Below are 138,930 nucleotides of genomic sequence, written 5' to 3'. Positions count from 1 at the left end.
TTGGTTACCCTTTTCTGCACCGTTCCAGCTCTACAAAGTACTTTTTGAGATGCGACTAGAAGCCAAATATGGTTGCACCATAGATTTATATGAAGGCATTATATTAGCACTTTGATTTTTGATCCCTTTCGGAATGATTCCTAGCAAAAAAAAATTCACCTTCTTCATAGCTGCCATCCTTTTGATTTGATGGTGAAAGATACTGACCATGGCAACCGTGAAATTAGTAACTTTGAGGCTCTTTGATTGCTTTCAAATATTTTTAGATGAGCTAAATGTTTTGAAATGGTTTTACATGGCTTTTAAATTGTTTTTCAATGTTTTACATTTTTTTTTGTTTCATTATAAATTGTGTTGTTTTCACTTTTTTATGTTTGCCACCTTGGGCTCCTTTGGGAGGAAGGGCAGGATAGAAATGGAAAAAGAGATTCAATTTTCTCTTTCAATTTTATGTTTACCAATCTCTTCAGAACACCCTGAACTGCTTATTCATCTGCATGGATCCAGAGAATTTCAAAAGCAAATGTCTCTCTCGTTCCCTAGGTCAGGGGTTGCCAACATGGTGCTTCTGGATGCCCGCATGCTCACCAGCACCTCCTATGGCACAAAACTCAGTAAATATCCCCTCAAATATCCAGATCAAAAACTGATTGACCTTCCTGCCCAGTTCCTGTTTGTGCTGGCTCAGCCTCTCCTACATTGACTATGGCCCCTTAAACACGCCCACATTTCATTGAATGCCAGGATTGGACCCCCACCCTCCCCTTCCATTCTGAACAGAGGAAAGGTGCAAAGAGCTTCTCCGAGTGAGCTGTGGCTGATGTAGGTGTCTCTTGTGGTTGACTGAGGAGGCGCATTCCCATGTCATTTTGTGTTCCTGCCTTTTTCTGCACTTTTAGAAGTGGCAGCAAATATGTGTCATGGCTTGCTCCCCACAGCAGCCATTTTGTGTCCACCACACACGGCACAGCAGCCATTTTGTGACTGGCATGGCACCCATAGAAATTTCTTAAAATGGCAAATGTGCCCACTGGCCTGAAAAAGTTGGTGACCCCTGCCATAGATATTGATTCATGTTTCGTATCATTGTTTCTTTCACTTTGAATATCACCAGCCTTGAAAAGTGATCAAAGTACACCTTGACAATGGGACAAGTAGTAATTTTTTTTTTTTTAGCTTGCCCCTCTGGCCAGGAAGAACACTAAACATCTAAAACAAACTGTGCTGAAAATAGCTTCACAGCTTTGGCTTGTCTCTTTTGTGTGTATAGTAAGAAGCAACTGTTCCTAAATGAAATCTGCACGTTACTTGGCAAGACAAATGGAAAGTGGAAAGGCAGAGTGGGGGGAAAGCAAACTGTGAGCCTGTCTGGCACCGGGTAAGTTAATATATATATATATATATATATATATATATATATTTCACTGACACGTGGAGCTTAATAGCCTGAACTTATGACTGCAAGCCAGGATTCTCCTTTTGCTTTAACGATAGAATCAAGGTGTTGTTAGAAGGTTGCCATAGAGTAGCTCGAGGCCCGACCCAAATCAGACCTATTCAGAGGCATTTGGGTCTCGGCCAAGTCAATTGAGAGAGCCCTAGATTTCTACAAGCCTGGTTGGATGTTCTAGAATGACCAGGGCTATCATGGGATGGGGCATGAGGCAGAAAGGAGAGGCAGGCGTGCACAGGAAAGAAGAGACTAGGAAAAGGAGGCACCTCTTTGTAGGAGAAGGTAGGTGCCTTTCCTGTCCGACCACTCCTTCTTCCCACCAGGACTCCCCAAGCCCACGTGCAATCCAAATCCCCTTCACTCACAAAGGAGCATGACCCTACAGTATGGAACCCTCTGGCTTTATCAGCTGGTAAGTGAAAGGATTCATCCTATGCGGTGCCAGTTGCTGCTCGCTTGCAGGCAGCTTCTCTACATGCAGAGAAGCTGCTCATGAAGGAGCAGTGACCAGCAATGCGAAGGATGGACTCTTCCCACTTACCACCTGGTGAGCAGAATTCCATCCTGTGTGGTGCTGCTTGCACCTGCCTGCTCTCAGTCAGTGATGGCCCTCTTGATGATATTTTTAATTAAAAAAACACCCTGAGCTCCGCCCACAGATAGCTTCAGGGAATGATCCGGAGAAGAATGGGTGCACCCCTTTTTTGGGACAGGATGGATTGGCTTTCTCCAGGGCCCACAGATTGAGATCACGGGGTGGATAGGAAGGGCTGTCCATAGCCCTATCATACAGCACCATGCTCTGCAACAGCGGTGTGTCCAACTGACCATCCATCCACTGGCCCCCATAAACCAGCCTATGCTGTGCACCAGTGCAGGTGCAACACACACATCTGGTGTGTGTGTGTGTGTTACACACACATTTTACAGAGAGTAGCAGCTTAGCCTTCTAGGCCTGGCTGGCACTCTGCAAACTGTGAGTGAAAATTGCCTTTTAAGTTTTTGTATAACCCCATCTGCACTATTACATTTAAAGCAGCATTATACCACTTTTAACAGTCTTGGCTTCCCCCGCCCCAAAGAATTTTGGAATTCCAAGCTACACAGGAAGTGGATTGGACTGTGAAACCCAAACTGTGTTTGCATTTTTACAAATTTGTAGGGCAGTACAATATCTCAGAGAGGAGGTCAGGTCTCTATCCTGCTCCTGCATTCACTATAACTGCCCAATTTCCCTGCTTTTTAAAGTTTGATAGAATTATCTGTTGGCTATAGGTACGTTCTTAAACCGCAAGGGTTTTTGCCTGTTAGTGAATTTGTGTGTTTCAACCTGCAACAGATGGAACTAAAGCTCTGGTTTTACAGCAAAAGGACACAGGCTGGGGATTATTTAGTTATTTAATTAGATTTATAGAACGCTTGCTGAAAAAAAAATTCTCCAAGTACAAGTCCAGTTATATATAAAACATGATGACAAATACACAATCCAATTAAAAACAAATATGCATAAAAGCATCATAAAAACAAAGATAAAATACATAAAACATAAAAAAGTGTAACTAAATCATGTGTCTGGATAAGCTTGCTGAAACAGAATCATAAAATAGTAGAAGGGGCCTATAAGGCCATCAAGTCCAACCCCCTGCTCAATGCAGGAATCTATGTTAAAGCACACCCGACAGGTGGCAGTCCAGCTGCCTCCTGAAGGCCTCCAGCGTTGGAAAGCCCACCACCTCCCTAGGTCATTGGTTCCATTGTCATAAGGCTCCAACAGTTAGGAAGTTTTTCCTGATGTTCAGCTGAAATTTGGCTTCCTGTGACTTGAGCCCATTATTCCATGTTCTGCACTCTGGGATAATCGAGAAGAGATCCTGGCCCTTTTGTATGTGACAATCTTTCAATTACTTGAAGAGTGCTATCATATCTCCCCAGTCTTCTCTTCTCAAAGCTAAGCATGCCCAGTTCTTTCATTCTCTCCTCACAGTACTTTGTTTCTAATCCCCTGATCATCCTTGTTGCCCTCCTCAGAACCTGTTCCAGTTTGTCTGCATCCTTTTTAAAGTGTGTCGAGAAGATATTCTGGCCCTCCTCTGTATGACAACTTTTCAAGTACTTGTGGAATGCTATCATATGAAATATTTTCAGCAGAGGTCTGAAACAGCAGAGTGAAAATAGAGTCAATAGGCAGGGAGTTCCAGAGTACACATGCCACCACACGGAATGGATGACTCCTTGCAAATGCAGAATGAACATTGTGTGGCTCTTTTATAAGTGCAAGTTTCACAGATCAAAATGATCAAATAGGCACAAATAGGGTAAGGTGATCTATTAAGTAAACTGACCGAAGCCATTAAAGGTTTTATATACCAATAGTAACACCTTGAACTTGGCCTTGTAATTAATTGGCAACCAGTGCAGATCTTTGAGGACAGGTGTAATATATTCTGGCTGACTCCCCTGCCAAAAATTGTACTGCAGCGCTCTGCACTAAGACCATATCTGTACACATTTAAAGCAGTATCATACCACTTTAAACGGCCATGGCTTCCCACAATGAATCATGGGGACTGTACTTTGTTAAGGGTGCTGAGAGTTCTTAGGAGACCCCTATTCCTCTCACAGAGCTACAATTCACAGAATGGTTTAACCATCAATCCCTCCTCCCAGGGCACACCACAGTTCACAGGATTCTTTGGGGTAAGCCATGTCTGTTTAAAGTGGCATGGTACTGTCTTAAATATATAGTGCAGATTTATTTATTACACTCACACCCCGCCTTTCTTTTCATCATAGAAACCCAAGGCAGCTTACATATGGTTCCCAGGTGGTCTCCCATTCAGGCACTGACCAGACCTGACCCTGCTTAGCTTCAGCAGGGTGCTGGCCTCATGTGCCTTCAGACGATAGCCTGGGACCTAACTAGATAATAGATGGGACCTAACTGCAGTTTTCAGATTCACCACAAGAGATGCCCCACACAGAATACATTGCATTAATCCAGTCTTGAAATTACCAAGGGTGTTAAATGCCCCAGTCATCCCAGAGGCACTTTTCTCCTCAACTGAGCTCTGATACTGCAAGTGAACTCAGTTGCGAGTTGAATGCTGGAATTAGAAAACTTGAGGCATCTCAAGTTCTGCCTCTCTCTATTGCTCTATCATCCCACCTTTCCTCCCAGAAGGAGCCCAGGGCAGCAAACAAAAATACTAAAAGCACTTTAAATGTAAATGTATTGCCTTCAAGTTGATTCCGACTTACGGTGACCCTATGAATAGGGTTTCCATGAGGCTGAGAGGCAGCAACTGGCCCAAGGTCACCCAGTGAGCTTCATGGCTGTGTGGGGATTTGAACCCTGATCTCCCAGGTTGTAGTCCAGCACCTTAACCACTACACCTTAAAAACAAGAGACTATAAAACATAGTAAAACAAAACATCTTGAAAACAAACTTTAAAAACATCTTAAAAAGCAATTCCACAACAGATGCAGACTGGGATAAGGTTTCTACTTAAAAGGCTTGTTGAAAGAGGAAGGTTTTCAGTAGATACCCAAAAGATAACAGAGATTGTGCCTGTCTAATATTTAATATTTAAGGGGAGGGAATTCCAGAGTTTCAGTGCCACAACACTAAAGGTCCACTTCCAGTGTTGTGTGGAACGGACCTCCTGATAAGATGGTATTTGTAGGAGGCCCTTCACCTGCAGAGTGCAGTGATCAACTGGGTATATAAGGAGTAAGATGATCATGCAGGTATCCTGGTCCCAAGATGTATAGGGCTTTGTACACGAAAACCAGAACCTTGAACTTAGCCCGGTAGCTAATAGGCAGCCAGTGCAATTCTTTCAGCAGCGGGGTAACAGATTGGCGATACCCCGCCACAGTGAGCAGTCACACTGCCGCATTTTGTACCAGCTGCAGCTTCCAGACCAGCCTCAAGGGCAGCCCCACACAGAGCGCATTACAATAATCCAGCCAGGAGGTTACGAGTGCATGGACAACAGTGGGCAGGCTATCTCAGTCAAGAAATGGCCGCAGCTGTCTTATCAGCTGAAGCTGGCAAAAGGCACTTCTAGCCACTGAGGTCACCTAGGCCTCTAGCAACAAAGATGAATCCAGAAGCACCCCCAGACTATGGACCTGCTCTTTCAGAGGGAGTATGACCCCATCCAAAGCAGACAATTGACCAATTATCCGAACTCGGGAAACACCAACCCACAGCACCTCTGTCTTGCGGGATTCAGATTCAGTTTATTGGTCCTCATCCAGCACACCACCAGGCACCAGTCCAGGGTTTGCATGGCTTCTCCCAATTCAGATGTTACAGAAAAATAGAGCTGGGTATCATCAGTGTACTGCTGACACCTTGCCCCAAATCTCTTGATGACTGCTCCCAAAGACTTCATATAGAGGAGAGGATTGGAGCTGTAAATCTAAACTTCTTTAGGAAGCAATCCCCATGCCCTGCCCGCTCTCCAGCATGTGGCACAGGCAGATTTTCACCCTCAACAGCCCAGTCGGAAGCCCATTCCCAGCCACGTAACATTAAGGGCAGGGCCACACCTTTGTTGGAAGTGGAGCAAGAGCAACTCATGTTTGCGTTCTTTTGTGTGTATTCCAGAAGGAAGATAGCCTTAAGGTCCTCCAACTGGCTAGGCTTGCCTACCTTTACCTGTGCTGTTCTCTACCTAACTTCCTTCTGTTGTAAACTGATATGCTCGGGGAAACTGACCTGCCCCTCCTTCGACTTCTTCTTCGACTGTTGGAGGAGAGAGGAAACATATTTGTCTTTGCTCTCTCTTCTGAGCCATAAGGGCAATACCCAAGTCTGGGCATTGTGCCTCCAACTTTGTTGTTGTTGTTGTTATGTGCCTTCAAGTCGATTATGACTTATGATGACCCTATGACTCAGTGACCTCCAATAGCATCTGTCATGAACCACCATTTGTCAGATCTTGTAAGTTCAGGTCTGCGGCTTCCTTTATGGAATCAATCCATCTCTTGTTTGTTCTTCTTCTTTTTCTACTCCTGTTTTTCCCAGCATTATTGTCTTTTCTAATGAATCCTGTCTTCTCATGATGTGTCCAAAGTACAATAACCTCAGTTTCGTCATTTTAGCTTCTGGTGACAATTCTGGTTTAATTTGTTCTAACACCCAGTTATTTGTCTTTTTCACAGTCCATGGTATGCACAAAGCTCTCCTTCAACACCACATTTCAAATTATTTTTCTTTTATCCATTTTTTTCGCTGTCCAACTTTCACATCCATACATAGAGATCGGGAATACCATGGTCTGAATGATCCTGACTTTAGTGTTCAGTGATACACCTTTGGATTTGATGCACCTCCAACTTACTTAGTTAGTTAGAACTAGGTATGCCTTTCATATCTACTATGTATTTCTATAAATAAAGTAGCTTTTCTTATTTTACTTAGTCTTAAGTCTCAGTGATCTAAATGCAGGGCAAAAGCCTGCTTCTTAGGTAAATACACACACTGGCACACACACAGCTCAGACAGCTGAGCACCTCTGCATATATATTTTCATAACAGCCTTTAACTCCTCTCGCTTGTGGACAGGGCTCATAGAATGAAGGACGCATTGGTTGGTCATGGATCTGCTATCAAGAGCAGTTGCACACAATGCTACCAGATGATGGGGCATTTCCTTGGGAAATGAATTCTACATTGGTCCCAGAAGGGGAGAGCCTAAGAATATTTGGCACATAAGGAGATGGTGCTAAAGGCTTTTGTGTTTACATGTGTGGAAGGAATAAACCTTCAGTTGCTAGAGGTCATAAAAGAACAGAGAAAATATTTCCAAGAGAGAGAGAGGGCTTATCCACACGGGAGCTTAATTTCATACTAAAGAAGCTGCTTTTACCATCGCAATAGCTTTTCAAGGTCCAAATTTCTTGTTCAATGGTAGCTTCCAATGTGCTGTTTTCTATTCACACATGTAGGCGTTCCTCTGGAAAGGTTTAGTGTCACTGTTTCCTTGTGGCCACACCCCCAAGTTTACATGTTTACTCCCTCCGGAATATCCATATTGCTAATGGAGATGGGGAGGGTTTTTTTGTCAGTTTCATTGTTTCTTGTCAATTACATGCCTCTGCCTAGAGAGTGTGGGGGTGCAACTGACATGAAACTATATGAAACTAACTACATGGGGGAGTGAGTGAAAGGCAAAGTAGGCAGCGGCTGCAGCAGCTTTTGCAGGCAACAGAGAGAGAGAGCAGGCGATGGGGCATAAAAGAGCCTGCCCACTAAAAAAAATTGAAGCAAACCGCCTACACGGAGAAGCGCAGTGCAGCTGAGACAGTTTTTCCTTTCCTTTTCGCATTATCGGTGGATTGAGTTAATATATATTTAAAGGGGGAAACTCTGATAGCTTCTCCTTGCCTGCAACATCATGTAAACCATGCGAATTACAAGAGGATGGAAGTAGCATCGGACGCACACTAAATCGCCATGTGGATGAGTCCAGAAGCAGCTGGACAGAAGCTCCTCTTAGCACTCTATGCTTTAGGAGGGACTTAGTACTGAATAGAAGTCTTGCTGTGCCAGATAGGGCCAGCTTATTGTTTTCCTTCATTTCTGTGTTCACTGTATCCTGTATCATTTTGTAATCCTATCTTAAAATTCTAATGCTCATTTTTGTCTTGAGATGATCTTCACCTGTAACAGGGAATTTTGATTTTTAAAGTTTAGAGGCAGCTAATTTGCCACCCATGTTCTGAAAGTGCTTCCTATGTTACACTAGGATGTGTGGAAGTCACCACCATGTATAGCAGAAAGCCATTTAAGCAATGCAAAATGCAAAAAGTTTATACAAATCTCTAATTCAGAAGTTGACATGTTATGGAATCACAGAATCTTGACATACATACAAGTTTGAAAGCAGTTTACCACTATGTACACCAAATTTTGAAATAATGAAAACAGCCGTTGCCAGGAACTGAGTTTCAACTACTGGCTTTTAAATATGATGCCCTGGGCTTCTTCTGGGAAGAAGGGCAGGATATAAATTTAATAAATAAATAAACAAACAAGTGGTCTGACCATGACAATGGGATGACATTCACACACACCCCATCTCCTGACCACCCTTTCCTCCATCTGGAGCAAAAATGAAATCGAGGGTGTGCCCTGCCCTAAATGTCAGCCCAGTGACAACTTGAGATAGTTCCATGGTTGTCACGGAGGCCATGACATCCCGAGCTGGAACACTAGAGGCAGCCTCAGCATGGACATTGAAATCACCCAGGACTATCATTCTGGGCTCCTGCAACCCTGAACTAGCATGTAGCTATTACTACTGCAGCACCAGCCATTATTGATGATGTCTACCATTCCATCCCCATCCTGTAGCTCTTATGTGATGATCTTGGTAGGCTCACAGCATCACAGGTTGTGACATTTCAACCGGCACAGTGGTTAAAGCCCCACTGTGCATTCTTCCTTGCTGATGCAACCGTGTTCAGGCCTTTAATCTCTCAAGTTCATTTACGCCATTATAGAGAATATAAAGGAAACTTGCAACCATTTATAACCCAAGAAGCCACTACTACAGTTGGGCAATATTGGCAATATTGTAACAATGGCAATATTATGCTCAGACCCTCCTACATTGTCTTTCTTGTTCCTGGGAGACAGCTGAGTAGGAACACAATCAGTAACTCTTCTCTTTAATCAGCTGGTTCCCAAGGGAGGATTGGAAACAGGAAGGTCTCTCTCTCTGTCACACCCACACGCTGTCACACACACACAGGCTTGTGAAATTGCTGAATGAATCAGAGCAGCCGCCGCAGTAGACTCTGTTTGCACAGGAAGTCATTGCATACGGAACTGAAGTAAAGATGATGAGAGGACAAATGCAGTAAGTAAGTTGAAGCATTTGGAGGGACATTATCTGCTTTTCCTATGGGGGAAAACTGTGGTACTTAGAGAACTGTGATACCCAAGCAGGCATTCACAGAATTACTCTTTTGATCCTGAGTAGTGATGACACCATAAACAAACGTGGAGAATCACTGCCAGTATAACCATATCTGGCAACTGAAAACATAACCTTAGTGCCACAGTTGAAATTTGGTACCTGTGTATACCAAGATTCCCTAAATACTAGAAAAGCCTGTAAATAAGATACTTTAAACACCAAACAGTCAAAACTTGGGGCACAAAGTTTAACTGGTAAAAGAGGCCAGCCCTCGGCAGCAAAGCAAGAATTATTTTAAAGCATTTAGTGGTATGGTGGAAAGGACTATCTCAGTGGTAGAGCATCTGCTTTGCACAGAGAAGGCCCCATGTTCAGTCTCCATTATCTCCAGATAGGACTAAATCCTGGAGAGCTGCTGCCTGAGCTAAATGGACCAATGGTATGACTCAGTATAACAGACAAAATACTTACCTAGTTCAACATCCACAGATCCCTATGGGAAGCACAGAAGCAGAAGATGTAGGCATACTATTCTTCAACCTCAGCCTCTTCAGAGGCTGCCTCTGATCCTGAAGGTAGCCAACAGGGCAATGTTTTGTAGGGCTGTGGAAGTTCTTTTGCTTCCTCACATGTCTGAATAAGACTTGAATTTGGGAGAGGAGATTCTTCCAGGAATGATCACTTATGCTTGCAGAATGCAAACATTATTTGTTATTATAGAAAGCATTTGCGATTCATTCACTCTAGGTTGGGGGGGGATCAAAACTGTTAAGGTAATTTCACAACTAATAGAAAATGTGACATTTGTATGCCTGTATCAAGAATATATTCAGATGTATGCATGGTGATCACACGAAACCAGATTGATATAATTATAAGTGGCCAATAAATCCAGCTGTTGGTGTTCTTACGCTGAACTCACTGATGCAGCTCAGGAAAATGCTCCTTGATGGATCAGTTACAAGTATGTCCTGGCTGCCTTAGTCACTAGTCCAGTGGAGAACCTGTTTTTCTTCTTATGACACACTGGCTCTTGGTTTCATGTTTCCTGTTCAAACTGGTAAAGTCATCTTAGCAAGAAGAGAGCAGCTGATGTCTTTTCAGAATCTTCAGGCATGTAGCTTAGCCCAGCCTCAGTACTTGCTGTGTTTTCTTGAATACTGCCAATTATTATTAGGTGTTTCTCCAGGGATTATTCAGGAAAGCACATCTTCTGTATTTATTGTAGGCATTGTAAGATTGGTATTGTCTTCCTCCTCCTGGAGGAGCAGATAAGGTGATACTAGTGTGGATTGTAGAGTTGGCCCAAGACATTTTGCTGACTGAGGCAAAGGATGAGATTCCATTAGAATCTGACTGGACTGGTAGTTGAGATTTATTTTCAACACTGGTGATGAGACATCCTCCGTTGTACCTGAGGGCAACAAGCTAGGTGAGGGGTTGCAGGGGAGGCTGTATGTGGTGCACATACCCAGAGCTCTGTCCACCACTCTTCTCCCGTTAGTAATTGCTGTCGTAGGCGGATGTCTTACTCTGCCTAATGGTAGGGCCAGCCTACTAGCCCTACTGTTCTTTGTTTTGCTTCCCAAAACACAAATAAACATTTTCTTTGGAAGGCAGAGGCATGTTGGGAGAAGGAGATGAAGACTTTTTTTAATGGATTGCTTGCACAGCCAGTGCAATTAGGGTCCCTTCATGAAAGGAGAGTCTTTCTGTCCCAGCCGTTGCTGAGGGTTGACTGGTCACTATCAAGCAGCTGCAAAGCTGTGGGGAGAGGGTGCCATTTGTAGGGGAGATGTAACAATGAGGGAAGGGGGAGCTTAACACTTCCCCCAGCCTCTGCTTTCCACCTGCAACTCCCTCTCCTGGCCACTTCCCCTGCAATGTGGCAAGCATAGGGAACCTCCATGGTGAGGAAAGCAACTGAAAGGGATGCAATAGGAAAGTAGCAGGCAGGGGAAGGGTTAAGAATCTCCTTCCCCACGCACAATTTTTCCTGTGCAAGCACCCTTTAATCTCCTTCCAGCCCTCTGCATTTTGTCCTGCAGCAACCAGGATACCCAGACCAAAATCTATCACAGACAGTTCATCCCATAGTTCCTTGAAAGAAGAGTGGGATAAAAACATAACGGGGGGAAATCATGAAACACAAATACACTTAAATCTGTTGCTTAACCTTAAATCATTATAATAATAATAATAATAATAATAATAATAATAATAATAAAATAATAATAAATTTTTATTTTTGAGTCGCCTATCTGGCTGAATTAACGGCCACTCTAGGCGACGTACAATAACAGGATAAAATACAATATAAAACCATAACAATAACGTTCAATAATTAAGCTACCCACTCCTACATGTAATCAGCAGCATTAAAAACTAACCCACCCCAGAAACCCCCTAGGCCTGCCTGAACAGCCAGGTCTTCAAGGAACGGCGGAAAGCCATCAAGGAGGGGGCATGGCGGAGGTCTAAAGGAAGGGAGTTCCAGAGGGTGGGGGCCACAATCGAAAATGACCTCTCTCTGGTCCGCACCAGCCTAGCTGTTTTAACTGGTGGGATCGAGAGAAGGTCTTGTGTGGCTGATCTTGTTAGGCGGCATAATTGGTGATGCTGGAGGCGCTCCTTCAGATAAACTGGGCTTTAAAGGGTATAGGGCTTTAAAGGTTAATACCAGCACTTTGAATTGGGCCCAGTAAACAACTGGTAACCAGTGAAGATCTATTAATACTGGAGTGATATGATCACGGCGACGGCTTTTCTTTATCAAACGTGCCGCCGCATTCTGTACCAGCTGTAGTTTCCGGACCGTTTTCAAGGGCAGCCCCAATATTATAATATTAAGATCCCAAAATCCATACGAGGGCAATACATTGATTTGGCTAAGCAAAAAAAAAAGTATGCAGACTTTTGTGTTCTCTGGAATACTTCATCAGGCTACATCAAGGATGGGAAATCTGTGACCCTCCAGAGGTTGTTGGACTCCATAAACCAATTGGTCAGGGATGATGGGAGTTGTAGTCCAACAACAACTGGTGGGCCACAAGGTCTCCATCCCTGGGCTAGATGGTAAAAAAGCAAGTGGGTGGGAAGAAAAAAGCCGGTGGGTGGTGAAACCATGGAGTCTGCATCTAGTGACAGGCTCAAGATGGAACGTGGGTGGAGGTAGCAGACATTCAAATGAGGCTGTTAGGTGTTTTGCAGGTTTCAGGTTGGACCCAGGGCTGCTGGGAAGAAGGAATATCTACTAGTTGTCCCCCACCCCATCTTTGGAAATATAAAATCCATGACCCAGGTCTGTCTCCATCCTTAGGCAAAACACACAGGCTTCTTGGTAGGCAGAAAACAAGAATACAGTAGGGCCCCGCTTTATGGCGCTTCGCTTTACAGCGATTCGCTAATACAGCGGTATCAATTAGATACAATTAGACTAAAGCCCCACTCATATGGCACTTGTTCTGCTTTTATGGTGGTTTTTGGGCATCACGCGCCATTCTATTCAATGAGTTCCGCTTTACAGCAGGGGTCCGGAACGTAACCCGCCATATGAGTGGGGCCCTACTGTAAAGAGAAGATAGGCAGCCTTTGTGTAAACAAAGTTGGAGAATAATTGTAAGTGCTGTGCTAAATAAATCTTTAAACATTTTTTAAAAAAACACCCCAAATTGAGTAGGTATACCTACCGAGCAGATGGCGGGAATGTTCCTTCAGAGAATGATGTCCCATCTTCAGATGGTATAACATCCTCTTCCTCCAGTTTGTGATCCTGCTGCTCAAGGGCTAAATTCAGTACTCTCCGAGTCACAGAAAAAGTAAAGGTAGCTGTGTAGACCCATAGGAGAAATTCCGAAATCCGTATTAGGACAATACCTTTATTAATCCAACCAAAATGTCACAAGATAGTGTACAAAACAGTGTGTAACATCAAAGCCCTTTTAACTTAGATTTAGGGGGAAATGTTAATTTTATTAATCCTTTATTTGTGCTTCTTTTCCTATTATTAATGTTGTTGTATGCACACATTATCACTGTAATTGGGGATACCTGAGGGACTAGTGAATTTCTAAATGAAATGCCCTGCCCTGCACCTCTCAGACTAGGAGGAGAATTGGAACGTAGCTATCCACAGGATATTGCACTTTTCCAAATATTGCCCCAGAGCACTTTATACTGTATATATCAAATCTTCATTGAAATTTGGATCTTGGGAAAAAGTATTGTCAGGCAAAATATGTATTTTTATCCCTAGGGATAGATGGATCAGCCTGTCACTTTTGGATGTGCTCAGTCATGATTTGTTCCATCCTATTTTCTACACTTCTTTTTCCAATGCATGGGGGTAAAAATCACATTTAAATTGTATACATTTTGTTTGCATTCTTCCCCTAAAATGCATATTTTTCTATGCTTTGCAATGCATTTTCTCCACAAAACATGCATTTTTATTTGCATTTCCTTCCCAAAATATACATTTTAGTTTCCAGGTTCATTTTAAAGTACTGGTTTTGACTTATAAAGCCTTATGCAGCTCAGGACCTCAATATCTCAATGACCGTCTCTCCCCATATTAACCAACTCAGACCCTGCACTTGTCAACAGAGGCCCTTCTTTGTGGGCCCCCTCCACCGGAGGCTCAGAGGGTGGCAACACAGGAAAGGTCTTTTTCAGTGGTGGCCCCTGGCTGTGGAATGCTTTCCCAAAGGAGGCATGCCTGATGCCTTCTCTATCCATCTTTCGCCACCAGGCAAAGACCTTCCTTTTCACTCAGGTCTTTGGTATGCTGTCTTAGTTCTTTAGGGTGTGTGTGTAAATGTGTATATTGTATATTATAAAATGGGGGATACTTGGCTCAGCAATACTACATGTGAGAAGGATTTTAGAATTGTTGTTGATCACAAGCTGAATATGAGCCAACAGTGCAATGTGGCTGCAAAAAAGGCAAATGCTATTAACAGAAGTATAGTTTCCAGTTCACATGAACTACTAGTTTCCATTTATTCAGCACTGTTTAGGCCTCATCTTGAGTACTGCGACCAATTCTGGACACCACATTTTAAGAAAGATGTAGACAAACTGGAACAGGTTCAGAGGAGGGCAACAAGCGACCAATTCTGGACACCGCATTTTAAGAAAGATGTAGACAAACTGGAACAGGTTCAGAGGAGGGCAACAAGGGGACTAGAAACAAAGCACTATGAGGAGAGAGTGAAAGAACTGGGCACATGTAGCCTTGAGAAGAGAAGACTGAGCGGAGATATGAACACACTCTTCAAGTACTTGAAAGGGTTGTCACACAGTAGAGGGCCAGGATCTCTTCTCAGTCATCCCAGAGTGCAAGACATGGAATAATGGGCTCAAGTTACAGGAAGCCAGATTTCGACTGAATATCAGGAAAACCTTTTAACTGTTAGAGTGGTACGATAATGGAACCAATTACCCAGGGACGTGGTTGGCACTCCAACACTGTAGGCTTTCAAGAAGCAGCTGGACAGCCACCTTTCAGATATGCTTTAACTTGGATTCCTGCATTGAGCAGGGGGTTGGACTTGATGGCCTTATAGGCCCCTTCCAACTCCACAATTCAATGATTCTACGATTCAATGTTTTAAAATTTATTTTAAATTGTATGTTTTTAAAATATGTTGTGCATCGCCTAGAAACCATTAGGTATGAGGTGACTAAATATATAAAATAAAACAATTTGATTGATAACCGCATTCCAATCTGTATACATCCGGGACAAACAAATGAGGTTGGCTTGCTTTAAAATGCAGACAGAATGAATTTGTCTTCCATTCCTATCAGCAACTTACTAAAAGAAAAACCCGAGTGAGGCCAGGAGGTCTGAATGATTACTGTCCTCTCCCCTCCTGCCAACAAAATGCCCTCTTGAATACTTGCTTTCTGTTTGTAACAATTATTGTCCTCATTACCTGTTGAGAGCTTAGCCCCAGTACAATTCATGAGACAAAGAGCCAGCACTTGCAGTTTTTGTTTTATTCATTCACACCACACGATGGTGCTAAAACAAAGCAGTATATAGCACAGGCTCTTCCTGGCACCACACACACATGCACACACACGCATGCGTGCACACACAATTTTAAAGTTGAGAACAACCTTTCAAGGATCAGCTTTGCTACACAGAAAGAAGAGAGGACTTGAGTCTCAGGTTTCATTATTTATGATTGGTTATTTTTGACCACCTCTGTGTGTGTGTGTGTGTGTGGGAAACACCTTGGTTAATTGACCAGTGAAATATTGCAACAAGGAGAGTGAATCCAGTCCTTTTCAAGAACAGCAGGGCAAAATTTAGAGGACTATCTCTCCTGGCAGAAAGGCTAGAATCTTTGTGGAAGCGATAATCCAAGAACTTGGTAAGACACATCCTACCAACTGCCTGCACCTGGCTCAAAATGTAAGTACAGACTCTGCTCTTTCCCTCCTCCTTTGCTAGAGTCAACACATTTTGCTGCCTGAGGCAAAGGATAATGTTATCACCACCATCCCATTCCACATACAGAAGCTGACCTGACTGGTAGTTATACCTTACTTCAGCACTAGCAATGGGACAGCCCTGTACCCTGCTTGAAGGCTGCAAACTAGCTAGCCGTGTGGCCTCCAAGAGAGAGAAATGGCTCAGGAGGAACAACAGGGGATTGCCCCTGCATCTGCTGCCTGAGGCAGCTGCCTCAGTTTGGCTAATGGTAGGGCCGGCTCTGTGTTGAGCTTGACATCCTCTTAATTCTGTTAAAACTAGTAAGGGGGATATCCCCCAAATAGCCAGGCAAGTCTCCTCATCCTGTGCATTGCTTTAGCCCTTGGTATTAGCTTCAGGACCCTCATCTGGAAGGCTGGACAGAAAAGCCCCGAGGCTTAAGGTTGTTGTATCCAGTGAAGTAGTCCAGATAGCACAAGGGCTTTTGCCTTCACACTGTGACTTCCTTTCCTTGTCGTCCCCCCCCCCCCAGGAGAGGGAGAGCAAGTCCCATTGTGCAGGCAGACGTCCTTGTGCTGTTGGGACAGGATGACTTCATTTGATACAGCCCTTACATTTCTCAGGCACAGTGGGACTGGGGATGCATCAAGCGGTTGACAGATTGCTGTCCTTCTCATCACCAGGAGTTTGCAGAGGAACATCCCAGACCTTTACCACCAGCATTGCAACACTGATAAAGTTCCAGCTAGACTCTTTCTTCTCCCCTCTCCTGCGAACTTTGTAACTTGTATAAAAGAGAAACTGAAATCCCACACAAGCCCATGGGCAGGAAGGAACATTCTGTCCTTGGACTTTGTACACTGACAACTTTATGTCTCATTTGTCTTCACTCAAATCATTCTCTTTCTCAACTCTGTCAACTGACCATTTTGTTTTGTAACTAGGAACTGTTTCCACCAAAATGGTCAAAACACACCCCTCCTGCATTTCAGTCTTTGGATGGCACTTCCATATGTCCCTTTGCAATAATGATAGCACAGTAGCCTATAAATAAATAAATAAACATTTTTCAAAATAATCAGGCATTGCTTCAGATCCTCCCTCTTTTTGAGTTAACACTAGCTGAGTGCTCGTGCACTGGAGCTGTATGGTGTAAGAGTGCACCACTACCAGAGAAATTACTTTTTTAGCCCTGAAAAGGAGTTATAAAATGCTACAAATTTGTGTGTGTGTGTGTGTGTGTGTGCATGCGCGTATGTATGCATGGATAATTATGTCACTGGGAATTGATTACGTCTGGAAAAATGCCCTCTAGATTCATGTCCCTGACACACATAGCAATCTCAAGAGCAATAAAAGGGCTATCTCAGAAAACAGTTGCGGAGAAACCATAATGTTCCCACAGCTGAAGGTTGGCCTTGGGTACAACAAATACAAAATAAATTTATGTTTGTTGTGCAATAAACTCATAAAATGGAAAGAACTTAACAAACCCCTAACAAAATGTTCACTGGTACCAATCCAGCTTAAGGAGGGGTTGGCTGGTTTGTTTAAGGTATGCTAGTTCTTATGGGTTGTTATATACCTGTCCTCATTTGGTTTATCCACCTTTGCATTTCCTAGCCAAATGGAGATTCTTTCTATGTACAGCAGGTAGACTGGAGATTGACATCGGATGTGAGACTAAGGGCTTATTTGTTTACCATACAGAATCAAACTGGTTTAAAAATCTTCCATGTGTTTGTCTAATGGGAGTCCTGGCAATAGTAGTTCTGGGTGGTGGCTAAGGAACTCTAACAAAGAATTCCCAGCACCCTTACCCAAAGGTTCTTTGTGGAAAGCCATAATAGTTAAACTGCATACAGCACTTTTCAGTAGAGATGAGCAAACTCTCCAAAGCTCTCTTTGGATCAACTCAGAAATGATCCAGGTTTTCTGAAAAAAACCCATTAATTTCCTCAACCCAATCTGGGGACTTAGAAGAATGCTCTCACCCATCTACTCCAACCCTTGCCAACCCCAAAATCCCTACCAGCTAATCCCTCTCCCTCCACCTTCCCTCTCAAGTGGTGGTGGAAGCAGCAGGCACAGAGGTTGTCAGGGTCAGGGCTGCACAGTGGAAGTGCTGGATTGGGTCTGCCGGTGGTGTCTGCTCCTTGTTACTGCCTCACCCCTCAGTACACGCCAGTGACTCTGCTGTTGGGAGTCTGTTGCTGCAGCTCTGCCCTATTGGGTGATCTGCTCTTGTCCACCTCCTCCCCACCTCTCTTTTCATCATGATCCTGACATACTGGGTAGTAGCATGCTTGACGAGGAACAGTCGGGTGAGTGCTGCTGGCACAGTTGGGCAGGAATCCTTCTCTAGCTTGGATTTTTATCTGAGAAAAAGAATTCAGGGGCTTTAAAAACTTGCCTCTCATTTGAAGCAGGGTTTTATGATCCTGTGCAGTTTGTATCCAAACCTGGATCAAAACACTCTAGTTTTAAGTTTTAGAATATTTGCTAAAGTGCGATGCAAAACCTTCACAAGGATGAGGTCTGTGACACACGAAGTTGCTGTTTATCCTCCATGAGATCAAGAATGTGTGTACATTTCTGTGTTGAGCACAAGAGATGGTCATGGCACTTTTCCCTGCCACAACTATCATGGATATGGCTGTGGCTGTCTTTTGCGAACTCACATTAATATATCTAACATTTGTCCTAATATACAGGAGTGAACTAGGTGAAAGTTGAAGACTGTCTCTCCCCAACACAATTCATTTTATGACGAATCCAACAGGATGATATAGGGCTCTGTTTGCGTGTGTTATCTGTATAATTATAAAGAAATATGACACACTTTATTTGGAAATACATAATTGTACTTGGAACTACTAAAAGAAGGTTCAGCCAAAAAGCTCTTGCCACATTATTTAACCATACATCAATTGAACGGTGGCTTTTAAATAGCTTTCCACTTTAGAATGACTAAAACCTAAGAGAAATGGAAAAGAAATGCCTTGATGATCCAACATCAACCTTTCTTTTCTATATCCAAAACTGACTACATAGTATAAGCTGTGTCGTCACTTGTGAAACGAAACTAATGGATGACGTTTGGTTCACTTATTTCCTTGGACAGATTATTAAATCAGTAATACTGTAGACATGCAGAAAGCACAAAGGAATCATTACTGTGGATTTTCACAACAGTATATATGCATTTACTAGATTAATCAATTAACATTTTGAGCTTTGATCCAAAACAAGGGCAGTGCCCCATTACTTGCATTTGGGAGAAAGGCATAGAAATCCAGTAAAGTGAAAATTAAATGAAGAATGAATGAAATGAGAAAAGAAAAATGTGTTTTAAAAAACGATAAAGCACACAATTTATAATGAGAAATAAAAATGCATGCCATTTTTCATCAACAATCTTTGTTTATAGTTATACAGATGCAAATATATGTAAATTTAGGCAGTTAATCAGTTAAATGATTGTCTGAGATTTCTGTGACTGAATGTCAATACTAATATTTACAAACAAAACATAGTATTTTTAGGTATTACATATATTTTTTAAAAAGAGACACAGCTGAGCTATTTACATATGGCTTGCAGCAGGTTTTGAACAAAGATGCAGTTGTGTCTTGTTTTTAATTTGTTACACACCAGATGGAGGAGTGAAATGAGGCATCTAAATGAAGGATGAGGCAAAAATCTGTTGTCAGAAAGGTAGTGGAGGTTGATTCTCAAAAAGCTTTCTGGACAGGTGAGACAGGGAGGGGGTTATAGCTCTGTGGCAGAACACAATGCTATGCATGCAGAAGGTGTCTGGTTCAATCCCTAGCATTTCTAGGTAGGGTTGGGAAAGACTCCTTTTCTGAAACAGTGTAGATAATACTGAACAAGAGATGGACTATTAGCATAAGATAGCTTACTATGTACTATGTTTTGTAGAATTAAGAGTCTTGCAGGGTCAGCAAAGTTCAGCGGGTACAGGCAGGAAAAGCAAGGAGCAACGTCTGTGAGCTGCACATGGACGATTCATCACGTTCATGGAAGCTAAGGCTATCAATGGCTGCTAATCATGTTAGCTACAGTGCCTTGCAAAAGTAATCAGACGACTGACTAATGCTCTCATATTACTGAATTACAAATGGTACATTGTAATTTCATTCTGTATATTTTATTTTGAAACACTGAAACTCAAAATCAATTATTGTAAGGTGACATTGATTTTATGTTAGGAAATGTTCAAAAGAAACATAAAAAACTGAAACATGTTGCTTGCATAAGTATTCAACCCACACACATTAATATTTGGTAGAGCCACCTTTTGCTACAATAACAGCTTTAAATGTTTTGGGGTAGGTATGGACTAGCTTTGCACACAGTGTTGGAGGGATTTTGGCCCATTCTTCTTGGCAGATTCTCTCCAGGGCATTCAGGTTGGTTGGACGTCACTTGTGGACCACAATTTTCAAGACTGCCACAGATTCTCAATGGGATTGAGATCAGGACTTTGACTGGACCACTGTAGGACATTCACTTTTTTCTTCTTGAGCCACTCTAATGTTGCTTTGGCCTTGTGCTTGGGATCATTGTCCTGCTGAAAAGGAAATTTCCTCCCAAGCTTCAGGTGTTTAGTGGACTGAAGCAGGTTCTCTTGCAGTATTTCCCTGTATTTTGTTCCATCCATTCTTCCTTCAATTTTAACAAGATGCCCAGTCCCTGCTGACAAGATGCATCCCCACAGCATGATGCTCCCACCACCACACTTCACTGCAGGGATGGTCTTGAGGCATGGGCAGTGTTAGATTTGCGCCACACATAGCGCTTTGAGTTTTGGCCAAAAAGCTCTATCTTGGTCTCATCTGACCACAAAACCTTTTTCCACACCACAGCTGGGGCACTCTCATGCTTTCTGGCAAACTCCAGACGTGCTTTCAGATGGTACTTTTTGAGTAACGGCTGCTTTCTTGCCACCCTCCCATACAGGCCAGTGTTATGCAGAGCTCTTGATATGGTTGACTGGTGCACCATTACTCCACTCCCAGCCACTGAACTCTGTAGCTCCTTCAAAGTGATTGTTGGCCTCTCTGTGGCTTCTCTCACAAGTCTCCTTATTGTTCAAGCGCTGAGTTTTGAGAGACGGCCTTTTCTTGGCAGTGCCTGGGTGGTGGGAGGCAGCTTCCACTTCCTGATTGTTGATCCAACTGTGCTCACTGGGATATCCAAACACTTGGATATTATTTTGTACCCTCTTCCTAATCTATGCCATTTGTATTACATTCTCTGTCACTTCTGTAGAATGCTCTTTGGTCTTCATTTTCCTTCAGATCCACAGCCTGACCAATGATCCTTCAACAGTGGGAGTTTTATCCTGACAATGTGATAACAACTTTAATGGTTCTCAGGTGGAGGCCAATGGTAAGGTAACTGTGTCCTGGATAGGGCAATTTCTTTCATCTGTGTCAACTGGGAGCTTCCACAGCACAAGGGTTGAATACTTATGCAAGCAACATATTTCAGTTTTTTATGTTTCTTACAAACATTTCCCAACATAAAACCGATGTCACCATTTGATAATTGATTTTGGGTTTCAGTGTTTCAAAATAAAATATCATACAGAATGAAATTGCAATGTACCATTTTTAATTCAGTAATATGAGAGCATGGGTCAGGGTCCTGAGTACTTTTGCAAGGCACTGTATATATTACCTCCAGTATCAAAGGCAGCATGCCTCTGAATACCAACTGTTGAGGAATATGAATGGGAGAGTTCTACTGCACTCATGTCCTGCTTGTGGGCTTCCCATAGACATCTAGTCGGCCACTGTGAGAATAGAATGCTGGTTTAGATGCGCCTTTGGTATGATTCAGTAGGACTCTTGTTATGTATTTATATGTACATAGTGGTGATTTATTGCCCAGACAGAAAGAGGGGGTTACTTAAGGACAGAGACCAATCAACAATGGGAAGTTGGAGCAGAACAAAGGGGACATAATGCTACCTGGAAGCAAGAAATACCGTGGTTTTCAAAAGAGAAGTACTGGTTTAGGGAACAGAACGCTAGTCAAGATGCTGGAAATGTCTCTGGTTCTAGTTCCCCTGTGGGTGATGAGAATTCGTGATAAAATTCATGACACAATTACAAACCCTCTAACATTTCACAGATGAAAAATAGGAACTTTCTTATGGATTACCTAACATCACTACCTATTAAGCACATTGTTCCCTCCCCCGCACGCACGCACACACACACACACACACACTAACAGTATCACACAACGCTGAAGACCTGTTCTCTGCTCCACTTTGCCTGTTCCACACTGGCTTCTGAAGGAGGATGCCAACTGATCAGAATGTTTAACCTTCTAGTGGATATGGTTGAAACATATTACAGAACAGCTGCAGCCAAAAATGTTTGGCAGTAATTATTATCTGGAGAAGAAGAAACAGGGGGAGGAGCTTGGAAATGGAGAGGAAGCATTACGCCCAAATTTGTGTCGATGCGTGTGCCATTTTGTATGTGTATACTAGACTCAAGATCCATCTGTCCTCCATTCTCGACACCCTTGGAGAGTGGCTGAAATCTTTATCACTAGCATCTCATCCTAGAAAATATTTTAGACCTCCCCAACATCTCTCCAAAAGGCAAGTAAGAGGCAAAACAGGGACAGATACCAGAAAACAGTGTCTGTCCCTGGTAAAAGGGACCAGTTGGAACATCTGCACTTTTACCCATCATACTTTGTAGAGAGTCCATGACTAAGAATAAACAATTTAAAAGATTAAATGGTTGTCCAGAGGAATTCAATATACAATTGTATCCTGCATAGAGGTATCTCTGCCATTCAACCAAAATTACCCAATCCCTGATTCAGAGCCCTTTATGTGCTCCTTCCCCAATAAATTAAATGCAAGGTACCAATACAACCTATCAATACATCCCTTTGCACATAGACAGCTATCCCATCTACTGAAATGAATGTAGAAGCCCTGGTGAGCATAGTGGACATCCTACACCAGTTAAGGGTCGGGCTGTCCTTTTATGCTACAGTCTGCTGAATGATATGGGCGATTCTGTGTAGAGATGTGGGTTAAAATGTGTAGGATGTAGTTATTATTAAATTCCTTTACACATACCAGTGCCACAATGATATCATCAGATTAAATTGCTAAAGGTCCACAGAATGGTGGAAATTGTTCAAATCTGTCATACATTTCCTGCATGGTGTAATTTTTCTGTAATACTTTTTTTAAAAAACTATTATTTTGCAATTAGGAAACAAATTTGCTGTTGAACAAAAAGCCATTTACAAATGTGTTTAACCTGAAGGGACAGTTTGTATTGTTCTTGAGACAAAAGGAAAAGTTGCAAATGGAGTAGTCTGCATTTGATATATTTCACCACAGTTCTTTCATTCACTAATAAACTAGCCATATGCTCATCAACTTTGACTGACTGACCTTGGTGAGGAATGAGGAGGCCAGGCCAGAGTTTACTCATCAAAAAGTCCAGAGAAAACTTCAGCACCCTCCATCTCCTTTGTTTGTCACCATGAAAGCTACAGAGACGTCATGGACCATGCCATGCTTGAGTTCACACACAGCATAGACTTAAGCAGCCCCCACAGCTTTCATTTCCTCACAGGAGTCAGTGTGGTGAGGTTAAGCTAGGTAGGGATGTATTGCACAGGTCCTTATGAAGAAACCTAGAGAAACGTCCTCCTTTATCTGCATGTGCTAATTTCCCCCACTATTTTTTTTAAAAAAACTTGTCCTACATATTTTTTTAAAACAGAACTGGTTAGGCAAATGTCTGACTGATCCTTTATTGTAGGGGTGGGGAATCTCAGGCCCAGGGGCTGAATGCAGCCCTTGAGACTCTCCCCAGGCTAATGCCCCTTCTCCAGGCAATACCACATCTCCTGAGGCTATACCTATCACTGACTCTGCTCTGTGTCCTTCTAGAGTGCCTTTCCTGCTTGGAATGTGTCCTTGAATTGTGATAATACCTCTTGCTTCCCTGGATGGAGGGTGTTCGTGTAAACCTCTGGAGTGCAGCGTATTGTACAAAGATAAGAGTCTCATCCATTGCTTTGGCCACTTTTCCCTCTGGCCACACCCACTGATGACATGTGATCCTCAGAAAGTTGCACATAGTTTCATTTTCGAGGGGTCTGTTTACCCCGCCCTTCTCCCTGTGGGAGCTGCCGGATGCTAAGATCAAGAGGAGATGCAGCCTTTGATCTTGCAAACGGACTATCACCCACATTGGCTTTTAGTGGGAAGACTATTATCAGGAGCTTCCATTTGAAATTACATCTTTCGGACTATACAGGCGAGAAGCCCTATTAGTGAAATCTAGTTGCCTCTACCTTATTGTTTAGTTTTTATTGTTTAGCTTTGATGTTTTGATGTTCTGATGCTCTTGTTGTTTTTGATGCTCTGATATTTTATATGTTTTTGCCTTGTACGTCGCTCAGAGTGACTGAGTATTCCAGCCAGATGGGTGACTAATAAATCGAATAAATAATAATAATAATAATAATAAAGGCTGATGACTTCCTCTAATTCTTCCTTGCTTGACTGGCTCCCTGCCAGCTGTGATGCAAGCACGGGGACTCATGGTCTCTGGTTTGTTTTCAAGGCTGCAGTGTTTGCAGAAACCACCCCAGAGTCTGCAGCAGTTAACTGTCCCCTTCCCCTATAGGGCCATCTGTCACCAATTGCCTTGAAGGAAAGATCTAATTGTTTATGTTTTGTCATTTTTCATTGTGATCATAAATACACTAACAGACAAAAAAACTCTTGTGGTTTTAAAACATAACTACCGCCAACAGATATTTCTATCAAACTTTTAAAAAGCAGGGAAACTGGGCAGCTATAGTGAATGCACCAGGGGAGCAAGAGGCCTGACCTTATCTCTGAGATATTGTACTGCCCTACACATTTGTAAAAATGCAAACACAATTTGGGTTGGTCTTTCACAGTCCAATCCACTTCCTGCATAGCTTGGAAGAATTTGGTAACATGTGCCTCTGAGCATATTGTGGGTGGACACTGAGCAGAAGGAAAGCCCCTTTCCTTTCCAAAAGTAAAACATTGTGAACAGTATCATTATTTTTCAGGTTTTCCCCCTCTTTCTATTCTACAGCAGACACATGTAGTGTCCTGCCCAAGCTGTCCCTGGCCACATTAACACCAGACATTTATTTGACTTGAAACAGTCATGGCTTCCCCCAAATTATCCTGGAAGTGAGTTTGTGAAGGGTACAGAGAGTTGTTAGGAGATACACTATTCCCGACAGAGCTACAATCAACAGAAGAGGGGCTGATTGTTAAACCACTCTGGCCACTGGAGCTCGTTCAGGGGAATAGGAGTCTCCTAACAACTCTCAGCACCCTTCATAAACTATACTTCCCAGGATTCTTTGGGGGAAGCCATGCCTGTTTCAAGTCAAATAAATGTCTGGCATGGGTGTGACCCCGATTAGCCAAGTCAAACAGCTGCTACTTTGGCTTTTAGAACAGTGAAAGTTGATTCTTACTGAGCATGCCTGTGTTATAGACTCCAGTGTTAAATTTCTTAAATTAATTAAAAATCGGAAGATTTTTAAACTGCAGAAGATGAAAATCAGGGTATGAGGCAAGGTCAGTAATAGGATTACAGATACTCTGTGAACATGGCTAATTTTTAATTAATTTCTACAAATTATGAGACCACTGACAAAAAGTCCAACGCGGGTCTGATTTTTTTCTCTTGCTTGGGACTTTAAACTGACGATTCTCCCTGAGTGTTTTGTGTATCTCCATGAAAACTTACAAGGGTTGTTAAGCAAGCATTTCTGTGTTCAGGACTATAATTTTTGTAAGATTTTGTTTGGAAATGAGTATCAGAATGGCATGGGGGATATTTTCAATTTAACATGGTGAAATGTGAAAAATCCATGCTGGATATAGTATACAGCCACTCTCATGGCTTTTACACCAGACACTTGGAAGGAATCAAAATCCCTCTTGCTGCACCTGAATGCCATCAAAGCATAACACAGAAAGAGTAGCTCACTCACTTTGTACCATATTTGGAAGATACTCAAAAGCACTGTCAGGGATTGTGCATATTGCTGGTCTGACCGCTCTTCTCCTGAGAGGTCTCTAGGCATGCCAGAAGACTCATAGGAAGGATCTTTGCAAGAAGCTTCTCTATTTCTGAGACCTTCGAGATACACAGACAACTTGTTTGGGGTGGGTGGGTAATCTCTCATGTCATTGTGGGACCAGACAGGCAATTGCTAGGAAGAGATTTGTAGTTACTGATAGGAAGCTGGCAAAAACAATTATTGAGCCTGTTGCTTAGCCTAGATAGGCTGTGAGTCTGGCATAAAGTCTTTCTCTAATAAAAAAGATAAAATAACAATGCACTATTTTTAATTTGCTGGTAATTTTCTAACCACAATAAGCATGAATGTTTAGTCATCTCAGGAGACTCAAATTGTACTAATTTCCAGTCTCTTTATTCTTACTTATGTTATTATTTATCCATAGGAGTTTCCCTAATGGCAGGTGGGGAAATAGGAAACAATGTAAAACCTGTGCCTGGGGATCATTTCTGAAGGAGGATTCGACCTGCACTGTGAGGCAGGCAACAGAAACATTCTTAGATCTGCATTCATCTCTGTTATCTTTTCAGTGCCTACTGAAGACCTTCCTCTTTCAACAAGCCTTTTAAGTTGATACCTTATTCCAGTCTGCATCTGTGTTAGAATTGCTTTTTAATACATTTTTAAAGCTTTTTTTTTTTTTAATGTTTTAAGTTTTTCTTTAAAAAAAGTTTTTTAAAGATGTTTTGTTTTAATATGTTTTTAAGGATGTTTTGTTTTATTATATTTTAAAGTCTGCTTTTATGTTTTAAAGTATTTTTAGTGCTTTTGTTTGCTGCCCTGGCCTCCTACTGGGAGGAAGGGAGAGATATAAATCTAATAAATAATAATAATAATAAATAATAATCTAATGACCTTGTGAGACTGTGAGGATATGACTAATCATTGGTATATTTGTGACTAAACTTTGTGGTATTCCCCCCCACAAGTGGGGATGGTTAATACATAGTCATAGGGTCTTTACACAAATTTTTGTGCTGCTTCCTTACTTGTCATGTGCCTTCATGCTACAGTATTATGAGCATCATTAAGTATGCCCTAACTTACAATCTGAAAACTCTTGGTATAATTTGCACAACTCTTCCACATACCAAAGTTATTCCAGTTATCCCACCTGTGTTCAGAACTTCTTGGATCCTGCGCTAAAAACCCCCAGCACAAACTAAGTTGTACTATGAGATATATTATGCTAATTGGCTGTCTTTGTATAAACACACATGTACTGTAGTTTGCTTATTATTATTTTAATTTATTACCCGCCCTTCATCCTCAGGTCCCAGGGTAGGTTACACAGTTTTAACATGCTGTTTGAAATTAAAACAATTTAAAAACAGCTTAACATCACAGCATCACAAACAATAGTCCTAAAAATACACATCTCAAATGTGAAAGGCCAAGGTAAAGAGGTGCATCATCAGCATTTCCCAAAAACTGTACAGTGAAGTTGCCAGACTCTGTGAGGAGGGAGTTCCACAACTTGGGGGCTGCAACAGAAAATGCCCTCTCCTTGGCCAACCCCCCCACACTTCTGATGGCAGCAGAAGTACCAAAAGGGACCCTTCTGCTGATCTCGGCACCTGAGAGGGTCTGTACAGAAGGAGGCAGTCTTTCAGATATTTGGGGCCCAAGTCATTTAGGGCTTTAAACACTAGTATGAGCACCTTGAATTGGGCCCAGAAATGAACTGGCAACCAATGCAGCTGTTTTAAAACAGGGATTAGAGGCAATCTAAATAGAACCCCAACCAGTAATCTAGCTGCTGCATTTTGGACCAGTTGAAGTTTCCGAGTTGTCTTCAAAGGCAGCCCCATGTAGAGTGCATTGCAATAATCCAGTCTGGAAGTAACCAGAGCATGGAGTAGAGTGACCCAGTCATTTCTGTCCAAAGGGGCCATAGCTAGTGAGCTAGTTAGAGCTGGAAAAAGGCATTCCTAGCCACTGAGGCCACTTGAGCCTCCAGTGACAATGTTGGATCCAGGAGTTCCCCCAAGCCGCAGACCTGCTCCTTCCAGGGGAATGCAACGCCATCCAGAACAGGCTGTCTCTTTATCTCCTGGACATGAGAACTTGGGACACGTACCACTTGTCTTTTCAGGATTCAGCCTCAATTTATTGGCCCACATTCAGCTCATCACAACCTCCTTACTTGTGTGTGTGTTTCATTTGAGTCACTTCTTTATTATTGCTTTACATATTTCAGAGCATAACCCCGAGGACAAAAACAGCTCTGGGGCTAAACTCTGGTTTGCTATGGCACACATTACACCCTGAAAATATTGTGCTAAGTGAAATAGTAAAATAACTTTCTAGAGTTCCTACCCAGCGTTCTCAACTTAAAAACATCAGAAGCCTTTAAAAAAAGCAACAGTCCACTGCAACAATACGGGCTAGAAACGTGTGTGTGTGTTTTCTGAAAAAAAAATAGGGACAGCTGAGATTCTTAGAAATATGTTCAAGCTTCTGAAATCTTCCATATCTGGCCTTGCAGTTGTACAGTTGTCCACCAAACTTTCAGGTTAGCAACCTCTCAGTGTAGTGTTTCCAATTACTACCCCACAATTATACAAGTGAGGAGAGGCAAGCCAACCCAAGGGGCCCACCACCTGTCTCATGCACTCAATGTTCATCTTTTTGTCAATGCCATTTAACATCTATGTTGTTATGTGCTTTCAAGTCAATTATGGCTTATGGCGACCCTATGAATCAGTGACCTCCAATAGCATCTGTATTGATCTATATGATCAATATATGAATTGATGTATATATGAATTGATCTATCTGTATTCATCTATATGAAGCTGTTATGAGTGGTCATTAGGGCATTTGTAGCATGGAGTCATTCGTATACTGATGACACTCTGCTCTACCTCTCTGTTTCATCCGAGTCAGGTGAGGCTGTTCAAGTTCTGGACTGGTGCCTGGATGCAGCTGAGGGCTAATAAGCTGAAGCTGAATCCCAACAAGATGAAGGTCCTGTGGGGGTGGTTTTCTTGTCCAGGAATTTAGGCAATTTGCCTGCCCTGGCTGGGGCTGTACTCTTTCTAAAAGAGCAAGTACATAGTATGGGGCTGCTCTTGCCACTAGAGGCTCAGAGGGCCTCTGTGGCAAAGAGCACTTATTAACACTCAGCTGCTTTGATGGCTATAACCATTCCTGCACAGAGATAGCCTCGTCACAGTGACCCATGCACTGGTCACCTCCAGAATGGATTACTCTGTGCGGCTGCCTTAGAAGCTGCAGCTGGTGCAGAATGCAGTGGCTTGGTTACTATCTGGGGCACCTTACCGTGACCATGTTATACCACTCATGAAGAGCTATGTTGCCTGCCAATTAGTGACTAGGTCAGTTACTTGTACTTAGGCCTAGTTACAGTTACAACAGGGTATTGGGACTAGGAAGTAGTAATGGCTTCACACAAATCATTATTGGATAATATTAACGGTACATATCAGCTACTTATTTTCTTGCTGCCAACAGTGTTTTAGCTAGACTCTGGAAATCTGCTACTGTATCATCTATGAAAGAGCAAGTACTGTAAGGCCTTAGAAACAGCTGAGATTGGCTAAATTACTATATTTCTAAGGAGGAGAAATGGGATTTGGCCTCAAACATCAGTGTGAGATTAATGGCCATAAGTTTATACTGAAATGTACATTATAATTTTAATTCATTACACAGAATTATTGCCTTTTCAAAATTGGACTGATTTAATAATTAAAACACACAATTATAATCATTTATCTCTGTTAAGGTCTGTCATGGAATTTTCCCCAAATGTTATCTGCAAACAGAAACTTTGTTGTAAAATCCCACTCATAAGGTTTTGGTTTCTATTTTAATGGCTTTCTCCTTTTGATGTTTTACAGTGATCACATTAAACAATTTATTGCTGATCAAATCTTCCCCTATAGGATTTATTTTGCAATTAGCGCTGAGTCCACACCAGAAGGATTACAGTTCCCCACATCATAGCAAATGTGATTTTTTCCTGTGCTGGGCTTCATGGTAATATCAGATTCATACTGCAGATGGTGGCTTGCTGCAAGCTACCTAGAGAATTCATATCAAAGATAAATATTTGAACTAAGACTGTTCCTGGTTCTTAGTTCCTTTTCCAGATAGGTATGCGTGTCACCTCAATTGTTTTTAATGTGTTTGATAGAGACTTTGTATTTCATTGCTGTTAGTCTCCGTGAACATCATCTTATAGAAGGGTGGTGTAGAAATATAACACAAGAATAAAAAGGTAAAAGTTGCCAGAATTTTTTTTCAGTAAAGCCAGAATGTTTTGAATAAAAACCAGCCACATAGTTACCTCTTAGTGTGCATTTTTTATCTTAGTAACAATCCATATATGCACACTAGAGACTAAGGTTGTTGAGCTGAGCCCCAGTACACTCTTTCTCTGTCTTTCACTCACTCACACACACAGAGCTGCATGAGAGACTGCACAGATCACTAGTGTGTGCTTCTCTCTCCACAGGCTCTGTTGTGCTTAGTAAAAATGGCAGTGCTGATCAATGTCATATTTTGGCAGCTGCAATTGTGAGGATAGTTTATACCATCATCTCAGCACAATTTCTTCACTTTGCTCTAGAAGGTGAGCTAATGTTCTGTCCATTGTATCTATCAGCATCAGTCATAGGAGGAAACAGGAAACCTTTACTACTAGGTCCACAACTTAAGAAGTGTGCCAGGATCCAGCCTCTTACCTGTTCCTGACTCTATATCCTGGACTCACTCAGGTGTCAGCATTTTTTAAATCCAAAGTTGGCAACCTGCTCTTCAGCTGCAGGACCAGTAGTCCCTTGTATAAGTCTGACTTTCCCAACTAAAACATACATTCTTTCCCAAAGGGGAATCTCTTTTAAGGAACAAGGGCTAAAAGACAGGATATAAACATTTTAAATCAGGAGCAGGGATCCTTGAGCCTTTGGCCTAATTCCATGCGAGAGAAGGGGAGCCCAGGGGGATAGGAGAGCGGGAGAGGGAAAACCTCCCGAACGGATGGAGCATTGGAAGGAGGGGAGAGCCCTCTGCAAATGATGAGTAGAGAGACTTTTGGCGAGAGCTATGCATGCCACCTCTGGAAGCCCACAAGGTGGTGGTGGGGAGAAGAGATGGCTCTACTCACTGCCAGCATGTGGCCACCTAAAAAAGTTACCCCAGGAAACTGCAATCCTTGACAGAAGATAAAGCACCCCTGCTTTAAATAAATACAGCAGTTTCTTCTAATTCACCTAGTGACTGATTTGGATTTAGCCTAACAAGGTCTAAACTGGGCCTTTGTTACTATAATGTTATTCCTAATCTAGCATCAGTCCAAACATGGATTAACATTTCAAACATGTTGTATGCATCTGTGATGTTAAAACACATTCACAAAATGTTTATCATTATTCTGCAGATTAGTTATTTGGAAACAGAACTATTCTGCAACTGCACATTTACTTGACCAGTATATGAAAACACTGTAAGTAGCATTTTCTTACCATTTCAAATTGGATTACATAGTTCTAAGGACCGGCACAAGGAGCTAAAGAGGAACAGTGCTATACCAGTCTGTCTAGAACACAAACATAAAGTCTGCATTAAATTTGTTTCCTGTATTAACATCTGTTTCTAATATTGTATTTTTAAACTGCTGTAACCTGTCCTGGAACTTTATGGTGAAGGGTGGGTAAAAAATAGAAATAAGAATAATAATTCACATGCGGCACAACTAGCACTTAAATATACCTTTCACTGTCACATATAAAACCACCTGCAGTCCGATACTGAAGGAAGAAAAGTGATTGTGAAACTAAAAGGATGAAGAAAACTATAGAGAGTTCAGAATTTTATTAAAACTACCTTGTGGTAGTCAGACAATAGTTTAGTACTTCATTTCAAACATTTTCAGCAGTCCAAAAAAACTCCCCTAAGCAAAAACTGGCTGTCAGCCAGCCTGGCATGATACACAGGAAATACTTCAGGGAATGGAATTCCCCTTTTCATAAAAGGTCATGTGAAGTGAAAACACACTTCTGCTGGGTTTCCCCGAGACAAAAAGTACCTAATGTCCTTGGCAATTTAATCAAATTACTTTTTCATATATATATACTCAGGAATTCCTCTGATTTACGAATTCCACTGAAGCTGAAACATGAGTAATTGGCACTGATTTGAAATATTAGGGTTTATTTTCTGTATGATCTGCATGAATTTTCCCCATCCCTTGTTATTACTATGCAATAGTGAAAATCTTCCACTCTGTATTCACCCCTGGCACTTCCCAGTTTCTTTTTCCATAAGGAAGATTTTGATTTTACTGGGAATTTCCAGAAAGGAAAATTTCACATGAACTGGGCAGCCTTATGTAAGCCACTCCCCACACTGTCAGCCCCACCCCATCTATAACATGAAAATAATAACACTGGCCTACACCACTAGAGGCATTGAATAGCCATCTGTCGGGAATGCTTTCATTTGGTTTCCTGCATTGAGCAGGGGGTTCGACTTGATGGCCTTATAGGCTCCTTCCAACTCTACGATTCTATGATTCTTACAAAGTTATTGGAATTACTGAGAATGTGCCTTTGTGCACAGATCAAAAATGCTATATGGATATAAGAAATACTAAAATGACTTTATCTTGTTATTATAACTTACAACCACAGGTGTTTTTTATCTGCACCATGAAATACATAATAAGCATGTTTGTGCCATCACTGTTGGATCATCAAGATCAGGGTTGAGATATCCTGTGCATGTACATAATCACTGCTGTTGCCAGCTATGCATAACCTGCATTAAATACATAGAGCCCCCCTGCCCCCACCCCAGTCATATCATAGACATACACAATTCAGAACTGTGCATGTTCTCATGTGCTGTGGGCAACTGAAATTTGGCTGTATCCTCACCTATACTGTGAATTGGTTAGGGGTTTTGCAGCCTACACGGTCTACTGTCTTTGCTTCAAGGCTGCCAAGAGTATAGTAGAAAGGCTGGGCACAGGGGATTCTGGGTTTTAGAATGTTAATCTCATTATAAGCAGGATGACACTACAGCTCCATTTATTTGTGACATGGCTAGCTTCTTTCAGTTTCCTCTTAGTCAGCAGGGCACAGTCTGGATTCGAAGCCATTTCCAACAGAAAACTGCCTCCTGCCAGCATTAGGTATCTCAGGCTGTGTCAATTTTAGAGCCCAGGTGTATGGCTCAGCATTACGAGTGTCTACCCTCTGCACTGAATGGCTAAACTGATCTCAAAATTTCTCATCCTATTTTCCAATTCCAAGTCCTTTAGACAAGCCCCAAATAAGGTAAGTAGTAAGACAAATACAACCTTCAAAAGTTAGAAATTTGACAAATTTCCAGAACTTAAATGTCCAGAACTCCCCCATCCCTGCTATTTATCTCAACTGCAGCTTCACCCCAACAAGTGCCTCTACACATCAACTCTGGGATCCTGCCCTGTAGTTTGAGAACCTGACAGCACAATTCTATGCATACTTACCCAGCAGTAAGCCCCACTGCAGTTAGTGGGTTTACTCTCACATACGTTGTACACAGGATGGCTCCATACCACTGGGTAAAGCCCAGTGACCATAGGTTTTAATTCTATGCATACTTACCTAGGAGTAAGGCCTACTCAATACAGAGGCGCAGCTATGGATAGTCAGCAGTACAATACAGAATAGCACTCTGTACACGCTCAAAGCAAGAACCTATAAGAACTGTAAATAGCAGCACTTTAAACTGACAGACATAAGAAGCAGCCTTATACCTAGTCTGAACATCATCAACTCAGTATTGTCAACTTTATCTGCAGCAGCTCTCTAGAGTTTCAGCCAGGGACCTATTCCAGCTCTACCTGAAGAAGCCAGGGACTGAGTTTAGGACCTTTTACATGCAAAACGTGCTGTACCACTGAACTTTCAAAGGCCCTTCCATTTTCTGGAGGAGATGCTATAGAAATAATTAATAACCAGAAGATTGCTTCAAGAGTTGCAAGGCTAAGCTTTGCAAACGATAACAGGATTTCCAGAGATAAGCGGCTGGCAGGCTAAGAAAATGAAAAACCTCACTTTGAATCTGGGAAGAAAATCAGGAAAATGCTGACAGGAATAAGGATTAGAGCAGAAATATGTTATCATTGTTTTTCTTGACCCTCATGACAGCACACAAACCTTTGACCCTCTCTTGTGCCTTGCTAACCTTAAATTAGCACTCTCCTCAAAAAAAGAGTTCCAGTGTAGGCCTGTGTATGTGTATTCAGAAGCAAGCTGTATGGAGTTCAATGGGGCCAGATATGCGTAGCAAGGGTGGGGAATCTGGGGCCCTTCAGATCTTGCTGGACTGCAACTCCCATCAGCCCTGAGCACTGGCTATACTGGCTGAGGCAGGTGGGAGTTGTAATCCAACAACATCTGGAGGGCCACAGCTTTGTCATCCTCATATATTGGATTGCAGCCTCAAGAGGGTGGCCTCTTTGTTGTTGTTATGTGCCTTCAAGTCGATTACGACTTATGGCGACCCTATGAATCAGCAACCTCCAAGAGGACCTGTCATGAACCACCCTGTTCAGATCTTGTGAGTTCAGGTCTGTGGCTTCCTTTATGGAATCAATCCATCTCTTGTTTGGTCTTCCTCTTTTTCTACCCCCTTCTGTTTTTCCCAGCATTATTGTCTTTTCTAGTGAATCATGTATTCTCATGATGTGTCCAAAGTAGGATAACCTCACTTTCATCATTTTAGCTTCTAGTGACAGTTAGGGTGGCCTCTTACATTTGCCAAAAAAGAGGAACATAGGAAGCTGCCATATACTGAGCCAGACCATTGGCCCATCTAGCTCAGTATTGGCCCCGCTCACAGGTGGCAGCTCTCCAGGGTTTCAGGCAGAAACTTTTCCCAACCGTACCTGGAGATGCCAAGGGTTGAACTTGGGACCTTCTGCAGGCAAGGCAGATGCTCTACCACTGAGCTAAGACCGAAAGCTATCACACACACACACACACACACGAACAAAGACTTGCATAAAACTTACGTATCCTATATAACATTTCGGGGAAGGGCCACAGCTTAGTGGTAGAGCATCTGCTTTGCCCAGGTCCAATCCCTGACATTTCCAGGTAGGGCTAGGAAAGGCTCCCTGCCTGAAACCCTGGAGAGCTGCTGCCAAACAGTGTAGACAATACTGAGCTAGATGGACCAACAAGCTGCTGCCAGACAGCGTGGACAATACCGAGCTAGACGGCCCAACAGTGTGACTCAGTATAAAACATTTCCCTCTGTTCCTATATGTATAGACACAAGTTTAGAAAGAATAGCTATAAAGCAAATAGAAACAGAGTATATCTCACCATAGCGGGGAAAAGTGCGACCAGGTTACCTGCTCAGGCTGCTGTCCAAGCGCTCACTGTGGAGGAGCAGCTTCAAAGCCCACCTGCTCTGTCCTCTTATTATGGTTTTTATCTTTAAACAGGCCTTCGGAGCTGACAGCCCTTCAAAGGGTGGACTGTCCTCTATCACACAGGGCACAAGATGGTCACCCTAAGAACTTGGCCTGGAAAATGAATACCTCCTCGCCTAAGCTGGGGGCGCTGTATTAATCACGCTCCAATTACGGACGGAGCAGCAATAAGAGCTCACTATTTAATACACGAACAAGCGAAGAAAAGACTAAAACCCATGGAAAAAAACACCGCCAAACGTTATGTGGAACCAGCCAGTCCATTGAAGGGTGGAGGTGGGAGGCCGCGGAGAGGCGCCGCTTGAATTCCTGCAGTCAAGGAGAGCTTTGGCTTCGTCAGCTGAGGTAAGTAAAATAAAACTGTAAATAGGCACTCGTCGCCATCATCTTTCCTCCTTCGCCAGACTGTTGGCCGCGCATGCGCCCCAAAGGCCGGGAAACAAATTAGGTTTGCGGTTGAGGGACTTTTTTGTTTCTTCCTTCTTCTTCAGCTGTTTCGTTTGTGGTGGAAACGCTCGGAGGGAGAGGGCGGAAGGAAGGGAGGAGACTCCGCGAGCTGAGAGAAATTTCCGTTGTCCGTTTCTCCCTTTTTTTAGTATGCGGGGCCGACCCACTCGGGCTCTGGGCCCATTCGGCGGTTCTTGCCTCCCCCGTGTAACAACCCCCCCGCTCAGTATATAGAGGCAGGAGGCGCTCGGTCGGGACTTTTAAGTCAGTCTGAGAGGGCTCGTTGGTAAGTATTGGCGGGGCCGTTGCGCTGTGTACGTTGCCTGGGGCGGGGGGATACGCGTGGGCTACTGAGGGGGACTCATGCTGCCGCCACCGCGGCTGAGGGGCTTGGTCGAAAGGGCTGCGGAGCTGGTTAGTGTTTGTGGGCGTTGTTTATCTATTTTCATGTATTTATTATTGGGGGTATCCAATGCTACTCCCAATACTGCTACTCACAGTGGACCCACTGAAGTTGCTTAGGTACATGACTAACTGAGGTTCATTAACTTCATTGCGGTTACGCTGAGTAGGGCTAACTTGAATACAACCCATGATTTCCACTTTATAGCTCGCTCTTTACCGAGTGGTCCCAGGGCTGGTTACGAGACTTTCGTGATTAAAACAGGTAGAACGCGGATTTAAACGGTAAAAATAACACCACAGAAGTATCCCAATTGAAATAGGCATAATTTACGTTAAAATAATAAAATAAAAGCACAAGACTCGCTAATGGCAAAAGTTAGCAAACCAGCGGCACGGAACAGCAGTGCACAGCAATTGTCGAGAGAGCTTTCTTTGCCAAGAAAGAAATGTCAGAAATAGCATCTTTTTTCTTTCATAGTGGTTGGGGTTGCAGTCTTGTGCGCGCTCCCTAGTGAGTAAATCCAACTGAACAGAATGGGGCTCAAGGTTTGTGCTGTGAGGCTGTTTTGTGTTTACTTACCATTTTGTTGAGATGCCTTATAAAAGATACAAAATAAATTAAATATATTAATGGCACAATTAAAAAGTCACGAGTAAAACTCTAAAATGCAACCCAGCACAGGGCTGTGTTGTCGGAGTCGTGGAGTTGGGAGCAATTTTGGGTGGAGTCGGAGTCAGTGGAAACGGTAGGAGTCAGACAGTAGAAAAATAGAGGAGTCGGAGTCGAAGGTCTGGTGTACCGATTCCACAGCCCTGACCCAGCATAATACCCATATCAAACTGTAGGAGCTAAAATAGCTATGACCAGCAAATACAGGACCTACAACCACCAGCCATACCCTGGAGGAGAAGATTTTGGATTGAAAAGTACTGTCCTCTCTCTTTCATTCTTTATTGTGTAACCATATTAACATGTAGCGATATATTTATAGTTTATTTTAGATATTTTTATACTGACCTTATATGTATTCTTTATTAGCAATCTTTATGTGAAGAAGAAAAAAGTGTAGAACACCTCAATTTGATTGTGTTGCAAGTACAACAAAGTGGGTAAAAGGTGTCACTGTTATCCACTACCTGGTGCACTCCAGATGTCTTGAACTACAACTCCCATAGGCCCCAGTCAGCATGGCCAGTGGTCAGGGATGATATGATTGTGGCCAGGGATAATGTGATTGTAGTCTAAACATTGGAGGGCACCAGGCTGGGGTGTAGACAGATCACAGCCTGGTTACAGTAACAGCAGTGCTGGTATCATAAAAATAGAAGGAAAATTGGGCTGATGTTTGAAGATAACAGTCTTAGGACATATCTACACTTCCTGGAGTTGCACATTGCAGGATAAGATTGGTAGTGGTTCGCAAGTTTCTTTTCTAAGAAGTTTGTCTCCCAGTACCAATAAGCTTCCTAGGAACTGTAAGGCTTCCCAGAACACAGTTTGAATATGCTTTCCATGTTTCCATGAGGAGTAGGTGAAAGGGATGTGAAAGTGGGAGTGAGAAAATGGGAGTCTACTATTGATGTTGCAGTTGGAACTAGAGATGAGAAGAAGTTGATGTGTCAGTGATGAACTGGGTGGTATGAAACCTCTCTGTGGCTACATAGGTCAGAGCCACATGTTCACAAGTAGTATATCCCTAATTATCAGATGATGGGAACACCTGATAAAATCCAGAGATGGCCAAACACTTGCACCTGAAGCTTTCCCAAAACTAGATGAACAGAAGAGCTATCCTTTTTGATTGGATCCAGGGTCCAACTATATCTAGCATTCTGTTTTAAACAGCTAGCTGGGTACTCTTCCAGTGCTCAGAGCAGAACATGAAGGTAGCAGTAGATGACAAGTATCTTGTCATTCCATTCTCATCTCTCCCTGGTCACTGTCAATTTTTTTAGTACTGTGATTCCCCTGTTCCCTTTAGCTATTACTTCTGTAATGTGACTACATGGTTCCTCTCTCCTTGCTGTCATTCAACACATTCCATGTACGTGCTTTGACGTTCTATTCATTCTTCACTGTAATTGCCCCACCCTTGTAGTTTTCCATTTCCTTACATCAGACCTTTACCTCTTTGTGTTTGATGTTCCTTTTACCTAGTTGAACTGTATTGTCATTTTTTTTTGCCTTTCTGCAATGCAAGTCTAATAAATAGGTGCTCTTTATCATTTTGTTATTCTGGGCTGTTGTTCCGTTTTAGTTCATTTCAGTATACTTAAATGACTTAAAACACACACATATGTGTACGCATGTAGCACAGCCAGGAATACTTGATAGATTTGTGAGATAAGTCCCACTGTAGGTACTAATGCTCATCTTGCATTGTCAGTTCATCACTGAATTAGAGTCAGTCACAGCCACTCTGAACCCTTTCTTCTTTTGTCTGGATCTCATTTTGTATTCTGTAAATCATCTTGTGCAATGTTTCTCCTTTTTACCTCACTTTGCGTTTTGTTAAAAATCCCTTTTTCTTCTGTTTCCCACCCACTGTGTTGTTGTTACTAGATTTATTACCTGCCCATCACCAGAAGGTCCCAGGGCAGATCACACCAAAGTAAAATATAGCATTAAAAACAGTTTGAAACTACAATAACAACTAGAGTGACTCCTAAAATATATATATTTCAAGTGTCAAAGGTCAGGGTAAAGAGGTGTGTCTTCAACATATGACCGCATAATTGAGTCGCCAAATGCATATATACCTTTTCACTGAAGTTGGCTTCTAATACATCTGAGGGAGTGGGCTAAGGCCTGTTTGAGGTTATGCCAGAATACATATGTTAGTCTTAAGATGTCAAATAGACTAATATGTGTGTGTGACTGAGGTATTGTTCTGGACCCCTTAGCTCTTCTGAAGAGGCAGTAGCTGTAGTGTACTTAATTTAGGGCTGCTAGCTGATTTAGAGACTCTTTAGAGAAAAAAACCTGAACAATCTGTTAACTCACTAAACTATGTTCTAGTACTTCAGAAATGCTTTTTTCTGACTCCTGAAGAATCACAACATTTTTTTCAAAGTACATGAACTTCAGATCTAAGTTTTTTCCTGATACGAATATGCATGTGTTCATGATGGTGTATATCTGGAGGTACTGGCACTATCCTAGATGGAAATGTCTGTGTAAAAAACTGTCATATTTTAAGCAGCCCATCAAAAGCAATTTTTTGCACAATAGGATCTAGTATACAAAAGATGACTAGATGGAATTCTGAAAAGTATTAAGAGAATCAAAATAAATGTGCCATAATGTTACTTATAGTAATCTGTCTGTTCTTGTTTCCAAATAAGTGGCTTGTTCTTCATGGCAGGGTAAATGAGATAAAAACCAGTTTAGCACATGTCACACAATGTCACCATAGTAACTAAAGTCAATACCTGAGAAATTTTCAGAATTGATGAATATACTGCTCAATTGGAGCCATTGGAGGATGGCTTATTTTGCATGTGAATATCTCTATGTAGAAAGCTTACACGTTAGTTGATATGGACAGCCACCTGTCAGGTATGCTTTAATTTTGATTCCTGCATTGAGCAGGGGGTTGGACTCGATGGCCTTATAGACTCCTTCCAACTCTATGATTCTATGAAAGCTTCCTGTGTGTAGGTGCATTTCAACTTAAGGGACATTTCACACACACCTTCCTCTTTGTGTTCTGCAGCTGGACAGTTCAATTGAGTTGAAAACTGTGCCACCACTTCAGTATTTGGATAGGTACTTTTTGTACAGGCATGAAGTATTTAATGCAACTTTTTTGTGTTTGTCATAGCAAGTGAACTAACTGAGTTCATAGACCAGCTTGTCCAGTGCATGGGAATTGGTGTGGCCAAATAAGGAGTTAGTTTCACAATTCTCCCTATGTTTTCTCCTGTTTTAGCAGGGAATGTAGATCCCCTCAAGAGTTTTGCAGCTAACCTGAAGAGCTCAATTCTACATCAGTGGTGTTAACACTGATTCCTTGATGGTCTTTCAGTATAGGCACAATGGATGCTTTGTGGGCTAAATTGGCTTCAGCTCAGTACCAGTTCCTTATAACTATTGCCATAGACAAGATCTTAGCCTCTGCCTAAAATGAAGTATATTGCTATTAGATATCGGTAGTGCCTTACAACTGTGTGTACACAGTGTACTATAATTCTTCTAAGAAGTTCATATATCTTTTTCTCTTCATGCAGGTCTTGGTAACCTGAAAGGCATTGTGCTTATCACACATTACATTTACTGTTTCTCCTTGTGAACCCAACATTGCAATATGGGTGCCTAAGCCCCTTAAAAGGGACTAGAGTCTGAAGTCTGGGAGATAGTGTTGTGCATAATACTAAAATTAATTTTGGCTGTTTCCAGATCTTCTTCTACATAGTAGGCATGACTTGTCAAAATATTTTAGTTAATAAGTATAAAAGATTGCAGTTTTCTGCTACCAAGCACTATAATTATGTTAAAAGCAATAAACATTTAATAATATTAAAGCAGCCTGGTTAAAATTGTGCTGTAAAACTTCAGTGACAACATAAGGAAAGAAAATTATCAAAAGCTGTTTTAAAGCTTCTTGGTGTCCAGGGCGAGTTCATATTGATTGGTAGAGGTCACCTTTACCTTAATAGTTCCATAGCTCTATTGATGCATTTGAGGGGAAAACCCCTTAGTATCTCCTTGACAAGAATTACTGAAAACTACATGTTTAGGGAGCAGATGATTCTGTGGACCATAGGGAGAATGTTCAAAACATACACACCTGACTTAAGTTGACTTTTTAAAAAGAAAAGAAAAAGCTTCTCAGCATATGTAACAAACTAAAAGCAATGAAATCATACGCAAGCATAAAAAACCTACTTTTTCTTAATATTCTAGATGGTCTTGCACTTTTATTTTCTGATATTCATAACAGGATTTGGAATCCAACATTAAAACCTGATCCCTAAGCTGGTATACTTGGACATCCTTTGATTCCAGTGGGCCACATGTCCAAGTTTATATGCTTAGGAATGAATGCTTAATTTCTTCATGCCACTTTATTTTAAGGCTTCATTCCTTCTGTCCTTATAAGAATGGAAATGTTAGCACTCATAAGGAAAAAGGAACTGGAGTATTTTGAAGAAGAGTGCATTGTGGAAAAGGGAACAAATTCTTAGTCAAAAGGATGAAATTACTGAATTAATGAGATTTTAAATTGGGTGTTTTAAAAAAATTTGCATGTAATGTTTTACTTTCAGGTTTTTATTTTATTATGGCCTGGAAGTTAATCACACTTGCACAAAACTATCTCCCAGGCTTCAGACTTGTCCCATGCTCATATCTTATTTCATCGTCATGAACATATTTGACTCATTCCTGTCCAAACTGAGGAAGAGCAGTGATGTGAATGAACTGACATATGACCTGTCATGTGAACTCTACAGGATGTCCACTTTTTCGACATTTCCTCTGAATGTACCTGTATCTGAAAGGAGTCTTGCCCGTGCTGGTTTCTATTACACTGGAGTGAAAGATAAAGTAAAATGTTTTAGTTGTGGCTTGATGTTGGATAACTGGAAAAAAGGTGACAATGCTCTGGACAAGCACAGGCAACTCTATCCTAGCTGCAACTTTGTTCAGAGTTTGACTTCACTTAACAATCTTGGCTCATCACTCAATTCTGCCTTTTCACCTCCAACTACCTTTGGCCTTTCTTCTTCACATTCCCCAACACAAGTACCAAGTATGGATCAAGTTGGCTATTTCAGCGGAAGCTTTTCAAGTTTTCCCCATGTTCCAGTCGCATCCAGGGCAGTTGAAGATCTATCTCATTTGAGACCTAAAACTGTCAATTGTTCAATGAGTACAGAAGAAGTCAGACTGCGAACTTTTGTGTCATGGCCCTTGACATTTCTGTCACCATCTTCTTTAGCAAAAGCTGGGTTTTATTACATTGGGCCTGCAGACAAGGTGGCTTGTTTTGCCTGTGGTGGTCAACTGAGTAACTGGGAACCAAAGGATAATGCCATGTCAGAACATCGGAGACACTTTCCAAACTGCCCTTTTGTGGAACAAACGCGTGACCAGAGCAGTTTCACGGTCTCTAATATGAGTATGCAAACCTATGTGGCACGTGTCAGCACTTTCAAAAACTGGCCGGTTACTGTTCCAGTTCAGCCACAGCAGCTTGCAGATGCTGGCTTCTATTATGTAGGTAAGAGAGCAGCTTATTCTTGATTACTTAGACTCTGTTTTAAAATGTTGAAGCTGTTAATTGGTAACTTTTGAATAAATTTTAAAAAATATTATATATATATTTTTTAAGGTCGCAATGATGATGTCAAATGTTTCTGCTGTGATGGTGGACTCAGGTGTTGGGAGTCTGGAGATGACCCATGGGTAGAACATGCTAAATGGTTTCCAAGGTACTTTTAAAAAAATCTTGCTTGAAACAGTGACAGATAATTATGGTCTTAATGGTACTGTATTTAAAATTAAAAGGCAAAACTTGCCCATAGAGTTCTGTTTTAAGGCAGGTGGTTTTCTGTTGAGAGTTGTATTCCCAGTGGGGTGATCTGTTAGGGGCACATGCCAGCAGTGAGTGGGTGGGGCTATCTCCTTTCCTCTCACTTTTCCTCCCTGCCTGGTAGGCTGCCAGGGAGGAACTAATCGTTCTTGAAGAGGCCTGAACTGATCACTTGGAGAAGGCTTCCCCTCCACCCCTTTCATTCCTTCATCCACATGGGTCTTTCTTCCCCATACGCCTGCTTCTTCCCTCCTAGACTTTTCTCCAACCACATTAAATTATGTGAGGGCTTCAGATTACAGTTTGGCTGACCTTGATTTAAACAACAACTTCTGTGTTAGTGTGCTATGTGTTTAGAGGGGTGGTTATATCAGATCATAAACTCTGCTTCAAAAGTAGTTTGTATATGCATCATGGAGGGCTGCCATTCCAAAGCACTCTTGAACATGTAGAACTAGTCATCGAGCTGGGCATACATATGGCTTGTTTTTTCTGCCTGCAGGTACCTGAGGCAATGTACAATATCTGTCTAGTATATTAGAACTGAAGCAGTACATTTTATCTTCTAGGTGTGAGTACCTGATTCATATGAGAGGGCAAGAATTTGTCCATCAAGTTCAACTAAGATTCCCACATCTTCTTGAACAGGTATTTAAATCACTACTTTTTTCTCATTTCAGCAGTATTCTTGTGCATCTCTGTGTAACATTATAGATGTCTAAATTGGACACTTTCAAACTTAGCTGTCTAGAAGATACAATAAATAATCTTGTTTTGTTGGATGAGTTTCAGTTGGTTCAGCTCGAGGACGTGGACAAGGTGCTTGGACAGGTTCGTGCGACCACTTCGGTACTGGATCCTTGCCCCTCTTGGCTAATTAAAACTAGCAAGGAAGGAACAGTTGGCTGGGCCAAGGAAGTGATTAATGCCTCTTTACGAGAGGGAGTGGTCCCTGGCTGTCTGAAAGAGGCGGCAGTGAGACCACTCCTGAAAAAACCTTCCTTGGACCCAGAGGATGTCAGCAGCTACAGACCAGTAGCCAATGTTCCGTTCCTGGGCAAGATCCTGGAACGTGTGGTTGCTGACCAGCTCCAGGCGCTATTGGATGAAACCGATTATCTAGATCCATTTCAATCGGGGTTCAGGCCTGGTTTTGGCACTGAGACTGCCTTGGTCGCCCTGTTTGATGACCTATGTCGGGAGAGAGACAGAGGGAGTGTAACTCTGTTGATTCTCCTTGACTTCTCAGCGGCTTTTGATACCATTGACCATGGTATCCTTCTGGAGAGGCTTGCGGAATTGGGAGTTGGAGGCACTGCTTGGCAGTGGTTCCGCTCCTACTTAGCGGGTCGTCTCCAGAAGATAGTGCTTGGGGAACATTGCTCGACACCGTGGGTTCTCCAATGTGGGGTCCCGCAGGGTTCGGTTCTGTCTCCCATGCTTTTTAACATTTATATGAAGCCGCTGGGGGCGGTCATCAGGAGTTTTGGAGTGCGTTGTCATCAGTATGCTGATGACACGCAGCTCTACTTCTCCTTTACATCTTCTTCAGGTGAGGCAGTCGACGTGCTGAACCGTTGCCTGGCTGCGACAATGGACTGGATGAGAACTAACAAACTGAGACTCAATCCTGACAAGACTGAGATGCTGTTGGTGGATGGTTTCTCTGATCGGATGGTGGATATATACCCTGTCCTGGATGGGGTTACACTCCCCCTAAAGGAACAGGTGCGTAGTCTGGGAGTCATCTTAGACTCTTCCCTCACACTTGAGGCTCATGTAGCCTCGGTGGCCCGGAATGCGTTCTACCAACTTCGGTTGGTAGCCCAGCTACGTCCCTATCTGAGTAAGGAGGACCTCTCATCAGTGGTACATGCTATGGTAACCTCACGTCTGGACTACTGCAATGCGCTTTACGTAGGGCTACCTTTGAAGACGATTCGGAAGCTACAGCTAGTGCAAAATGCGGCAGCCAGACTGCTAACAAGAACTAAGCGGTCTGAGCATATAACACCTGTGCTAGCCCGTTTGCACTGGCTTCCAATATGCTTCCGGGCCAGATTCAAAGTGTTGGTACTTACCTATAAAGCCTTATACGGCGCGGGACCACGATATCTGTCGGAATGCCTCTCCCGATATGAACCGGCCCGTACACTACGGTCTACTACGAAGGCCCTCCTCCGGGTTCCGACATAGGGAAGCCCGGAGAGTGGTGACAAGATCTAGGGCCTTCTCAGTGGTGGCCCCCGAACTATGGAATGGTCTTCCCGAGGAGGTGCGCCTGGCACCGACACTATCATCTTTTCGGCGCCAGGTTAAAACCTTTCTCTTCTCTGAGGCATTTTAATTCCTGTTAATTGTAAATTATTATATTTTGATTTTAGACTGTACAGTTTTGTGTACAGTTTTGTGTTATTTTTATTGTATTTTTAATGTTCACCGCCCAGAGAGCTGTTGCTAGTCGGGCGGTATATAAGCTTAATTAAATAAAAAATAAATAAATAAAATAAATTTCCTCTAATCACACAAAATCTGACCATGTGTTAGGCATGCTGAGAGTGGCTATAAATAAAGGTGTGGCTGTCCTGTGTAACTTGATGTAATTACAAGGCTAAAGGACATGGTCATTGAGAGCATCTGATACTTAGTATGACTCAGTGGAAGCTGTAGTCCCCAATATTACAAGGTAGTTGGGATGATTTCCCAAGAAGCTTTGGGTGACTCATACGACTACATGGCTAGTGGAGCAACCTGCCTGACATGTCTTTAAGTCTGTTTCTTTTTAAAGCTGTTGAGTAACCAATGGAGTAGTCACCATAAGCAAATCAATTTACAAGAAATGATTATAATCAAGAAAAATAAATAGTGGTAATTTTACCTCCAGATGTGAAAATGATGTGCTGCTAAGAATTTTGGTAGCTTCTCAAAATTTGCATTTGAAAACAGCTGGTCAGTTGAAAACTATTTTTATTTGTTATATTTCTGTGTTCCTTCTCTGTTACTGTGCTCAGTGCAGCTAACGATCACACAGTAGAGATGGAAGGATATGCTAACTTCTGTTTTCTCAGTTTCTCATTTTTCCAGTCTTAAATACTGTTCTCCATGTTTCTGCAGCAATTTGCATTTTTTTAAAAAAAATCCTGATGAAAATTTTTCAGCATTTTTGATGTGAATTTCTCCTAATAAACACATTTTTGTCTGAAGTTTTGATGAATATACACATTTTTGCAAGCAATTTTTCCTAATTAATGCATTTTATGTTGTTTTCACTAATTATAAACATTTCCCCCTAATGTATGTATTTTTGTAAACATTGATTGGTTGGGGAACTGCATTGCAAAATTCAGATCAAAGCAAATTTTGAAGGATGACCACATTTCATTTCTCATATCCTTTCGGCGCCAGGTTAAAACGTTCCTCTTCTCCCAGGCATTTTAATTATGTTATGCATTTTAATCATACAATCATTTTACACTATCGCATTCTGTATTTATACTTCATACTTTTTAGCATTTAATATATTAGTATTTTATCGTTAGTATTTGTGAGTTTTAAATTGTGTATTGATGTTTTATTCTGTTGTGAACCGCCCAGAGAGCTTCGGCTATGGGGCGGTATAGAAATCTAATAAATAAAAATAAATAAAAAATAAAATAATATTGTTCTGGAATGTGTGAATTTGATAAATTTGGCTTTAAATGCAAACAATCGAATTTCCCCCCCATCCCTAGCATACAGGAGTTAATAGTGATGATGATGATGATGATGATAATAAAGAGGGCTGCCCCTTACTTTTGCTGCTGGTAGTTGATAATGCAATGTGACTGCAGCAGTCCATCCACAATGTTTCTAAAAAGAACACTGCTGGTCAGAGCACGGATTTATGCTATGTAAAATTTAGCAAATTTGGTGTGTTTTCACTAAACATTGATGCATTTTTTTATTTATTGTAAACCACTTACGATGTTTTAAAATGAAATAGTGGTATACAAATATTTATTAATAAATACATAAAAAACACTATTTTGAGAACTGTTCATCTGTGTTTTTTAGCTATTATCCACTTCAGATACACCTGTGGATGAAAATGCTGATCCAAGTAAGTGATTTGAGAAGATAGTTAAGTTGATATGGACACTTGAGAGCTGTTCGTTAAATGGTGTGAAATATTTTAGTGTTTCGATCAAACTTTTTAAGAATCATATTAGCTAGAAGTATTGTCTTACAAAGCAACCTAAACATGCATTGAGAATGACTACACTTTTTGTCACTTGCTAGTGTTGATGTTCATCTCAAAATGAGGACGTAGCAGTTTGTTCTGTTGTCATTCCATTACCTTGCTTACTAATTGGAGTGTGGGTGCAGTTCACAGATAGCCACAACTTGATTTCTAGAATGTATTAAATCACTTATCATTTTCTTCCACCTGAAACTGAGCCTTAAGAATGGTTTACAACAAGCGTAACAAAAAATAATTAAAACTGCAAAAATGACAGTGGAGTAACAATGAAAATGGAAATGGACTGCCTTCAAGTCGATCCTGACTTATGGTGACCCTATGAATAGGTTTTCATGGTAAGAGGTATTCAGAGGGTGTTTACCATTGCCTCCCTCTGAGGCTACTTCTCCCCAGCTGGCGAGGGACTGTTCAGCTTGCCGCAGTTGCACAAGCCAGCCCCTTCCTTGTCCACAACTCCCAGCTGGGGGGCAACTGGACTCCTTGGGATTATGCAGCTTGCCCACAGGTGGCAGGGCACGTAACCTGTGAGCCACTCACTCTGGGGGTGATCTTTAGCTGGCTCTCTACACCCAGGAGGCACACACGGGGATGTGAACTCACAGACTCTGGACTCCCAACCAGGCTCTCCTCCCCACGGTGCTATACCAGCTGTTGGAGTAACAATAGCTAACAAAAAAAAAACCCAAACCTATCAACAAGCAATTCCCCCAAAATGCTCACTCAGATAAGACTGAGTTTGCTTCAAAAGGTTCTCAATGAGACTAGCCAACTCTCTCAACAGATTTAGATTTAGATCATAGAGGCCCCCTAGTGGTGAGAATTGAAATGTGGTGTTGGCGGAGAGCTTTGCGCATACTATGAACTGTGAAAAAGACAAATAATTGGGTGTTAGAACAAATAAACCCAAACTGTCACTAGAAGCTAAAATGATGAAAGTGAGGTTATCATACTTTGGACACATAATGAGAAGACATGATTCGCTAGAAAAGACAACAATGCTGGGGAAATCAGAAGGGAGTAGAAAAAGAGGAAGGCCAAACAAGAGATGGATTGATTCCATAAAGGAAGCCACAGACCTGAACTTACAAGATCTGAACAGGGTGGTTTATAACAGATGCTATTGGAGGTTGCTGATTCATAAGGTTCCCATAAGTCGTAATTGACTTGAAGGCACATTTATTTATTTATTTATTATATTTATTTATTTCATTTTTAAACCGCCCATAGCGAATAGCTCTCTGGGCGGTGAACAAAACAAGATTAAAATACAATATTACAATAAAATTACAATAAAATCAGCAACAAGTTAAACGAAAAAAAAAATTAAATGAAACACATTGAACATTAAAATGCCTGGGAGTATAGCCAGGTCTTAACCTGGCGCCTAAAAGAAAGTACCGAAGGCGCCAGGCGTATCTCCACAGGTAGGCTGTTCCACAGTTCGGGGGCCACTACAGAAAAGGCCCTAGATCTAATAACAATCCTCCGGGCATCCTGATGAGTTGGTACCCGGAGGAGGGCCTTGGATGTTGAACAAAGTGAACGGGTAGGTTCATAGCGGGAGAGTCGTTCCACAAGGTATTGTGGTCCCACACCGTGTAAGGCTTTATAGGTCAAAACCAGCACCTTGAATCTGGCTCGGAAACAAATAGGCAGCCAGTGCAGGCGGGCCAGGACAGGTGTTATATGCGCAGACCAGTGGGTCCTCGTTAACAACCTGGCTGCCGCATTTTGCACTAGCTGAAGTTTCCGAACGGTCTTCAAGGGCAGCCCTACGTAGAGCGCATTACAGTAGTCCAGTCTAGAGGTTACCAGAGCGTGAACAACTGAGGCGACATAACAACAAGTGGTGAAAAAATATTGTGAATAACTTTGCAATTATCATGAGTGATATCCATCTGAGTTATATTGAATCCAGTAGACTTGAGCATGACTTAAATCTATCTAACCTAAGCTGGAGCACAAGCCAAATGGCTTGTGAAGAGGATATAGTGAGACTAGAGATGTTTGCTTGATAGCTTGCTCTGGACTTTAAAGTTGTTTTTCCTGAGTAAAATAGCTTGTGAATTTCAGTACTGAACTATTAACCCTAAAGGTTGCTGCCAAGCATATGTCCTGTCTCAGCAGCTGTAACTTATAGTATTGTAGCTGGTGGGTAGTGAGCTCGTTAGTGATGTTGCTTGTGGACTAGAAGCTGGCTGGTTCTTACCTGTTGCAGGAAGAGTGCCAGGGTCTGTACCTTTGTGAAAGGGAGATCCCATAGCTCAGTAGTGGAGCACATGCTTTGCGTGCATGCAGGTCCAGGTTAGACAAATCAGAAAGGCCATGGCCTGAGACTCTGGAGTGTTGTTGCTTGTCAGTTCTAATCTAAATAGATCGATAGTCTGACTCTGTATAAGGCAGCTCCATACTTCACATATACAAGCACCTTGTGTGAAAAAGCCTTTTGGATAGCCATATATGAAAAAGCTTACATAAGTAAAGCATAGATTTTCACAATCTTAGACACGAAATCTGGTGCAGCAGTGATGCTCTTGTCTATTTTTAATAAAAAGCTTTTCTTCAAAATACATATGGATCTCATAATTCATTGAGTAATGCCATGAATTTTTCTCTGGGTAGTTATTCATTTTGAACCTGGTGAAAATGCTTCAGAAGATACAGTCATGATGAAAACCCCTGTAGTTGAAGCTGCCTTGGAGATGGGATTCAGCAGAAGACTAGTCAAGCAAACTGTTCAGAGTAAAATCTTAGCAACTGGAGAGAATTACAAAACTGTAAATGATCTTGTGTCTGACCTCATAGCTGCAGCAGATGAGAAGAATGAAGAAGAGAAGGAGGTGCAGTTGGAGGAAGTGACATCAGGTATGTCAAAAGCTCTAGTGATACAATCTGATGTGTTGGTTCCTTCTCTTTGTTAGCATCCTAAATAAATGGCTATTGAACCTCCACTTGGAAAACTTCCAGCAAGGGAGACCCCATAGCCTCCCTTCATAGTGTTTCATTATCAGCTATTTTTACTGTTGATAAGTTTGTTTTTTAATTTTCAGCCAAAACCTACCATCCTGAAACTTAAACTCATTAGATCTAGTCCTTCCCTCTGGAGTAACAGGGAACAAGTATTTGCCCTCTTTTGAGTGCCAGCCTTTCAGGCATTTGTCTCGCCTCAGCATTCTCCAGGCTAAACATACCCAGTTCCTTCAATTTTTCAGTTCAGAACTTGTTTTCAGTATTGCTGGTCAACTTGGTTGCCTCCTCTAGATTCTACAGTGTGGCATCCAGCATTGGACTCCATGTTCCAAATGAGTGCAGAATAAAGTGTAACTATTACTTTCTGTAACTTGAAAACTTACGATTCTTTCAGTGCAACCTGAAGTGAGACTCAATTCAGGCGGGTCAAAGGTACTGTTAGTTGATGGTCCATTCACTCAATTAGGTGGTTGTCAATCTTCCCTAGATGGAGTTGCACTCGCTATAAAGGAGAAGACTCATAGTTTGAGGTGCTCTGAGATCCAGCATTGTTGGGTCCTGGTGACTCAAAGCACCTTCTGTTACCTATGGCTGCTTTACCAATGATAGCCCAATCTGGAGTGTGATAGCCTTGCTACAATTAATCCATGCACTGATAACTTCCCAGTTGGATTAGTGCAATATATTATATGTGGGACTGCCTTTTAAATTGTCCAGAAACTTCAGCTGGCCCAAAATAAGAGTATTCAGGTAAATATATTGTGCAGTTGCTTTGTCTGCATCCATTCCAGTCCATTTTGGGGCCCAATTCAAAAGTGCTGGCTTTAACATTTAAAGCCTAAATGGCTTGAAGCAAGACTACTTAAAATATCTTTTCCTCTGTGTATTTTTATTTATAAATGTATCTATAAAATACCCAAGTCTTCATCTTCATCAGGTTTCTCCACATAGTGAAGTGAGACAGGTGCCAACCAGAGGAAGGGGAGTCTTGGTGGTGGTAGTGTTCCTCTTTTGGAATGTCTCCCTTCAGAGAGGCTTGCCTGGTGCCCACACTATGATATTTTAGGCACCAGGGCTGATCTTTTTCTTCATCTGGGCCTTTTAATTAGAATCAGTACATCTATCTTAGTGCTTTTAAATCTTTATACTAAGTTATTCCCCTCACTGATGTTAAATGTTCTTTGTTTGATTGCTTTTAGTTGTCTGGAAAGTTTCAGAAGGGAAAGGTGGATTTAGGAATCAGGAACAGACAACAGAATTGTGTTCTTTTCTTGTCTCTCCCCTCTTCTCTACACTATTTATCTTGCTCCCCCTTTCCCCTTGCTGCTGCTAACCATTGTTCAATATGTATATTCTGATTTCAAATGATGGATGAGAGAGAACCATGTGGCTGGAGTAATAATTGGCATGTAAGAGGATTGGGGTTGTGGACTTCGTAACTCTGGTTCCAGTGTCTGAGACATGGGTCTGTATCACAGAAACACTGTGTGCATAACCTTGTTCAGTATTATGATTTTGTAGTGAAACTCCCAATTTGATGTCTTTTTTGCTTTCCTTGTTTTTTTTAGTCACTACAAAGCAATTATTGTAATCATTCTTGGCAGTTATAAAGCTGTTTACTCCTAAGTACAGTAAGTATAGTAAATTGATCTGGGGTGTTTCAATCACAGCAACTTCATTTAATTGAAGAGGGCAAATAGGTTTCTTTTCAGTTGATGACTTCTGTTTTCACGTTATTTTTTTTTCCTGTTGTCAAAGTACAAAAATTAAGCTGCCTTAGAATGCAGCAGTTTACAGCTACATCTCTAACCTTGGGTATATTGTTATTTTTAAAAATAGACATTTGTATTTTTAAATTTTATCAACATACCAGGCAGTACACTCTCTTGTAAGCTAAATTGTACATAGAAGAAATCTGTTCTTCAAGCATATTTCAACTTTCACAGAATTTTTTGGGATTTCTTTCATTCCTCATTCCTTGGGGGGAGGGAAAGATCTACGGGTTTTGTGAAAGTTGAAATATGCTGTATTTATCAAATATAAATTTGTTGCAGCAGCATGATTTATTTTCAATTCCATCCTCCCCTCCACTTGTGATTTCAAAATTTCTTTTAAATCTCCTAATAAAATATTGAAAACTACAATCTAATCATTTTTTCATTATTTGTATTTCAGATCTGTCCTTAATCAGAAAGAACCGAAATGCATTGTTTCAGCGCTTGACATGCGTGCATCCTATCCTGGAAAGTTTATTAACATTCAAAGTAATAACTGACCTTGAATACCATGTTATTAAACAAAAAACCCAGACGCCTCTCCAAGCAAGAGAACTGATTGATACCATCTTGGTGAAAGGAAACACAGCTGCAAACATATTCAGAAACTGTTTACAAGAATGTGATCCTGTGTTATACAAAGACTTGTTTGGTGAGTTTGCTAGAAGAATGTGCTGGTTAATGTCTAATTGCCACTTCTTTGAGGCATGACAACTGTGGCATGTTATAATTCACAACAGTAATAGATTTTATTGGCCTAACTTTTATGGCTGATATGCCGGATACCATAGAACCCTGTTGATTAGCACAACAACTTATTGCAGAAAGTCTATTTAGTGTCTCTGTGATCTAGTCAATTCAAATAGTTTTTCTTTGGGGCTAACGGATGGATTTTAACTTATTCTTTTAGTGGAGAAGAGTATGACATATATTCCAGCAGAAGATGTTTCAGGTAAATACTTAATTTGCTAAAATAACCTTGTGCAGCATTTGGAATAGTAAGGATTGCTTATAAAATAAAAAATTGTATTTTTATACGTTTCAAATACTTTATATATAGTAGCACCATATTGGGAGGTGTACAATTTCTCCCTCTTCTAGACCCAGGTTGAAACTGCAGTTTATGAAATGAGTTTTGGTTTGGTGGCTCTCAGATGACAAGAAGTCACAGGGGATAGTGAGTGAATGTGGGAGTGCAATTGGGCTTCCACTCTTTGCTGCTAGTTGTAACGAGAAAGGCATGGAAGCTTCCCTTCCTCAGATCCCTGAAGATTTCTTACATCCATATATATGTGGACTCTATGTATCTTTTCCCCCATAGGAAACACACTTCAACCTATGCTGCAAGGATAGCATTATGAAATGGAAACATATCAACGCTTTCACATTTGTGCTTTTTATTAACTTGAGAGCACCGTTTCTGAATAGGTACACCTTTTGGCATATATACCAGCAAAACTATATATAGGTCTGATAGTGAGGTCTCTTTCCTTGTCTATTAGAATAACTCATCGTGTATTGTTGGATGTAAAAGAGAAAGTTAGGGGAGTTTGTTAGGAGGAAGATTTGGAAGCAGTGATAATATCTCTTTTTATAACAAAACAGAAATATAGCAGTTCGGAACATGTGTAACAAATGTTTTCTCCCTTGTAGGCCTTCCCATGGAAGAACAGTTGAGACGACTACAAGAGGAAAGAACATGCAAAGTTTGCATGGACAAGGAAGTGTCCATTGTCTTCATCCCATGTGGCCACTTAGTGGTGTGTAAAGATTGTGCCCCTTCCCTTAGAAAATGCCCTATATGCAGAGGGACAATAAAAGGTACTGTACGGACATTTCTTTCATGAAGGACATAAAGCGTAATATTTGTTCAGCCAGATTTTTTTTGTAGTTTTGCTCAATGCTCAGGGCTAGCTCAATACATCTTGCTGTCTAAAATAGCTGCAAAACACAATCCAGGCAGTGCTGCCTAGGGTCCCTGTGAGACAGAGCAAGAAGTCCTAGGGCACACCTTTGGGGTCAATTATTGTGCCTGAAATGAGTGCCTGGATTGCTAGTCTAGGCAGGCCAGCCCTATCACACTAGCTCAATAGTGCCTGGGAACCAAATGTTACTGAAGTTGAGGGTGATCAACCTTGCAGAGTTTGTTATAGTTAATGATTCATAAAAGTAGTTAATGATTTATTAACCCTTTTGGAAAGTTTTATGGAGATGCTGACCTTCTGTATATTTCTCATTATCCAAAATATATTTTATATAGACCAGGTATGAAGAACCTATGGCTCTCTCAGATATTGTTAGGACTGCAGTTTCCACCAATCCTTGACCATAAGATATGCCGGCTAAGACCCTTGGGGAGCTGGAGTCCAGTAGCATCTGGTGAGCCACAGGTTCCCCATCCCTGAATTATTATAAATAAAAGTTTGATGTGGCTGAAACGTCTGTGCAGGAACTGTTCTAGTTTTTTGCTCTTATTGGTTGTAGAACAAATGATATACTGCCAAAATGTAATGTAAAACACTGGCGTTATCTCTGTGTACTGTAATAAGTTAAAAAGATGTATTTGTGAAACAAACAAACTTACTCATAAAAATCCTTCAAGAAAAGCTGTTGGAATTTATTTTCAGGCTGAATTTGAGACTTTCTGTATTACAGTGATTAAAGGGAAGATGCCCTTTTAGAAACTGGTACTTCTCAGTTTTTTAGCCCACACATGCTTTCAGGGAGTAGGGAGGAGAGGTTTGCTCTTTAAAGTAGCTTGCTTTCCAGTACAAATGCCTGCCTGTATTATAAATATTTTCATGCATTTTGTAATACGAAGTACGGTAGGATGCAGCTCACAAATATTTACTTTTTTTAAAACTGTAATTGGTCTCTACAGTGCCCCCAGCCTTGCGTTGCCTTTATTTCAGATATTTGCATCCAATATTGTTAGTCTTACTCTTTGATAATAAAGATCATTTAAATACAGTGTTATGTCTTTGTTCTAAACATGTTTACTTGGAAGTGGCCTTAGCATTTCTAGGATAACATTGGGGTGCCTAATCTAAAGCCAGTATAGTAGCTAGGGTATTTGAGCTTGGATTTGGCCAGTTTGAATCTTGTGCCCAACCAGGTGACATTAGGTTAGGCTGAGAGACTAAATGACCTATCTCACAGGGTGGTGAGGATGATATGGGAAAAACCTTCATATATACCGTGGCTGGCTAACCTGTGACCATTCAGATGTTGTACTTCAACTCTCATTTCTCCCAGCCATCATGGTGAATAGTGATGAAAGGAGTTGTAGTCTAGAAACACCTGGGGGACCAAATAGTAGCTACCCCAATAGATGCTGTCATGAGCTCATTTGGAACTGCAGGATACAAATCCAATTGGAAATGACCTCCATGTGCTGTATCACTGCACTGATGCAGCTGTTGGTTCTCTTGATCCAAACCTGCCCAAACTGGAGGTCTCCTGTGAAAATGTGAGATACTTTGAAAAAAGGTAGCGGTAGTGGGCTCTCCGAAACTGGAGGCATTCAAGAGGCAGCTGGACAGCCATCTGTTGGGAATGCTTTGATTTGGAATCCTGCATTGAGCAGGGGGTTGGACTTGATGGCCTTATAGGCACCTTCCAACTCTACTAGTCTATGATCCTATGATTCTAAGAAGGTACAACAGAGACACTTGAGAATAATCTACAATTAAAATTTGTGGGATATATCTTCATTGCAGAAGAAGAGCACTGCTGCGTCAGGCCAAAGTTGGCTGTGCTGTGAGACCAGCTCTATTTAGTGCCAGCTCTCCCTCAACTGTTTCCAGTCAAACTGGTTGTTATAGCAACTATGTAACTTTAGGAACTGGTGCATCATCTGCCACAGGTATAATAGTATTGGAACCACACAAGGAACTAAAAATATAGGTACACATATAGACCATGTTAACAGGGCCCATGGGGTTTTGGAAGGGGAAGACTCTATGAACTGACTCATAGACTAGCAGGATCATAAGACATGTTGTCCTAACAAGTTATATCTCTGTGCACAGCCTGTTATATGTGAGGATTTTGTGACAGTGGAACCTTAAATAGGTTAAAGGGAAACTTTTGATTCCACCCAAATACATTTAAGTCTAGTACCACTTACTCTGTGTGTGTGTGTGTGTGTGTGTGTGTACACACGGGGGGGGAGCCATTTTCAGCCTAAGGGCTGCGTTATCTCATGGGCAATGTTCCAGATGCCACTGGTGGATGGAGCAAGAGGTAGGAGTGGATGGAACAATTGATGCGACTCTTACCTTTACCACATTCGCCTATATTCCAGCCATTTCAAACGTCAGAGGTTTCTCATCAACAGCCCTCGCCCTTTAGGTACAGTTCAAGGACGCATTCCATACAGACAAAACAACTTGAGGAAGATGCAAAGGGGGTGGGAAAGACCTAAGGGCCAGATAGGGAAGCCCAGAGAGCCATATTTGAGCCCTGGTTTCTTCATCACTACAATATACTGGCACCATCCATATCTACCTTCTATTTAAGCAAGAAATAAATCATTATTGAAACATTTGTTAGTTCAGATATTCAGGCACTCATCTCTAAATCTTGATGGTGGTGTCACCGCCTCTGGCCAGTTGGTGTTGACACAGGATGGGGCCTTCTCGGTGGTGGTTCCCCCTTTGTGGAATACCCTCCCTGGTGATGTGTGTTCATCTCTCTCATTGACTTTTTTTTAGGAGGAATTTAAGAACATTCCATCCAAGCATTTGCTGATTAAAAGATACTGGCCATAGGGACCATGAAATTAGTAATTATGAGGATCATACTAGTTTTAAATGTTTTTAGCTGTTTTAAATATGAATTTATTTTATTTTAGATTGTACTGTTTTAATATTTTGATGGTGCTGCCCTGGGCTCCTTTGGGAGGAAGAAACGGATACACGTTTAATAAGTAAATCTTGATGGCTTCTGCATAATTCAGCTGGCACAAGTGTCAACCTGAGTGATAACATCAGTGTCTCGGAAGATGACCCTCACAGAGTCTCAGTAGATAAACCTGGTTCTCAGGTACTACCTGTGCATTTGGTGAGATCAGTTTCTATTAAATATTCCATGTATGGTCTTAATGGAATATGGTCCAGGGGTGTTATGTTTTCCTTGTATAGTCCCGTGTTTTTTCTCCATCAAGGACAGAACAAACACGGAACTCCTGCTTCCACCCAGATTCAACTAAGTCCAGTGCCACCTAAGGGCTAACTTTATAATGATCCTATCCACACTTTGTTGTTGTTATGTGCCTTCAAGTCGACCACGACTTATGGCAACCCCATGAATCAGTGACCTCCACGAGCATGTGTCATGAACCACCCTGTTCAGATCTTGTAAGTTCAGATCTGTGGCTTCCTTTATGGAATCAATCCATCTCTTGTTTGGCCTTCCTCTTTTTCTACTCCTTTCTGTAAGCTTTATTCTGATTTTTGATACGACCAGTTCATGATCTGTACCATGGTCTGCTCCTGGTCTTGTTTTTGCAGAAAGTATGGAACTTCTCCATCTTCCGTTGCCAATTATATAATCAATTTGATTCCTATATTGACCATCTGGTGATGTCCACGTGTGCAGTTGCCTTTTTGGTTGTTTAAAAAATGTGTTTGCAAGAAACAAATTACTGGCTTCACAGAATTCAATACTGTAAGTCTTTCTTCTGCTTCATTTCTGTCACCTAAGCCCCATTTCCCCACAATTCCTAGTTCTTCTCTGTTGCCTACTTTTGCATTCCAGTCCCCCATGATTATCATCATATCTTGTTTTGGTGTGTGATTAATTTCCTCCTGTACTTCTGCGAAAAATCTCTCCAATTCTTCTTCTTCTGCATTTGACATTGGAGTGTAGACTTGGGAGACATTTTCCCCTTGCACAGGACTGAAAATCTGCACATTTGTAAACATGAGTTTTATGACGCTTGGTCACAATCTTTTGAATCTGAGTAGAATGTTGCGCATTTGGCCATAGAATGGGCTGGAGTGGGAGGGGATACAGGAATTGGAAGCCTTTGGGGTTTTCGAAAAGTTGCTATGTGGGTATATAAGCAATGGTTGGATGACTTGAGTCCTTAACAACTAGAACGTGACCCATCTTTTGCTATAGGAAATTTTATATAAACTAGAACAAAGGGCATTTCCTTCAAAATGTGTTATGTCAACAGCAGCTGCTATAAAAATAGAAAGGCAGAGCTGCTGTACAGGACTGAACTCCCTGTGACCTTTTTGCACAAGAGTTTTGAGCAGACCCAGGCAGACAAAAGGCAAAGATAAACACCAGCTTCCTAAGCAAAGGCTGAACGATTTGGGAAGTGTTCAGAAAGTCAGCATCATAAAATCTCCTGTTTATGTTAAAAGGCAGGAAAGATTAGGCCACTACAAAATCTGATACTGAGTGGTCCAGTATTACAGCTGCTTTTTAATCTGTGGGAAGAAGGGTATAGCTTAGTAGTGGAGGACATGCTGTACAATTAGAAGGTCCCAGGTTCAGTCTCCTGATTGGGTTGGGAAGGTTCCTGTCTGAAAACTCTGGAAAGCCACAGCCAATCAGTTTTGACAGTAATGAACTAGGAAAGGAGTAGCCAATGTGGTGACCTCCTAACGTGTTGGACAACTCAGTCTTGGTTGCCCTGATGGATGACCTTTATTGCATCAAGAAGGATACAGACAAACTGGAACAGGTTCAGAGGAGGGTAACGAAGATGATCAGGGGACTGGAAACAAAGCCCTATGAGGAGAGACCAAAAGAACTGGGCATGTTTAGCCTGGAGAAGACTGAAGGGAGATATGATAGCACTCTTCAAGTACAGGAAAGATTGTCACACAGAGGAGGGCTGGGATCTCAATCATCCCAGAGTGCAGGACACGGAATAATGGGCTCAAATTGCAGGAAGCCAGATTTCGACTGAACATCAGGAAAAACTTCCTAACTGTTAGAGCCATACAACAATGGAACCAATTACCTAGAGAGGTAGTGGGCTCTCCAACACTGGAGACATTCAAGAGGCAGCTGGACAGCCATCTGTCGGAAATTTTTGTTTTTTTTAAGCCGCCTTGAGGGCCTTTTGGCCATAAGGTGGGGTATAAATTTAATAAATAATAATAAATAATAATGCTTTGATTTGGATTTCTGCTCTGCATTGAGCAGGGGGCTGGATTTGATGGCCTTATAGGCCCCTTCCAACTCAACAATTCTATGATTCTATGATTGCGAGAGACAGAGGAGTGCAACCTTGTTACTTCTGGCTCAAACTCTTAGTGGCATTTGATACTATTGACTATGGTATCCTCCTGGACCGACTCAGTGGGATGGGTATTGGAGGCACTCTATTATGGTGGTTCCACTCTTACTTTCAAGGTGACGTCCAGACAGTAACATTGAGTGAGTGTTCCTCGGCCCCCTGGCAGTTGTCCTATGGGGTTCCACAGGGTACTATTCTCTCCGCAGTGTTATTGAAAATCTACATGAGGATGTTGGGAGCTGTCATTAGGAGTTTTGGAGCAAGGTGTCAGCAATATGCTGATGATATGCAGCTCTATTTCTGCTTCATCAGGAGAGGCTGTGAATGCTCTGGATCGGTTTCTGAAGGCTGTAGTGGACTGGATGAGGGCCAGTAAACTGTGCTTGAATCCTGGGAAGATGGAGACTCTTTTGGGTAGGTGGTTCCCATGTCCAGGAAATAGGCATGTTACCTGTTCTGGACAGGGACGCGCTCTCTCTGAAGGACCAGATCCATAACCTAGGGGTACTTCCAGATTCATCTTTGTCTCTAGAGACTGAAATATCCTCTGTGGCTAGGAGTGCCGTTTGCCAGCTTTGCTTTGTCAGGTACGGCCATTCCTGGACAGGGATAGACTGACCTCTGTAGTCCATGCGTTGATAACCTCGGGGCTGGATTACTGCAATGAACTCTATGTGGGGCTGTCCTTGGGTCTGGTTTGGAAGCTCCAGCTGGTGCAAAATGTAGCAGCCAGACTGCTGATGGGAGCACATGGCCAAAAACATGTGACGCCACTTTTGAAACATCTACACTGGCTGCCCTTCCACTATCAAGCCAGGTTCAAATTCTTTGTATTAATTTACAAAGCCCTGAACAACTTAGGTTCAGGGTATCTTAGGGACTGTCTGAACCCTTATATCCCAGCTCAATCACCTGCAAGAGTGGCTCCGGTCATCCCAAATTGGTGAGGCTTATTTAACATCGACACAAAATCGAATCTTCAGTGTCATTGGCCCAGTTCTCTAGAATGCTCTGCCAACAGAGATTCAGTAGGTGCCTTCTGTTTTAACTTTTAAACGCCAGCTGAAAACCTTTCTGTTCCACCAGCCTTATGCAGGCCATTAAGAAGATGCCTTTTTGCAACAGTTGACCTTTATTTTTATTGTATTTTTAATGTTTTTATTCATGGTTGTTTTTTTTAACTTCTTGTAAACTGCTTTGATGTTTTTAACTAAATAGTGGTATACAAACATATTTATAAATAAATAAATCTCCCATCAGCCCTATGCAGCAAATTATCTGGAAGGCCCCACGTTGGCCACCCCTGAGCAAGATGGACCCTTGTTCTGTATTGGGATATAGAAACTTCCTGGATTCCTAAGTTTTTCCAGTATTTATTTATTTATTTTCTGAATTAAATGTGGAAGCCTAGTTCACTCTTGCACTTGGAAAAGGTCTTGCTTCCAACGGTGAAAGAACAGGATGAGTATGAGTGATCCCCATCTGATGCAAAGATGTGGCAGAATTATTCACTTCTGTGGAGGTTGATGGGAAGAACAAAGAAGAAAGTGACAACACCAAACACCCCAAAGCCAAAAATGAGGCAAAGTCTCAATGTGATGCTCATAAATGGAATGTCTTAATGTACTCAGTACTGGAAGGGATGCAGTTCAGGAGTAGAGCATCTGCTCTGCATGCAGAAGGTCCCAGGTTTGATCCTGGGGTCAAAGGTCTTCAAAGGACACCTGAAAGTCAAAAATGAGGATGCCAGTCGAATCTCTGCTGGAAAAATGTTCCACAGCATGGGACCGTTGTTGTTGTTATGTGCCTCCAAGTCAACTACGACTTATGGCGACCCTATGAATCAGTGACCTCCAAGAGCATCTGTCATGAACCACCCTGTTCAGATCTTGTAAGTTCAGGTCTGTGGCTTCCTTTAGGGAATCAATCCATCTCTTGTTTGGCCTTCCTCTTTTTCTACCCCCTTCTGTTTTTCCAAGCATTATTATCTTTTCTAATGAATCATGTCTTCTCATGATGTGTCCAAAGTATGATAACCTCAGTTTCATCATTTTAGCTTCTAGTGATAGTTCTGGTTTGATTTGTTCTAACACCCAATTATTGGTCTTTTTTGCAGTCCATGGTATCCGCAAAGCTCTTCTCCAACACCACATTTCAAATGCGTTGATTTTTCTCTTATTCACATTTTTCACTGTCCAACTTTCACATCCATACATAGAGATCGGAAATACCATGGTCTGAATGATCCTGACTTTAGTGTTCAGTGATGCATCTTTACATTTGAGGACCTTTTCTAGTTCTCTCACAGCTGCCCTCCCCAGTCCTAGCCTTCTTCTGATTTCTTGACTATTGTCTCCATTTGAGTTAATGATTGTGCCAAGATATTGATAATCCTTGACAAGTTCAATGTCCTCATTGTCAACTTTAAAGTTACATAAATCTTCTGTTGTCATTACTTTAGTCTTTTTGACGTTCAGCTGTAGTCCTGCTTTTGTGCTTTCCTCTTTAACTTTCATCAGCATTCGTTTCAAATCATTACTGGTTTCTGCTAGTAGTATGGTATCGTCTGCATATCTTAAATTATTGATATTTCTCCCTCCAATTTTCACACCTCCTTCTTCTTGGTCCAATCCTGCTTTCCGTATTATATGTTCTGCGTATAGATTAAATAAATAGGGTGATAAAATACACCCCTGTCTTACACCCTTTCCGATGGGGAACAAATTGGTTTCTCCATATTCTGTCCTTACAGTAGCCTCTTGTGCAGAGTATAGGTTGTGCATCAAGACAATCAGATGCTGTGGCACCCCAATTTCTTTTAAAGCATTCCATAGTTTTTCATGATCTACACAATCAAAGGCTTTGCTGTAATCTATAAAGAACAGGGTGATTTTCTTCTGAAATTCCTTGGTCCGTTCCATTATCCAACGTATGCTTGCGATATGATCTCTGGTACCTCTTCCCTTTCTAAATCCAGGTTGGACGTCTGGCATTTCTCACTCCGTATATGGCAAGAGCCTTTGTTGTAGAATCTTGAGCATTACTTTACTTGCATGGGATATTAAGGCAATAGTTCGATAATTACTGCATTCCCTGGGATCTCCTTTCTTTGGAATTGGGATGTATATGGAACGCTTCCAGTCTGTGGGCCATTGTTTAGTTTTCCATATTTGACAGATTTTAGTCAAAACTTGGACAGATTCAGTCTCAGTAGCTTGTAGCAACTCTTGGTATGCCATCTATTCCTGGTGATTTGTTTCTTCCAAGTATTTCAAGAGCAGCTTTCACCTCACATTCTAAAATTTCTGGTTCTTCATCATATGGTTCCTCCATAAATGAAACTGTCATCCTGGCATGACTTTTATAGAGGTCTTCAGTGTATGGGACCAGTGACACTAAATGCCCAACTTCTAGTGAAGGCCAGCCGGAACTCTGTAACATAGGAGACAACTAACAGTGCTCCTTTGGATGATCTTAAGAACATAAGAACATAAGAAGAGCCTGCTGGATCAGGCCAGTGGCCCATCTAGTCCAGCATCCTGTTCTCACAGTGGCCAACCAGGTGCCTGGGGGAAGCCCGCAAGCAGGACCCGAGTGCAAGAACACTCTCCCCTCCTGAGGCTTCCGGCAACTGGTTTTCAGAAGCATGCTGCCCCTGACTAGGGTGGCAGAGCACAGCCATCATGGCTAGTAGCCATTGATAGCCCTGTCCTCCATGAATTTGTCTAGTCTTCTTTTAAAGCTGTCCAAGCTGGTGGCCATTACTGCATCTTGTGGGAGCAAATTCCATAGTTTAACTATGCGCTGAGTAAAGAAGTACTTCCTTTTGTCTGTCCTGAATCTTCCAACATTCAGCTTCTTTGAATGTCCACGAGTTCTAGTATTATGAGAGAGGGAGAAGAACTTTTCTCTATCCACTTTCTCAATGCCATGCATAATTTTATACACTTCTATCATGTCTCCTCTGACCCGCCTTTTCTCTAAACTAAAAAGCCCCAAATGCTGCAACCTTTCCTCGTAAGGGAGTCGCTCCATCCCCTTGATCATTCTGGTTGCCCTCTTCTGAACCTTTTCCAACTCTATAATATCCTTTTTGAGATGAGGTGACCAGAACTGTACACAGTATTCCAAATGCGGCCGCACCATAGATTTATACAACGGCATTATGATATCGGCTGTTTTATTTTCAATACCTTTCCTAATTATCGCTAGCATGGAATTTGCCTTTTTCACAGCTGCCGCACACTGGGTCGACATTTTCATCGTGCTGTCCACTACAATCCCGAGGTCTCTCTCCTGGTCGGTCACCGCCAGTTCAGACCCCATGAGCGTATATGTGAAATTCAGATTTTTTGCTCCAATATGCATAATTTTACACTTGTTTATATTGAATTGCATTTGCCATTTTTCCGCCCATTCACTCAGTTTGGAGAGGTCTTTTTGGAGCTCTTCGCAATCCCTTTTTGTTTTAACAACCCTGAACAATTTAGTGTCATCAGCAAACTTGGCCACTTCACTGCTCACTCCTAATTCTAGGTCATTAATGAACAAGTTGAAAAGTACAGGTCCCAATACCGATCTTTGAGGGACTCCACTTTCTACAGCCCTCCATTGGGAGAACTGTCCGTTGATTCCTACTCTCTGCTTTCTGCTTCTTAACCAATTTCTTATCCACAAGAGGACCTCTCCTCTTATTCCATGACTGCTAAGCTTCCTCAGAAGCCTTTGGTGAGGTACCTTGTCAAACGCTTTTTGAAAGTCTAAGTACACTATGTCCACTGGATCACCTCTATCTATATGCTTGTTGACACTCTCAAAGAATTCTAATAGGTTACTGAGACAGGACTTTCCCTTGCAGAAGCCATGCTGGCTCTGCTTCAGCAAGGCTTGTTCTTCTATGTGCTTAGTTAATCTAGCTTTAATAATACTTTCTACCAGTTTTCCAGGGACAGAAGTTAAGCTAACTGGCCTGTAATTTCTGGGATCCCCTCTGGATCCCTTTTTGAAAATTGGCGTTACATTTGCCACTTTCCAGTCCTCAGGCACGGAGGAGGACCCAAGGGACAAGTTACATATTTTAGTTAGCAGATCAGCAATTTCACCTTTGAGTTCTTTGAGAACTCTCGGGTGGATGCCATCCGGGCCCGGTGATTTGTCAGTTTTTATATTGTCCATTAAGCTTAGAACTTCCTCTCTCATTACCACTATTTGTCTCAGTTCCTCAGAATCCCTTCCTGCAAATGTTAGTTCAGGTTCAGGGATCTGCCCTATATCTTCCACTGTGAAGACAGATGCAAAGAATTCATTTAGCTTCTCTGCAATCTCCTTATCGTTCTTTAGTACACCTTTGACTTCCTTATCATCCAAGGGTCCAATTGTCTCCCTAGATGGTCTCCTGCTTTGAATGTATTTATAGAATTTTTTGTTGTTGGTTTTTATGTTCTTAGCGGTGTGCTCCTCAAATTCTTTTTTAGCATCCCTTATTGTCTTCTTGCATTTCTTTTGCCAGAGTTTGTGTTCCTTTTTATTTTCTTCATTTGGACAAGACTTCCATTTTCTGAAGGAAGACTTTTTGCCTCTAAGAGCTTCCTTGACTTTGCTCGTTAACCATGCTGGCATCTTCTTGGCCCTGGCGGTACCTTTTCTGATCTGCGGTATGCACTCCAGTTGAGCTTCTAATATAGTGTTTTTAAACAACTTCCAAGCATTTTCGAGTGATGTGACCCTCTGGACTTTGTTTTTCAGCTTTCTTTTTACCAATCCCCTCATTTTTGTGAAGTTTCCTCTTTTGAAGTCAAATGTGACAGTGTTGGATTTTCTTGGCAATTGGCCAGTTACATGTATGTTTAATTTAATAGCACTGTGGTCACTGCTCCCAATCGGTTCAACAACACTTACATCTTGCACCAGGTCCCCACTGAGGATTAAGTCCAGGGTTGCCATCCCTCTGGTCGGTTCCATGACCAACTGGTCTAGGGAATAGTCATTTAGAATATCTAGAAACTTTGCTTCTTTGTCATGACTGGAACACATATGCAGCCAGTCTATGTCCGGGTAGTTGAAGTCACCCATTACTACCACATTTCCTAGTTTGGATGCTTCCTCAATTTCATATCTCATCTCAAGGTCTCCCTGAGCATTTTGATCAGGGGGACGATAGATCGTTCCCAGTATTAAGTCCCTCCTGGGGCATGGTATCACCACCCACAACGATTCTGTGGAGAAGTCTGCCTCTTTTGGGGTTTTGAGCTTGCTGGATTCAATGCCTTCTTTCACGTATAGAGTGACTCCGCCACCAATACGTCCTTCCCTGTCCTTCCGATATAGTTTATATCCAGGGATAACCGTATCCCACTGGTTTTCTCCATTCCACCAGGTCTCCGTTATGCTCACTATATCAATGCTCTCCTCTAAGACCAAGCACTCCAGTTCTCCCATCTTGGTTCGCAGGCTCCTAGCATTAGCGTACAGGCACTTGTAAGCAGTGTCTCTCTTCAAGTGTCTTTGGCACTTGTGGTTAGGCCTGTGGTAATTTTGCTCTTTTGAATTTATATCCTGTGCCCCTGCTCTCACAATGCCTACTTCTAGGCCTACCCCTTTTAAAATTTCATCATTTCTTTGGTTTTTATCCCAGGGGGGAGGTTTATTCCGAACCGGACCTTTCTCAGCTCCTGTCAGGTTTCCCCCCTCAGTCAGTTTAAAAGCTGCTCTGCCACCTTTTTAATTTTAAGTGCCAGCAGTCTGGTTCCATTCTGGTTCAAGTGGAGCCCGTCCCTTTTGTACAGGCCCGGCTTGTCCCAAAATGTTCCCCAGTGCCTAACAAATCCAAACCCTTCCACCCGACACCATCGTCTCATCCACGCATTGAGACTGCGAAGCTGGGCCTGTCTGGCTGGTCCTGCGCGTGGAACCGGTAGCATTTCAGAGAAAGCCACCTTGGAGGTCCTGGCTTTCAGCATCCTACCTAGCAACCTAAATTTTGCTTCCAGGACGTCACGGCTGCATTTCCCCATGTCGTTGGTGCCAACGTGCACCACGACCACTGACTCCTCCCCAGCACTGTCTACCAAACTATCTAAACGACGGGCGATATCCGCAACCTTCGCACCAGGCAGGCAAAACACCTTGCGGTCTACACGCCCATCACACACCCCACTGTCTATGTTCCTAATGATCGAATCACCCACTACAAGGATCCCTCCACCCCCTGGAGATATATCCTCGGCACGAGAGGATAGCTGCTCATCCCCCAAGGAATGGGTCCCTTCTAAGGGATCGTTTCCCTCTTCCTCAGCTGGATGCTCTCCTTCCCCGAGACCATTGTTGTCCATGATAGCAGGAGAGCTATCATAGTTGGAGTGGGACACAGCTATAACGTCCCTGAAGGCCTCCTCCACACACCTCTCTGCCTCTCTCAGCTTTTCCAGGTCCGCCACCTTGGCCTCAAGGAAATGAAGTCGTTCCCGGAGAGCCAGGAGCTCATTGCACTGAGAGCACACCCACGACTTCTGTCCAACAGGCAGATAGTCGTACATGCTGCAGGCTGTGCAAAACACTGGAAAGCCCCCACACCCCTGCTGGCTTCTTACCTGCATAGTTTTGTTTAAGGTTTTTTACGTCAATGGGTTGGAGACTGCGGTTTAGTTGAGGTCAGGGAACAGACGGGCAGAGTGGGGGGCCCTGGCCTCCTCGCCCTGCTGCCGAACTCGCTCTGCTGCTTAACTCGCCTTGACGCTTCATCAACTGGGGCTCCCTCTAGCTCGTGGAGCAGGCTCCCTCGCTAGGGTGCTCTGACTTTATATGTGTGGCTGGTTCCTCCCAGCTACTGCTGCCAGCCAATGATGTGTTACTTGAGGCTGATGGCTATCAGCGGGGGCTTAACTCTTTAGTATTCTCTCAGGCTTCCTTCCTGAGCGAGGGGCGGGGCTGTTTAAGCTTTTGGCTGCTTTTAATCTCAGCAAGGGGCTGCGCCTTCCAGGCAAGTCTTTTGTGTTTGTTGTTTTCCCACCTAGAACAGCCTGACCTTTCTTTAACCTAGGGAAACAGAGCTTGTGGTTGTGTTTCAGGAAGGCTGAAGCTGCCCTTTTTAGCAAGGACTGAGCTGACTCTCTCCCTGTATGTATCGGTGGAGTTTCCTTTTCCCCCTTCTCTCTGACTGGAATTTAGCCTTGTTTACAGTGTCCCCTGAAGCTTTCCTGCTAAGGTGGTGTTGAAAACTAGCTTTCTATACGCTTCCTTCTCCTAGGATATGTCTCCTAAGATATAGGTTCTTTCAGGATTTGGCTCCTAGCTCAGGGTGACCTTGGGCTGCCCTTATTAGTTATTGCTCTGAGCTGTTTTACTTGAATTAAATAATGGAATAAATGGGAGCTACTTACCCTCTTTTTGCTTTGCTGCTTAACTCGCCTTGATGCTTTGTCAGCTGGGGCCTTGACGCTTCGTCAGCTGGGGCTCCTTCTAGCTCGTGGAGCAGGCTCTTGGTGATCAAGCTGGTATACGTATTGTTCAAGAAGTTGCAAGATATACAGCTTCTAACTGTCTGTTAATCATTACTTAAAAAATCTGGAAAACTGCATGATAGCAATATATTTTTATTTACAATGCTGAACTGCTGGCAATGTAACACATAGGGTCCATAGACTTTTAACTAGGAATAAGAGTTTCTGAACTGTTGTATTTGTATTTATGCATTCAAGATATCAGGAAGAGGTTGTAATTTGCAGAACAAGAGCCAACAGGGCACCTGACTTTAACGGTCTTTCTGGCTAGTAATGGCCAACAATTTAGATGGCTTTAAGCAGGGCCGGCTCCAGGAATGTGGGGGCCCTTGGGCATTAGCCTGCCCCGGGCCCCTCCGCTTCCCTTCCGCGATCCCACGGATTGCAAGATGAGCTTCTGAACCGCCCGCCATCCCCAGCGCTTCATCTACCTTTCTCTGTTGTTCGCGCAGGGTTGCCATCAACAAAGATGGAGGCAGAGGCTTCAGTCCCTTACGGAAACCTCAGCCGCCATCTTTATTGATGGCAACCCTGCGCGAACAGCAGAGAAAGGTAGATGAAGCGCGGGGGATGGCAGGCGGTTCGGAAGCTCATATTGCGATCCATGGGATTGCGGAAGAGGAGCGGAGGGGCCCCCCAGGGGCTCCTAGAGCTGTGGGGCCCTCAGGCCGGTGCCCAACCTGGCCGCCCTTTGGAACCAGCCCTGGCTTTAAGAGGAGATTAGACAAACTGATGGATGATAAAGCTATCAATCAATGGCTACTCGTCATGATGGCTGTGCTCTGTCTTCACTGCTGGAGTCAGGATGCCTTAATACCAGTTTGCTGGAAATCGGAAGTAGGGAGAGTACTGTTGCACTCAGGTCCTGCTTGCAGGCTTCCCATAGTCAACCTGTTGGCCACTATGAGAGCAAGACACTGGACTAGATGGATCTTTGGCCTGATCCAGCAGAACTTTTCTTATATTCTTATTGTAAACCATTGGTCTTGGTCTTCAACTGAAGGGTAAGTCATAACCTGACCGAAGGTGTAGATTTTGTAGAACATTCGTGTCCCTGTCATTGTTCTTTTTCTTGTTTAATAAAAAAAATAAGAAAAAGAGAGGGAGAAGGAAGAGAGCAACAGTGAATACTGGGATTCAGCAGTTATAGAGAAAAAGTAACCCACCAACTCAGATTTTTCTTGGACATGGTACAGATTCCAGATTTACTTGGAAAGTTGGCCAAGCAGCATGATCAGAGCTCAATGCCATCTACCAGGGTAGCTCTGCAGCATTCAAACCACTCCCAGTGTGAAAGGAGAGGGGGGAAACACAGGAAAAAATGTATTGGGCGGAACTATCTTATTGGATGAATGGGAGAGGAAATACTTACACCAGGTCCTGTCCTGGCATAGAGATCCAGTAAATTTGTAGGCATGTGTGTGGGATGAGGGTTTCTGATTCAACATAGGTGTGCTCTTCCACCATGATTTGCAGGCAGAAGGCCCCCCACATTTAGTCTCCCGCATCTCTCGGTAGGCCTAGGAAAGATGCCTTCCTGAAACCCTTCAGTCAGTGATGACATATTGGACTACGACCTGGGAGCCCAGGGTTCAAATTCCCACACAGCCATGAAGCTCACTGGGTGACCTTGGGCCAGTCACTGCATCTCAGCCTCAGAGGAAGGCAATGGTAAACCACCTCTGAATACTGCTTACCATGAAAACCTTATCCATAGGATCGCCATAAGTCGGAATCAACTTGAATGAAGGCAGTCAATTTCCATTTTTCAGTATCAGGTAGCATCCTATTTTCAAGGATCTGCAGGCTGTGCTGATAGCAGTGTCCTTGCACAGTGCACGGTGTGTTTTTAGCAAGAGCTGGCGGTCTCCACTTCAGAAGCCTCCCACCTCATCACAATCAGTATCCATGAGTATAAATTTGTCAGCCCTTCCCAACAGGAGCACTCCAAACTGCAACATTTTGTTTATTTGCATTGAATTTCCTTTGTGTTTCAAGCCATCTGCTGTCGCTTGATGTCAGAAGCTCACCCCCACCCATTCATTAAATGATGCTAACTCAGTTTTGAGGGTCCTACAACACCTTATGAGGACTTCCCTGATTCTGGTTAGACTACTCAGTGAGGTGTGAAGCATCCCTATTTTCTTCACTCGTTCTAATAATAATCCATCCCTCTCAGCCAGCGCAACCAAAGATCAAGCATGATGAGAGTTGTAGTTCAGTAACATCTGGAAGGTCACCGGTCCCCCACCCCTGAACTAGATCATGGGTTCCTTAGCACAAGGTGCCCTCTCTCACATTTGAGCTTTGTAGAACAATATGCGCACCCCATCCCAATGTGTAACAAATATTTAGATAGCCCTAAAGATCTTTAAGCATTCAGACTGCAAACTGACATTTCCATTAACTTTTATTTCTGTGAGCAAAGCGCATGAGAAAAATGTAGATAAATCAGATATATATTGCAGGTAGGTGACCAACAACAACAACAAACTTTGTCAAACTCAGTAACTAAACATTTATTTTAACCAATTTTAGCTAATGAAATACAAACGAGCAAAAGCTATATTTTTATTGAATAAAGCTCTTAGTTTACAAGCTGTCAACTGTTTAGTTTTAAAAAAGGATACTCATTAAAATCACTTAATAGTTTTCATTTTTGTCACATCTAGAAAAAAAGAAGACAGGGAGTTATTTCATCTTTTAAAAAAATAGATGGAAACACAAGCCCCAGTCTTCTTGTTAAATAAACAGACTTCATCATTTTTACAGTAATCTCTCTTGCACATTAAGTGTTAAACTTGTCTTTGGGTGCGAGGAGGATGATGACAAAGTCTCCCAGAGGACTGAAGCCAGAGGACAAAGAGTTGGCAGTTTTACACCACTTTGTCATTGTTTCCCTCCCAAAATCCAGGGGGCCGCCGTATGCCCAGGTGCTGCAAATTCTATCCCTTCTTAAAGAACTGCAGTGGCCAAAGTTCTCCAGGAAAAAGGAATGTTTGTTTAGCCAGCTTAAGACTGCCAAGTGAAGAATTTTCTAAGCAACTTAAAGAGTTCTCTCGGAAGTGATGCTTCAACCATTATTACAATCTCATACCAAACCATCACACACTACTAGATGTGGTACTTCATATGATGGCTGATCTCCCATACCAACTCTAATACTGAGAGATGCTTACTAGAGGGATATTTGTCATTCAGATGTAAGAATCCACCCCTTAGTAATATATGGGAGACCCTGAATGTGCTCATAACAATCCACACTATAAAACATTTCTAAATACAGTGCCAGGATAAGCAGCTGGTTGCCATGGGCAGGCTTTTGATTTTCATGGACTCACTCATAGCAAGTATAACATTGTGTGATGGCCTTCAGCATTGAAGTAGCCCTGCTTTGTTTTCCTTTGCTTCTTGTACCTTGAACGTCACAGTTGTTGCAATAATCTTCCACTGAAGGTATGGTGAAATGCTAGCTAGTATGTATTTTTCTGAGATGGCACTGTCCTTTATGCAAGGATTCTTAAAGCCTCAGCTTCACGAGAGGGAGGGCAGCTTAAGTCTTCCTCATATCAAACGGTGTTGAATTTACCATGCCTGACAGAAGGCTCAGGAGTCTGTCTACCAGGTCAGGTCAAAGACCCATCTAGTCCAGCATCCTGTTCTCAGTGCCCAACCAGATGCCTGTGGGAAGCCTGAAAACAAGACTTGAGCACAACAGCCCACTCCTCACCCGTGGTTTCCAGCAAATGGTAATCAGAGACACGGCTCTGATAATGGAGATAAAACTTAGCCATTGTGGCTATAGTAGCCATAGATAACTTTATCCTCCATGTATTTGTCCAGTCATCTTTCAAAGTGGCGGCCATCAATACTCTTCACATAGGGACTATGTGAAGACCTACATTCTTCTTTTGTCTGTCCTGAATCTTCCAACATTTGGCTTCATTGGATGTCCCTGAGTTTTCATGACAGAGGGAGACAAATTTCTCTCTATCCACTTTCTCCATGCCATGCATAACATTTTACAACTCTCATCATGTCTCTTCTTACTCACCTTTTCTATAAACCAAAAAAGTCCCAAATGTTGTGATCTTTCCTCAGTAGGGGACTTGCTCCATCCCCTTGATCATTCTGGTTGGCCTTTTTTGAACCTTTTCCAGCTCTACAACATCCTTGAATATAAGCTTTCTCTCTAATGTAGTAAGTCTGATAGACTTGACATATAAAGGGAAGCACGTGTCTCACCAGATGGACCTGTGATGATAAACCCCCTACAAGAACAGTGTCAAAAGTGGGCAAAAACAGACACGTATAGATAACTCACAAAACATTATATATAGGAATTCTAGAGAAAAAAGACATTTGATCCACTTCCAAAACTGCACAAGAGGATTGTGCTACATCAGGAAAACCTACATATATATATAGGAGAGGGGGAGTGGGTTGTATGAGCTGTGCTGAGCCCTGACCTCTCCCCATCTCACATTTGGGGAAAAAAGACATTTGAAAACTGCACTTTTCAACCATGTTACAAGGGAGACAGGTAGAGTGAGGTGTGTGGAGACAGATATAAAGGTTGGCACCTTTTCAATATGTAGCTTGGGCCTCTGAAATGGACAATTTAAGTGAAACTGAGCCGGTAAAATCCTTGTGAATTGGAGATGGTATAGCTCTGCATGAGGACTATACCATCTCAGAAGTAGATGCCTCAATTGCCCACCTACCACTCCAGTGAACCGCCAGTATACAATTAGGAGCCATCAAAGCAGTGGCGACATTGACTGCAAGCAAACAATTAAGTGCAATGGCTAATTAATTACTCTGTAAAAAATAATAATGACACATTGGTCCTGCACAGATTTGAAAACAACTTAAGTATGAACCCCACTGCAATCTGTACAGTTACATCTATGTGTAAAGAGAGGAAAGTGGAAAACCCCTTAAGTGCATCTCACATTGAAGTCATGTGGGCAAGAGAAAATCTTCTGGTTGCATTCAGGAGGCTCTGTAGGTAAGACAAGTAAAATTACTAACTAGGAGGAGATAACAGCCACTGAAGATAGGGATTTTTGTCCTCCCAAAATGAATGGAATTTACGCTGCACAAGTAGGCTTCTCTCCTCTGTGAACAGTACATACAGCTTTTCAGCAGGAACAAAACAAGACTGGAGATGAGAGCTCTTTTTTTAGAAAGCTGAAGTTAGTTTGTGCATCATGTTAAACCATGATTTGTTATAAACTATGGCTTAGTCGCAAATCTGCACTTCCGTGCAGCTTCTGCTTGTTTCTGAGGGTGCCACCTGTGGCACAGAAAAGTCACAACATGGCTTGTGCAAACCCAGACGGAGGTTTCATTGTTTCAAACAAACGAAGAGCGGTAAGCCAGAAATAAGCGAAGAACAAATCTTGGCTCATTTCCAGCATATTGTTCATGGTCTCAGGAAAGGGCTGTTCTGATGTTGAGGAAGGGCCATAGCTCACTGGCAGAGCATCTACTTTGCATGCAGAAGCTCCCAGGTTCAATCCCTGTTATCTCCAGTTAGGGCTGGGAAGGACTCCTGTGTGAAACCCTGGAGAGCTGCTGCCAGTAAGTGTAGACAATACTGAGCTAGATGGAGTAAAGGCCTGGCTTGGTATCTTTGTATGGTCTATATTTGTTCGAAACAAAGAAAGTACATTTCAGGTTTGCATGACACAACAAGCCATCCTATGCCTTGTTGGTACCTGTTGGGGGTAGGCAGAAGCCATCATGGCAGGGGGGCGGGCAGGCATCCATGATTAAGCCATGATTGAAAACATAGTATAGCTTAGTGTGACATGCAAACCAGCTCTCTGAAAGAGGAATCACTGCTCACGGATGAGCATGCACACCACTTTTGCATCTGATAAATGTTTTTTACACATTGATGTTATTTTTTTTAAAAAGAGCTTGTCTGCCCACAGGCAAAAGTGAAAGAAGAAAAATGTGTTGTATACACCATGCAAAGTCTCTCACAAAACACAGTGAATCTTCTTTAAAACACACACACACAATTACCTATCCCCAGAATATATTCAAGTTTAAATAATTCCTAGTGGAAACTTTCTGACAAATCTTGCTCTCTCCTCAACAACCTTTACCAGGCACAAACACAAATACAAGCAGCATGCTAATGACACGTCCACATTATGCAGGTTGGCAACATATGGTCAAGTGCTCCTGTAAGCTTATTTGTGACACATTGCACCCAACCTGAATAGACCTCACCATGCAGAGAACCAGTTGAGTAATTGTTTCGATGGACCTGCAGAACATCTTTGTGCTGAATCTTAACTTAGGACAGGACAACTTTGTTCTTGCCATGAAGGCTGATTCAGGCAATCTTGTTCATGCTTCATGCCTCATATTATACCTCAAACCAAGCAGGAACTGGCATACAGATCATGTGCCATTATCAAGAGCAACATAACGAACAAACAAAAATATATAATCCCACCCACCCAATGCAAAAGCCCTTCATCCAACACACACACACACACACCCTTGTATATGCTTCTTGGTATTAGAAAGTAGACAAATATTTTCCTTAAAAAATTCAACAAGGCACAGACAAGGCTTGACATTTTGTTAGATTACTGACAAAAATATTCCTCACCCTGCCCCCACCTGGACAACCTCATTCCACAAATCTAATGCAAACAATCTGAAAATGTGCTTTTGGATTCACCTGCCATCTTTGAAGAGGAAACCGTTATTTGTCCAGCATGGTTTGGTTTATTTGTTGAACAAAAGGACCTTGCAACGTACAGAATGGCAGAAGTCAGTGTGTTCACAGCACAACCTTGTGTTCTATTGTGGAGTCAACGTCTCCGATCTTCTGCGCTTTAACAGCTAAGCAGTAGTAACTTTTTAACTACGCTCTTCTCATTTCTTCAGAAAGTGGTCACTAGGTAGGTGCCAATTGTGTTGGTCCTCAAAACTCTTCAATGAAAGTACTATGAAGTATTCAGCATCCATACGGAGTTCTGGGTCCTGCAGAATTTTACAGAAAGGTATATGCTCCAAAAAGCAGGTACGCATCCGGTGTAGGCTATGGTCAAATTTTCATTAAGGCCTGTTTTCCATAGGGGAAGATATTGTTTCTAATAGCACAAGTAAGGGTAAAGGTTTCACCTTTGTCTTTTGAACACAGACTTTAAATGATGGCATCGTGTTCATCACTGGAAAAAAGAAGACATCAATTTAATATGTTATAATCAAGAAATGAGACCATAACAGACAGAGCAGGTGACAACTGTCCCATGCCATCCATCTGTCTCCATTGAAAGGTTTCACCTATGAGGCATCACTCAAAAGATCAGTGTGTAGACCCTCTTTATTTGGCTGAGTTTAAAAAAGTTGATAATTTATCTTAGAATTTAAATTCTATAGCCTCTCAAACCCCACAGGACTCAGCTGCCCAAGACCCTCTGTGACATCCAAGCAGTTTTATGGCAGCCTTCCCCAACATGGTGCCCTCCAGATGTTTTGTTCTACACCTCCCATCGGCTTCATTCTAGTAATAACTCCTATGACATCTTATCTTTTTACAAAAAGGGGGATGATGGGAGTTGCAGTTCAAAATACCTGGAGTGCACCACATTAGGGCAGTCTGTTTTGGGGGAGGGGGCACAGCTCAAGGGGAGCAACCATAGCTCAGCAGTGCGCTTTGCACAGTAAGAGCCCTGTTTTATTCCCTAGCATCTCCACTGAAAAATATTGGGCAGCAGGAGAGCCTGGAGCTTCACCACTACCAGGCAAGATGGACAAATCATCTGATCTGGTATAAGGCAACTTCTTACATTCCCCAAGCCGACACAGCTGGAGACAATGCAACACTGTGACATAAAAGCAGGCAAGTCACTCACTGTTAAATGATACTCAAGAGCTTGTGGGATGGGGACATACTAGCCATATATATATATATATATTGAAGCCAATTCCTGGGTTCCATCTGCCACTGTCTTGTATGACAGGGGCTGCATCTACACCGTTCATTTAAAGCAGTATTATACCACTTTAACAGCCAAAGCTCCCTCCAAAGATTCCTAGGAACTGTAGTTTGGGGCTCCCATGGGAATCTGGTTAGCCACTGTGAGGACAGAATGCTGGACTAGATGAGCCATTGGCCTGATCCAGCAGGCTCTTCTTATGTTCTTATGTGCTGAGAGTTGTTAGGAGACCCTTGTTCTCCTTGCTGAGTTACAATTCCCAGAGTGGTTTAACAGCCAATCCCTCTTCCCAGGAAGCTCTGGGAACTGTAGTTCTGTGAGGGGAATAGGGGTCTCCTAACAACTCTCAGCACTCTTAACAAACTACAGTTCCCAGGATGCTTTGGGGGGACTCATGACTGTTAAAGTGGTATTATTAATACTGCTTTAAATGTAAGGTACAAATGGGGCCAAAGTGGCTATGCAAACAAAAGGATAGTCCATGAATGACACACTGTTCTACCATGCACAGTTCCTGCAAGACACAGTTCTTCCGTATGTCCACAAACCCTCTACTAGTGTCTCATAATGGGCATTTTGCTAGCAAAGGTGTAAACAGAAGTAAACAGCAAAGGGATTTTAAAGTATTAATTTGCTTTACAAAATGAGAGAGCCAGTTGCCTAGACAAGGAAAACGTGTCAAGGATATGTGTGTATATGTGTGTGTGCATGCACACACATGTGCAAATGTACACGTGCGTGAATGCGATGGCAGAACACAGCTTGATAAAAAAAAAAAGAACATCAAAACCAAACGTAAGAAAGCCTCCGAGCAGTCAAGAGCAGATGAACCCAGAAGACCAAGCCTGGCTGGGAGTTAGCATTCCTTGCACAAATGACAATTTATGGCCATATGGGAGTCTGGAACTGCAGATAAACAAATGCAAAGATAAAATACCGGCTGACTGTGCTGAAAAGGATTGGAAACGTCAGAAGTCTTTACTATATGCCAATATCTTTTTCCTAAGATAGTTGACTTTGGGGGAAAAGTCCAGGACCCCACTCAGAGGAATAAGCAGAAGGGCCCCCAGACACACCTTAGCACATGTTAAAGCATGTGAAGTAATGCATATAACCATTTAAAGAGCTCTCCAACACACCCCACTAAGTGCAGAGTCTAAAAATGACCTAACTGCACCACTGAAGAATACCTTTGTTCAAAGGCTAACCTAAAACGTGATTCGGGATTAAGATCAGGCTACGTGCTCTTTTGTAAGGTGGATGTTTTATGACCAGCAGGGGGTATGGAAGTTTGCTGCTGATAAGCAAGAGGAGAAGTATGAAGCCAGCAAGGTGGTTGAGACGGTTCAAAAGACGGGATGTCATGGCGAGCCTGGTCTTTCCCAATGCCAAGAAAAATCAAAGGAAGTCATCAGACACAAGCAAGCAAGAAAACAAACAAAAAGCTTTCATTGTTAGGAATGACTACAAAGCATTGTGATGGGCCCATTGATGCAAGGATGGGCTAGGCTTGCCTAGCACAGGAACAAAAATCTCTGCTGGGATGAAAGCATGCACAAGCATTTGCAACCTAATTCCCTGTTCCTATGTTCCACTGACTCCGTGAGGATCATGGGCACATTTTGGTGTTCTGGCACTGGGAGGTGGGATCTCACTTCCACTTCAGTTGCATGTAGTACATTGCCAGTTCTTGGATCCAGGAATGCTGCAAAAATGTCAAGGGAGGATACTTGGCATAGCACACATTGTGGTTTTGGGGCTCACTGGAGCCACAAAGGCTATTAATGTAGGATGCTGCCTTATACCGTGCCAGACCACTGGTCCATTTAGCTCACTACTGTCTTCATTCATGGGCAATGACTCTCCAGAATTTCAGACAGGGTCTGTCCCCCCACTACCTGGAAGTGCCAGAGACTGAACAGACTTTGCATGCTGTGCCCTACCAGAGAGCCACAGCCCTTCCCAAAGGCTGGAGGAGCATTTGCCTGGCATTCAGCAAAGGGCTTGACAGAATAGCAGCTTGCCACATTCCTGGTTTGGGACTTGTGCACGGGGTAGTTCTGTCATCCTATTATTTGCACTCCTGTATTTAGCAACTAACGGGCTAATAGATTAGGATGGTTCTGGCTGTTGGCACCATTGGCAGTTTTGCAATGCCTAACTATATTTAGTCAGAGCCTTCCAACATGTGGATTCTTCACTCTGCTGTGCTACAGTTACACAGCAAGTTCTCAGCTGCTATCCTTGCTGAGAGAGCTAAGCATGACCCTGGTGAAGTTATCAAAAAGCTTCCTTTTTCAAAAAGCCTGTTCAAAATTTATGCTATACTCTTTTCTTTAAAAAAAATAAAAATCCACAATTAAACCAAGAAACACCACCAACGTACATGGTTCGGTATTGGACGCCCCTTTTTGCATGGTAGGTTCTGCATCCAACGTAGCCGACAGCAAGAAGTCCCAGCGTCAACACAATGCCACCGATGAAGCTGCCTGCGCTGAACCCTGACGATGCAGGTTGAGCTGCTGCAGCTTTTGGAGTGACTAAAAGAAGAAACACACATACAAAATATTTGTACAAGATGCATTGCTGCAGCAGTTTCATATCATAGAATCATAGTTGGAGAGGTCTTTATGAATATAACAAGGGCCTGCTGGATCAGGCCAATGGCCCATCTAATCCAGTGTCCTCTTCTCACAGTGGCCAACCAGATGCCCACGGGAAGCGCACAAGAAGGACATGAGTACATGAGCACTCTCCTCTCCTGCAGTTTCCAAAAACTGGTATTCAGAAGCATACTGCCTCCGACTGTGTAGGCCATCCAGTCCAACCACCATTGTTCCATCTGGTTAAGTATTCTCTACACTGACTGGCAGTGGCTCTCCAGGTTTTCAGACAGGGATCTTTCCCAGCCCTACCAGAAGATGCTGGGAGTTAAATCTGGGGCCTTCTGCATGCAAAGAAGCTGCTCTGCCATGGAGCTATTAGTCCAATATGCACCAGAACTGCACCCCCAACTTATGACTGCTACATCTAAAAAGTAGAAAAGGAGACAGGACCACAAAATGGTGCAGGCATGCACTTATCAATGGGGGAAAGAAGCAGCTACACCAGCTACTGCCACACTCACTTGCACCTCCTCCTCTGCTCAGAACAGAGGGTGGGCGTCGAATCCTGGCATCCAATGAAATGTGGGCCTGCTTAAGGGAGTGTGTTCAATGTAGAAGAGGTTGAGCCAGTGCAAACAGGAACAGAACAGGAAGAGCAGTCTCTCAGGCATTGTGGATGTTGAGAGGATATTTACAGACACCTTTTGAGGGTGCAACAGGCGGCACGGGTGGGCACACTGGCACCTGCAGATGCCATATTGGCAACTCCTGCTCTAAGCAATTGGCTCCACTGTTCAACCACACTTACAATCAAGATGTTGCTCCTAATTCTCAACCACAGTCTACCCTCTTCTTAGAGATAGTCCTGCTCTCTGGGGCAGCAGAGAACAATTTTTTGCCCTGTTCTATGCAACAGCCTTTCAGATATTTGGAGAATGCTATAAAGTCCACCCACCCAGTCCAGTCTTCTCTTCTCAGCTAAACACACTGTTCCTTCAATCTTCCTTCAGGGTGTCCTTTTTACACAGCATCTTTGTTGCCTTCTTCTCAGCCTGTTCGAATTTGTCTGTATCCTTCTTAGTGGTACCCACAATTGGATACAGTACACTAGATAAAGGCTCCATCTGCACTATACATTTAAAGCAGTATTATGCTACTTTAAATAGTCATGGCTTTCCCCCAAAATACTATAGTTTGGTGAAGGTACTGAGAGTTGAGACCCCCTATTCCCTTCACAGAGCTACAATTCCTTAACAGGTGCCACACAGTAATCACTCTGCAGTTGTAAGAAATCAATGTTTTTGTGTGGTGGCACCTACACTTTGGAACTCTTTGCCTAATGACATCAGGCAGGTGCCTTCGCTGTAGTCTTTCTAGCACCTGCTTAAAACATTTTTGTTTAGGCAACCCTATCTAAACATGTAGAAGTTACATGTGTTTTAATCTGTTTTTAGCATATTGTTGACTTTTTTGCTGATAATTTTAATGTTTTATTCATTTTTTTGTAAACCGCTTTGAGGTTTCGTTACAATCGAGCAGTATATAAATGTTGTTAAATAAATAAATCCCCATAGTGGTTTAACAATCAATCCCTTTTTTTGGCGAACTCTGGGAATTGTAGCTCTGTGAGGGGAACAGAGGCCTCATGACAACTCTCAGCACCCTTCACAAACCACAGTTCCCAGGATGCTTTGGGGGAAGGAAGCCATGACTGTTTAAAGTGGTATTATACTGCTTTAAAGGTATAGTGCAGATGGGGCCAAAGTCTGACTAATGCAAAAGTTTAGAATAAAGCTTAACTATTAGTTCCTATGATGGTCCTATGAATGTAGCTTAAAATTGCATTAGCCTTTTTATTGCAGTCACACTACACAGCCAACTCTGGTTGAGCTTGTGATCAGCTGCAATCCTAACAGCCTTATTACACATCCCTCCCGGTGCTCTTATCTGATCTTATTCAGCGTCCTTTTTCTGAGAACCCATAACAGGTGTGCTTGGTAGACCATGCTAGCGAACCTTTGCCTATTTCTCACAACCCATTCTCATTAAGCCATTTCATGAAGGATAAGGCAATCAATGGCTGGGAGCCACCATGGCTACGTTCTACCTCCACAGCAGTATGGCCACATTCACACCATACAGTTATTCCACTATGATCCAAACAGTCATGGCTTCCCCCAAAGAATTCTAGAAACTGTAGTTTGATAAGGGTGCTGAGAGGAGACCCCTATTCCCCTCACAGAGCTACAATTTACAGAGTTCTCTGGGAAGAGGGCCTGACTGTTAAATCACTCTGAGAACTGTAGGTATGTGAGAAGAATAGGAGTGTCCTAACAACTCTCAGCACCCTTCACAAACTACACTTCCCAAGATTCTTTGGGGGAAGCCATGATTGTTTATAAGTGGAATCATAGTGGAATAAATGTATGGTATGAATGTGGCCTATGCTTCTGAATATCAGTTGTTGGAATTCACAAATGGGAAGATTCCTGCTGCACTCATGTCCTATTTGCGGGCTTCCCATAGGCATCTGGTTGGCCACCGTAAGAACTGGATGCTGGACTAGATGGGCCTTTGGCCTGATCCAGCAGGAGCTCTTCTTGTGTTCCTATGTTCTTACTGAATTTGGGATAAATGATTTTCTTTCTGGTAGCTTGGGCCAGGTATTGCTTTCAGTGTCCCTGCCTGAAGTTTAAAACTATTCACTTCCACCAGCAGCTCCTCCCAAGAGCCTGGAACAGACCAAGCTCAGTATGTCTGTGGAAACACTCCCCCTTTTTGAGGGCTGCCATGTTCATGTCCTGCTTGCGGGCTTCAGTAACAACTATTACTACTTTTATTATTTAGATTTCTTACCCACTCTTCACCATGAGGTTCCAGGGCTACAGGATTACAACAGTGTTAAAAATACAATAATAAACTCAGCTTAAACAAATTACATTCAAGAGAATAAGGTGACTCCTAAAAAATATCTAACTCAGCTGTCAAAGGCCAGTGTAAAGAGGAATGTCTTCAGCATCTGTTATATATATATATATATATTTGCTGGCCTGGAATGAGGCCTTCATGCAACCTGGAAGATAACAGCTTGAGTCCAATAGGAAATAAGAAGATCAGCACATACCAGTCACAGAAACAGAAGGCAGTGCAGTTTTGGAGGTCACTGCTGTCGAATTAGGTGCCACAGATTTGCTTGGCGTGGGCTTCACACTGGTTCCATTTTCAGTTTTGGCGGCAGTGGTTGCATGGACGGCAGCCGTAGTGGTAGAAATAGCCGGGGTGGTTATGTTTGTTGCATTATGGGTTGTGGCAGAAGTAGTATGTTTAGGAAGACCTGTAAACATTGTAATAATAGTTTTACGATTATGTTGTAGTAAATATTAGAAATATTAGAAAGGGACTGTACAGAGCTCCTGCCAACACACACGTAAAAAAATGATAATACCATATTCATTCATTCATTCATTCATTCATTCATTCATTCATTCATTCATTCATTCATTAACAGTAGGAATTTAAAGCCAATTTATATACTGCTTGTGGCTTGCAAAATGGGAAATTGCGCTGCTGCAAGAACAGGTCACCTCTAATCCCTCAGCAAGGCTGGCTGACACTACAATTTCACCCCTCTTGGATGTGACATCCCCCTCTCGATCACCTTCCCTAAAAGGAAGAATCTTTAGTGGGGAATGTCCATAAACACAGGAGCAGCCACAACCATTTGTGTAAATCACAGCAGCAGCATTAAGAAGGACAGCTGTTAACCACAGAAATAGCTGTGTTCGTCATTGTGCGCACAGCTAGTTTACCTACCCAATAGTAACACTTAAGTTTCAATATAACTCTTTCCTTAACAAGCACTGCACTTCTAAGGATTTGGCATGTATGTTGCCCTCATGCTTGCAGAAAATGTCCCTGGCCATAAAGAACACTGCATAGGTGCTAGCTCAGAACTGGGCAGACAGCTGAAAGAATTATGTATTTTAATTTATTTTAATGTTTTTGTGATTTTATTGTTTACAATTTTATTATGTACGTGTTTGATTTTATTTTTGTAAGCCGCCCTGAGTGCCCTATCATAGGGTAGAAGGGCGAGATAGAAATATTTTAAATAAACAAACAAATAAATACATAAATATTATTAAATTCATTTATCAGTCACTTAACTCTTAAGAGTCTCCAAGCCGCTTGCAAAATTTAAAAGCACAAAGCATGGCATAAAATCAGAACAAAAGAACAATGCATTACTATTGTTGTTGTTATGTGCCTTCAAGTCCACTACAACTTATGGAGATCCTATGAATCAGCGACCTCCAACAGCATCTGTCGTGAGCCACCCTGTTCAGATCTTGTAAGTTCAGGTCTGTGGCTTCCTTTATGGAATCAATCCATCTCTTGTTTGGCCTTCCTCTTTTTCTACTCCCTTCTGTTTTTCCTATTTACTATTAAAGTCACACAATACCCTCTAAAACACATCCAATAAAACCGCAGCAAAAACTGCGACAACAAAAACATACCATCAATAGACAGCAAAATCATGCCTGGGAGAAGAGATATGTTTTTACCTGGTACTGAAAGGATGTTAAGGATGGCACCAGGCGGATCTACTGGGGAGAGCATTCCAGAAGCAGGGGTACACAAATGAAAAGGCCCTCTTACTTCTCACTACCATCCAAAATCTTCCTCAGAGGGGGCAGCTGGAGGAGGGCCTCAGATGAAGACCGAAAGGTCCAGGTAGGTTCTATCAGGAGAGGTGCTATGAAAGATATTGGGGTCCTGAACAGTATTGGGCTTTATAGGTCAAACCCAGCACTGTGAACTGGGCTCAGGAATGTATAGGCAACCAGTAAGGCTGTGCCAGGATCAGTGTTACATTGTCAACTCACCCAGAGCCTGTGAGCAGTTGAGCAGCCGCTTTGTACACTAGCTGCAGTTTCCAAACAGTTTTGAAAGGCAGCCCCATGCAAAGCACATAGCAGTAATCCAGTTTCGAGGCTACCTGAGCATAGATTGCTGGAGCCAAGTTATCCCTGTCCAGATAGGGTTAGGCAACTAGCCGAAGCTGATGGAAGGGACTCTGCACCACCGAGGCCACAATGAGCCTCAAATGACAGCAGTGGATTAAGCTTCGGTTTATTGGCCTTCATCCAGTCCATTATCACAACCAAGCACTGATTCAGTACTTTTGCTGCCTTGCTGAAAAGGAGAGCTGCATGTCACTGACATACGGATGACAATGCATTCCAAGACCTCATATGACCCCACTCAGTGATTTCACATATAAATTTAATAACATGGGGGAATGAACTGACCCCTGTGGGACCCCATACTGGAGAACCCATGGGGCTGAGCAATATCCCCCATGAACCACCTTCTGAAGCTATCCATCCAACTAGAAGCAGAACCACTGGAATGCCTCCAATCCCCAACTGAGCCAGTCACGCCAAAGAATACCAGGGCCAATGGTATCAAAAGCCACCAAGAGATCAAGGAGAATCAACAGGGTCACAGTCCTCATCTTTCCCCCAACACGAGTCTTCACCCAGGATGACCAAGGCAGTTTCTGTGCCAAAACTGGGTCTGAATCTGATTGAAAGAGATCTGCAAAATCAGTTTCCTCCAAAGGTGACTAGCAACCACCCAAAGACTTTCCCCAGGAAGGGAACATTTGCCACAGGTCTAAAATTATTAAGATCTTCTTGGTCCAGGCTAGATTTCTTCAGGAGTTGCTTTACCACTGCCTCCTTTGGGTGGCCCAGGGCCTCTCCCTTAGGAACACAGGAAACTGCCTTAGACTGAGTCAGATCATTGGCTTATCTAGCTCAGTACTGTCTACATTGATTGGCAGCAGCTCTCCAGGATTTCAAACAGGGCTCTCTTCCAGCCTTGGCTGGAGATGCCGGGGATTGAACCTGGGGCCATCTGCATGCAAAGCTGATGCTCTGCCACTCAGCCACAGCCCTTCCCCAAAGTAAAGCCTCTCAAACGAAAGCATTCAATATCATGGTCCAGCTAGCTTTCTCTTCCCTGCCCGAGAGGGGCAAGGATGCCATCTGTATCCTTTAACCCAGGGGTGGGGAACAATTGAGCTGGCTGGGGCTGATGGGAGTTGTAGGTTAAAACATCTGGAGGGCACCAGGTTGGGAAAGACTGATCTAGCAGAACACACGAGTACATTTGTTCAGTATTAAAGGCCACATTATCACAAAAGCCCACAACTGGTGGCATTTGCATATCAAACTGCTGATTACCACTGAACGCAGAAGAATGTCCTTAATATAAACCAGCCTCAAAGATGAGAAAACATCAGATGTCAACCAGAACTTGTGCAACAGCATTCCATTCTTTGTTTTAACCTTGGCAAGCCAAGCTTAGCTTTTGCTAAGGAGATGAAATACACAAACGCCTCCCCATTCACTTTTGTAGCAGCTGAATTTTCACCAATGAGAAGAAGATGGATTGCATCAACCCCCCACCCCCCCGGGTGTGTGTCAAATTTACATCAAACATGTATTCCTTAGTGATGCGTTTTGAAAAGCTGGTAGAAAATAGCGCAGCAGCTTGAATCAAAGCATGTGTCGCCTGTTACAGTAAACAGCGCAGCCTTGGTAAATGTTGATTATTTCCTGGCCGTACTTCACATTTTGGGAGGCTACTGAGAAATGTCAGGAATTTCCATGCTTCTTCATCCAATCATCAAATTTCCTCTTTATTTCCACTGTTGTTTACAGCATGGGTGGGGAACCTCAGGCCTGGAGCCAAATGCAGCCCTCCAGCCGTCTCTATCTGGTCCTTGGAACTCTCCCCAGGCACACCTCCTCCCCAGCCACACCCCTTCTCTCCAGGCCATGTCCCTCACCTTGCCTGCTTCACATCTTCCTTGAGTGTTTTTGCCTGGCTGGAATGTGGGAATGGTCATGGTCCAGTGGTAGATCATTTGCTTTACATGTAGAAGGTCCCAAGTTCAATTCCTAGAATCTCTAGGTAGAAACCCTGGAAAGCCACTGCCGGTCAGCATAGACAACACTGAGTTAGATGGACCAACGGTCTGAACTTGGTGTAAGGCAGCTTCCTACGCCCGTATATCCCTCAACTCTGATAGTCTTTCGCTTGCTAGGGTGGAAGACAGAGATCTGTGTGTAGAGAACTAGCCCACTGTACAAATGGAAAAATGTACATTTGTTGCTCCACCTGCCTTTGCCTCCGACACTGCCCACCACTGGTATGTGGCTTCCATAAGGGAATGCAGCACATGGTCTGAAAAATCTCCCCCCGCAATTTACAGCAACATAGCAATTTGCTTGCCAAAACACAGTTCACTAGCCATGTTGTGGCGGGGATGCTAGGTGAAATGGGGGCAGTGAAAGGAGCAGGCCTTTTGCGAATGTTGCTCTGGTGCATCCTGCAGCAAACCTTAAAAAGGGAAGTCGCAAAGAACAGTCCTCTTTGGTGCATTGTAAACAGATGAGTTGTGGTTTTTTTCAAATGAAACTGCACACATCCTCAAACATCTCTCTCGTCGTACAAGGTGCACTTTATGGCCCCCAAAGAGGAGTTTCAAAACAGTATTAATTAAGGCTTATTGGCCACCAGGCTCTTTCACTGATGTACTCACCGTGCAGCAATTAGAAGTTCAGCTCCTTTGTGAAGCATGTGTGAAATATAAGAACACATAAAATACATGTTGCAGGCCACATTTCAAATGCTGGAAAGCAAACCCTCCAAAAGGAGGATAACCTTCATGGAGCATCAAAGTGTGCCTTATTTCATGCAGTACTTTCAATGCCCAAGTTAAACCCACAAGAAGTCACGCTGCTAGTTCAATATTATAATGGGTCAATTTGGGTGCCATCTGAACGATACATATCAAGTGGCATCTGACCACTTTTAACAGTTATGGCTTTCCCCCCCACCAAATCCTGGGGGCTGTAGTTTGTTAAGGGTGCTGAGAGTTGTTAGGAGACCCCAATTCCCTTTACAGAGCTAGAATTCCCTGGGAAGAGGGCTTGACTATTAAACCACTCAGGGAATTGTAGCCACACGAAGCTGCCCTGTGGGGGCAGCTGCATGGAGGAAGTAAGGTCTGACTTAGGAGGTCCATGGATACAGGCACTGCCCTGGGAGGCAAGTCTCATGTCCATTGTGCCACATTTTTCAGCTGTCATACTCCTGCAGCTCCGTCTCAAACAGACTGAGAAAGTTTCCACACATTCTCAAATAATTGTGTAGGCCCAACAACACCCTTCAAGCATTATAGTGAATGTGTGTGCGCGCATGCACAGAGAGGGAAGAAGAAGCCTGAATTTTCTCCCCACCCTCTGCTTGCATTCAGCATAACTTGTAAAAGAGCCTGCACATGTACAAAATGCACGTGTGTAGTCTCTGTATGTGCAATTAGGGAACTTGCATAGTCAGGCACCCCCAAACGCACAGAGGCTCTTTCACTGGTTATGCTGAACACAAGGAGGCAGAGGGGGTCCATCCCACTTCCCTCTTTGTTCCCTCTTGGAACATGTGAAAAGTATATTCCCATCCCTCGGGGAATGGGGCTGGGAGAAAGTTAAAACTTAAATTGGCGGTATCCAACTAAACAGTTCTGCTAGCGCTGTGGTTCCCAAACTTCCCCCCCCTCGAATCAGTTGAAGATTGCTCAGAGTTTTGGTGGACCACTAATGACTTTTGTGCCCATTGTAGCAATTGTCATGTGCTGTGCTAGATGCTGTATGATTTTTAGTTGCATTTTTATTCTGTCTTTTATTTCTTATATATAACGTTTTATTGAATTACAATTTGAAAATATTGTTATAAATAAAAGAAGCAATAAAAATACAATTAAAAACCGATATGAATATTTTATACACCATCTCCCATCTCCAACCACAAATTCACAGACATGCTGCAGACCACCTGAATGAAGCTTAACCACAGTTTGGGAATCCCTGTGCGAGTGTAAGGAGTTTTAGCTGGGCAATGGAACTTCCATACACTCTCCTCTCCCCAAGCATCCCTTCTGGGCCCGTAAATCTGCTCCAGAGGGTTGAATGAGCCAGAACAGATTCAAGGGTTGCACTGAAAGGAAGTTTCAATGTGCTGCTGAAACTCCTTGTGGTATCAGAACTGTTTAGTTGTATACCACCCAATATTTTCCATGGCTGAGATCATTTTTAAAATATAACATATGACCTTCAATCATATAATAAATCAAGATTTTCACCAAAAGCAAAATGAATCAAAACAGAACTTAAGCAACAACATGGACAATTAAAACCAATGTTAAATAGTTTCAGAGCTGAAACTTACCCGGAGTGCTTAACTGTTCTCAAAGGAGGACAAAAAATGCAATACAGAAAAGAAAGCCTTTCAAAAATATAAGGCAACTTTTGTTTTTGCCAGTAAAAGTCATACAAACAATCACTTGGGCCATATCTTGCCCTAACATGCACATGGCAACATGCCAAGCTGCGGCTTTCTTCCAAGCAGATAATTAATCCATGATGAAACATTCAAGTTGATTTGGTTTTTTGGGTGTGTGTGTGGTGGTGGTGGGGGGTTGCCTTCAGTGCCTTTGTTCTAGATCCAGACACACAAACTGGAGCTAAATGTTCGGACCAACAATTCCACAAGAAAAGTTTCTCAAAAGTCAGTAGAACCCTTTAGATCAGAGAATATAACAAATTAGACATTTTAAAAAGTTATTCTGAATAACTACAAGATAGTAGGAGTTTGATGTGTGAATTTCATGGACTGCTGGACATGTAGACATTCTTCTGAGAAGAAATCCCAGAGTACATTTTTCCACCCTGGCAGGAAGGCAATTCTGGACAGCAGAGATTGGGTAAGTTTGATTGATTTTGATGCATACCAGAAATTTAACTCCCAGCCACCCACCACACTGATCTGTAAACACTGCTAACTGCTATCTGGATGGCACCACATCGGCTACTCCTGCCTTAGCATATTGTTTCTGCACCATACATTGAAAGCTCTATTATGCCCCTTTAACAGTCATGGCTTCTGCCAAAAAATCCTGGGAAGTGGTTTAACAACCAATCCCTCTTCCTATAGAACTCTGGAAACTGTAGCTCTTTGAGGGGAATAGGGGTCTCCTAACAACTCTCAATACCCTTCAGAAACTACTGTTACCAGGATGCTTCGGGAGAAATCATGACTATTTAAAGTAGTATGGTACTACAAAAGAAAGCACTTCTTCACACAGCACATAGTTAAATTATAGAATTCGCTCCCACAAGATGGCTTGGATGGCTTTAAAAGATTAGACAGATTTATGCAGGATAAGGCTGTCAATGACTACTAGCCATGATGGCTATGTTCGGCCTCCATGGTTGGAGGTGGTATGCTTCTGAATACCAGTTTCTGGAAACCTAAGGAGGGGACAATGCTCTTTGCAATCAGGTCCTGCTTGGTTGGCCACTGTGAGACCAGGATTCCTGACTAGATAGGATATTGGCCTGATCCTGCAGGCTCTTACGTTCTTAAGGTTTGATCCTGCTCAGTTTGCCATGTATGCCTATTCCCAGCAGCGAAACATGTGCGTGTAGCCAGTGCAGGGCTGTTTGTCATTTTGGATAAGAAAAGGGGAGGCAGATGGCCACATGAGGCAGTGCCTTTTCAGGGGCAGCACCCTAATTGTGGAATGCTCTTTCAAGAGGGGCTCACCTGGTACACTGCAGTCTTCTTAGCATCAGATGAAGACATTGCTTCACCCCCAAATAGGTTTTTTTTCAGTTTTAGTGCTTTTTAAAATCCTCTGCACTATTATTGTTTCCTGTTGCTTATTTTATTCAGATGTTTTAAATGTTATATGCATGTTCCATTTTTGTACTACATGATTTTTAACTTTATTTGTGACCTGCCCAAAGAATGTTTTTGTAAATAGAAATGTTATAAATAAAATAAAGTAAAAAACACAGAAGAATGCCTTCTCTCTGGGGCACAGCCTGGTCTGCCCCTCCCCACTCATGTGGTTTCCAAGCAAGAAAAGAAAAGATCAGAATGTGCCTCTGTTTGTTAAAAGGTCCAAGACTCCGTCTCTCTCCCTAAGGTAGCTCTTAACGTTTTGTAAACAAGTTTCCTCCACCCTTGCAAATAGCTATGGTGACATGAATATCCTGTTATATATATTGTGTACAGAGCCCAGCAACACACACACTAATGCCTATAGCATGATTACAGGGCTACTGGCATCATTAGGGTTTCAAAGCTGGCAGTGCCTGAAAATGCTGGGTGATACTGTCTTTTCTAAAGCTGTCCTACATTCTGTTAAAATTGATGCTCAGGTCCCATTTTGGAAAGATGCCTTTGGAAAGGAAGTGGAGTGCAGCTTTTTGGGGGGAGGGGGAGTCCATAATCTCCACCTGATTGTAAAGGACAGCTGTTGACAGCCCTGTTCTAACTAAGCTTCTTTACAAACTTGTCTTGCACGGGATTAGAAAAAATTAATGGATTAAAAGGCAAACAATAAACTGACCAATCAAATTTGCAGCAGAAGAAAAAAGTCACTGATTCTCTGTTTTTGGATGATGACTGCACATATCACAGCAGACTCCAGGAAGAAGTGTCTCTTCCAACATAAGCAATATCAGGTTGACGGTGATGGAAGGGAAATTTGATGTTGCTGCTAAAACAGTGTATGCCATTCAAGGATTTTGCAAGCACTTGCTGGGTGTTTTTAATGATTTAATATATATATATATTATCATTAACAAAATTTAACAATGCTTTTTTTGTCATAACACATATGTGTTAACAGAACAATGTTAATAATTTTATAAACATTTTTTTAAAAAAAAATCAGGGGAAAAATAGAAAAATGGGGGGAAATGGGTTTTTCCCCTTTTTCCCTGGGAAAAAAAGGGGGGGAAATGGGAATAAACACTTTCTCTCCCTCCCTCCTCAATTTTTCAATTCTTTTCCTGGTCTTCACATCTCTACTGATATATGAAGGACATTTTTAAAAATCAATTAATCTAACTAATTAATCAACTAAACCTCTTGCTTAACAGCTGACAGCCAGTATGGTGTAATTAAACTGAGACCTAAGAAACACAGATTCAAATCCCTGAGCCACCATGAAATTTACTAGATGACTCTGGGCCAGTCACTCTCTTTCACTGGAAGGTGCCTTACACAGAGTCACACCATCTGTCCATCTAATTTGGTATTGCCTCTACACTGACTGGCTGTGGCTCTCCAGGCTTTTAGACAAGGGCCTCTCCCATCCCTACCTAGAGATGCTAGGGACTGAACCTGGGACCTTCAGTTTTTTTTAAAAAGCACTTTACCATTGTGCTATGGCCCTATCTACTTTTATCTATACCTATATTTATAAAGGTAAAGGTGTCCCCGCACTTATAGTGCGAGTCGTTATTGACTCTTAGGGTGACGTCTTGTGACGTTTACTAGGCAGACCGTATATATGGGGTGGGATCGCCAGTTCCTTCCCCAGCCTTTCTTTACCCCCCAGCATATGCCAGGTACTCATTTTACCGACCACAGATGGATGGAAGGCTGAGTGGACCTCGACCCCTTTTATTGGAGATTCGACTTTGGTTGGAATCGAACGCCGGCGGTGAGCAGAGCTTCGGCTGCGTTACCGTCGCTTACCACTCTGCACCACGGAGGATCTTACCTATATTTATACAGCCCCTTTAACTTACCCAACAGTGTTGTTGGGAGATTGTTGTTGGAGATATAATATATGAAGCCCAGAGCTCCTTGAAGGATAGGATGAAATGCCACACTCACTGCCACCTCCTCAGAAACCCATTAATTTAATGGAACTTGCTTCCAAGGATGTGTCCTTTGAATAGTAACCTTAAACTTTCAGTCTGCTCTTTTATGTGTGTGAAAAAAGATATGTTGATTGAGATATTATCCCTGAGCAGTGAGCCCTGCAAGGATGTCCTTGCCTTCCCCAAGTCATCCTTTGTGCTCAATCCTATTTATGTGATTACACATAACAGATATGCAATCCCCCAAGCTGTTTGGATAAGCCCTTGTCTTGGGCTACAGATGCAAATGCTTTCATCTTTCAGCAGGAAAAAAAAGACTAAGCAGAGACTTACTTGTTGTCGAATTTGAATGGGGAGAAACTGAGGTGGTGATGGTCCGATTTGTTCCTTGGGAACTCACTGAAACAAACATACATACACAGTGATAAATATTTGCACTGTTTTATCTTTCAAACCCCCAAGTCTCCAGGCTCTTAATAATTTCTATGCAGCCATGCAAATTAAAAACAAACTTTTTACACAATATGAGCCAACGTACATCAATCCTGTAAACAACCCTCCATGGAGTCATTCTGTCATAGTACAGGAGGCTAGTGCAAGGTTTCACTTCTAGCTACCTGCCACAGATCGCAGGAGAAAGTAGTATGTATATGAATGTTTGCAAATCACCCAGGAGACATTCCCTCATGCAGACCATATGGAGCAGGTAAGTCCTACTAAGGTTAACAGGACTGCACATGTCTCACAGAATTGGAAAGGGCATTGAAAATCATCTAGTCCAATTCCTTCATAAATGCGAGAATCTTGCAACTAAAAGTACAATAGCACAGGATTACTTCTTCATGGTAAGAGAGCCATCAAGCTTGGGATATTCATGATAACCTCTAAGAGCTTTGATTTGGAGACACTGACGTAATCTACTGAACCTGGACACCATCTAGTCCAGGCATGGGAAACCTCCAGCCTGTAGGCCTAAATTAGGCCTAGAATGGGTCCCAATTTGGCCCACAAGGCCACTTCCCCATAACCACGCCCACCTGCCCCACACCTGATGACATATGTGACATCAGATGTGGGGCAGGTAGAGATATAGATGCCAATGAACAATGGGGAGCGCTCCCCATTGTTACTTGGCAAGGGAGGCTTGCTGTCATTGCTGATCAGTGGTGACAGTAAGCTTCCTGTCTGGGAACTCTGCAGTACAGTTATTCCCTCTGAAACCAGGGTGTGAAGTTAGCACTGAGCAGCTGATAAGCACTGACTTCAAGACCTGATTGGCTTGAATTTTCCTTTTTAACTCACCTTGAAATCCAAGTGGCACTACAAAGGGACAATGGGTTACCTGATACTGTAATGACATCAGGTGATCGACAGGTGACAGAGTCCTACCCACATATCAAAGTGCCCGCTGGGATGGGGGAGCCTAGGATCCAGCCTGCCAGCCTGATCCCCACCTCCAATCTAATCCAACTCCTTGCTAAATGCAAGAACCTTGTAACTACCAGCACAATCTGTTTATTTTTGTTTAACAAAATTTTTATACTGCTTGACTGTAAAAAACCACAACCTCTAGGCAGTTTATAAGAGACATTAATATTATCAATAAAACAGTTGCAAACAAAACATTTCTTAAAAACAATTAAATAAATTAAACTAAAGAGATTTAACCACACCAACATCTATGTGTCTGGATAAGCTTGCAAGAACCGAAATGTTTTAAGCAGGCACCAAAAAGAATACAGCAAAGGTGCCTGCCTGATGTCAACAGGCAGAGAGTTCAAAAGTACAATGGCACAGAACAGCTCCTTTGTGGTGACAGATCCATTATACTTGGGATAGTCATGGTAATCTCCAGGATCTTGAATTTGGAGACACTGACATCAACAACTGAACCTGTCTGAAAAAACATCTTTATGCATTCTACCTAGGTCTTCAAGAGTTGGCTGAGAGTCTGTCCTTACAACTGAACAGAATGCCCACAATACCACATGCAATGCCATGTTACAATGATGCAATTAGTAATGGGATCTGTCTAGCCCATGCAGAGTAACTTTTTGGAAATATGATGAATATCCTGTTTGATGGGACTTTCACCAGAGCGATGCAATCTCATGCAAACTTAATTGTAAGGAGATCCTGTTGACCTCAGTGGGACTTTTCTGCTTCAATCTGGGGCTGCAACAGAGGTCCGGTTCAGATATCACATTATTAATCACAGTTTATCAGTTCAAGTGCAAGCCTTGTACCTTTGTGCTCTGTCCTCACTCCGCCCTCATCTTTCTTTAAGAGATCATCGTCTGCTAAACAACCATTTTTTATGACATCTGGATTGTGAAACAGATAAGCCTAGGTTTCTTACCCTAGTTTGGGGACGGGGGCCTGTGGCCTTCCAGATGTTGCTTATCTACAACTCCCATCATCCCCAACCATTGGCCATGATGGCTGAGGCTGATGGAAATTGGAGTCAAAAACTTCTGGAGGGCCACAGGTCCCCCACACCATCATAGCTTGTAAGCAGTACTTAAACCATGGATGGGGAACCTATGACCCTCCAGTTGCCTACAACTCCCATCTCCCTTAACCATTGGCTGTGCTGGCTGGTGCCGATATGAATTCAGCAATATCTAGAGAGCTACAGATTCCCCATCCGTGCATTAAACCATCATTTCCCTGTTTGGGCGTCACTGGAAACTTTGCTTTCACAAACCGCAATATCCTCCCTGAGGCCGGCGACGTGAGCAGGAAGAACAGAGCACACAGCCACAAGGTTTATACTCCACCCCCAATATCTCCCTCCAACTACTTTTAGAAACAGAGGACGAGGGAGAGATGTCTGTGCAACTGCCACAGATCAGCTTTGGGATAAACACAGTAGCAGTCAGCTTCTTTGCCACAGCACTGCATGTAGGCTTCCTCTTTCTTCTACCAGGCCGCTTGCCAAGAACTTCTGCAACCCGCCCCAGGCGTGTGGTAAATGGAGTGACAAACCCTACACCAAAAAATGACAAAGCGGGGAAAAAGGAAGCAATGCAGATAAGAGAAAGGCTGTACAGTAATACCTCAGTTAACAAAGTAGATGCTTTCCTGGACATTACTTCTTTAACAGAAACTTTGGTACCAGAGGTAGGCATAACATGGAAAGAACAGGGATAGGTTGCTACACTCGCCCATAGATAGTGGGAGCAGCTTCAACAGGGGCTTTAAAGGGTGCCTACCCAGCACCTTCCCCGCCTCTCCTCTGAATTACACTGGATCCTTCCCTCCCCAGCCCCAAGAGAAAGCAAGAAATCTCTTTAAGGCAAAGCAAACACACAGGCTTGTCAGTTTCATCCTAGCAAAGCAGGCTATCAGTTTATTGATAGCAAAGCAAAGACACATGCTAGTCAGTTTTACCTTAAAGTAAAGGCACAGGCTTGAAAGTTTATCCACAGCAAAGCAAAGCTGGTCAGTTTCACCTTTTAAAAAGCCTTTGTTAAAAGGAGGTTCCTGGTTGAAGGGTGGTTAATACAACAATATTTTTCAAAAGAATCTGTAGTACATGTATAAATCTTTCCTCTTCTCCTAAAGCTGTTTGCTGCCATTGTTCCCTTAGTGCTACTCTGATGCCACTTCCCTCCTTGGCTAATGCTTCTTTCGCCTTCTAAAGATTGATCCCAGCCAACCAAAGACCATGTAGTGAGCATGACCATTTCACAATGATATCCATGATCCCAGCTAATCAAAGGCCACATAATGAGCATGACCACCTCACAATGCTACCCCAATTAGATATGGTTACGCACAATGTTACTGAGGGCAGATAAAGGCAATTTAGAGTGTTATTCATGTTTCCTGCACTAATCCTAGCCAATCAGGGATCATGGTGGGAACTTTATTATCCCTAACAGCAAATGACACCCATTCAGAATGACAGCATTGCTTCCTAAATAGGACAAACACTTTCATCTTCTTTTGCAGCAATTCAGGGGGATGGGTGGGTGAAGAGAGAGATGCCAAAGAGGCACCTTGTCACACTGATGGAAATATCCATGAAATATCCCTCTTTTGGCTTAGCCCTAATAATAATGTTTATTTAGTGCATGACAGTGGTGAAAGCATGCTTTATATGATGTAAGAATGGCCATGCAGGTGTATATTTTGGTTCTGAGACAGTATCTGTTTGCTGACACCCAGGCTGGAGAAAGAGGAAAAGAAAACAGCTGGGAAGTGTAGAAAGGGAGCGGAAAATCAGAAGGAAAAACACTGGGAGCCACACATATCATGAGATGCATCATCACAGTTTTTTAAAACTTTTTGCAAAAACTCACATGAAATATTTAAATTGTTTGCCTTTTGTCAACCAAGGAGGAGTATCGAAACTGCCCTTTCCCAAGTGAAATCTGAAATTCCCTTACACTGTTCAAAGCTACTGGACATTTACAGGAAATGTGACAACAGAAAATGTGCAGCTCTCTCCTTCCTCCATGGAGAAGGGCCATAGCGCAGTGGCAGAGCAGATGCTTGGCATGCAGAAAGTCCTGGGTTCAACCCCTGGCATCTCCAAGTAGGGCTGGGAGAGACTTCCTGTCTAAAATCCTGGAGAGCTGCTGCCAGTCAGTGCAGACAGTACTGAGCTAGGCGGACCAAAGGTCTGTCTCCGTGTAAGGCAGCTTCCTGTCTTCCTCCATGTCTACTTCGTGTCATTTACCTTGTGTCACGGCTGTCACAAGGTTCTGTATTTGTCCATATATGGGGTTCACATTACTATCTCCTGATGGTGGATTTGGGGTGTGTGTGTGTGACTGGGTAAGATGTGAAATGCCACAATGTTAATCCACTACATGGCACAGAGTGGGAAGCAAGCCTCGCAGTGGCGGTTTACTGCGAAGTCTACTTTGACCTTGGGATGAGGTCATAAATCAGCTGAGATACAGGAATGCAAGTCACGTTTATTACTAGAAAGTCCCCCCTTTTCACAAATAAATCCTGAGTAGTAGCAGAAATTGCATGTATTTCAAGACAATTGTGCTAACCGCCTCTGCTAAAGGGTATTTTAAATAAATGTAAATGTACTGCCTTCAAGTCGATTCCGACTTATGGCGACCCTATGAATAGGGTTTTCATGAGGCTGAGCGGCAATGACTGGCCCAAGAGCATGCAGTGAGCTTCAAGACTATCTGGAGATTCGAACCCTGGTCTCCCAGATTGTAGTCCAACACCTTAACCACTACACCACACTGGTTCTCAAAGGGTATTTTACTGCACATTAAATTTTGCACAATTCCCTCCATGTTTCTCAAGGGGCGAGAAAGACTGATTTATAACCCAGAAAGAGATAATGGTAAAGCCTCAATTATCTTCTTACAGCTGTTAGACAATATTTTCTAACTAGTTTGCTTTGCAGTGTCATGCGCTCTTTTCCAAGGACAGGCCATCTCAAACAGGAACAGTCAACCATTCAATGCACTCTATGGGGGGCTGCCCCTAGGCCTGATCAGGAAGCTCCAGCTAGTACAGAATGCAGCAGCAAGACTGCTGATGCGGGCAGAGGGCCAACAGCATGCAACACCTGTGCTAAAGCAGCTGCACTGGCTGCCCATATTGTATGCTGGGCCAGGTTCAAGGCTCTTGCATTAATAGCAAAAGCCCTGAACAACTTGGGTCCATGATGCTCTAAGGGCTGCCTGTATCCCAGCTTGATCAGCAAGATCATCCAGAGAAATGCTGTTAGCTGTCCCTGTTTCAGAAGCCCAACTGGCTTCAACTTTTGGTGCCACCAGTCCCATGCTATGGAACACTCTTCCAGCAGAGATTCAGCAGACATTCTCACTTCTAACCCTCAGATAGCTCTTGAAGACCTTTTTTAAAAAAATGTCAACAGGCCTATCCAGTGCTTTAAATAGTTAAGATGAGCCAGACAATTTTATTATCATTCTGTATTGTTTTTAATTGTATTTTATCTCTTTTGTTGCATACCATCCTGATAACTTGGGATGGAGGATGGTCTATAAATATAAAATAAACAAACTTCTATGTTCTCAGGGGGCCTTCCATTCTCCATTTTACTAATCTGGGGATGAAACCATCCAGCACCCTCAGAGATGCTCAGGCTTGTTGACAAAATCAGTATGAAAGGCTTTAAAGGTATTGATCATGTGACCTTTGATGGTGTGATGTCATCAGCTGGGGTGCTGAAGACCTGCTGTGATTCCTCAACGTTCCCCTCAGGAAGCTGAATAGCAGTGGCCATTTGCCTTCCCAGAACGCAACTGAGATAGCAACACACAGACTCATTGGCTGTCTTCTCATGTCATGCTAAAGCTAAACCATGGTTAACTGTAAAAGGCATGTGATCATCAACTAGAGAGCTAAGGACCAACTGCGGGTTCTTAAAGGTCTCCCTCAAGCAGACTGGCAGTGGTTCTTTGCCTTCCCAGAATGCAACTCAAACAGCAACACAGATAACTCATTGGCTGTATTGTCACATCACACTAAGGTTAAACCATGGTTTAACCTGTGTGGACCACAGCAAGCCAGGGCTTAGTAGCTCCATCCTCTTCCCACATAGCTAGGAGAAGGACTCTGGAAAAGTCGACTTTTGGTTTTGCCCTAGCTAGGAATTGTTGTTAACAAAACCTGTGATTATCATTGAAAGTTGGTTTAACAGTAACTATGGTGAGTTTCAAAACAAGACAACTTCAAATGATATGTCGTGAAGCTGTCTTCTTTAAACTAACTATAGTCAGCTTTAATCATGATTCCTGGTTTGGATGAAACAGGAAGCTGATTAACGAAAACCGAAAGTAAAGCTTTCCACATAAATAATACTAACGCTAATTATTGCTCGTAAAAGCAGAAATGTGATTTACATTTGATAGGCCGCTGGACAAATTGTTCCAGGACTGCATTCAGCTCATGGGCTGCAAGTTACCAACCCTGGTCTAGACAGTAACGTCCGCCATTTGTTTGATTCTTTCTCTAGGCAAAGAAAAAAAATAAAGGTTTGGTTTGATGGGATTCGCATTTTAGTAAACATGTTGAAGATCTGCAGCCTTACTTGGAAGTAGGTTCTCTGGAAATCAATGGAATTTGCTTCCAAGGCAATGTTTTGCTTCAGTACGTCAAACTTTGTTTACCTGCTCCGGTCTTTGCTTTGATTTCACAGAGATTGTTCGCAAGGGTTGCCAGTTGGAGTGTCATCCTGACAGCCTCTCACGGACCAGAGTTTAACAACCCTCCTTCTATTTTAGAGTAAAAAAAGAACACTGCAATGTTTATTACTTGCAGCACAGCAATAAATAAAGCAATGCTGACGCCCCAGCGGTGAACAAACTTCAATCCACTGTAAGTCTGTTTTGCAAGAGGATGCAAAGAACTTGCACGGTAAATCAATCTGTGGCGGTGTTCACACCACAGCCCCTTTGCAGTGGAATAAAGGCTGTTGGGTCATGGATGATGATCCTGTTTTGAACAAAAGGTGCCACAGAGATCCCCTCTGAACACACGAAACCAAGCCTAAGAGCCCTTGCTCCATCTGCCCCAGTGCTCTCTACTCTGACTGGCAGCAATTCTCCCAAGGATTCAGGCAGAGGAGTTTCCAGCCTTGCCAACTCCCCCTTTTAAGTGGAGAAATTTGAGAGGCATTCACCCATTACATTCCGCAAGTGTAGTCTGTGTATTTGTGTTGAGCTGTGCATTTTGTGCAGTTATCCACACGCAATGTTCAGTGAGCCTACAGCGTGTGTACCTATGTGCACAAAAGAGCGCAGCCGCACAAATCAACAAGTGCGCACTGTTTCGGACAAACACTAAGCACGTGTGTAGAGACGGCTCGGATCTGCGTTGGGTGAAACGCGAACAACTTTTGGTTTGGATTTAACCCGGGGGACCTTCTCCATGAAAAGCACGTGCTTTGCCACTGAGCTGGACGACCAGAACACACATACGCACAGGCTGCCCTGAGGTCGCCGGCGCCTTTACAGCAACAAACCGGATTTTTTTAAAAGAAACATGAGAGCTACCCCTCCCTTAGAACCGGCGAGCCACTGCTGGAGTCGCCACCGCTGCCTGTGAAAATCCGTGCAAGTGGCTGCTTGCAAGCAAGACGAACGCGCGATCTCCGGAGGACGCGTCCCTGCCGATAAGTCAGCAGGCGTGGACGGGCGTGCGCGTGCGAGACAGATTAATCTCACGGAAAGAAGAAAGTACTTTTTTGTGTGACTTACCCAAGGTGACAAAGAGGCAGATCGGCAGCAGAAGCACGACCACCATCAGCAGCTTCATGGTGGCGGGAAAAAAAAAGCTCCTTTCCGGACTAGCTTTGCAAGCGCGGGGAGAAAAAGGCCAACGCTGCCTCCAATCCCACGCCGCGCAGCTCCGTCTCCGCGTGGTGATGGTGCTGCTGCTGCAAGGACCCCGGGCTGTCTTCTCACGTGACGGTGATGGAGGAGGGCGGGCGGATGCTCGCTTGGGCGGGGAGCCGGCTGAGGCGAGCGATTGGTCTTTCGGCCCGGGAAGCGGCGGTTTTGCAACTCTCTCTCCAGCTCTGTCTTTGCCCTGCCCTGGCCTCCAGCACCACCCCCGCAGCTCCGACAGGCCTTCCTTGCAGGGAGAGCCGCTGAGCTTTCAGTCCCAGCAAGGGGCGCGAGGCAGGCGGAACATAAGAACCTGAGAAGAGCCCTGCTGGATCAGGCCAGCGACCCATCTGGCCCAGCACCCTGTTCTCACAGAGGCCGACCTGATGCCCTTGGGAAGCCCAGGAGCAGGACACGAGCGCAGGAGAAATGGCCCCTTAACGCCTCGCCAAAGAAGAGGACGGGGATTTGCAAATGTAAAAAAGTATATGTTTTACTTCAAAGTCTTCTAAAGTTTGAAACAATATTGACAGCATTTACTTACTTGTATATATTTGAAACTACAGCCCCGTTATCAAGTTATTTACAGACAAGTGGTTTAGATATGTTTACTGCATGGAATTTAGTAGATTCAGCTACAACAAAGTTGAAGGAACAGACAAGAACATTTGATAACGTTCACAGCAAGGCATTGGAGTTTGTAAATAAATGTAATGACAAGATTTCGCAGTTGAATATGGATGAAAATCAAACATTGGAAATTGACTCTTTGGAAACAGCATTGCCAGTTAAGAGGCAGAGGAAGAAGAAAAGAATGGCATATGAGCTTATAGATGATGAAGGAAATTCCTCAGATTCTTTAGCTGATTTTTGAGTAAATGTGTTTAACCTAATAATGGACCGCATTGTCCAGTCACTAGATTCATGCTTTGTACAACACAAACAGTTGTATAAAGATTTATCCTGCTTGGACCCAGCAAAGTTTAAAACTATTGCAGAGAAGGGCCTTGAAGACGAAGCATTGGAAGGTATTATTAAGCTGTCTCCACAAATCAGCAAAGATCAAGTAATATTGGAATTGTTTTCTTTTGCTTCGAACTTTGATGTATTAAAGCTATTGCTTAATGATGGTGAGAATATGGATTCCAGTTGCAACAAGTGTAAAATTTGTAGCACTTGCCCATCGTGTGTGCTAAAAATTCTGGCATCCAACAGACTTCATGACAAGGCATATGATAACCTTTATGAACTTTATAAAGTCATCTGCACACTATCAGTTACTCAAGTCCAATGTGAGAGGACATTTTCAAAGCTAAAGATCATGAAGACAAGACTAAGAAATTCACTGTCTGAGGAGAACTTGGAATCATACATGTTGCTATCCAGTGAAAAGGAATTGTTAGATGAATTGGATGCAGAAGCAATTATTGACAGATTTGCACAATCATCTAGTGAATTCAAACAATTGCTATTAATATACTGGACTGCATGAAATATGTTTTTGAACTACCTGTTAATGTGTAAAATGTTCAGTACAAGCAAACTATTTAAAAATATCCACCATTTATTTAAAAAAATTTTTAAAAAAATTAAAAATTCAATTATAACAATCTGTATTTACATTTAGTATCTACTGTATACTGCCAGTAATATGTACAATATATGTACACTGTAATTACTAAAAATATACATTTATTTCGCAAAATTTTTAATTGTGCCTTTTTTCCACTTATGTATTTTTTGAAAATTTTATTTATTTCTTATAAAAATTAAATGATAGCCTTATAGTTGTCGGTGGGCCCCCTTTGTCTCCTGGCAACCAATATTTTTAGACCCAGTCAACCACTGAGTATATGTGTAGTTGCACATTTGGAAATAATTATATCATAATTGATAGAGAAATACAGTATATTTATTTGTTTGGTGGTTGGTTTATTGCATTTGTATACCGCCCCATAGCTGAAGCTCTCTGGGCAGTTTACAACAGTGTATCTCACCGTGGTGGGTCAGGCAGTGAGCAGGTGACCTCTGTGCCTGCTCTGCTCGGGCTGCTGCCCTGGAACTCACTGATGATGCGCAACTCTAAGGCTCCTGCTCTTGTTTCAGAGGTTTTCTTTTTTTTTTACAAAAAATCTTTAAACTGGACTTGAAGGGAACTCCTTCAAATAGAGCACTGACCTCTGACAGCTTTTTAAAATAGAGGGTCGCCCTCTGTAAAGTAGGACAGGTGGCTACCCTAGAAGCGAACTGGGACCTCAGCCTTGCCTACTAGACAAAGCCTTATGTATCAATGTGCATGCATTTGTTGATTTTATTTTTACAGATAAAAATAGACTCTCACCGTTTTGCAGGAGGGATTCAGTCATATGTCAGAAATTTAGGTTTGTACAATTAAAGTGGATTAAAGTGCTCTGGCAAAATAAATCCATTTTTTAAAAAACTGACTTTTTTGCGGTTAAGAAAGTGACAGGGAAATGTACTAAACAGTGTGAGATAATGATCAGTTGGTGGTGGAAAGACATGTAACCTCTGCACAAGCAAGTGTGGATCAGTAGTGCAATGGCAAATTCAGAAGTGCAGGGTCCCCTAGTGAAAGTGATGCCACACCCCCTCACAGCCACACACCCTTTCCACTTTCCCTTGTCTATCTTGATGTCACCCCCTACAAAAAATTACCCTAGGGGCCCATCAGCATGAAAGGGGAGGCTATGGGTTAGCTACTGAGAAGAGTCTTTTCAGTGGCTACCAAGCTCTCCTTTCATGCTGATTGGCTCATGCATAGGGACCTGGCTGGGACCCTGCTCCCAAAAAAGTAAGGAGTCTATGACTCCACCCCACGACCCTGGACAGATGAATGTTCATTGTTGCATAACCTTCCTGCAAACAAATCAGAACAAATGCTCAATAAAGATTGTATATCCTACTCATAAGCTTTCCGCAAGCAAATCAGGATGAGAGGAGCCCATAAAAAGTTGCTCACAGAAGTTTATAAAATATAAAAAACCCCACTGACTTACCTTACAGGGTTGTTGTATAGATTTCAACAAGTTAATGCCGGTGAACCCTTTGAACACTTACAAGTTCTATGCAGATTCTAAGTATTATTATTATTAAACATCAATTTCCAGGTTAAAAGTAGCATCAAGAGCAAGAATCCAAACCAACAATTATTACAAGAAATTGAGCAAGAACAGCTTTTTTATGAAAAGAAATGTCTCCAAATGCCAGCAGAACACATAAAGAGGATATGATAATCTAAATGTTGGGGGCAGAAGTTCCACATACAGCCATTTAGAATACTTCCATCCCACTTTATAGCCTGAGAAAGTCTCAAAGTGCTTAGAAAAAGTCTCATAATAAAAATTGCACTCAAAATCTAATACAGGAACAGAAACTGCATGGGGTCCACATAGAACCAGAATTATTCAAGCAGCATTTCCTGCCCTTCTCTCTTTGTTCTTCCCTGTTGTCATGCCCAGCAGCACCCCATAGGAACAAGGAAGCTGCCTTATATTGAGTCAGATCATTGGCCCATCTAGCTTATTACTGTTGACGTCCTGACTGGCAGCGGCTCTCCAGGATTTCAGGCAGGGTTTCTCTCTTAGCACTACCTAGAGATGCCAGGGATTGAACCTGGGACCTTTTGCAGGCAAAGCATCTGCTCTGTCACTGAGCTAAAGTTCTTCCTGTACTAAAAATCTTTTGAGTCAAGGGAGTGGGTCCAAGGGCCCATCCATACCTAACCTCAAAATCCACATTTTCCATATTCAGTTGGTGACCTCGAGATCCAGGCATGTTCTGTTTGTGCTCTGATTTATTTTTTAAAACCCGACTTTTCACATCTATATGCATGGGTGTTAATTTATTTTTGGTCTAATTCGCTTCTGCATTAGTCACACCCCTAATTCCACCCCTTTATGGTGATTGGTCTAGAACGGTACTTTGCTTTTTGAATTAACACACATGCACAGGTTTGCTGTGTTTTCAATGAAGTCTATTGGCCTTTGTTTGCATAACATCATAAAACAGCTTTTAAGTGGAAATGTGATTCATTAAACATTTGATTTTACGTTTGATTGCAAAAGAATAGTTAAAAAAAAAAAAGCAATGGGATACAGCTACAGAAGCCAGAAGGAGGACATAGCCCAGTTCAGTACTGGAAGCAGGAATGAACTGTAAGAAAGAAAGAAGAGACGTGGACAGAGGGTGGGATCTAACCCAGTCATCCGCCCATAATAAAATAAAAGTGAGGAAAGATGTCCACACTACAGAGGTTAGAGCAGATAATCTGGACAGAAAAAACAATCGGTTTATAGCAGGGTGGGGGAAGTACGGATTTCTCTGGAGAAAGTCCGAAATGGCGGAGACCGTCATATGGATGCCAGCAAATGAATGGACACACAAGGGAGTAAGATCACAGATTAAAAGGAGGTATGGATGGGTCATAGGCTGAGCAGCTGGACCTCACTCATCCTGTGATGGAAGCAGTCTTGCTTTGCTGGAAGTTGGCATGCAACAGGTCCTCTGAAGAGAGGGAGCAACTCTGGATTTGTTTACAATATTCATATACTGCCTAAGAACAAAAAAGTTCTTTGGATGGTTTACAGTCAACTTGAAAACCATGAACATATACACATGAACTATAAAAACTTAAAACTATAAACACAGCAGCAGAAGAAAAGAAAAACTGACAATGACTTGGAGTTAGTGCAAAATATCAAAAAAGCATTTTTTAAAAAAAGCCTGAAAAGCCTGGGAAAATATAAAGGTCTTCATCTGGGACCAAAAAGATCACAATGGAGGTACCAGGTAAACCTCACCAGTTTTTGTTGTTATTGTCAACAGTTATTCATTGCTTAATACAAATATGTCTCTAAGCAACTTACAAATATATAAAATACCAAACAATTTTTAAATTGGAAAACCAAATACATAGAATAAGGTGTAATAGAACAAAAATTTCTAAAGAACAAAATTTTCTAAAGCTGTTCCTCCAACATGAAGGAGAAAAATAATATTTGGGAAATATTATTGCTATGTATTTTTTGCCTTCCTATCTCAGCTGGCAATATCCACACCATACATTTAAATAATTTAAATAGTCCTGGCTTCCTCCAAAGAATCCTGGGAACTGTAGTTTGTTAAGAGTGCTTAGAATTGTTAGGCGACCCCCCTCACAGAGCTACAATTCCTGATGAGGGACTGATTTTTAAACCATTGTTATTGTGTATTTTAATTATGTATGTCTTTTATAATTGATTTTATAGTTGTCGAATGCTTAGAATACATTTTGGCATAAGCAGTATATAGAATTATTATTATTATTATTATTATTATTATTAACAACAACAACAATAATGATAATAATAATCAGCATCTGGAGGACCACAAATTCCCCACTGCTGGGCTAAACTTTCCCCCCATGTTCTATGGTCCACATCCTGGCTGAGCCCCTCTGTGACTCCTCTTTTAAAAACTACAGGCACATGTGATCACCTGTTTAACATCATGTGTAGTTTGGCTCCAAATGACTTTGAAGCGGAAACTGATTTCTTGCTCAGTTAGACAAACTCCATAAGGTACAGGATTGCTCTCAGTGTCTAGACTAGCAAGTCCTAGTGATCGTACTCATGAAACTGCTCATCTCTAGTTGGACTAATTCAGCAGTGGGGAACTGGGTCTAGTTGCTGGGACAGATCCTTAACTTCTGCATCCTATGCAGGCCAAGTTTGACAGGTGGGCGGGGACACTCACTTGTCTTTCACCTGCCATCACAATGATGTCAGATGCCTGTGCTGATGATCCGATGATCTTTGGGGCTCGCAAAGTGCCATTCACAATGCTATGCTAGCCCTGATAATCAGCTGATTATTAGGGCTTGGAAAGGGCATAATGCAAGCCCCAACAGTCAGCTAATTGTCACTTGTAAAGCACAGCACATAGGGCTTTCCCAAGCACTGCCAATCAGCTGATCATTGTTGGTTGCAAAACACTGAGCAAGGGGTTTGCTCTGCCATGGCTGCAAACCCCCATGGTCCAGGTACATCTTTACCTGTCCAACATGTGATATATATATTGCAACTGGGGATGGCTTGGCCAAATAGTGAGGCCTGGTGGGCCTAATTAGATCCGTGGGCTAGAAGTTCCCCACCACTGGGCTAATCGACTCATAAGAACATAAGAAGAGCCCTGCTGGATCATGCCAGTGGCCCATCTAGTCCAGCATCCTCACAGTGGCCAGCCAGATGCCCATGGGAAGCCCGCAAGCAGGACCTGAGCACAGCAGCACTCTCCCCTACTGCTGTCTCCAGCAACTGGCATTCAGAAACATACTGCCTCTGACCGTGGAGGCAGAGCATAGCCATCATGGCTAGGAGCCATCCTCCTTGAATTTGCCTAATTCTCTTTTAAGGCCATCACTGCCTTCTGTGGGAGTGAATAATAGGCTGCCAAATACCATTTACTCTGACTCAGTGGCCCTCTGGCAGAGGTTTCCTGCAGCCTGCTAATTGAGATCCTTATAACTGGAAATGCCACTGGTTGAACTTGGGACCTTCTGGATGAAAACAAGTTGCTTCTTACTGAATTATGACTCCTCTACGTAATGGTCAAAGTGGAATGCCCCTTCCCTTTACATGTGGTGTAATGGGATCTGTTTTTCCATAACTTCGTCCTCTACTGCCCCATTTGGAAACCAGAACCACATGGGCAGGGACTGTTATGTGGGCCCTTCATACATTCTTTTTGCTCTCCCTCACTCAAGATTCCATCTTACTTGAAAACAGAGGCAGGGAACCTGTGGCCTTCCAGATGTTATTTATTATTTATTTATTTATTAAATTTATACCCCGCCTTATGGCCAAAAGGCCCTCAAGGCGGCTTACAATGTTGCTGAAGTAAAACTGTCACCATCCCTAATCATTGACCATCCTGCCTGGAGCTGATGGGAGTTGAGACTCCAGCAACTTCTGGAGGGCTACAAGTTTGCTCATGCCACTTTTTGAAGATTCAAGGGGTGATGGCTTATTATCTTGGGCCCCATCTGCACTATACATAGGGAGACAGTCATGGCTTCCCCCAAAGAATCCTGGGGTGCTGAGAGGTTTTAGGAGACCCTTCAAATAACTACAACTCCCAGAGTTCCCTGGGAAGAGGGATTGATTGTTCAACCACTTGGGGAATTGTAGCTCAGTGAGGAGTCTCCTAAAAACTCTCAGCATCCTTGACAAATTACAGTTCCCAGAATTCTTTGGGGAAAGCCATGACTGCTATGTAGCATAATGCTGCTTCAAATGTATGGGGTGGACATCCTCCAAGGAAATCATGGCAGTGTGGATGGTTCCCTCTTTCTCATTTTATCCTCAGAACAATCTTGTGAGGCAGGCTTGGCTGAAAGGTAGCAAGAGATCCAAGCTCACCCAAGAAGCTTAATGTCTAAGAGAAGATTTGAACTTGGGTTTCCTCAATCCTAGCTCGGCATTCTAACCGCTACATCGCCCTGGTCCTCAAGAAATTCTTTTCATTGCCAGGGCTTGAGGCCCAGAACATAATAAACTAATTGAAAAAGAAAAGATAAAAAAGTGCTGCTGGGCACCAAACATATGCAGAGTGCACTTCCCCCTCCTCTCACCAGTGGGAATTCATATTGGGGGGGGATCTTTAGTTTAGAGGGAGAAATACAGGCATGAAAGTAGTTTATAAAATAAAATATGAATGGGGTAGAAAGAGTGGAGCAAGAATCCCGCTCCCCGCCCCACAAAACACCAGAGTTCAGGGGTCATCCAATGAAACTGGCAGTAGATTCAGAACAAACAAAAGTGTTTCTTTAAACAACTCATCATTAACTTATGCAATTCACTGGGCAAATAGATAGCTTTTTGAAAAGCTATGGAATTATGCATAGAATGATGGAGCCTCCATATTTGAAGGCAGTATACCTCTGAATCCCAGGCTGCGTTGTTGTTGTTATGTGTCTTCAAGTTGATTACAACCTATGGCAACCCTATGAATCAGTGAGCATCTGTCATGGACCACCCTGTTCAGATTTTGTAAGTTCAGGTCTGTGGCTTCCTTTATGGAATCAATCCATCTCTTGTTTGGTCTTCCTCTTTTTCTACTCCCTTCTGTTTTCCCCAGTCCTAGCCTTCTTCTGATTTCTTGACTATTATCTCGATTTTGGTTAATGACTGTGCCGAGTTATTGATAATCCTTGACAAGTTCAATGTCCTCATTGTCAACTTTGAAGCTACATAAATCTTCTGTTGTCATTACTTTAGTCTTCTTGATGTTCAGCTGTAGTCCTGCTTTTGTGCTTTCCTCTTTAACTTTCATCAGCGTTCTTTTCAAATCATTACTGGTTTCTGCTAATAGTATGGTATCGTCTGCATATCTTAAATTATTGATATTTCTCCCTCCAATTTTCACACCTCCTTCATCTTACTCCAATCCCGCTTTCCGTATATGTTCTGCGTACAGATTGAATAAATAGGGTGATACAATACACACCTGTTTCACACCCTTTCCGATTGGGAACCAAAAAGTGTCTCCATATTCTGTCCTTACAGTAGCCTCTTGTGCAGAGTATAGGTTGCACATCAGGACAATCAGACGCTGTGGCACCCCCCAGGGGCTTCACTACCGGGGTGCAGGGTGTGTGGATCGCACCAGGGGGACACCATGACAGGGTGACACCCAGAGCCGCACCCCCCCGCACTCCCGCTAGTGATGCCGCTGCCCCCCGGCACCCGGTTCGGTGCGCACTGAAAGCAGGCGCCCGCTCGCTGGCCGTGAAGCCTGGACAGGCCTTCCACTGTCAGCCTGGAGCATGTGGTGCGCACGCGAGAGAGACCAGCCACCCCTGTCCATGCCCCTGGGAGGGGGCACGCCGGAGGTCCGCACCCCCCCGCACTCCTGCTAGTGACGCTGCTGGCACCACCATTTCTTTTAAGCATTCCATAGTTTTTCATGATCTACACAATCAAAGGCTTTGCTGTAACCTATTAGCACAGGGTGATTTTCTTCTGAAATTCCTTGCTCCGTTCCATTATCCAACGTATGTTTGCAATGTGATCTCTGGTGCCTCTTCCCTTTCTAAATCCAGCTTGGACATCTGGCATTTCTCACTCCATATATGGTAAGAGCCTTTGTTGTAGAATCTTGAGCATTACTTTACTTGCATGGGATATTAAGGCAGTAGTTCGATAATTACTGCATTTCCTAGGATCCCCTTTCTTTGGAATTGGTATGTATATGGAATGCTTCCAGTCTGTGGGCCATTGTTTAGTTTTCCATATTTGTTGACAAATTTTTGTAAACTTTGAAATTATACAGTCTCGGTAGTTTGTATCCAGGGGTGGGCAGTCTTCTTTTGTTAGTATGGACTTTTATATTCCAGCTAGCGCCTGGGAATCACACTTTAGAGCTATTTTTGCTAAGAGGCAAAGTAGTTTGTGTACAGGGTGGGAGGATATTAATTTTAATACCCTTCCTAAATGGCCTCCAGTCCCTATCTCCAAAATTGCTACCCTTCTCAGTAAGCTCAAATTGGGTAAAGTGCCTGGGAGTGATAATATTCCCCCAGAACTTCTCAAGGATAACATAGATTGGTGGGCGCCGATTCTGGCAGCTCTATTTACATGTATTAACCAATCAGTTTATATTCCCAAGGATTGGAGGCTGGCTATTATAATCCCCATTTTTAAAAAAGGGAAAAGAGCTGACCCAGCAAATTATCGTCCTATCAGCTTGCTGAGTATCATCAGCAAGCTCTATGCTAGTCATCTCCTTGAGAAATTATCTGACTGAGGATGAAAACATTGTAGCTGATGAACAAGTCGGTTTTAGAGCAGGACGCTCCACCGTCAACCAGGGACTTGTACTCCAACACTTGGTGGAGAAGTATATGTCAACTCCAGGGGGAGCGCTTTACGTGGCCTGCATAGACTTTAAGTCAGTATTTGATCTGATCCCCAGGGATAGACTCTGGAGTAAACTGGAGGAGACTAATATTGACAGGCGGTTATTAATCCTAATTCGGAGTCTATATGGAAAAAACATGCTTGAGGGTAAGATGCAATCGTGCCAGCCATTTGACCGCCCCTATTCCAACTTATAACGGAGTCAAGCAAGGATGCATACTTGCCCCTTCCCTTTTCAATTTCTACATCGTCCCTAATTAAATATCTAGCGGAGGTGAATTCCCATCCTCCCAAGTTGGCAGGTAGGCCTCTGTCCTCCCTGCTCTATGCTGATGATGCTGTTCTTTTGTCCTTAACAAATGTGGGTCTTTGTCGACTTTTGAGAGCGTTAATTTCCTTTTGTATGGAAGAAAAGCTGGAAATTAACTATGATAAATCCAAGATCTTAGTTTTCACCCGGAAAAGGACTAAATACCGACGGCAATTAAATAATCACTCGATTGAACAGGTCTCAGCTTTTAGGTATTTGAGAATAACTTTCCATTCCTCTGGCTCCTGGAAAACGCAAATGAATAAAGCGGCCGAGAATGCGCAGAGAAGCGTAAGGGCATTACTTGCTTTTTTCTTCTCTAAAGGGGGCCAGCACATCCCTTCGGCTATGCAAGTGTTTAACGCCAAGGTTGTACCCCAGATGTTATATGGCTCACAGCTTTGTACACAGGGTAATTACGCCCCTCTTGAATGTATACAATCTAAATTTCTTTGGAGCATTCTTGGTGTACCCAGTTGTAATAATAATAATAATAATAATAATAATAATAATAATAACATTTTATTTGTGAGTCGCCTATCTGGCCGAATGAATGGCCACTCTAGGCGACGTACATTAATATAAGCAATTACAATATATAGACCAAAAGGTCACAATTCAATAAATCATCTAAAACCAGCTTCCAATTAATAAAAACATAAAAATGAATCCACTCCAGAGATACTATAGGCCTGCCTGAATAGCCAGGTCTTCAAGGCTCGGCGGAACCCCATCAGGGAAGGGGCATGGCGAAGGTCAAAAGGTAGGGAATTCCAGAGGGTGGGAGCCAAATGTAGTTTTACGTTTGGGAGTTGGGACTCTTCTGATAGAGTCACGCGCCTGGATCTACAGGATTAACTTCTGGCTAAAGATGATATTGTCTCCCTTAGGCCTAGCCCCACTAATACTAACTGATACTTTCCAATCACAATGGAAACATGCCGTGAATAATAAATTGCAATCTCTCGGTTTCTCTTTTTTTTATCATTAATTTTTATTCAAATTTTCAAAGACAAAAAACAAAACAAAACAAAAACAATTAAACAATAAAATAAAATGTCGACTTCCGATTTGTCGCAGATCAGTTATAGGTCTAGAATATATAACAATCCTATCTCTAAAATTATATTATAAAATCACTTTCCTCCAGTAGTTATCTTAATTAGTCATCAAATCTCTTAAACATTATTTTATTCTTTCCACAAAAAGTCAAAGAGAGGTTTCAATTCCTTGAAAGATATATCTTTCAATTTTTCTCCAAATAAACATATCGCTTAATCCATCTAATTCAAATCTGTTAGGCCCAATAATTTCAATAGCCATTCTTCCATTATCTATATTAACTCCATCTTCCATCTTCAATAATCCTGTTAAGTCCAGTAATTTCAGTAGCCATTCTTCCGTTATCAATATCCCATAATAATCTTGTTGTCATAGCCATAGTCCAAGTAAACATATCAATTAATCCATCTCAATAATCCTGTTAAGTCCAGTAATTTCAGTAGCCATTTGTCCATTATCAGTATCCCATGATGATCTTGCTGTCGTAGCCATAGTCATATAACAAGAGTCTGATGGGAATTTCCCCCATCACAAATATGTCTTTGCCATCAATTCTGAATGTTGTTGAAATATTGTTGTGAAGTCACATCTCTGCTCTGGGTGCATCTCTGCTCTGTCACATATTTGTAGTTAATTCCATAATTTTTTTCCATGTCAAGCCCCATCACATCATTCCAGTCAAGAATTCTGAATATGTTACTGAAGTATTGCTGCAAAGTCATATCTCTGTTCTTCTTTTTTACAAAATGCACTGGCTCATCTCTTAAGAGTTTCTCCACTGTCACATATCTGTAGCCAACTCCATAGATTTTTTCTATGTCAAACTCCATCACATCATTCCAGTCCAGAAAATTATCCAAGACATTGATAGCTTTACCACCAAAATCTTCATTAATTTCTTCAGAGACAACGTTGAATTCCAAACAGTCAACTTTATTTCTAACATCCATAAAATCCAAATCTTTTTCAAATTTCACATTTGTTCCAATCTCCAGGTCTTGTAGCTTCCCTATCCCATCAAACTCCTCTCTCACAGAATCCACTATTTCTTTAAGCTCCTGCGTCATTTTGTTAAGTTCAATTTTCATCTCCTGTCTACCCTGTCTCAGGGTTTGTTTCATTATCTCAATCTCACCCATTATTTTCTGAAACATAATTTCTTCCATGGTCTCATTCACTTTCCTGGTTGTCATTCTTAAAACCACAGAGACAAAAATTATTTCAGCCACAATTGGGTTAATATTTCAGGCTTGCTTGTATCAGTGTAGACAATATAGCCTGCCTTATCTCTATGTGTTCAGGAATACAAAACAAACTTAGTTCCCAACATCAAAACAATTAGTGGCGTCGTGAACAAGCAGATTCGTCAAAATGAAATAGACCAAAAAATATTTCCCCCCCCTCCTTGAAATAGAAATCCCGTTAATATCTTTAGAATGCACCTCCAGGACAGCTTTTTGCGATAAAAACAAAGATAAGCTTTTTCAATTTCTTTCCTCCTTAATTTCGTTAGTGAAAGAGAAAAGCCAAAACTCACCTAGAATTTCTTCACAGCTGATTCATTGACAAATCTCTTTTTTGCTGCACCAATTTAAGCCAAGTGGAAAAAGAAGATAGAAAGAAGGATGCTTATCTGCCTGTTAGAGTCCATTTTTTCTTTAAAGAAAAGATAAACGTGTCGCTGTAATCAGCTAGAGCTTGATGAAAGTCCGTCCGGCATTGCAGTTTGAACTTTCTCTCATAAATAAATGAAATCCAGTCCTCCCCACAAAAACAGGCTTTGGGGTTGATCTCTACGTTTCTCCCTGCCCGGGAGAAAATCTTTATCAGTCAAAAAGAGCGTTCTGACTAATTTTAAAGCTGAAAAAGCTTCTTCTGAGACGAGAGCTCGCTCAGAGGCAGCACAGGCAAAGCAACCCTTCCCGGAAGTCCGCAATCTCTCGGTTTCTCGATGAAAGCGGTGCTAGACCTTGGTTACTTCAAGGCTAAAGAAATCATTCTCCAACGAATTAGGGATATTGAGTCGCAAAACAATCTGAGTTTTGCTGCAGCATACCCCAACTACCGGATTAGCGTGAAAGCCTCTGCGCCCGTGGATTACCTAGCTAATTTGATCATTGCTAAGTACAGAAAGGCATTCACACTTGCGAGATTTAATGTACTCCCTTCAGCGTTGCTGGAAGGGAGATACAAGAGAGTTCCTTATGTCGAACGGGTTTGCCCCTGTGAGTCCGGAACGGTGGAATCGGTGGACCACGTTTTATTATATTGTCCCCTATATCGTGATTTCCTTGACACTTTTATATACCTGTGTTGTATAAAATGACCAGAGGTCCCGAGGCAACATCTGTTCACCAATTACTTGCAGATTGGGAGCCATGGGTCACTATTATGGTGGCAAAATTTTGTGCAGCCGCCATTGCTCGCAGGAAGAAGATGGTTTAAAGATTTAAAAAATGTTTTATTCATTTTGGCTAATCGTCTACTTAGTTCTAGTGATGCAAATTTGTAAATTAGAAGTTTTTTTGTTTTTTGTTTTGTAAATATGCATTTTATGACCATGACCTAATTATTTTGTACTTGCTGGTCTTTGACCAAAATAAACTTATTCATTCATTCATTCATTCATTCATTCATTCATTCATTCAACTCTATTGGTATGCCATCTGTTCCTGGTGATTTGTTTCTTCCAAGTATTTTAAGAGCAGCTTTCACCTCACTTTCTAAAATTTCTGGTTCTTCATCATACGGTTCCTCCATTAATGGATCTGTCATCCTTGTATGTCTTTTATGTAATTCTTCAATGTATTGCTTCCAACTTTCTTTTATTTCATCTCAGTCAGTCAGTGTGTTCCTCTGTTGATTATATAACATCCCTACTCTTGGTTTAAATTTCCCTTCCATTTTTCTAATCTTTTGGAATAGGCTCTTGTTCTTTCCTTTTTGTTGTCCTTTTCCATTTCTGTACAATATTTATTTATTTATTTATTTATTGCATTTGTATACTGCCCCATAGCCAAAGCTCTCTGGGCAGTTTACAACAATTTTATTATAATAGTTCTCTTTGTTCCTACGTACTAGTTGCTGTATATTTGCATTTAGGGTTCTGACCATGTTTCTATCTCCTTGTGCTTTTGCTTTCCTTCTCTCTTTAACCATCTGAAGAGTTTCTTCAATCATCCATTGAGGTCTTTCTCTCTTTTTAACTAGAGGTATTGTCTTTTTGCATTCTTCCCTGATAATGTCTCTGACTTCACTCCATAATTCTTCTGGATCTCTGTCAACTAAGTTTAGAGCCTCAAATCTGTTCCTTATTTGATCTTTATATTCTTCTGGGATGTTATTTAAATTGTATTTTGACATTATGATTGCTTTGTTGTTCTTCTTTAGCTTTACTTTGATTTTTGATATGGCCAGTTCATGATCTGTACTGCAGTCTGCTGCTGGTCTTGTTTTCACAGAAAGTATGGAACTGCTCCATCTTCTGCTACCAATTATATAATCATTATATATAATATATTGACCATTTGGTGATGTCCATGTGTACAGTCATCTTTTCGGTTGCTCAAAAATGTGTTCACAAGAAACAAATTATTGGCTTCACAGTATTCAATAAGTCTTTCTCCTGCTTCATTTCTGTCTCCTAAGCCCCATTTCCCCACAATTCCTAGTTCTTCTCTGTTCCCTTCTTTTGCATTCAAGTCTCCCATGATTATCATCACATCTTATTTTGATGCGTGATAATTTCTTCCTGCAATTCTGCAAAAAATCTCTCCAATTCCCCTTCTTCTGCGTTTGTCGTTGGAGCATAGACTTGGATGATACTCCTGTATCTTTAATAACTGTATCTGCTCCAAGCCCAACTCCCTATCCGCTGACTTTTTATATATATTAAAGCAGGGATGAGGAACTTGTGACCTTCCAGATGCAATTGGACTCCATCAGCCCCAGAAAGCATGGCCAATGGTTGGGGATGATGGGAGTTTGAGCCTAACACTATTGGAAGGCCACAGTTTTTCTGCCCCTGCCTTAAAGGCACACGAGGCCTGTTTATTTATTACATTTTTATTCTCCTTGTCCTCCAAGGAGATCATGGTGGCAAGACTGGTTTCCCCCTTTTTTCCTCACAACAACCCTGTAAGATGCACTCAGATGAGAGGGAGGGAGGCTGTGGCCCAAGGTTACCTCGTATGTATCATAGCTAGTCTGGTGCTCTGTAATGACTACACTGTATATTCACCTTTCCTGTATAAAAATGTTATTGGTGATTCACCTTAGACTAGGAGATGGGAGGTCTACTTATAGTCCTGTCCTACCAGCAGAAGATGAAAGTTTCAGGGATTTTTTCAGCCCTCTCCTATGAATGTTTTCTCCGAAGTAAATCCCACTGTGTTTAATCAGATAATCCAATACACTGCATTTGATGGGAATTCCTAATCTTCAAGCGTAGAATTGCAGTTTTTGACTCCTTCCACAGCTAAGCCATCACCTATTTTTCCTGGATCTTTGTTATTACTTTTAGTTTACAAAGTTGTGGATGGGGGGGAGGCAAGTAGTGAGTACATTATTTCATGGCTAAACCTGGTGTTCAGTTAGCCTATCCCTGGAGATCCATGTGATGTGGTGGTAAATTTAAACCCAACTGAAAATAAATAAAGGTTTAACAGACAGCACACATTATTTATGAACATACCAGCTTAGTACAAGAAATGAGTGGTCTTATTCTTAGAGAAAAGGAGGTTCTTATTTATTTATTTACATTTACATCCTACTTTTTCTCCAAGGAAAGAAAGGTGGCATACACGGTTCTCCCCTCCCCTTTTGATCCTCACAACAACCCTGTGAGGTAGGTTAGGCAGTGACTGGCTCGAGGTCACCCAGTGAGCTTTGTGACTGAGTGGGGATTTGAACCCTGGTATCCCAAGTCATTATCCAACACCATTATACCACACTGGCTCTATCATCAGTTATGTCTAATATCTCTTCTGAAGTTCTCAAGCTGCTCTATATTTTGTGGTTTTGTGAGCAAAAACCATTTAGGTGGTTCATAGAAAGGTTGTGTAACAACTGAGAATATCTGTATTTGGTCCTGTAGTTTATTTATTCTGATGACAGCCTTCAGAGATTTTTGCTCACCAAAACAGGAAGATCAATCCCATTAGGAACAAAAACAACAAAAAACTTTGTCATGCTGAGACACCCAGCAATTTTCAATAAAAGTTTGAGAACCGACGATTTAGGTAAAAAGATTACAAGACAAAGGACTGCATTGTCCACCAGATGGCAGACAGAGACTCTAGAAGCTTTTATCTAGGTAGAGTATAGCAGAGCTGATGCTGTTTCACTGTGTGCCCGGGGACCAGTTTTTGCCACTGAGTGCGGTTCTGAACAACTATTTAAATAGATACATTAAGATTTCATAAACTCAAAGGCAACTCTGCCCATTGAAGAGGCTTGATGAGGGTTATGCTCTCTGAACAAGACAGTGATGACATTTGTATTTTGAAAGTGACACTGTCCTGAGCTGGGCCTCCTCTGCACAATGCACTTAAAGCAGTATCACAATACTCTCAGGATGTAAACACACTAGTCACAAGATCAAAGCGTTTCCATTAGCCACACCCGGAGGGGGAATGGGTTGATCTGCTGATCAGTTGCAAAATCTCTTAGAAGTGAATTTTTTAAAAAATGCACTCAAGCGGCTCCCACCGGGTTTTACAGGAAAAAGGGGCAGGGTTTGAGTAGATCGTGTGCCCTGGTTTTCTGAAGAGAGAGGTGGAGGCGCACTGGAACCAGTGGAAGAGTGAGTGTGTTTCCACCCTCAGCTCTAGGATACAGTCTTCTGTATCTTTAAAAGTTGTGCAGGGGGAAGGAAGAATTTCACCATGTGGTTTTTCCCATTACAGTGTTGCAAGAAAATCTGCACTTGGCTGAATCGTCTCTTCTCTTAAAGATACTGAATCATTCTCAGGCCCTGAGCCTGGCAACCCTACTCAGCTCCCTTAATAAATGGCAGTTCCTAGGATTCTTTGGGGAAAGCCATAACTGTTTAAAGTGGTATGATACTGGTTTAGATGTATAGTGCAGAGGAAGTTGTATATAGCTAACAATCTTAGTCTAAAGTAAAAAAATTAGGTCTGTTCTTACCACTTCATCCTTCTTAAAGGGGAACAGACAAGTTTAACTGTGGGGGTGGGGGCTAGTGAAGGGATGGTTAAAGGGCTGGACAAAATAGCCTTTAATTTCTTCCAGCTCAGTGATTTTAGGGCCTTAATTTATATAATTTGGGTTAAGCCTTTTCCTTAACTGAAACACACCCACCAACCACTTCCCTGCATTGTTGAAAACCAGAATGTGAGGCCTAGCCTTCTCCCTGAAGACAGGAAAACTGAAGTTTTCTGTGTGGTGCTGAAAGGTTTCTTATAGGGAACAGTCCAGACATACACTCTCTGTCAGCTATCTCCCACCTGCAGTGGTCTAGTCTGAAACAGCTTTGCCACTCAATTGTGCTTGAATTATTTGGCAGTAAAGAAGGAAAGGTAGCACGTTGCAATAGTTATCTGTGTTCTGCTAATGTCCCACTTGGATTACTGCAATGCGTTATACATGGGGCTGCCCTTGAAAAGAATCTGGAAACTTCCAAGTGGTCCAGAATACGGCAGTGATATTATTAATGGAGACTAGTAGATAACTGCACATTACACCAGTTTAGTCATCTGCCCTGTTACTCAGTACATTTCTGGGCTCAATTCAAAGCACTGACATTAACCTTTAACATAGGGTTGTAGAATTTATGGCCCTCCAAGATGTTGTTGGGCTTCAACTCCCATCAACCCCAGCTAATATTCAAGGATGATTGGAGTTGGAGGCTACAACATATGCGGAACAACAAGTCCCCCAAACTTGCTTTAGAGCCCTAAATGGCTTTACCATGTACTCCCATAGACCTGCCTATACTTTAAGAGCTTCATCAGAGGCTCTTTTAAAGGTCCCCCACCTAGTAAAATGGGGTGGGTAGTTACTAAGGAGAGAGCCTTTTTAGTGGTAGTTCCCCATTTATAGAATATTCTCCCCAGAGGGTCTCACCTGGCACCTGTTTAAGATCTTTTTCAGTTCTTTTTTATCTTCCAGGTTTTTTATTAGAACTATTTATGTTTTCACTGGATTTTAGTGCTCTTTTCTTGATCTTATGCTGCTTTATACAGTTTTATGCTAGTTGTATGCTAAAATTGCCTTTTCTTTTATTTGTTCAAAAGAACTGGGCATGTTTAGCCTTGAGAAGAGAAGACTGAGGGGAGATATAATAGTACTCTTCAAGTACTTGAAAGATTGTCACACAGAGGAGGGCCAGGATCTCTTCTCGATCGTCCCAGAGTGCAGGAGACGGAACAGTGGGCTCAAGTTACAGGAAGCCAGCTTTTAATTGAGCATCAGGAAAAACTTCCTAACTGTTAGAGCTGTACAACAATGGAACCAATGACTTAGGCAGGTGGTGAGCTCTCCAACACTGGAGGCATTCAAGAGGCAGCTGGACAGCCACCTGTTGGGTATGCTTTAAGTTGGATTCCTGCACTGAGCAGGGGTTTTAGGCCCCTTCCAACTCTACTACTCTATGATTCTATGAAAGTCTGTTCTAGTGCAGCTTCTGCACTGATTGTTGATTGTATTTGCATTTTGTTAATTTTAATTTGAAGATCCTCCGTGGTGCACAGTGGTAAGAGCTGAAGCTCTGCTCATGGCTGGAGTTTGATTCCAAGGGAAGGAGGAAGTCGAATCTCCAGTAAAAGGGGTCGAGGTCCACTCAGCCCTCCATCCATCCGTGGTCGGTAAAATGAGTACCCGGCATATGCTGGGGGGTAAAGAAAGGCCGGGGAAGGAACTGGCAAACCCACCCCATATATACGGTCTGCCTTGTAAATGTCTCAAGACGTCACCCTCAGAGTCGGAAACAACTCGCACTATAAGTGCGGGGACACCTTTACCTTTACCTTTTTAATTTTAATTTGTCAACCATGCAGAGGATGTGGCTAGCTGGGCAACATATAAATACCAATAAATTAAAAAAAAGAAAATGCAACATTTGCAAGTCTGGAGCCAACTCATAAAAATACAGCAAAGTATCAGTGTTGTTATACATTTTTATTAAAGTTTTCAAACATAACATACTAAATAACATAAATGGTGGTGATATAGAAGGAGATAAAGATGAAAGAACAGGCATACTAAAGTGATAACAAAGAAAGCACATAAAGTCTTTGAAGCAGTCCAGACCAACATGGTAAATGATCTGCATGTGGGCGAGTGGCACATTCCTCAGTGTTAACATACGTCAATAGGGGCCACCTAGTTTCAGTAAAAGTATCCAACTTAATCACACCTCTACTCAGTCTATTTTGTTGCATCCGTTTTTCTGGTAGTGCTATATTCCAGACTTTTGTCCACCAACCAGCCAGCGTAAATGAAGGGCTGTGATTCCAGTGCTGAGCAACTTCCAGCTTTGCAGCGGACACTAAAAACACTATTAACGATTTATACTGTAACTGTTTGTAAATGACCCATGAAGAGAGAGAGAGAGTAAAGCCAGTTGCGGTGAGGGAGGGATAGTCTGCGAAACAATAGCTGAAACTTCTTGAAAAATCCAAGTCCAGAAAGAACAAACAAACAAACAAAAGCAACAATGTATGCATTTAGGAATATAATTCATGCAAGACAATCCTAGAAGTACAAGCTACTGCTTGATGGGACTTTTTGAAATCTATAAGTGGTTTCAGAGAGCTTAAAGGCTATGAATAATGACCTGGGTGAACAGAAAGGAGAAGGCTCTAGTTTTTCAAAGAAATCTCATGCACATCCAGTCTTGTTTTTTGTGGGGGTTTTTTTGAACAATGTCAGTTCAGGATCCATCCTTGGAAATCCTTAGAATTAATTGAGGGTTCAAGATGTAAGTGCCTCTGTTGGAGTCCAGCATTGCATCCTCATTAATGAGGTGTACACATTTTCCCGCTGCAAGTATTGTTTAAGGTATGATGTATCCTGCAAGAGGTCAGTATGTATATACTATTTAGGAGGTAAAAGAATGAGTCTGATCATTTTTGAGAAAGTTTCAGCTTGCAATATATGTTAAAGAGGGGCCTACGTCTTCCCATATACATCAGACATGATTCTCCCCATGGTGTTGTGCAATGAACAAGAGAGTTGGAGATAGACTAGGGAGACATGAGTTCAAATCCTGGCTTAGCCAACAAGTTTAGTGGCTGTCCTTTTCCCCAAAAAACAAAACATGATCTCACAGCCTAATCTATTTTATAAAGTTGTGAGGACAATATGGGGGGAAACTGCAGATTTTTTACCTGCTCTAAGCTCCTTGGAGGAAGAGTGTGATACAAGAAGGTAATATAAGTCCCTCGTTTGTGCGATATGCCTTGCAATCTTCTTTCAAAAAAATGACTAGAATATTAGACACCAATCCATCGCCTGCTTCTCTACTATTTTATTTTATTTTGTATTTTATTATTGCATGTATATTCCACCTTTCTTCCAATGAGCTTTAGATGGCACACATGGTTCTCCCTCTCCTCACTGATATCCTCACAACAATCCTGTGAGGTAGGTTTGTCAGAGACACAGTGACTGAACTAAAGTCACCCAGGGAACTTCATGACTGAGTGTGGATTTGAACCCTGCTTTTCTAGGCCCCAGTCCAATATTCTAACCACTACACCACAATGGTATAATGGCTCTCTCTCCTCCCTTGGCTTTTAGCACTCATGTCCATTATGTGTGATGAATGTGTGCTGATGAAGGCTAGAAACAGGAACACTGGAACACAGGAAGCAGTCTTATATCATAGCTTAGCTTTGTGTACCCTACACTGACTGGCAGTGGCTCTCCAGGGTCTTAAACCAAACCTAGAGACCTTTGAAGCTATGTGCCTTTAAGTCAATTACGACTTATGGTGACCCTATGAATCAGTGACCTCCAAGAGCATCTGTCGTGAACCACCCTGTTCAGACCTTGTAAGTTCAGGTCTGTGGCTTCCTTTATGGAATCAATACACCTCTTGTTTGGCCTTCCTCTTTTTCTACTCCCTTCTGTTTTTCCCAGCATTATTGTCTTTTCTAGTGAATCATGTCGTCTTATTATGTGTCCAACATATGATAACCTCAGTTTCATCATTTTAGCTTCTAGTGATAGTTCTGGTTTAATTTGTTCTAACACCCAATTATTTGTCTTTTTCACAGTTCATGGTATGCACAAAGCTCTCCTCCAACACATTTCAAATGAGTTTATTTTTCTCTTATCTGCTTTTTTCACTGTCTAGCTCTCATGTCCATACATAGAGATCGGGAATACCATGGTCTGAATGATCTGACTTTAGTGTTCAGTGATACATCTTTGCATCTGAGGACCTTTTCTAGTTCTCTCATAGTGCCCTCCCCAGTCCTAGTCTTCTTCTGATTTCTTGTCTATTTTCTCCATTTTGATTAATGATTGTGCCAAGGTACTGATAATCCTTGACAAGCTCAATGTCCTCATTGTCAACTTTAAAGTTACATAAATCTTCTGTTGTCATTACCTTCGTCTTCTTTACGTTCAACTGTAGTCCTGCTTTTGTGCTTTCCTTTTTAGCTTTCATCAGCATTCGTTTCAGATCATGACTGGGTTCAGCTAGTAGTATGGTATTGTCTGCATATCTTAAATTATTGATATTTCTCCCTCCAATTTTCACACCTTTTTCATCTTGGTCCAATCCCACTTTCCATATGATATGTTCTGCATATAGATCAAACAAATAGGGTGATAAAATACACCCCTGTCTCACATCCTTTCCGATTGGGAACCAATTGATTTCTCCATATTCTGTTCTTACAGTAGCCTCTTGCCCAGAGTATAGGCTGCGCATCAAGACCATCAGATGCTGTGGCACCTGCATTTCTTTTAAAGCATTCCATAGTTTTTCATGATCTACACAATCAAAGGCTTTGCTGTAATCTATAAAGCACAGTGTGATTTTCTTCTGAAATTCCTTGGTCCATTCCATTATCCAACGTATGTTTGAGATGTGATCTCTGGTGCCTCTTCCCTTTCTAAATCCAGCTTGGATGTCTGGCATTTCTTGCTTCATATATGGAAAGAGCCTTTGTTGTAGAATCTTGATCATTACTTTACTTGCATGGGATATTAAGGCAATAGTTAGATAATTACTTCATCCCCTGGCATCCCCTTTCTTTGGAATTGGGATGTATATTGAACGTTTCCAGTCTGTGGGCCATTGTTTAGTTTTCCATATTTGTTGACAAATTTTTGTAAACTTTGAAATTATACAGTCTCGGTAGTTTGTAGCAACTCTGTTGGACCTGTCTAGAGACCTATCTGGCATATTTTCTGTAGCACATCTGTTGCAAATCTGTTTTCTTCATCTTCAGAATATTAATGGCTTGGGTGGCCACATCTTTGTATTTCTTTGCTGTAAGCCTTTGAAAGATATATCCAGTCAGCATAGCTAGGTATTTCAGAATCCACTGATGTGATATTATTCACTAACAGGCAAAAAACACCTTGTGGTTGAAGAACGTACCTATAGCCAACAGATATTTCTATCAAACTTTAAAAAGCAGGGAAATTGGGCAGCTATAGTGAATGCACCAGGGGAACAGGAGACCTGATCTCCTCTCTGAGATATTGTACTGACCTACAAATGTACAGGCCTACAATTCCCAGAAGAGGGGCTGACTGTTAAACCAGAAGAGGGGCTGACTGTTAAAACACTCTGGCTACTGGAGCTCTGTCAGGGGAATAGGAATCTCCTGTTAGCACCCTTCACAAACTACACTTCCCAGGATTCTTTGGAGGAAGCCATGACTATCTAAAGTGAAATTAAGGTGTGGCGTGGGTGTGGCCACCTGATTAGCCAAGTGAAGCAACTGTGAGTCTGGCTTTTAGAACACTGACAGTTGGTTCTTACTGAGCATGCCCGACGCTGTAACAGACTTCAATGTTAAATTTCTTAAATTAATTAAAAATCAGCCATGCATTTTTAAAAACTGCAGAAGATGAAGGTCAGAGTATGGGGGCAAAGTTAGTAACAGGATTACAGGTACTCTGTGAACATGGCTGATTTTTAATTCACTTCAACCAATTATGAGACCACTGACAGTCAACAGGGGTCTGGATTTTTTCTCTCTTATTTTACACTTTCAACTCTCAAGTCTCTCAGATTGCTGTGTGTATCACCATGAAAACTTACATGGTTGTTAAGCAAGCATTTCTGAGTTCAGAACTATACGTTTAGTAAGGTTATGTTTTGAAATGAGCTTATGAGAAGCATCAGAATGGCATGGGGAGTATTTTAAATTTAACATTGCAGAATACGAAAAATCCAAGCTGTCTATAGTGTATAGCCACTCTTTTGGCTGTATAGTACACAGTGTCACTGTCTGTATTACTCTAACCTTTGACACCTGGGACGTACATCTTTAGCGCCCACCCTATTTTTGTGATGTTTGTGATTGTAAGTTGCTTTATGCATGTTACCAAATTCTTCTGAGCTACACAGGAAGTAGGACTGTGAAAGACCAGCCCAAATTGTGTCTGCATTTTTACAGATTTGTAGGACAGCACAATATCTCAGAGAGGAGATCAGGTCTCCTGCTCCCCTGGTGCATTCACTATAGTTGCCCAATTTCCCTGATTTTAAAAGTTTGATAGAAATATCTGTGGGCTATAGGTACCTTCTTAAACCACAAGGGTTTTTTGCATATTAGTGAATTATTCTTTTGCATCTCTAAGCAGTTTTTTCTGGTTCTACCTGGAGATGCCAAGGACTGAACCTACAGCTTGTGCATGCAAAGCAAGTGCTCTGCTGCTGAGCTATGGTCCTTTCCTAAGGCAAGGGAAGATCTGTATGTCCATCCTTGTGCACCAACTGCATAGATCTGAGGATTCCCGGAGAGTACAAGTGCCCTGGAAAAAAATCTTCATATAGCACCTGGTGAGTGTACTCACAAAGCTTGAGTGATATCAACGAGCGCTTGAAGCATATGTAGATCAGATCTGTGGTCTACATATTACAGTGATGTTCTGCCACTGATAGAGGCAAGTACTTCCTTATTTTTAAAAAGAAAAGAAGAAAAAGCAGCTGAGTTGACCCCTTTGAGGACCCCCTTAGTATACACAGTTGTGCAATATTTTTCTTAGGACTAATCAATATCACAACGTAGTGTGCTAGCTTTTGAGTCCTCCAGAACTCTTCATCAGGCAAGATGCTGCACAAAGCAAGAGTTGGAAGGATGATGGGGTAAAAAAAATAAAATATATGAGGCTGGCTCTTGGAGACATGAGATTTGCATTTAAACTCAGCCAGAAGATGGAGATTACAGATTGTATTAGTCTCTGTTAGGTGTGTGCATGTGTTGGGTTACACCCAGAAATCTGGGAGGAAGACATGATGGCTGGCAGGGATGGAGAAGAAATTTGATTCAGTTTGCATTTGAAGGCAAATCTTCCTAATTCACACTTTCTGAAGAAATATGTAAACCAAAACACAGCCATCCTTTGAAATTCGCCCTTCTCTGAATTTTGCAATGCAGCTCTCCATCCAAGTAATGAATACAAAAAATGCATATACTAGAAGAAAGTGTGCATAAAAATGCAAATATTCATGTACAAAAATGCATTATATTAGGGGAAATTATTTCACAAAAATATGTATATTAGGCAAGATAGCATAGAAAAATGTACATATTAGGATAAAGTTGCACTAAAATGCTAATGAATTTTCCTGAGAATTTTTTTTTTTAAATCACAAATAGACGTGGAAATGTGGTAGAGAACAGAACTTAAGAATGGAAAAATTAGAAACTGAGAGAATCCAAAACAGACAGATTTATCCACCCCTGATGGCAAGTCCGCATTTTTGAAAACGTAAAGCTTGTCTGCTACCTAGATCTATCATGTGCCTGATCCTGGAAAGGCACAAGCAGAGCCAAAGAGAAACTTGTCAGTCTTACCCGTGGTTTTCTAAGCTCCTTCATTACATCACAGAACTGGCCAGTGGAATCCCATAATGTACAGAATGCCTTTGTGATATAAGAAAGTATTGCTTATGCAACAGTTTCCCATCCTGTACAAAAGCAGTACAGTACAACAGCTTGACAATAGAGCAAAAGACCTACTGCCAAATATTTAAATCCCAAGGCTCTGTGTAAGCCTAATCTTTTCCTGGTACACTGAGTTTGTGGGTTCTGGAATGCTTTATACTCATGTTTCCAAATGACTGAAACATTTTTACTGTATGGGAAGCTGGGGCCGTGTGAGGCCAAGAGTGTGAACAGTGAGGACACTTGCTGGGCTTGACACACATTTGTTGGGCTTTCATCATATCTGGTACCTAAAGGGTCACCTAAAGCAGGTGTGGGGACCCTTTGGCCCTCCAGATGTTGCTGAACTACAACTCCCATCAGCCCTAGCAGGCATGGCCAATAGCCAGGGATGATGGGAAATGTGTAGTTCAGCAACATCTGGAGGGCCAAAGGGTCCCCACACCTGACCTATAGCAAGGATGGAGAACCCCTTTCAGCCCAAAGACCACATGGCCTTGTAGGCAACATTACGGGGACCACATTCTACTGCAGAGCAGAGGAAGAAGCAAAATGTGGGTGAGGGCACAGGCAAAAAGCAGGCAGAGTAACAGATGTGACTTTTCCCTTTGTAAAGTAGGCTGCATTCCAGCCACGCAAAAGCCAGAGGCTTTTACAGACAGACAGACCAACAGACCAACACACACACACACACACACACACACACACACACACACACACACACACATGAGTTGTATTTTTATCAAATGGAGTTGGTTTTTATGGGTGATTGCAAGCCGATTTGTGGAGGAAGTTCCTCAAAAAGCAGGCTATACGTTTTTCAGTAAATGGTGAAGAGTTACAATAGGTTTTCAGAAAGGCAGCATAATTCTTAGCTCAGGATGTATGTGGTGAGTCTCTACTTCCCAAAGGCATATAGAGCCTCACTTCATCATACAACTCCTTGGGGCGGCTTTCTAAAGACCCTCCAAAAAGTCAAAGTAGCTTCCTGATTGCACTGAGCCACTTGCTCAGAGTCAATTTATACTTTAAAAAAATAATTAAGTGGTCCACAAAGGCTCTCAGCAATTTTCAAGTGGTCCATGGGAAAAAAGTTGGGGAACCAGCGCTCTAGTCTGCCTGCAGCTCCTTCTTCACACAAATATATAAATGCCTCAAACAGGCAAGCAACAGGCATGATCACACTTCAAGGACACTTTCCAGCCAGGCAAAAGCACTTGAAGAGGTTGCAGTGCAGACTGGTGAAGGGTGTGGCCTGGGGAGAAGGGGCGTGGCATGAGGACTGCAAAGAGAGGCCAAGAAGACTGTATTTCTCCTCCAGGTCTGAGGTTTCCCACCCTGACATAAAAGATATATGGTACCTAAATGAGTTCTTTTCTCCGCAGGTGCATACTTAGACTCTATGATCTTCATCAGACACCCTTCTTCAAAGCTCCCCACTAGCTGAAGTGTATGTAGTGGGTGGCTAGTGGGGAAGGGTCTTTCCAATTCTGGAATGCTCTTGTCCTGACAGCGGATCATCTGGTCCTTAATTCCAGCATGAGGCAAAAACTAAGGCTGTATTGAATCGACAAGGACCATTCTCAGCTGTTTCACCCACCATGAATTGGCCGCTTTGTTTCAACTATATTTTAGGGGTGAAGCAAAATTCTTTTGGGGGATAAAATAATCAGAGCTTCAGCCATTTCATTTTCCCCAGAAAGTCCTGTTCTGAGATGCTTTTTCAATTCTGGGAAATTTCAGAAAATGCCTGCCACTCACTGGGGGTTGCTCAATTTTGGTTTCTCTCGATTTCTCATTTTTCTGATCTTCTGAGTTCCTACCACATTTCCACAGGAGTTTGTACTGGTGGGTTTTTTTTTAAGTTCAGGGGCGGAAAAATGGCTATTTACTTTCCCCCCTCCTTGTTGAGGAAAAGAAACCCATAAATATGAAGAAAGTTCTTTCAAAACTGAGTTCCCCCTTGTTCCATCGACCCTGACTCGCTGACGTGTAACAGGGACAGCCGTTTGGGAACCCAGCTGCTCCACGAAGGAATAGAGTTACTTGGATGTAAGTATAGGATCTTAGTTAAGAAAGTCTTTCTTTTGTTTTGTGTCTGTATTGACCATCTCTCCTTTTGTTATGTCAATGACCGTGTGTAGCCAGCCTGAGGGTGATTAGCTTTAAGGAATCAAACTACTATTTCTCCTTTTGTATATACCAACTTATCTACTCTTAAATAAACAAACTTTGTATAAAAGGTGTCTATTGGCTTGGAACTAAGGATTCTAAATCTAGTGCTGGAAGGCTGAACGCTACAGGTTGATTAGTGAGGGTAAATCCCTCTAAAATCACATAGATCTCTGAGGTCCCTTCACTCAGGGGAAGAATTTAGAAAGAAGGGTGGTGGCAGTGAATACCAGGGATAATTACTTCCATGGAAAGGGAGGAGTGTGCCTGAGAAGTGGGAACCCAGTGGGGTGGGGACTGTTCTCAGAAGCAAAGAACCCCCTTGGAGTACTGAGGGTAAGGAACCCCAGGGGAATGGATCTTTGACACACATTACTTGGCTGGAGAGCTGCACTGCAAAATTTGGAGAAGTGCAAAGTTTGAAAGATTCCTGTGTTTTGATCCACATATTGTGAAGCTGGTAAATTCACTTTTAAATGTGAACTGAATAAAATTTCTGTCGCACTGCTAGTGAATCATTCAAAAATGGCATCTTGAACTTCCAGTCTCAAGTAATATAATCCACTCCATTTCTACCACCTTCTACTGCATCTGAAGACAAGGCCTAGATATATGTATCTATGTATAAGGAAAGGCCTATAGTTCAGTGGTTGAGCATCTGCTTTGCACTCAGAAGGTCCCAGCTTCAACCCCCAGCATCTTCAGGTAGGGCTGATGTCCTACCTGAAATCCTGGAGAGCTGCTGCCAGTTAGTATAGACAAATGTGAGCTAGATTGACCATTGATCTTACTCAGTATATGGCAGTTTCCTATGTTCCTCAAATGGCCATCTTCCATACCAGATGATAGACCACCCTTAAAACTGAGGGAAGTGCCTACAGATTTTTGTTGTTGCTTGAACTGCTTTATTTGAAGTTTTGTTTTCAAGTTATTTTCAAAAGAGCGATACATTAACCAACATTTTCTTAACCACTCATGTCATCCCCAACATTTCACTTACATATTTCCTTTTCAGAGTAACCAGGGATCAAATTCATTGAAAGGATTACACAGCATTTGCTACACATTTGTATCATTGTCCTCAGCATTCTTGGTTTATTAAAAAGCAAAAAAAGCAAGGTTGTCAGTGTCAGTATCACAAAATAAATATTGGATTGTCTAGCAGGACTCATGCACATTCCCATTTACAGTGAACATATTCCAAAACAGGAACCATTTCCCCAACAAATTATCTTTCAAATTAGGGCATAAAGAGGTTCAAATTTGCATAGATATTTTGCCCATTATAAGCAGTACACATACTTTACCAATTTATAAAATTTAATTGATTTTTTAAAAAAGAGTTTAGTTCTCCATTTTGAATGTAATGAATTTTTGCCATTTTGCTTCATTAAAAAGACAATTTTTTAAAAAAACGAATATAACAAAATAGGAATATTTCATTTCTTCTGGTGATTCATTTCTTCGTCCCTGTGCAAAAGAAATATGAACAACAAGTAGACAGAAATTTAGAAAGAAATAAGAAAATGTTCACATAAATTACCTTGGGGCAATCATATGCATATCTGCTCAAAAGGAAGCCCATTGAGTTCAACAGGGCTGACTCCCAGATGAGTGGGTATGGAATTGTAGTCCCTTACTTGTTTTGTGTTTGCATCTTCAGCAATCCTAGTTATGATGCAGCAGCATGGTCTAATCTTACAGCAACGTTGGACAATTTAGGATGCAGCAAGATGTGCATATGGATTACTGCAATGCACTGTATGCTGTGGCTGTTTTTAAAAACAGTTTGGAACAGGGCTGCGAGATTGCTAACTGGGACTGGCCGGAATGGACATATGAAAGCAGTGCTAAGAACAAATGGTGGGGTGGGGTGGTGACACTCAAAGTCACTGCTGCTTACCAGGAAGAGGAGGGTGGGGGCAGTAAAAACCAAACAGGAGTAGTACTGCTGGCAGTGGCGGCTGGAGGATCCATGTCAGTGGGAAAGTGGAATTTGCTCCAGATTTTAGTCTGAACTTTCAAGGAGCTGTCCTTCAGACTAAAACCTGGAGTGGATTCCACTGCCCCACTGACATGGAGCCTCCAGCTGCCACTGACTGCTGGTGTGTTTGCACTGTACCAACCTCCCCACCACCTCACCCCTCTTCTTCCTGGCTTTATTGGCTTCCAGTCCATTCCTGGGTCCAATTCAGTGTTGTGCTTTTGACCTTCAAAGCCCTTAGTGGCTTAGGAGCAGAGTACCTGAAGGATCATCTCTTCCCCTGTGTGCCTACCCAGATCCTAAGATGATATTTGGTGGACCTTCTCCAGGTACCCTCAACAGGTGTGTATAGTTAGTGACTACTAGTGACAGGTCCTTTTAAATAGTTGAACCCCAGTTATGGAATGCCCTCCCCAGAGAGGCTCACTTGGAACCAATTTTCTTGTCTTTCTGATGCCAGGCAAAGCACTTTTCATTCTCCCAGGCCTTTTAAAATATCTTGCAGCCTTTAAAAGCCTGATCTAGCATTTACGTTTTATTCTCCCCTGTTGGACGTTGATTTAACATATGGAAATTACCGTATAAACTTTGTATTCCTTGCCTATCATCGTTTGGAAGGCGGAAGTTTTCTGGGTTCACATAGGAATAGGTAGGGTACATCAGAGCGCCACGAACATTAGAATGAGCCAGTCCCAAGGAATGACCAAATTCATGCGCAGCAACAAGGAACAGGTTGATTTCTAAAACGCAGAAAGCAAGTTAGATGAGTGATGAGTATTAGCAGAGTATATTCGCATGTGTATGAGCTGTATGAGAAGCATATTAATATGAGTAGCTTATTAAAGGCTTTGGCACCATGGGGAAATTAGTTATGCAATCCATACATCTTTGATGCCAGTATGATGGGTACAGCAAAAAGTCACAGATGCAGTGCAGACATTCCTAATATCTATTGTTTGGCATACTTCACTCAGCATTTTATAAGCACAGAGCAACTGAAGGAGAAAAGGAGATGTGTCAAAGTTGCCACCTGCATGTTAAGAAACAGCATGCACAAAAAGTGTTTCCAAGTTGATAGCCTACAGTTCAAACATGAGGGCTGCAATCCTATACAACACACATAGGAGTATTCCACTGAAAACAATGGGACTTACTTCTGAGGAAATATGGACAGGATTGGGCTCTTACTCTAATTCCAGGGTTGGGAATGTGTGGCCAACCAGATATTGCTGGACTACAACTCACATCATCCCTGACAGTTGGAGTTACAACCATGTCTGGTGAATCACAAGTCTCTCACCTCTGCTCTGATTTATCCCATAGCGCATGAATCAGGGGTGTGGAAACCTTTTGGCCTAGCAGGCCAGATCTTTATCTCCCCCCCTCCCCAACCCACAGGCTAACTTTGGTAGGATCATCTGACATCATAATGTGCTTCAGGCCTGAACTCCATGCACATCAGATGATGGAATTTTGGGGGGGGATTCAATCCTGCTTTCTGCACGGTCTGGGTATGTGCAAGAGTTTCACCATGGGGAACCCTCTCATATACCTGTGCCAAGCAGGACTGAACGTCCCATGGATCAGCTGATGAGAGAAGAGTTCAATCTTGCTATCTGCAGCTGATCGAGGCATGTCTCTATGTATGATGTCTGGGGTGCAGGTGTGTGTGGTTTTGGGGGGAAACAGCCTCACAAGCCACGTGGTATTGTATTTGAATGATAGAACAAGGTTTCCGAGTTCATCATGATAGTCATACCAAGGCATCCAGCCTGGAAACAGAAAACAGAGCTATCACCACCTGCAGCTGATGAGCAGAATGGCAATGTCTGCTAGGCTGCCCTCATCGTTCTGGCACCAATGCCTCTCCTGATGAATGCTTCCATGACTTAGACCAGGGGGAGCCAATGTGGTGCCCTCCAGGTGTTATCTGACTACAACTCCCATCAGCTCCAGTGATCAGGAATGATGGGCAATGTAGGCCAACAACATGTGGAGGGCACCACATTGGCTAGCCCTGCTGAAGGCAGTCTTGTTTCCTGCTTCCACTTTTTGATTAAGTGAAATAGCAGCAATATAAGCACAAGAAGAGCTCTGCAGGATCAGACCAAAGGCTCATCATATCCAGCATCCTGCTTCCTACAGTTGCTTACAGGTACTACTGTTTCTGGGAAGCATACAGACAGGCGTGAAGTCAGTTGCTTGCAGTTGCTTCCACCCACTGGTATCTAGTGCCTTCTGACCTGGAGGCAGTATACAGCCATCGTGTCTAGTAATCACTGATAGACTTATCCTCCATGAATTTGCACAGTTCCCTTTTAAAAACATCTACTAAAGGTGCCAGAGCGATGTCATGGTTAGAGTGCTGGACCAGGATCTGTGAGACCAGGGTTCAAGTCCTCTCACTCAGCCATAAAGCTCACTGAATGACTTGTGCCAGTCACAGTCTCTCAGCCTAAGTTACCTGTAAGGATGGGAGAGAAATTGGATTCAGTTTGTATTTAAAGGCAAATTTAACTGATTTGTGCTTTCTGGAACAAGGTGCAAAACAGCCATCCTTCAAAATCTGCACATCTCCAAATTTTGCACTGCAGTTCTCCAGACAAGTAACATGCATAAAAATGAATATGCTGGAGTGAAGTGTGCATATAAATGCCCATGTTAGGGAAAATAAAGCATTGTGTTCAGGAAAATGAATGGCAAAAAATTGGTATTTTAGGCAAAAGCACAAGTAAAAATGGGCTTACGCCATTAGTCGTAATCGACTTGAAGGCATATAACAACAACATGAGAAATCCACACTAAAATGAAGACCTTTTTAAAAAATTGCTACCTGATGTGGAAATGTGGAGAAATTAATGTAAGACTGAAAAAAGGAGAAATTCACAGAAACTGAACTGACATATTTTGCCCATCTCTGCCTACATCACAGGGTTGTTGCGAGGATAACAACGGGACAGAGGCAAACTGCATATGCCACCTTGAGCTCCTTGGAGGAAAAGTGGGGTTTCAAATGTAACAAATACCCATAAATACGTATCTTGTGATAGTGGATTTCATACATAAATTATATATAAAATAAATGCAGAGGGGTTTTTTGGGTGGTGGTGGTTATATTTGCACACAATGCTGTGACTGACAATAGGGAGCAGGGGCCCAGTACCCATATTTTTATATTTTTACCTCTGTTGGTTTCTGACCAGATCTCAGCCTCATCGAAGTGGGCATCTCCGCCTAGGCGTGGTCCAGGAGCAAAAGCATGAGCTAGAACTCCACTCCTCCCATCGAAAGGAATGTTGTCACCGTGCTCTGAATTGGAAAGGAAAATCAAGGTAATGCCAGCAGTGCAAGGAATTTCCATCTATAAGAGTATTTTTGAAGTATATGGTGGCACCATAAAAAGAACTGCAAGGGTAGGACTTGGAACCTTCAGATCTCTGTGCAGCGGCCCTGTATGTTGAGCCATCAGCATGGGAGCTAAGAGTATCTTCCTGACTATGAAATGTGTTTCAGGCTGTACCCACCCAAGCTGGCCATTGGGCCCTCCTGAATGGGAAGACTTCCTGTTCAGGTTAGGATAGCCTTCCCCAACCTGGTAACTTCCAGTTGTTGTTGTTTTTTTAACTACAACTCCCATCAGCCCCAGCCCAGTTATGGTAGCTGGGGCTCATGGGAACTGTAGTCCAAAACTTCTGAAGGGCACCAAGATGAAGAAGCTTGGGCTTGGACCTCATCTGAGCAATAAGGTCTCCTAGCGCTGGGTTCTCAGCCTTATTCCTCAACTCTGACTCACCTTTTGGCTCAACTCTTGCAGCTACCTGGTTTGCTGGAGTTTCAAGATCAGTTCCAGTTTTGTTTTTAATATGCTGCCAACCTTCCAGTGGCTGTGTGGGGATGGTATTGCTATTATTTTGTTGTTGTTTACTGTTATGTTTTATAGTGTTGTATTTGTTTTGTTTTAACATTGTTTAAGGGGACCTTTGGGTATCAAGTTAATAATAATAATAATAATCTGCCAATGTGTTTTATATTGTAAATGAATTTTTATTGTTTATATTGTATTTTAATATTTTTTGTGTTCGTTGCTTAGAGAAATTACATATAATAACAGTTAATAGACAATAAATAGATACAACTCAAACCTACCTCACCAGATCACAAAGGGACTTTGGTTTTTTTGTGTTTGTGTGTGGCTTAGATATTTCTGCAGTATGTTGCTTGTGGAGTTATAGATGCTGAAAGCACAGTTTGCCCAACTGGAGTTTACAGAACTCAGTTTTTTAAAAATAAAATGAAACAATAATCCATATTTTCAGTTTATCATGTCTGGTGAACAACTAAAGATACTTATAACTCCTGCTATAGACTTAACTTACTGTAGACCTGTAGACTGATGGCAGTTTCCACTTGAATGACATAGAATGGGAAAAAATTGGGTAGGCGTCATGCATAAGTCTGCAGAAGCCATTTTCCAAAATGGCTACCAGCCATCCTCCTACAGCTCTTTGCAGTCCTTTTTTGTTTTTATCACTCTGAATAATTGGGAGTCATCAGCAAGCTTGGCCATCTCATTGCTCTCCCCTAACTCCAAGACACTTTTGAACAAGTTAAAAAGCATCTGTCCTGTACTGATCCTTGAAGGATCCACCTTGTTACATCCAACCATTATAAGATCTGTATATTTATTATTATTTATTTATTAGATTTATATCCCACCCTTCCTCCCAGCAAGAGCTCAGGGCGGCAAGCAAAAGCTCTAAAAACATTCTGAAACATCATAAAAACAGACTTTAAAATATATTACAACGAAACACCCTTAAAAACATATCAAAATGAAACATCTTTAAAAAAAACTTTTTTTTAAAAAAAGCTTTAAAACATTTTTTTTTTTAAAAAAGGTTAAAATATATTAAAAAGCAATTTCAACACAGACACAGACTGGGATAAGGTCTCTACTTAAAAGGCTTGTTGAAAGAGGAAGGTCTTCAGTAGGCGCCGAAAAGATAACAGAGATGGTGTTTGTCTAATATTTAAGGGGAGGGAATTCTAGAGGGTAGGTGCCACAACACTACAGGTCCGCTTCCTATGTTGTGTGGAAGGGGCCTCCTAATAAGATGGTATCTGCAGAAGGCTCTTACCTGCAGAGCTCTTTAACTGCTCTTTAACTGATTACTGATCCATAACTGGTTACTGATCCATAAGAGGACCTGTTCTCTTATTTCATGACTGCTAAGTTTGCTCAGCAGTTTTTTCTCCAGAGACTTTACATAGAATGTACATGGTGTCTACTGGATAACCCCTATCCGCATGCTTGTTGACACGCTCAAAGAATTAGTTGTGTTATGTCAACATTATGCCAGCCACTTCCCCATGCCTTTTTCCTCATGTCACTCTAGTAATGCAGACAGAAGGAAAATGTGGACAGAACTAATCTCATGGCTTCTTCCATTGTGAATGCCAGCTGACTGGGAGAGCTACTGTGGTAACCTGTGACTAGGCCTCAACCTGCAGTGGGGAAGAAGGTAAGAATGAACCAGGTGGAATTCAGTACAGAGATAATTTAGAAGTTATGGCTGGCAGGCCCAGTAATTTGATGGATTGGGTCTGGGGCAGTTCTCAGTGGAATTTAGATGCCATGAGCTTTGAAGTGTTCCAGAATCTTCTACTTAGGTAGTACTGATGGGCAGTAGTGTGGATGTAGAGCACCAATCAGGTGGGAATGGCTATACAGCTGGCCCTGTTGCCCATGTGGTTCTTCATTCATGCACATCCCCCAGCGCTGCTGGGTTGCATTATGAGGGAGAGGTTTCCTCACAGCTGCAAGTGCAGACAAAGTGGGCCTTAATAACCACAAGGTTATCACAAGGCCTCACAAGATCCTGCAATGATCCTAGTATGGGGTGGTCCATACAGATTGCTTGGAATGGCCACCGTGTTGTGGTATCCATTCCTATTTTCTTTAGGGCACAATTCTTTGACCCATAAAAGACTTGAAAGGGTGGATCTTGCATAAAGAAGATACTGCCTCCTATCCATCATGGCCATTGCAGTCTGTGGAGGCTTATTGGCCATACCATACAAGCATAAAAGAGCATACATAAAGGTATAATTGGTGTTGGTTACTTAGCTATGAAACACCTTCCTCTGAAGGTCCTCCAAATAAAATCTTAACCATTTTTCTGGCTATATCAAGAGTTTTCAAGGCACAAGCAAGTTTTTAATGATTGAGGGTATTTTTTAATGGCATGTTTTGCTTGTAAAATAATTATCAGGTTCTCCTAAGAGGTGGGAGAAATAAATATGAACATGAATATACAAAATAAATAAGTCGAGACAGCCTTACCACCATATGCAAAACGAATTTCAATATCAGCAGGTCCCGTTGTTTTCCTGAACTGGAGTGGGGTCACATCACTCCACACCTTAAACGCCTTTGCTATGGCCGCATCTACTTTGGCTTGAGGCATATCAGGGGTGTAGTTATTGATCCTTTCAGCAGCAGAGGAAAATATGAAATAAGTATTTCAGGAATAAATACTTCTGAGCATTACTCAAAAAGGTGAAACTCAACGAACCTGTAAGTCAGTAAGTTCTTATTCCATGCTGGTGTTCCAAACGTACGATATTCCAAGACGTCAGGCACTCCACATCTAGGCTGATCCATTACCCGCATAGTGTCGGTGTCCATTTTTCCTGATACAGTCAAATGAAAGAATTTTTGCATTTCTTTGATTCGTTCTTCCAGGGTTTGCTTGATGGCTTTATTTGCAGATGGAAAAAACCTGTTCAGGTAATTCTAGATAAGAAAGGGAGAGAGAGACAGTATTGTCCCTGCATTTCCGGCTGAAACTAATGAATCCGTGGCTGACAAAAGCCGTGAAACAAAGACTTTCTTGCTGACATTCTTAACTCCTACACACAGTACTTCTCCTGCTGGGATTTACTTTTAAATTTAATCTACATTCCAATCGTCTTCCTCCATATATTTCAAAATTCCAAATATGTGAACCAAGCCCAGCCATCCTTTAAAGTTCACACTTCATTGAATTTTGCAATGCAGTTCTTTAGCCAAGATGTTTGTACAAAAATGCATAGGGTAAAGTGTGCACAACAATGCATATATTACTGAAAACAACACACAAAATATATTGCATTTTTGTAGGTTTTCAACAATATATGCATTTTGGGGCACAATTTACCCAAATATATGCAAATGAGAAATTACTTGCAAAAATGTGTATATTAATTTTTTTTTGGCAAACTATTTGGAAATATGGAGAACAGAACAAACAATTTGAAAAATGAGACAATGGAGAGAAACTGAAACTGACAGATTTGCCTCTCCCTAGTTCAAATACAGCAGCAAGGTCCTTGCTATGCAGTTCTATGGCATGAGGGGTAACACCGTGATGACTACCTACCTCTATGAATTTCAAATCCTTGAATTTCAGCAGCACGGATGTGCCAAGTACTGGAAGGGTTGAGCTGCAAGGCAGCAGCATCATGGCACACAAGAGCATCATGTGCCTCATAGCGGAGGTTGTCAGAGAGATGCCTGCACTGAAAGAAGCAATTCTTTGATGTCCCACATCTCGGAGCCCAAGAAGGCAAGCTTATATAGGCCTGACCAAGGACATGTTGTAAAAGTCCAAGTGACTCACTTTGTGGTGCTTGTCTGCTTTTTTGTGTGTGAATGGTTCTGAATGATCAAACGTCACAATTCTAAAATAATCATGAGGAAATATTAAAGAGGTATTCTCCCCCTCCCAATGCTGTTGACATTTCCACTGATGTCATACTAGGATCAGAGGCACGTTGTTCTTCTCTCCCTATGCCATGCACTCTTTCGTTCGCTAAAACCACAGAGCATAGGGAAGTTGGCTCTTCTAAATGCAGCCAAAGCCTCTACTGTTCGGCCCCACCTGCTTTCCCTTGCTCAATCTTCATTGTTTGCCCTTGAGACTCATTGCAACATTCTCTTTAGCACAGACAGCTGTACAGTTAGAGCAGGTGACACCTTCAGAGGTTAGACGGAGTGGTTAAAAAGTCTGCAAAATGGCACACCTTTTGAAAGGTTTCTATTGAAAGGATTCCCTCTGGAAGATCGACTGTCTGTTCAACTGCTGGAAATCCAGAATGGGCTGGCTGAAATGTTTGGGTAATATGTTTCCTCCCAGAAAAGGCCAAAGGCCCATCTAGTCCAGTGTACTGTTCTCACAGTGGCCAACAAGATGCCTGTGAGAGTTGTTCCCAAACCTTTTCCCCCCACAGATACTTGAAAATTGCTAAGGGTGTTTGTTTATTAAAAATATATCCTACTCTTCCTTCCAGAAGGAACCCAGGGCAGCAAACAAAACACTAAAAAACACACACTTTTAAACACCTTAAAAACAGACTTTAAAATATATTAAAACAAAACATCGTAAAAACTTCTTAAAAAGCAATTCCAGCACAGATGCAGATTGGGATAAGGTCTCTACTTAAAAGGCTTGCTGAAAGAAGAAGCTCTTCAGTCAGTGCCAAAAAGATAACAGAGATGGTGCCTGTCTAATATTTAAGGGGAGAGGATTCCAAAGGGTAAGTGCCGCAACGCTAAAGGTCCGCTTCCTATGTTGTGCGGAACAGACCTCCTGATAAGATGGTATCTGCAGGAGGCCCTCACCTGCAGAGCGCAGTGATCGACTGGGTATATAAGGGGTGAAATGATATTTCAGGTATCTTGGTCCCAAGCTTTCTAGGGCTTTGCACACCAGAACCTAAACTTGATCCGGTAGCTAATGGAGTGTTGGTGGATCACTTAACGACTTTCTTGCCTGTTGCAGCAGTTGAAATGCACTGTGCTAGATGCTGTATGATTTTTAATTGTATTTTTACAGGGATGCTGCAGACAACCTGAATGAAGCTTGCGGACCACTGGTTGTCTGCAGATGATAGTTTGGGAACCCCTGATCTATGGGATGCCCACAGCCAGGACATGAGCACAATAAGCCTCTGCCCACTTGTGATTCCCCACAACTGGCATTCAGAGGCATACTGTCTCCATCAGTGAAGGTAAAATAGATCTATTGTGGCTACAAGTCATTGATAGCCTGATCTGTCAGCTTTAGTGGCAAGGAAGGACTTGAGTTGTGCTATCTCCCACTGCACTTTCTGTGCAACACTTACAGTGAAATTTGCTACATATTCTTATTGCTACTTTTGTATCTGGAGCACATTCACAATGACTTCTTCTCCTTCTCCTCCTCCTCCTCCTCCTCCACATTATTGCCTCTTTTAAACATCCTTTGAAGGGGACCTAATTTAAGCTACCACTTTGCTGTAGGGTCCCATTTTCAATGCCAGGCTTAATGTGCTAAGATTCTCTGATTCTACTGGACAATGCATCATTGTTATAAGAGCATAAGACGAGCCCTGTTGCATTAGACCAAACTCCAGCATCTTGATTTCCATGATGACCAGCTAGAGGTCGTAGGCATGGCACCCGCTGGTGCTAATGTGCCCGCCAGTACTTCCTATGGGATCCCAGGGACAGACAAAGGCAGAGAGAACTATCCGAATCCTTTTGTGCCAAACTGGGGGAGTGTTGGATTGGGCTTTGTGTCAGTTGCTGCTGCTTGCCATGTCACTCCACTGACTCAGAGCCCCCCTTTAGGCCCACTCAAAGGTGCAGGTGGGCAGAAGTGCCACTGGTGGGATCCCACCAGTGGCAGCCAATCCTGAAACAGCTCTCTGGGTGTGAGGGGGGGGCTGAGCTGAGTCTCAATCTGTTGGATCCTGAGCTGGCGGCACTGCTGCCATGGGATAGCATTAGGCCCAATCCAGGCCTGATCACTGCATCAGCTATAGGCTGGTGCGGAAATCTATCTGTCCCCCACCTTCTGCCCTGGCTGCTGTGTGCAACTGGGCTGCAGATCCAGCAGTGGCTCTGCTGCTCTGTAAAGTCCTGCCAGGCTGGAGGTAGAATTAGGATGGCTACCTAAGGCTCCAAAAGCAAAGCATGCAGAGATGTTACTAGGAAATGGTTCTCAGAATATGTTCTTTTAGCTCCTTACTAGGTGCAGGTTATGAAACTTTTCTTTCCAACATGGTTAACTACAGTGGAGGCTGTTGGCTCCATGTCAGTGGGGCAGTGGAATCCACTCCGGATT

General features: G+C 42.3%; 3 protein-coding genes and 1 long non-coding RNA gene across 12 annotated transcripts; 1 reads left to right on the top strand and 3 right to left on the bottom strand.

Moving 5' to 3' along the window:
* Window positions 1-4,877: 4,877 nt before the first annotated feature.
* LOC133385528 (uncharacterized) lies at window positions 4,878-36,172 on the bottom strand. 2 transcript variants are annotated; one of them, XR_009762899.1, is made up of 4 exons: window positions 35,336-36,172; window positions 13,078-13,216; window positions 9,860-11,488; window positions 4,878-9,297 (listed from the first exon to the last, which is right to left on the bottom strand). It is a non-coding gene; the product is annotated as an uncharacterized LOC133385528 (long non-coding RNA). The 2 variants fall into 2 exon arrangements; XR_009762900.1 differs by having other exon boundaries at window positions 9,860-11,152.
* Window positions 35,501-54,789, top strand: LOC133385527 (putative inhibitor of apoptosis). Of its 8 annotated transcripts, none has more exons than XM_061628738.1 (9): window positions 35,501-35,790; window positions 41,566-42,521; window positions 42,633-42,732; window positions 43,403-43,481; window positions 46,887-46,932; window positions 49,696-49,938; window positions 52,219-52,470; window positions 52,729-52,770; window positions 53,472-54,789. In XM_061628738.1, exons 2-9 carry the CDS (start codon window positions 41,639-41,641, stop codon window positions 53,663-53,665), a joined length of 1,839 nt encoding a protein of 612 aa, XP_061484722.1. In that variant the 5' UTR covers window positions 35,501-35,790; window positions 41,566-41,638; the 3' UTR covers window positions 53,666-54,789. The 8 variants fall into 8 exon arrangements, with proteins under 8 accessions (XP_061484722.1, XP_061484719.1, XP_061484724.1 ...); XM_061628735.1 differs by having other exon boundaries at window positions 40,528-42,521; XM_061628740.1 differs by lacking the exon at window positions 35,501-35,790 and adding an exon at window positions 35,858-36,178 and having other exon boundaries at window positions 41,623-42,521.
* A 15,180-nt stretch (window positions 54,790-69,969) lies between these two features.
* On the bottom strand, window positions 69,970-99,496 carry TMEM123 (transmembrane protein 123). Its single transcript, XM_061628732.1, has 5 exons — window positions 99,110-99,496; window positions 91,239-91,304; window positions 81,278-81,487; window positions 77,934-78,087; window positions 69,970-74,776 (listed from the first exon to the last, which is right to left on the bottom strand). The coding sequence occupies exons 1-5, from the start codon at window positions 99,165-99,167 to the stop codon at window positions 74,752-74,754; spliced, it is 513 nt and encodes a 170-aa protein (XP_061484716.1). The 5' UTR covers window positions 99,168-99,496; the 3' UTR covers window positions 69,970-74,751.
* Window positions 99,497-127,747: 28,251 nt separating this feature from the next.
* LOC133385999 (macrophage metalloelastase-like) lies at window positions 127,748-136,458 on the bottom strand. Its single transcript, XM_061629611.1, has 6 exons — window positions 136,204-136,458; window positions 135,358-135,578; window positions 135,126-135,271; window positions 131,966-132,091; window positions 129,361-129,522; window positions 127,748-128,268 (listed from the first exon to the last, which is right to left on the bottom strand). Exons 1-6 carry the CDS (start codon window positions 136,312-136,314, stop codon window positions 128,255-128,257), a joined length of 780 nt encoding a protein of 259 aa, XP_061485595.1. The 5' UTR covers window positions 136,315-136,458; the 3' UTR covers window positions 127,748-128,254.
* Window positions 136,459-138,930: the final 2,472 nt, after the last annotated feature.

The sequence above is a fragment of the Rhineura floridana genome, chromosome 5, assembly GCF_030035675.1.
Source record: "Rhineura floridana isolate rRhiFlo1 chromosome 5, rRhiFlo1.hap2, whole genome shotgun sequence".
NCBI lineage: Eukaryota > Metazoa > Chordata > Lepidosauria > Squamata > Rhineuridae > Rhineura > Rhineura floridana.
Note: the sequence above shows the minus strand (reverse complement) of the source record. Positions and strands in the feature narration are given on the sequence as shown.

What these genes read in the sequence shown, in the direction of transcription:
- LOC133385527 (XM_061628738.1), top strand. Translation starts at nt 41,639, where the DNA reads ATGCTCATATCTTATTTCATCGTCATGAACATATTTGACTCATTCCTG. An exon ending in CATGCTAAATGGTTTCCAAG is followed by an intron (nt 42,733 to 43,402) that starts GTACTTTTAAAA and finishes TTTATCTTCTAG; the next exon opens with GTGTGAGTACCTGATTCATA. An exon ending in TCCAGCAGAAGATGTTTCAG is followed by an intron (nt 52,771 to 53,471) that starts GTAAATACTTAA and finishes TCTCCCTTGTAG; the next exon opens with GCCTTCCCATGGAAGAACAG.
- TMEM123 (XM_061628732.1), bottom strand. Translation starts at nt 99,167, where the DNA reads ATGAAGCTGCTGATGGTGGTCGTGCTTCTGCTGCCGATCTGCCTCTTT. An exon ending in CTGCCTCTTTGTCACCTTGG is followed by an intron (nt 91,305 to 99,109) that starts GTAAGTCACACA and finishes TGTTTGTTTCAG; the next exon opens with TGAGTTCCCAAGGAACAAAT. An exon ending in CCATTCAAATTCGACAACAA is followed by an intron (nt 81,488 to 91,238) that starts GTAAGTCTCTGC and finishes CAATGTTTACAG; the next exon opens with GTCTTCCTAAACATACTACT.
- LOC133385999 (XM_061629611.1), bottom strand. Translation starts at nt 136,314, where the DNA reads ATGAGGCACATGATGCTCTTGTGTGCCATGATGCTGCTGCCTTGCAGC. An exon ending in AGGATTTGAAATTCATAGAG is followed by an intron (nt 135,579 to 136,203) that starts GTAGGTAGTCAT and finishes TTTCTTATCTAG; the next exon opens with AATTACCTGAACAGGTTTTT. An exon ending in AAGAACTTACTGACTTACAG is followed by an intron (nt 135,272 to 135,357) that starts GTTCGTTGAGTT and finishes TGCTGCTGAAAG; the next exon opens with GATCAATAACTACACCCCTG.